Source organism: Peromyscus leucopus, chromosome 14, assembly GCF_004664715.2.
Source record: "Peromyscus leucopus breed LL Stock chromosome 14, UCI_PerLeu_2.1, whole genome shotgun sequence".
Taxonomy (NCBI): Eukaryota; Metazoa; Chordata; class Mammalia; order Rodentia; family Cricetidae; genus Peromyscus; species Peromyscus leucopus.
The window spans coordinates 37,826,654-37,970,832 of NC_051075.1; the positions used below are offsets into that span (position 1 = coordinate 37,826,654).

The 144,179-nt window shown below is 45.5% G+C and overlaps 1 protein-coding gene and 1 long non-coding RNA gene across 13 annotated transcripts; one reads left to right on the plus strand and one right to left on the minus strand.

Annotated features, from left to right (window-relative positions):
• Window positions 1-8,158: 8,158 nt before the first annotated feature.
• Window positions 8,159-120,835, minus strand: Trim9 (tripartite motif containing 9). Of its 11 annotated transcripts, none has more exons than XM_028858580.2 (14): window positions 119,569-120,835; window positions 56,720-56,815; window positions 54,601-54,723; window positions 44,501-44,611; window positions 43,088-43,241; window positions 34,525-34,682; window positions 31,034-31,172; window positions 30,182-30,211; window positions 17,946-18,134; window positions 15,382-15,423; window positions 14,905-14,928; window positions 13,886-14,135; window positions 11,189-11,351; window positions 8,159-9,313 (listed from the first exon to the last, which is right to left on the minus strand). In XM_028858580.2, exons 1-14 carry the CDS (start codon window positions 120,388-120,390, stop codon window positions 9,251-9,253), a joined length of 2,364 nt encoding a protein of 787 aa, XP_028714413.1. In that variant the 5' UTR covers window positions 120,391-120,835; the 3' UTR covers window positions 8,159-9,250. The 11 variants fall into 11 exon arrangements, with proteins under 11 accessions (XP_028714413.1, XP_028714386.1, XP_028714405.1 ...); XM_028858553.2 differs by having other exon boundaries at window positions 13,832-14,135; XM_028858572.2 differs by having other exon boundaries at window positions 30,182-30,214.
• On the plus strand, window positions 14,135-23,654 carry LOC119088984. 2 transcript variants are annotated; one of them, XR_005092745.1, is made up of 4 exons: window positions 14,135-15,095; window positions 17,483-18,430; window positions 19,867-20,389; window positions 21,733-23,654. It is a non-coding gene; the product is annotated as an uncharacterized LOC119088984 (long non-coding RNA). The 2 variants fall into 2 exon arrangements; XR_005092746.1 differs by lacking the exon at window positions 21,733-23,654 and having other exon boundaries at window positions 19,867-19,918; window positions 20,257-21,126.
• Window positions 120,836-144,179: the final 23,344 nt, after the last annotated feature.

The window sequence follows — 144,179 nt, forward strand, 5'->3', positions numbered from 1 at the left end:
CTGTTTAAACTTTGCTCTCATTTCCAGACCCTGACACTAGACTTGAGGGTTCAACAGATCTCCTTGTTCCTCTTCCCAACGTGGTCATGTTGGGTGAATCTCCTTTATTTGTCTTCCCACTTTTAATTTGGCTCTTTTAATTGGCTTATTGAGGATCGGTGGCCGGACATGAGTTGCGGCACAGGCCGTGACCCCCAAATCTGATAACAGGAATTCATTGCTCTCTTCTCTTGACTGTGGATGTAGTGTGACCATTTATCTCTCGCCCCTATGGCTGTGATCTCCCTTCCATGTACTGTAACCTGGGACTGTGAGTTAAAACAAACCCTTGCCCCCTTAAATGGCCTTTTATCACAACAGAAAAGGAGACAAGTTACATCTACTGTGGATTATTAGCAAAGTTGTCATGAATGCTTTAGTGCATGTTTTTATTCTACACATGCATTTATTTCTTTGAGGACTGTAGTTGCTAGATCGGATATATTTTAATGAATTTTTTTTAAAGCATCTCTTGTGGGGGAAAATATGGTTTGGTGTTATTATCTGGGTGTGGTTTGAATGTGTCCCTCAGAGGCTCATGTGCCGGGAAAGCTTGGTCCTCAGCACAGTGGAGGTAAAGCAGAGGAACCTGCAAAAGGTGGGGCTAGGTTATTAAGGACACCGCCCTTGGAAAAGATTAGTTCTCTCTGGACCCAGGGTAGTTCCCGGAAGTGTGAGTTCTTGTATAAAAAAGGCAAGCCTGGCCTCTGAACCCCTCTTGCTTCTTTTCTGGCCATAGGGCAGCTTTCTTGCATGAGCCCTTACTATGATGGGAGATCGCCACGGGGCCCTACATAAGAGCTGAACACGTGGGACTGTCTAATTTGGGGGACTAAGCCTCCTAACTGAGCAAACTAACCTTTTAAAATTTATAAGTACCCAATCTCAGGCATTTTGTTATTGCAGCAGCAAACTCACTGAGACATTTTGGTTCAGGTACGCAGTCTTTTGATGGAAAGGAATTAAATCATGAAAAGAAGAAAGGGAGTTTGACCAAGAGACTCGAAAGAAAAAGTGAGTGTTATTTAGAATAGCTGCATAATAACAATTTTTTGTATTTACCAGTGTTGAATCCTTATCAATCCTAAGTTATTCTCAGTGATAACAATTTAAATACCTAGTTGCACATTTAAATTAAAAAAGAAAACTGGTAGTTTAGTTCTATATATTTTCCAGTATATGACTATTTACTTGTTCTGGGCATATGCACTGTGTCTTTTCTTTTTTATGTTGCATCATGATGGAGTGTGTGTGTGTGTGTGTGTGTGTGTGTGTGTGTGTGTGTGCACTCACGCACTCGCACGCAAGCATGTGCTGATCTACGCTGCATGTATGGAGGGGTGTCTTCTTCTATCACTCTCTAACTTATTTTTTGAGACAGAGTCTCTCACTGAACCTGCCTGTCTCTACCCCCGTCTCCACTGCTGGGGTTATAGGTGCACGCTGCACACCTAGCTTCTTGTCTGGTGCTGGAGACCCAGACTCATCTCTTCATGCTTATGCACCCATCCCTTTATCACCGAGCTGTCTTCCCAGCTTCGTGAGGGGTATTCAGGAAGCGAAGTCATTAGCTATCAGCTCGCACAACCCAACAGAATTGTCAGACGGATGGAATGACACCTTCCCGCTCTGCTGTTTGTGTAAAAGCACAGGTGATCACAACTGCCTCCAAGTGCACTTCACTCACTCAGTCCTCACCTAGGGGCCTGCTAGCATTTTTTGGCTATTAAAACTGCCAGAGGAACCTGCAGAACCCCAGACTCTCAGACCACTTTGCATCTTAGAACAGTTAAATGGGTGGTGTGGTAAGCTCACTCGCCTGCATGCGTGCGTGCGTGCGTGCGTGCGTGCGTGCGTGCGTGCGTGTGTGTGTGTGTGTGTGTGTGTGTTCATGTGAATTCAGGTGCTCCTGCATGTGTGTGGAGGCAAGAGAACAACCTTGGGCACTGTTCTTCGAGACCCTTCTCTTTTGAGACAGGGTGATTGGTTGGCTTGGAGCCTGCTGATCAGGGTGGACCAGCTGGCCAGTGAGCCCCAGGGATCTACCTGTCTCTGTAGCCTAGTTCTGGGATGACAAGTGCAATGTCTGGCTTTTTTTTTTTTTTTTAACATGGATTCAGGGCTTGAATTCATGTTCTGCTGCTTGTGTAGCATACCACTTTTCCAACTAAGTACTCACCAGCCCCGGCTTTAGTCTCACAGGTGATTTCAGGGCACTGCAGAGGTTGAGAACCAAAGTTTGTTTGTTTGTTTTTCGTTTATTTTTTTTTTTTGAGGGGTTGTTCATTGTGTATCCCAGATTGGCCTCACATTTATGATCTCTCTGCCTCAGCCTTTCAAGTGCTGGAATTAGAGCCATGGACCACACAGTCCAGTTGATAAAGTGTGTCTTCATTGGAAAGATGCTAAATACAATTGAAAAAACAAGTGTCCTTTGCCCCTGGGAAATAATGATGTACGGGAGTCTGGAGGAAGTTTCAGACCGTGACATTGTGACTGGGGTAGACAAGTTCTGTGGGAGAACCAGCGTTCCTCAGTTTCTCTATTTTATGGTTTCTTTGAATGAATGCTTCTACTGGTAATATGGCGCAGTGGTTATTAAGTTTCCTGTTGGTACTGTTGGAGACGTGGATTGAAGCCTTCTGCCTGAGACCTCTAGAATCTTAGGGGAAGCAAATAAAAGAGAGCTGTGCGAAATGCATTTGAATTTGTCCCCAGCCTCCTGTAGCCCACTGCTTCCGTTGGGCCCCTGGTTTGACATCTTGATGTCTCCAGGGCAGGTCCTCAAGGCTTTGTCTAATTCACTGAGATTCCATCCTCAAGACACACTGAGCAGATGCTTCCATGCTCCGAACATCAGGGGAAGTGTCCTCTGAGCTGGAGTGATGGACAGCTCGCTTACCAGAGCATATGTGTCTGTCGAAGGTGAAAACTGCCTTTTCATTCTCTGTTTGTTTAGAGACAGGGTTTATATGTGTGGCCCTGGCTGTCCTGGAACCCGCTTTGTAGACCAGGCTGGCCTCGAACTCAGAGATTCCCCTGCCTCTTCTCCCAAGTGCTGGGATTAAAGGCATGTGTCGCCAAGCCCAGGTGCATTTTCGTACTTGGTCTGAGTTAAAATCTTGATGTGGAATTTGACTGTGGCTTTGGAGTTGGGCTCTCCTTCAGAGGGGTTGAGGCCTGATTTAGTTCAGATGAAGAGGTCTTTATATCTGTCTGCTGTGCCTAGATTAAGCTTGCAGATTCTGCAAAGCCAACCACATCTGCCAAATACTAGTGCCGAAACCAACCTTTGAGGAATCATAATTAACCTTCACCTACCCCTCATGATCGGCTCATGAGGCCGGAGTCTTCCTTCACATCCACAGCTGTGCTGCCCAGAGACGTCCAGGACAACGTGCTGAGAGTCCCTGTGAAGCCGCACCACAGCGGAGCCCGCTGGTTACAAACTCATTAACGACTCCGTTGTTCACAGCCCAGCCTAGGAGCAGAGCGCATGCTCGGCAGGTCACAGAGAAGACCACATCCTGCGTTCAGTTTGGTAAAGTGCCGGCATAAGAACACAGCAGCAAGTTCAATGAATCTGTGGTTGATTAAAGACGAAAAGGTAAGACTACGATTTATGGGCGGGAATATCAAAAGAGGGCTTAAAATGTAAACTAGAGAGTAAAGTTGGAGAGAACTTTTAGAAAATCAAGACATCTATTGAATAAAATGTTTGACAGAAGTTGAGGCTTCCTTGAGAAAGATCGTGTAAATATTTGGATCTCTTCCTGTGTTAGTTTTTCCCTTTTCCCTCCCTCCCTTCCTTCCTCCTCCCTCCCTCCCTCCCTCCCTCCCTCCCTCCCTCCCTCCCTCTCTCTCTCTCTCTCTCTCTCTCTCTCTTTCTTTCTTTCTTTCTTTCTTTCTTTCTTTCTTTCTTTCTTTCTTTCTTTCTTTCTTTCTTTCAAGACAGGGTCTCTCTATGGTGTCCTGGCTGTCCTGAAGCTCTTTATAGACCAGGCTGGCCTTGAACTCGTAGAGATCCGCCTGCCTCTGCCTCCCAAGTACCGGGACTAAAGGCATGGCCGCCGCCACCACCTGGCTAAAGTTTTCAGTATTTTATGTTTGACACCTTAATATCTTGAATGTTCTATGGTGAAGAATATGGTTTTGATTTCTAATTAACCAAGTTCTAAAATTTTAAAAAGATTATTTGTTTACTTATTTAGAGCGTGCACATATGAGTGAGCACACCATGGTGCCAGCATCGAGGTCAGAGAACAGTTTGTGGGAGTTGGCTCTCTCCTTCCACTGTGTGGGTCCTAAGGATCGAACTCAGGACATCAGGCCTAGTGGCAAGACCCTTATCTGCTGAGTCATCCCCCCATCTTAGTTGACTGATTTCTGAATAATATTTTTCACCATTTTGAAATAATCTTTATTTCCTCGTTTGTGGTTCTTTGTTCAAAATACATGAAAGTTTCAATTAATTTTTTTAAGTTATGCTGAAGTTGTTCTTGGGAATTATTATACTCTTCTGATTATTATTGTAAAAACTCCATCGGATACGTATTTTGTCAGAATATGATGGTAAGAGTCATTACTGATGCTCAATTGAGATCTTGTTAATCATCAAGAGCTTTGAAGCATTTATTATGAGATGTCAGCGAACATCTGTTCACCCCATATAAGGCATGAAGGAAACAATTCCAACCAAGTCCAGCCTGGTGATGCAGTGAGTTTATTGGAGTTGCTTACAGGAGCGTGGATGGTTCAAAGGCAGCCACATCACTGAAAAGCCAAGAAAGAGTGCTGACTCAGGAAAACTGCACCCCAGGAGCTCCAGGCAGACTTTGGAGTTGCAAGAAGCCTGGCCAGTGAGACAGTCTTGACTCCCCAGCAACTGTTCCCTGCCTGCAGAGTCACGCTGAGTCTCAGACCGGCTTTGGGAATGTTCGCTTTGACGTTCTTGGACTTGCCAGTTTTGTTTATTTGAGTCTTAGGAACACCCTGCTCCTTCCAGGAGGGGGGATGTTTCAGTTTGCTACAGAATAGCCCGGCACTCTCTTGAATATTGTAGATAACAACATTGGATTAAACCCTCAGAACAATCGTGTGATCACCTGCACCTTAGGGATGTGGACGCTGTGGGTGAGTGTCTTCACTTGCTCGGGCACACACAGCCCACATGGTAGGAACCATAACACAGACACGCGCCACTGCCTGCTGTATTCTGCCAGTGGACTCCCTGCTCCCGGGTCATCTGAGGGTGCAGAGATTACAGGGTGCTTAAGATTTCATTTTTATGTTTGACCTGTCTTTCATCTTACCACTGAGAGCATTTTCTTATGTGTCTCCTCCCTGTTCGCTGTGTAGACATGTCGGCCCCCTCCTTGTTAGTCACAGCTCTGTCATCTATGGTTTTCCTCACTTGTGACCAACCACAGTCTGAAAATATCAAATTGAACTTCCGGAAACAAACAGTTTTTACGTCTTAAATTGTCTGGTCCTGGGCATGGTTGTGCGTGCCTGTAAACCCAAACATTCTAGAAGCAGAGGATCTTTGCAAGTTCAAGGTCAGCCTGGTCTACAGAGTGAGTTTCAGGCCAGCCAAGGCAATATAGTGAAACACTATCTTAAAAAGCAAAGAGAATGGAATATGTCCTCTGAATGGTGTGCTAAAATCATGGGCCATCCTGATGCATCCTCCTCATGAGTCATCCCTTTGCTCAGGTTATCCCACGAGGTATTTTACTCACCTGGGAGCTGCCATAGATTGTTAGACCCATTGTCTCAATGTATTGCAGTCCTTCTGTTCAAGGAGCCTTGTTTTTACTTAGTGTTGGCAGGGTGCAGAGGTCGCTTTGTTGGGTGGTCCTATTGTTCACTCATATCCAGCCCCCCAAATTCCATGTTTGCTCCCCCCAAGCTAGTTCTTCAGAGACATGAATGTTGTAGGTAGTCTCAGTTAAGGACGATACATTGCAAGATCTGTGACTCAGTCCCAGGCTTGGTAGAAGTAGCTGCAATGTATACATATGTCTCTAGTGTGTCCACACAGGTTGTAAGGTGGTGTGGTCCGAGAACTTATTAGTTTAATTACTATAGTTCCCTATATTCTAATCAGAAATCTGGATACGATAGCAACCCCCCCTCTCTCTGTGAGGTGAGTATATGGGTGAAGGATAAATGCATCCATTAGAGGCAGAAGGAAGGACACCATTTCCAGAAAACAGAGTGATTGCTGGCGAGTCACTTCATCATTTCTGTGAGAAAACACCGCGAACAGAAAGTCCATTAACCTTAGCACCAGAGAAGAATAAAGAGGAGCTAATGGGCTGCATTAAGTAGTGAGGGGAAGAAAGCCTGGCAGGGATCGGGGGACAAATATAGGAAGCAGGAAAAAAGTGCCCCACTGGGGGGCAAGGAAAAGACCAGACAGAAACCAACCAGACAGGCGGCAGCAGCTGCTGGCAGTGTGTCTTTGTGCTACTCTGGGAAACAGCAACTCAGATCAGTGACTTTTACATAATCTCTGTGTGTGTGTGTGTGTGTGTGTGTGTGTGTGTGCGCGCACATGTACATGTGTGCATGTGTACACACCTGTGTGGAGGCCAGAGAACACCTTTAGGAATCGTTTCTCACATGCCATCCACCGATTTATTTATTTATTTATTTATTTATTTATTTATTTATTTATTTATTTGAGATGGGGTCTGTATTGGCTTAAAACTTGCAAAGCAGGCTAAAGCAGATGGCCAGCCAGCCCCAGGGCACCTGCCGTCTCCTCCTCCCCAATGCCAGGATTACAGAGGAACCACGGGGCTGTTTTACTTGTCTTCTGGAGACTGAACTCAGGACTGGCTGAGAAATCACTGCCATCCCCTGCTTCTCTTTTAATAAGAAACAAAGCTGGTTCACTGAAAAGGGCTAATGAAAACGACAGGGGATCAGTGGTGCTGCGATTGCATGAACACGATTGTGTTGTTCAACCATTTAAAAGAGTTGCAGGAGCCAGGGACACTCTCTGATATTCTGTGGCCATCTGAGAAGCAGATGTATAAAGAGATTCATTAATGCAAAATCTCGTGTGTGGAGGCACATACCAAAGCATTCCAAATGTGCACACTTCATAGCAAGGTCAGCTTATGGGATGTGTAAAACCCAGAGGCACAGCCATGCTCTCGTAGAAATGTGTGGAGAACCCTCTCCTTCAAGATCTCTGGGAACTTTCTGGTCACAATTTGCTCGATGCATAGTACCCTGATAAGGGTGAATTGTGCTCCCCAAATATGTACAAACTTAGAAAGAACTTCTCTGGAGACATTTTTCTCTCTCATAAAAACCCTTTATTGGCATACCAGGAATGACAGTTTGTTTTTTTCTAGTACAGTAGCTGTATGCATCTATAGTTGTAGTTAGTGTAAACTATTTGTTACAAGTCACTAGAACTCTAACCAGCGGGGTGGATTTAATAAAGAGAGTAACTAGCGGCCCAGCCATCGAGTCTCATTGGAGCGTAAATCAAAGATCAAACGTGTGTTGTCCTGCAACAGTGTTCTGTAGCCACGAGAACCCGAGACAGACACAGACAGGATAGCACCCATTCAATAAATTAGGTTCTAACTAGAAAAACATCCGAACGACAGATGATCTAGAAGCACGAGAGTAGAGAAGGAGCTATTTACATAGATTACTCTTTGCCAAAGCGCTGTCCGCTTGCCCATCCCCCCTTCTGTGGTCCTACCCTTCTTCTAGTGCGTTCCTTGGCTCAGTGGAAAGTATTTAGGCAACTAATCAGAAGCTTGTTTCCCAGGTCCTGCGTTCTCTAGGACTTCCTGTCACCCGAAAGCATCTGAAGGGCACGTGTTACGAGCAGTCAGCATGGATAGTCTGCAGTTAATCCCAGGAGTGACATCCACGCTCACCCTTTTCCAAACCTGATTTGAGCTTCCTTAGAAAGTCAGGCCGTGACAGCGGTGAGTGGATGGATTCTCATTTGTAACAGGCACAGAGAGGATACATGGAGATGGTGTGTTTGTCCTGAGAATGCAAATGTTGTGGTCTGCAATTTAGGAGCCCTAGTGCCGTGACTGGGTCCTGTGCCCTCTGGTCATTTTGTTTGTAACATTCTTTCTGTTTGTTTGTTTGTTTGTTTTTAAGGCTTGTTATGACCGCAGCATTTAGGAGTAACAATGCTGACGTCATTTCTGCCAAAGAAGGGCTCTGTGATGAGTGGCAGCAGAGACCAAAGTTAAGAAAGTGCAGTGGAAAAAGCATTGGGTTGGTCCACGTCTGGTGTGACGGCCGGAGTGCATGGGTTCAGCATCAATCTAAGGATTTGTCAACGACACCTTTGACTCTTGACTGTGTCCTTTTTGGTACTTAGAACAACTTTGAAGTTATTTGTTTGCTTGGTTCTCCTTCCGGAATATAAGTTCCAGGAAGGTAGACTGGTCATCTTTTCCCTTGTCCTTCCCCAGTGTCTAGAATATAGAACTCTAGTGTCTTGGACAGTGCCTGGTCCATAGTATTCTTAATTAAAAACTTGTATTAACTAAATGAATCAAACCTTTGAGTCCCCTGGCCTGTTCAATGTCTAGAGCCTAGGTGAACAGTCCGCACCCTGCTGTGAACTTGTGTAGCTGATAATATTTGTGCTTCAGGGTGTAGTAAGACTTCTGGATGCCAGCTGCACTCTGCCCACCTCCCAAGAGGCAGCCTCAAAGACCTGACGTTGCTTGACAAGAAACAGGCCGAGAACATTCTAGGAGTCCAATGGCAAACCCTAAATTCTACCTCTCCCCTACCTGCTTTCCTACAGCATCTTTGCTTGACCGAAAGCCTAAGAAAAAAAAATTCCTAGGAGAATTTTCTCTTGGTAGTGCCAGTTAGGTAGGTAAGCCAGCAAAACATAATCAGAAAAGAAACAAAATGAACTCAATCTACATTAAAAACAAAACAAAAACAAAATACCCTAAATGAAAGAAAAGCAACATGTGAAAATGGGAACAAAGGGAAATGGTGGGCTGCCAGGTCCTCTGTGGATGAGGACGGGAGCTCGGGTGAAGTGATGCAGAGGCTGATGGGAAGGGATGGAGCTGGAGGGGCGGAGATGGCGGAGGACCAGCTCTTCTCCTTCTCTGTCTTCTGCCAACTCCGTGTCTGCCGAGGCTGGTGGCTCCATGCTGGCCCTCTCAGGGCCAGCGAGGGCCTCCACAGCACACCCTTAGGCTATGGAGGCTCTGCTGGAGTAGAAGTCGGGGACCGGAAGCCCAGTGTGGAGCGTGACCTGGGGAAGGAGACCGTGAGCTACGCAGGATGCTGCGTATGTTCGTCTAGTCACAGTGCGGTTTGTGGGCCCCCAATCCAATACGGGCCCACTCACTTCTCTTGAAGACATTAAAGGGACTTCTAGCTACAGCAAGAGTCTGGCCACCATGGTGGGCCTCCAAACCTAGGAGACACAATACCCACTTCTTTTAAAGTATTCTAGGGGACTGCATTTCTTATGGCTGAAGACAAGGCACTCATCTGCAGGTAGTGAAGCCTTTGGCCTACACGCAGTGACCACTGCCCAAGTCTAGGGACAAAGAACGTATTAGCTTGTTCATGATTTCCAGCTGTGGACAAACCTTTCTTTTGGGGACTGAAAGAAGGACTTTAGTAGGAAGACACACGGGCACTTACGTCTTTGTGCCCATTTCTAGTCAACCTCAAACTACGTTGAATAGCTATGGGAAAAGACTAGAAGCATTTCATGAGCATGGCCATGTTTCCCTTCTTGTCCATACCATCCCTGTCAAGAGTCTGTCTAAAGACGCTAGGACATCCTTGAAAGCCTGAAGCGTGACTAGCGGGGCGGTCTTTGGAAGGGAAATGGCTGACAAGGCGGAACGCTTTGAATGAGCTTTTCTTAGATTCACTTCTACAGCAGTTTAAGCTTTCTGTCCTCTGGCTTCCGAAGAGTTAGATTCCAGCCCCTCAGACAGTCCCTCCTACTTGCCGGAAGCCGGAAGGCAGGCGTGGCTGGGCTGTAAGCAGTTTTACTGCACATGCTCATAGACAGTAATTCATTTAGAAGCGTTTCAGGGCTGTGGTTGTAGGTGGGGCATGGATCCTCTGCAGGGTTTTGATTTTCAAGTCCTATTTTAAGGCTAGTGAGGTTTACGTCGAGTAATGAGAGGACCAACTCAGGAGGGCTGTGAGGCCCTAGATTCTGACAGTGGTCGCCTGGGCACCCCCACACTCCTTGCAAGCGCTGAGACCTCCCTCTACGGCTCCCTGCCCCAGCCCACTAGCCTCTTGGCCCTTCTGTGCCCATCCAAAGCCCCTTATGCCTTAGAAGCTTGTACGTTTGGGCTGTGCCTTCTGTTAGGAAAACTCTAGCCAGCCTGCCACCTTTCATCCTTCAGGATTCAGCTCAGCAGTGACCACGATAAAACCAGCCCTCTGACCACCTTGCTTAAGACAGTGGCTGTTTAGCACATCCTCAGCCCTGGTGATTCCCCTGACCTTACTCTGGCTCTCTCATGTACCTTATAAATGACGCCATTGTGGCTATCACTTAATATCTGTAACTAGAATATACATTTAGGGAGGGTAAGATTTGTATCTTTTTCTTCCCCACTGATGGATATCAAATACTTACAACAGAGCCTGGCTTGTTAAAGGGACCCTGCAGGTATCTGTTAGGTAAAGGAGTGAGAAGAGCCTGCTGGGTTTTATCTACAGAAAAGTGCAAGTAAGTGACTCCTGGGCAGGGCTCCTGCCTCCCAGCCAACAGCGCAAGGCAGAGTGAACGAGAGTGGGGCCATGCCCACCTTCTGGTAAGGGTCTAGTGCTTGCTTTTCTTGGGCATGCCTGGTGCTCCCTAGGAATCATCTCCATGGCTTTCCTGCCAGTTTGTTGAAGTCATTCAATCCTACTTAGAGATAAAACTAGACCAAAGCGTGGATAGACAGAGCAGAGAAGGCTTGTGTTTCCTACGGGTGATTAACTAGACCGTGGCAAGGACATGGAAAAAGGTCTGCCAGTGGCCTTCTTGGGGCTGTGGGGATTTTACTGTGGGGATTTTCTGGACAGATTTGGAAGCAGCAACCTGAGCAAGCTGCCCTTAGTCCCGGGGGAGTGGGTGGGGGGGGAGTGGGGGGGGGCTGGTGCTCACCTGCACATTCCTGTTGAGGCTCACAGCAGGAAAGAACAGGCCCTCCACGTTCTCAAATGCGATGGGACCTTGCTGTTCATTGTTGATGAAGAATGTTAATGTCTTTCTGTTTAGGTCGAGGAGGACCCCGATGGTGGCCCCTTTTGTGATCCCCCCTTCAGTTCTGTGGGAAAAGGAAAGGAATGGAGTTTCATCAGGCTGGTGCCATTCTTAAATCTCCCAAACCATTTTTTATTTCTGCTTTGGATAATTGGTCCCGGGGATTGACCCTAGGGCCTCATGTATGGTAGGCAGGTGTCCTGCCACTGGTTTTATCCCCAGTTCTCTCTTTACTTTTTATTTTGAGACAGGCTCTTACCAAATTGTCCAGGCTGGCCTTGAACTTCTACGGCCCAGGCAAGCCTTAAACTTTCAATCCTCCTGCCGCAAGTTCCCGTGTAGATGGGACTATAGACCAGTCCCACCAGAATTTTGTAAACTGTTTACATCCCCCCCCCCAGCTCTTTTTGCAAACATTTTTGCTCTAATAAACCCTTTTCACATAAAACTTAAAGCCTTAGATACACTGTATACTATTTATATTTGGTGTATCCATGCTTTACATAGGAATATGCGATTTAGATTTTTTTTTTGCTCCCACAAATTCCCCCTTCCCTGTGGAGACAGCCACCCCTCATGACTGTTGCTTGTTTCCTGTGCCTTGCTGAGAGTGAACTGGTACACACGGAACCTCTACTACTGGGCTGTAGCCTGGGCCGATGTGGTCTTCCAGCTTGCTACAGCACATCAGCGCTATGGCCCACTGTGCACAAATGGTGTGAATTTAACAGCACTTCACACAAAATGATGCAATCTGAAAGTCAAAATAGGCGAGCATTTAGGTGGCATCCAGAACACGTGCACGGGCTCCTGGATTCGGCGCCCTCTGTTTCCCACTAGGTGGTGAAACGCACTCTGGGGACGATGCTAATTTTTTGGCATGTTGAATTTGAAAGAAGACATTGGAGTCTCTCTGTAAAATGTCGGCACTGAAGGGGGTGCTCCCCTAAGACCCAGCTATACAACACGGAATGCGGTGATTTTTCAGAAATCCAAGTGCCAACGTCATCTTACAAAGAACTATGCCTTCCGCTGCCGTTGATGGTTTCACAGGACGTTTACCTAGGGATGGCCACAGCTCTCTTCCCTCCCTAGTTTTAGACCTAGCGAAACTGACCTTCCTCTCAGCAGAGCACAGAAACGAATCAGCATCACTCTCCTCTCCTGCATGCAGAAGACAGACTGACACCATCACAGACAGGCTTACAAACTACATCTCGCCATTGACGCACTGGTCAGCGACAGCACAAGTGACATGCAGCTTGCATGCAAGCAGATGTGTTTGTCTCCTGGAATGTGCTTTTCTGCATCGTGTGATGGTGGGGCTCCTATGTACCCCTTCCCTCCAAAATCAAGAGGCTAAACGCAAGTGCATGGGTGATGGCATCTGAAATCTAGTGACAGAGTTCCCCTCCCCCAAGTGTGAACCCCTAGAGGTAGCTGCTGTCTATATCCTGTTGGGTTTGATATCAGGATGTAAATGCTTTGTGCGCTCACTTCAAGATATAACCAGTAAGGTATACGTGAATGGAGCTGGACAGAGTACGTCTGAGGGCCAGGAAGCTCTAGGAGTCTACTGGCCATCGAAGGGTCAGTGACAGCTGACAGGAGAAGCTGAAACCGTGACGTCATTATTCCACCCCTGCTGGGCCTGCCCTTCCTTTGATCTCACTGAACACACTGGGTTTTTTTTTTTTTTTTTTTTTTTTTCAGAGATGCTAAAGAGAATGTATCCTGGGGGAAAGTTTGAGAATAAGACAGACCAGTGTCCATGAAAAGACACCTTGGGCCCAGAAAATAGGCGAAAAATATGTTTGAAGAGAACACATACTAATGGAAAAGGAAATGACGGGATCTATTAAGTTAAAACTGTCTATGTTTTGGTGATGGAGGACACTTCTTAAGGAGATACTCTGTTCTCTCTCTGCAGCACACCGGGTGCTATAGTTCACGCAGTAACAAGTGACTTGTCCAAGCTATCCACACGGGCATCCCTAACACCAAGTTTAGTTAATGGCTTCTATTCTGAGAAGCAGTCCTGGCGATAATGCACAAGAACAATGGCTTCCGTTTCCGGGCACTTCCAATGTGAGGCATTTTTTGCGTATCTCATCTTATGTAATCTTCAGACCACTCCTGCACGGAAAGATATTATTATATGAATTTGGAAGGTTGACAAACCGGGATTCAGAAAAAAAAAAAAAAAAATGAAGTACCTTGGTCCCAAACACTTTCCTGGGTAAGTTCTACGTCTGAGTTTTAGAGGCCTGGACTGTTCGTCTATTAATGGATATGCCTGGGGATTGTCCTTTGTAGCCCTGGGTGGAACTGAACAATGAAGGGCCGAGGAGAAAGCACATTGCTCTACCTCTATGCAGTGTGGACAAAGCTAAGAGATTTCTTAGCACAGGACCTCCTGTGCTCTGGATGAGGACCGCCTGCCCTGCTTCCTAATGCTGTCTGTGTACTAGGCCGTGGCACTACGGCTCTCCCTCTTGACCCCAAGCCACCATGAAGAAGGCTTGGTGTGGGGCTGCAGGGTACCTGTTGGTGTGCGAGTTGCTGTGCATGAACCAGCTCCGGTTATTGTCCACATACATTGCCCAAGCTTTGTCGTCCTTTCCTAACATCACGTCCTTCATGACGTCGATGCGAGCCACGCCAAACGCTGGGTCCGGGTGGTTGTCATAGCGATCTATGGTGAGCTCCCAGTAGTGGACACCCTTGGAGAAGCCAGTTTTCCCCAGCACCACCCGGTCATCGTAGCTGCTGCACGTCACCGTCAGGTTGTCATTGGAGAAGATGATGTCCGAGTGTGCCGAGCCAGGGTCAAAAGCAAACCAGGCCACTGAGAACAACAGAAAGGAAGCGAGTCATTAGTAGGGCCTCCATATTGTAGCATGCATCTGGGCAGCGTGGCTGGTAGTGTTATATTTTCATGCTGCCATGCAGGAAGGAGGTGTTTGGGGTCGGGAGACACCGTAAGTGAACAGATGGGGCACATCCTGGGAGTGGATACTCTGCACCAGGAGTGGATGGAGGACACACGACCGATTCAGCAGGGTTACCTGGCTTAGACTGCACTCCCAACCGGGTGATCCGGGAGTGAGGTGGCATCAGGTCCCTTCACCTTGTGACTGGCAGAAATAGTGCACCAGAGACATAAAGGGTGAGGGGATGTGCTATAGGATGCCTGTGTAACCCTGAGGCGGGGAGGCTAGATCTATAACCCTGCATGGAGGAGGGATAAAACACACCGAGTGAAATCAGGAAACCGGCTTAGGCAGGAGTGCTGAGAACTTCCTCAGCTCTCATACCTGCGCACACACGTCTTGAAGCTTCAAAGCACCATAAACTAGTTTGCATGTGCAACTGTGACTTGGGTGTAGGACAGATTGCTTCCTTTATGATTTATAGATGGGTGTTACTGCTAAAACGGGCATCTAGCAGAAGCAGTTTGGACGTTAGGTGAGGATAGGATGAGGCTGTTATCGACACAGCCGTGTTCCCGTTTCTACACATGGCCTACAAAGAGCGGTCTGGAGAGGTGGGGGCCTGCGGGCACCTCACACGCGCCCCGGCTCTGCTATTTGTGAGAGAACGATGTTATTCCATACCTGCCAGCAGCTTCTTAATGTCAACTGTTGTCATTCCAAGGAAAGGCATGGGGGAGAGAGAAATAGGAAGCAAAATTGACATTGACAAGAAAGCACGTTTCTCCTGATAGATTAATACCAACAAGAGACTCCACTGAGAACGTTACAAGCACACCACCAGCCGGCTGACGCGTGCCTCGACTGACATTTAGGTAGAGTGTCTTGCATGGATGCAGAAGAAAGCGGGGTGTGGGGGTGTAGGGGTGGGGGTGGGGGCAGGGTGGGGGTTGGGGGGGGTGGGGGGTGTTGAGGTATAATGTTTAAAAAAAAAAAGACAGGCATTTTTCTAAGAAATCGAGAAACGGTTATAATGGAGTTAGATGACATTTGGAAAATTTTATTGACATGACAAAGCCGCCACCATGTTCTTCTTGCAAAGGGGTTGAGCAGAGCAGTCACACAGGCAGAAGAAGGGACAGTCACAGTAGGTATACTTGCCTAATTGAGAGTAAGACGCAGACTGTGCCTCAAGGCTGCATCCTATAAAAAGACACTACACATCAAGGCTACGAAGTGACACCCGGTTGACAGAAACCGTTGGCATTCATTTAGAAAGCACACCTGGATATGGTCCCCAGAGGCCTGATTCATGAAAAAAAAGACAAAAGCCAAAGCCCTTTTCCTGTTCCTTTTCTTTGCTGGGTATACATTGCTTTCGTGCTCTTTCCAAACAAAAAGTTGATCTTTTTATTACATCTTAACAAAAGCTTCGTCCAATTGACTGTAAATGCTGCAGCTTGAATTTTCAGTACCTTCCTTGGTTCAGTTTTGTACGCTAACGTTTGCAGACTGAGGAGGTTGGCTGTTTTAAAGATGAGAAAAACTCACCCAATAGAAGTAGGAAAAAAAAATCACCGGGTAGTGGTAAGTCTGCTCTGTGGCAACAGTTGACCGATTGCCTCCTGGTTTATGGCAGAAAGCCTTTGTTTGCTGTGGTGAGCCCACGCAAACAGTCCCCATATCAAGAAGTATGGAATCTAATGCACCTGCTAATGAATGCCTCCTCGTTAACAATGGCATGAATCGAGTGTTGTAAAAACAAAGATTATTATTTTCCTTCTTGACTTGCTTTGCTACAGCAGCTCTTCTCACCTGAGGGAGGGGAAGGAAGGCTGATGTGGGGTGGGACGTGAGCTCAGAGCTACACCGGAATCACGTGTGGGACCCCCACTCACCTCCCTTAAGGTCTGGTTACCCTACTGATGAGAACCGATATCAAGGGGGAGGGAAGCAATTCGGACTTAAAATGTCCACGGGTGTGTAATCTACAATTGCCAGTGATGTTGAGGACTAGTCTAGGAAATATGAATCTTTGGTGGAAAGAATCATGCAAATTTTTCCAATTTAGTATTGTCCGAACAAGCTAATTTCTAAAACAATTAGAAGGATAAGGTGCTGACTTGAAAGAATTTTACAAGAATTAATCAGGTGACTTGCTATAAAAGAGCACCGAGTTAGCAATTTAAATATTATAACCTTCTCTTGCTCAGCTTACTTATTCTGGGATACATTCATTTCCTACCAGCTCATGGTTGAGTTTTTATGTTCATTTTTTTTGCCAACTATCTTTTCAAATCCTCATTTTGAATTGTAGTATGGTGAGTATGGAATATAAAGAATTCTAAAACCGAATTTCATATCCAAGTTTGGAAGTAAATTGTGGAATCTAAATAGGGCTTTCAAATTTTTTTTAAATGAATCATACCTTGTGGAGCCTTTTTTAAAACAAACATTCTGAACTCTTTTTCTGCTAATTTAAAGACAACATCATACATTAAGATTCCATGGTACAACTAGAACAAGGCTACTAAGTACACCTGCCCAACACCCAGACCCCACATTCCATTTCACTTTATTCTTGAGACGGTATACATTGCAGAGACTGTGACAGTGTTTTGGTACATTAGAGACAAGCAAGGGCTCCGTGACAAAGCGTGTGCAGAAGCCAGTGGTGCACAGAAAAACAAGAAGGAACATAAAAACACAAGAAAAACGTCACTTTTCAAGGGAGCTCGAGGTCCCCGCATCCTTTTTGCACCGTCATGCTGTGGCCTTCTCCATTCCAGGATGTGGGATGAGCCAGAGGGAACAAAATAAAACCCAAAAGAAACCCTCGGGGAAGTGAGATGTGCATCATGTGTATCCGTGATTACAATATAGTCCCGAAGAGATCAAATAGGTCTGCATTTTAGGGATTTGAAGCTCTGTTTGCTAGGCAGCGCTCACTGCAAAGTAACCCGAGTCTAGTTTCCCTGGAACCAACCATAGCCCTTCTACGATTTGGCTGTGAGCAACTTCCTGAGGCCCCATATTTTGGTTATAGGATCTCTGGCCCTGGGCATCATGATGAAGTGGTTTGTAATTCAGCTAACAGTGGTCCTTGCCCTCGGCTAGGAGAAGTGATCTGCTCTCAGCCTGCAGTCCTTCCAGTGTGTGTACCGCTGGCCTTTGCAGAAAATGCTTTCATTGTCTGCTCTCTGCTCCCTGCTCTGGAGGATGTATTTTGCTAACGGCATGTCTTTTTTTTTTTTTTTTTTAGTTTTATTTTTGTCAGTAAAGATCTCTCGAGTCTATGTTTAATCAGACCACTCCAGGCTGGATGCACTGATCCAGTCTCCCAGACACAGCTGGTTTCCTGGATACAGAAGGCTGCAAACCTCCACACTACCGCCATGGCCTCTCCTCAGCCAGTGCCTATGCCATGCTACGGCTGCGTGTGATGAAGAGCAAGGGTTCCATGGGGGTACCAGCGGATGCAAAAAGAACAACTTCTCGCATCCTGTTCCGATGCCGTCACACATGGACCACAGCTCTAGGGTGGGTCGTTCCACCGTACAAACAAGAATGCCAGGAAGCTCCCTCAGCCACACTGGAAGCCACAGACACAGATGCAGGGCGTCCCTCCCCACCCCCACCCCCACCACGCACACGAACAACACACGAGTTTCAGAGAGGCCTCCAAGACACAGAGAGGAAGAGGAAGATCTAACAGCTCAGCTCACCCGGTGCATTGAGAGACTGTAAAGAAGAGTGCAAGCTGAGCTGATGGGGCGAGGATCGGAAATCAAAGTAGGATCTCCCGGGGAAGCTGGGTTGTAGATTAAGGGTGGAGGAGAAAGGACTCATTCTGCGGAGCGGCAGTCTTTCCGAAGGCACTGGAAAAGGGAGGGTCTGTTCTTCTGAATCTGTGTCTAAACGTGAGATCAAGGCAAACCAGAGATCAGACATCTGCTGGCCGCCCATGCCAGGTTCCCAAAGACCACCTACGCAAGCTTTCACACAAAGATGCATCGGCCCCACAGGCACCACCCACAGGAATTAGCAAAACGGTGTGTCTGAGGTGGGAACTGTCAGTGGGTCGGGACCCCAGACCAGACAACCACTCCAGCACCACTGGCAATCGTTTGTATTTCTCTAACTTTTAGTAATAGAAAGGCGTGAAGGAGGTTTTTCCTTTCTATTAAGTGAAACATGTTGAGACTTACAGGTAGGTACCTCTTACCCACTGATGAGGAAATAAATCAACACTTTTTGTGTGTGTGTGTGCATTTAACAATGGTTTCTTAAAGGGTTTCTATTTAGGAGATGATGACTTTTAGAAACTGTGAAATATTTTTCCTTTACTAATGCATTCCCCCAATTTCTAGAGATTATTTTAATCCTAGAGCATTCAAGACCTGATCTTTGAATGGACGAAGAAATACAGATGACCCTAGGAAGGCAGGCCTGACACCTGGGGAATGAGACCTCTCTTGTTTCTGAGTTATTCTCCTGTGCTATGGACACCATTGAACTCACTCGAGTTCTCTAATAATGAGCAGAGTGTGGGCAGGGGGCAGGGGCAGAGGTGGGGAGTGTCTGCTGCTGCTCCGAAAGGCCTGGCCTGGCGGTCATTATTGTACTAAAGGGAGGTCTCGGTCACCAGCTGGAGTCCTGTTAAACACACTTTAGTAGTGGAAACTCAAGAAGTACAGATGACATGCCAGGATCCAGACTCCCAAGGAAACAGTTTCTCATCAAAAAAGGGCATTTTGTTTTGGTGGCCAGTGAGTGTTACTGGGACTTACTTTGTCTCGTGAGTGGCTTGTCTCTGTGCACGGCCCTTTCTGATCAAAATGCTACACTGTGCAGGTTGAAGCAAAAGTGTGTGCTCGAGTGTGTGTGTGTGTGTGTGTGTGTGTGAGTGTGTGTGTGTGTGTGTGTGTGTGTGTGTGTAGAACATAGTCCTACCTGGAGACCTCATAAGAGGGGCTATTGCAAGTTGTAATACTGCAAAGAAGCAGCCTCATTTTCATTTCCAAACACAATATCAATGTTAGCTTTTCAGACTTTAGTCTTACCCCTGAGGGGAGATTTAAGTTTTCTATAAACCAAATATCACAGAAAAGGAAAGGTGGCCAAAGCTTTTTATATCTCCAGGAATAATAATGTAGTGAAGTTTCTGCTTAAACTTCATATAGTTTGGGTGACTTGGGATGTATGATCATTTCTTTGTTCAGATATAATAAAATTAAAAAACATCATTGTTCTTCACATCTATTTGTGTGTGTGTGTGTGTGTGTGTGTGTGTGTGTGTGTGTGTGTGTGTGTGCACACTCAAGAGTCACAGCACATGTGCAGAGATCAGAAGACAGCCTGCAGGTGCTCGTTGTCTACTTCTGTCCTGTGGGTTCTAGGGACTGAACTCAGACTATCAGAGCTGGTGGCGGGCACCTCGACCTGCTGAGCTCTCTCACCGGCCCCCACATATTTATGTCACACAATCCACTTAAAGGGAGACTAGCCTCTTAGTTTCATGAGAAGATCTGAAATGTGACCACACGGAGCTGTGAGCAGACTCCAGTTGGAGAAGACATTTACCACTGTGGTTATGTCAGTAAAATTTATTCACATGAATTTGCCTGACATTGTGTTCTTCACCAGATATGACCATCAATCCGTTATCCTGCAGACACTTGTTGTTTTGAAGATTAAGGTAAGTTGATGTTTGGAGCACATTGACTCTCCAAGCAGTGATCTGAACACGCATGGAGAGACGTGTACTCTGCCCGTAATTTTGGGCTCAGATCCAAGCCAATCATGAGGAACACTCCCCCTTTTTATTCTCAGTGCCAAGAACTTTGAGGTGGGGTGCTAAGTGTAGCCATGGCTATCCCTAGGATTAATAATGGCAATAAGACTGTTTTCTATTCTTTTATGTGGATGGATAGATTGCCTATCAATAAGCCATGTTTTCCTTGACTCAGCTTCCTCTTGAACTTGTCCTCTACCCAGGCGGAGAGGTTCAACTGCTATTCATTCTTTGTTTTTCAGCTGTGAACTTTCAAGCCCAACCAGGTGGGACCTGCTCCCATTTTCCCAAGCAAAATGAAGCAAAACAAACCACACAAAATCAAACCTACCTTGCTATGAGAATTTTCCAAACAAATTAGAGGAGAGAGTAAAGGTAATTTCCTGCTAATTCCAGTCAGACTAACAGGTGGTCCTCCCTCCACGCCTCTCCCATGGGCGCTTATGTTTGGTTACTTGTCTACAGGGCACTTAGACCACTTAGCAACAGTTGAGGTGGGGCCAATAAGCTTCCCATGAAATCCCCTGGAAGATGGATCTCCAGCCAGCACCATGTGTTTGGGGTTATTGATTTCATGGCTTGGATATACTTCTTTCGGGGTTCCACTCACCAGGTACTGTCTAGGGCCAAATGGACTGATCACTAGTCGTGTAAGCATTTGACGACAGTCATCGATCCTCTTTAAATCTTTCTATTTCTGAGCTAAGGAGATATTCGTAGCTACATTTTAACTTATGGGTTTACTTTTCTAGTCATGCTCCTCTGGATAAGCTCAAAGGCATCGTAGATACAACAGGGCAAGATTGCAAATGCCATTACCAAATCCTCCTTTAGCCAAAGCATGTTCAACTCACACTGAACATAATAAGTACAACTACCCCAGTGTGTATTCTGTGTTGTATTGTGGGAGGCAGGAAGAAAGCATATCCTACTTCCTTACCTTCTCTTTCAAACACAACTATTGATCTTAACAGCCCTCAGAGAAGGCTCCTCGGCCATTAACGTTCAATTGTCAAGACAAAGAAGAATGAGGTTTTTAGTTTTGTTTTCCAGAATACAGGCTAGGAAGCTAATATTGTGATGATCATCATCATCTTTAACCATCACTAGAGAAAGACAAGGGGTGTCTTAGGACATTGCTGCTACCTTGTCGTGTGCACATCACGTCTCTAGCCCTGTCTGACTGAACTGTGTACTAAGAAGCAGTTCAGTGGGAAAGACCAGTAGTAAAGGCTCTGCCCGTGGCTGAAAGTGGAGATTGCATTCACTTTGTGTGTGTGTGTATGTGTGTGTGTGTGTGTGTGCGTGTGTGTGTGTGTGTGTGTGTGTGTGTGTGTGTGTGTGTGTGTGCGCAGAGGCCAGAGGACAACTGTGGATGTTATTTCATTCCTTGGGCACCATCCATCTTGTACTTGGAGACAAGGTCTCTCGTTGACTTGGAGTTTGCCCATTAGGCTAGTCTGGCCAGCCAACAAGTTTCAGTTTCTCTCTCTCTCTCTCTCTCTCTCTCTCTCTCTCTCTCTCTCTCTCTCTCTCTCCCTGGTGCTGGAATAACAAGCTTTCCCCTTCAGAGCAAGCACCTTACTGACTGAACCGTCTCCTCAACCTCACTCATATGGATATATCCAGGATGCCAATTGTGTTCAAGCGCAAACGTGTCCATTCATACTGCCTATCAACTCCGTCAAGACTGATGGCTTCCTCTTGTTCTCTCCCAGGCTGCTTTCCCTTCCCACTGGGTCCTGGAGTGGAGACCTAGCTGACAGCAGAAGGCTCTGCTTAAAGGAAGCAATCGAGATTTACCAAGATAATAAAGACCCGCTGGGGACCACTTACGCTCTTTACTGACTTCCAGGATCAAGAAAAGAAGATCTAGGTGCTGTACCCTGTTTGGATCATGTTTCTTTTATTTGTTTGACACTTACTGAATAACTATCATGGGTGTTAGACTTGAGTAGTTGAAAAGCATGAGGCTGGAAGAACTGACTATAAGAGAATTATCAATCAAGAGGAAATGTGTCAATCATCATCGATAAGTTTTATACTTCTGGGGGGTGGGGTGGCATTTTTTATTCTAACATTTCCAAGATTTCGAAATATTTGTAAACTTAAAACATTAAGTATTAGAAAATGTGGAATAGTTTGTATATGTAAATTATTCCATCTTTAAAAATGTCTGTGTGTATGCTTCATGTGAAAATGTCCACAGAGGCCAGAAGAGGTCATTGGATCCCATGAAGACAGTTACAGGCGGTTGTGAGCAGCCTAAAACTCGGAACTCAATGGAGGTCCTCCGCAAGGGCAAGAAGTGCTCTTAAGCACTAGGCTATGCTCCAGCCTGATTAATGCTCTTTTGGGGACTCAACGGGAGTGAAGTGACTGAATTTCTTATGCAACATTCACTAATCTGGCTTCCTCTGTGTCCCGGTGGGAGGGAGCTCTAGGTGTCTCCCTGCCTGGCAGGCACAGCTTTGACACCGAGCAGCCATAGGACCACAGCCTGACAGGAGGGGAGGCGTTCAGAGCGGAGCAGACAAGAGATGCCCCTGAGCGCTGCACCAACACCGGGAAGATGAGTTCTGCTGTGGCGGGAACAGCTGTCAGCTAATCTGCTCTTGGTGGGAAGACTTTGAAAAGGAGACGAGGAAAGGCATGAGAAAGTAGACAATTTTCTCAAATGATCAAACAGGTAGCCGGAGTCACAATTACGTCCAACGGGTAGATAATTTATAACAAAAGGTGGCATCTTAAGCTTTCTTGAGAGCGGCAGTAATTGCCATTGAGTAGGAAGAACCAAATCTGTTTTGAAAACCTCCTTTTAAAAGAATGAACCGGCTCTTGGCACCCCGAGGATGGCTGCATACCTCCTTGCCCAATCCTCCACTCCAATTTAGGACACCATGGCATTATCTATGAGCAGCAACTCTCATCAGGAGGCCTGAGAATCCTCACACTTTAATTAGATACATACTTCCACAGGACCGAAGAGCACATTTTCTAGATCTGCAGAGAGGGTGGTAGATCCAATTCAGTCTTATGAAACATTTTAGGAAATTTCTTGGGATGCTACATGTTGTCAGAATGAAAAGGACAAAATATTTCTTTCTTCTGGGCTCTGAAATTTATCATTCTCTCTCTCTCTTTCTATGTGGTAGAATTTATCCCAAATTGGTCAAGTACAATTTACCTACCTTGAGGATTTTGTCCTGGGAATGAATGTTCTAATTAAGTTAGTTTTTGGAGAGGCTGAGATGTTTTTTGAGTCAGGCAAAACAAAGTAGAGGCATGGGGGAAAAACATATTCATAGCACATATGTTTTTCCATATATGTTAATTTCCCAAATATTTAATTTAGTGCTGAATATTCAGTATTATAGGCATAACTTATATGCCTATAATATAGACCCACCAAGACCTTGGAGGAGGCAGTGGCACCTGGCATCTGACCTGCATTAAATATATAGTAACAATGCTTTACAGCCAGACTGAAGAGCCGGACCATAGAAGCACAAACTGTAGGAACTTGGAGTTCCGTGGTTTTACATATGAGAGAACGGAAGCCTAGAAAGGCTAAGGAACACATCCTCCTCTGAGGTGGGGTTGGAAATAGACTGGCAAGATCAGTTCCTGGTGATGAAATTCGAGAGTGACAAAGCTATTTCTTTTTTTAATGTCTTAGAAATATACAAAAAGGCAAAGTTCATGCCATGGACCATGGAGTGCCTTCTAATGGCCTAGGAGGTCACCTAGGGTTGAGGGGGTGATTTAGTGCCAACCACAAACCCTGTACTGCATCGAGGAGGAATCTTTTATTCTCTAAATAGGGTCGTTCACCTAAGTGGTGCTTAGGAACCGAAAGATGAATGAACCACTAGCCCCGGGAGGTAACTGTGGTGGTGTTCCTCCTCACTGTTTTCCTGAGGGGTTCTCTTCCTCACAAGGCTACAGCTTCTATGGGACATGAGGATCTCAGCACGCTACGGTTTAAAGTGAAATGCTTAGGCTGGCCTCAAGTTATTATGAAGTATATCTACAAAGGGATTCCGGACACGTGGACCTGAGGCCATTTGGTGTTGAGACAGATGGAGGAGAATTCTGCCTATACGACTCAGTATTTCAGGGTGGTTTCCTTTGATGTGTGGGAGCAGAGGCTGTTACCATGGAAAGGACAGCGTGAGGCTGAACATCTGATCGGATAGATGCTGGGGCGATGGCAAGTGAGGTCATTCCGCTAAGGACTCTTGGGAACATGTTTTTCTCCAATGCCTAGGGCCCACGGTTGGTGGTAGTACTGGATGGAGTATACAGCCTTATGTAAAACACGGCTCTCTCATATCCCTTATTTCTTTCTCTCTACTTTCCAAGCTGAGATCTGGAGGGCTAGAAAGCTTCTATTAATCAATAGTTCTGGGATGGTTTCAGTCTAAGTTGGCTTTCAGCCCCAGGCCTCATCTATAGCAGCTTTTGAAGATCTCAGATCTGTGACATTCTTTCTCCTTACCAATCCGTGACCATTACCTCCTGCCTAGAGCGTCCACGGTGACACCCGTGGGAAAGGGACTCTTCAGGCTAATTTCCTGCCTGGGGTAGGGGTTGGAGGATGTACAGACACCTGTCTGCTGGACTTCGGTTGAGACTCAAGCCACTTCTACACCTTCTTAAAGCAAGAGGCTATATTCTTTCTTGACAAAAGTCTACTGTGACTCTGGAAACATCAGCGTCTTATTTCTGGCTAGTGGAGCAGACAAGGCACCTCTACAAACAGCTTCACTGTGGAAGGATGTGTTTACACACCAGGCAGACTCGGGGTAGCCCTTTCTCTTTCCAGAGGTAAAAGCAAGTAACACATTTCCAGCATCAGTGCCATAATGTTCTGTACTGGGTGTCTGAAGGAACTGGGTCTGAAATGTTCCTTTATGCCTTGGAAAGTAATTTCCCCCATATGGGGTAGGATAACGGCTTGCTCGTGTGGTAGATGAGGCAGATGGATTTGTGGCCCACCCAAAAATGCCCATATCTGCATCCTCAGAAACCTCTGACTAGGTTACCTTTCAGAGGGAAAGAGGCTCTGCAGCGATTCCATTAAGGTTCTTGGGAGCTGGAGACTATCTTGGGCTGCCCACGTGGGACCACAGTCATCACAAGGGTCCTTACATAAGGAAGGCAGAGTTAGGAGGCTAGAAGACACTATGCTGCCAGATCTTAAGATAGAAGAAAGGGCCGCGAGCCAGGAAAGGCAGGTGGCTGCTAGAAGCCGGAAGTGACAAGAAAACAGATGTTTTTCTAGAATGTCCTCAAAGGACCCTGTCCTGCTGATCCCTCCCTATAGGATTCTGATCTCCGGAAGTCTAAGGGGATATATGTGTGCTGTTTTACACCATTAGTTTTGTGGCACCTGATTACAACAGCAGAAGACTAATACATTAAGATCAGGAGTAATGTCGCCTCAGAAGAGCAGGACAGGTAAGTTTAGACATTAGTGACAGGTCCAGAGAGGTAGTGTAGACTGCCATCTGTTTAATTGCCTTGGGGGTGGATTAATTTTATTGTATGACTTTATAGTGAAACATAGAACAAACAGATGTGTGTGTGTGTGGGTGTGTAGGCACATGCATGTAGAGGTCAGAGGTGGGCGTGTCATTTATATTTTCAGACAGGGCCTCTCAATGAACCTGGATCTCATTCATTGGTTTAGGCTGCCTGGCCAGCAAGCCTGAGGGATCCTCATTTCTGCCTTCCTGTGCCAGGCCTACTGGCATGTGCCACTGTGCCCAGCTCCTTATATGGGTGCCGAGAACCTGAGTCCAGGTCTTCAAGCTTGTGCAGCATGTACTTTACCCACTGGGTCAGCTCCCAGGCCCACGAGGAATAGTTTTCTATGATTTCTCTATTGTGTTTCACTATCCCCAAAGAATCTTCCGACTTTCATGTAACTGTCATTCTCCATGGACAATGAAGGAAGTTCTCAGCAGCCTGGCACAGCCTGGCACAGCCTGGCACAGAGTGAAGTAAGGTCTAACTAAGTTGGTAGCTTTGGGCTTGTTTGTTTGTGTCGTCTTCATGATGTGACTACAAAGCCTGAAATATGCTTGACATCCACTCAGGGCTCTGGAGGACATGCCAACTTTAAGTGCTTTAGATGGGGACCTTTTCCAAACGCACTATATACTTTCTAAATCTTCATAGAAGGTGGGTGGGTGTGTTTTTTTAAATCTCTTCTCATTACTTTCCTCCTAGCTCAATGCCCTCAACATCCTCAACTTCTCTAACAATTCCCTATCCTCTTGTGTGTAAAACACATACACACACACACACACACACACACACACACACACACACAATTTCATATAGTGCAAGCTCACCTAACTCACCCTGTGGCCAAGGAAGATCCTCATCCCTTAACTCTCCCTCGGTTCCCTTCCAGATGTTGGGATCATAGGTCTGTGCCACCATATCCACATCTGGCTCCCAGCCCTTTCTCTAATGTGCTGCTGAGGTCTTAGCAATGAGTCAATGAATTCAGGACCCATAGGTGCCAACTGGGCACCTAGATACCAACAGGCCTGGACCCTGCGTCTTTTCCCCCTGTTAACCAGAGGCCATTCTTCTTACTCCAACATTTCAAGATGGCATTCTAGACTGGGGGGGGGGGAAGACAGCCTAGAGAGAGGCGTAGCACCACATGCAGCTGTCTGAGCAAGCTGCCAGGGAGTGCCCAAAAGAGCAGCGAGGCCCCAAACTCCAGGGAGCGGGCTGGACTTGGTGCCGCCTCTGTGAACATGGGGCTCAGCTGGTTTCCTGACGTAACTGAGACGCTCCGCTAGTCAGAGCTCTGGAATGATCAAGTTTACTGTTGGTGTCGGTTCAAAGTAGAGTTTGGAAGCATTTGCCTCGCACATCACAACTCTGTCTACCTGGGTTTCTCTCCCTCTACATCTTTTTGAGAGGTCCTCCCCACCTCACTAGCTCTCCCTGCCCACCCCCCCAAAGTGCTGTCACTTATTTCAAGTGGTTATTAGATATGAATCAATCACAATAGTAGTCTAGGAACAAATAAGGTCCAATTCTTTTAGAAACATTTTTATTTTTAGAAGCGACTACCTGTTATTTTAAGTTAAACCTTAAGGTAGTAGATTTAAGGTGATGGGCTACTCTGGAATGATCGACACACTCCTAGTATTCAGTTTATCTGGAAAGTAATTTGGAAACACAGGTCAAGGGCCTCAAAAATGCCCAGAAGTAGTTCTACACCCAAGAACCTGTCCAGATGAACCTTCTATATGGAGACTGGAGTTAAAGAGATTGGAGTTAAAGAGTAGGTTTTGTGTAGAGGTCTCAACCTTATACTTTCCTCTGAGGGACAAGTGAGGGCCAGCTCCCACTCCCCCAGGTGACTGCCAGGCATGAACACTAAAAAGCTCCCAGGACTTGAGAAGTTCAGCAGAGTGGGGTCCCAGGAAACTTTTCTGTATAGCCAGCTGCTGGCCTCAGGGATATTACCTGTGCTCCACTTGAGTCTCTCCAGGTTATGGCAAATAGACAGAAGGTGTTATTGGTTCAGGCAGGCAGAGGGAAATTATGGGAAAATGAACCAAAGTTCCTCACTGGTTCTCAGCCTTGCCTGATTCTTTTTGGTGGGGGTACGGTCTGTCACACAGATTGAGCCTCAGAACAGTGTGTTAAGAAAGCCTTGGTACAGAATGGTTTCAACACTTTTCTGCAGATAACATTACAGGCAGTGCGTGGCCAGGATAGCCATTCAATGAGTTAATTTAAAAAACATACACAACCAAGTTTAGGGGCCTTATTTTAAAATTCTTCAAAATTTTTAGCCTATTTATTTCTTTATTCGATTACTTGGATATGGTGTTGGGGGAGGGGGAGGCACTGATATGCCTGTGTGAGAGAGGCCAACTTTCCAGAGTCTACATATGGGTCCTGAGGATTGAACTCAAGTACTCAGACTAGATGGCAAAGGTCTTTCCCGGCTGGGTTACTCTGTCGGACCCATTTCAATAAAATTCATAGTTGCTTACACTTGTATTTCTTCTTAAGTCAGTATAATTTGGTTTAGATCTGGGACTGGCCTCATGCATGTATCAGTCCTGGATACATCCCCAGAGACCCGCTTTCAGTGGACTAAACCTAACTGGAACTCAGATAATACCTCATGCATGTATCAGTCCTGGATACATCCCCAGAAACCCACTTTCAGTGGACTAAACCTAACTGGAACTCAGGTAACATCGCTTTCTCCGTTAGCCTAAGTTAGAGTGCGTTGTTTTTGGACCAGTTTCCTCACGTATAGGCTGTCTTTCTTTCCTTTGTGAATATGTGTGTGTGTTTCTATAAGATCCATTCTCTTCCTAGCCTGGAAGCTGCACACAGCGAAGGAACAGGGGCTCCACACTCTCCACCCACAGTGTAGGACATGGGCACCCACCAAACTCTCCGCTAGACAGACAGAAAGAAACATTTGACTTTGGGGGGGGGTGCGGGGAAATGAGCAGAACTCCTAACAATGCGCACACGGTGGGTTCCCCGCGGAACGTCCCCTCTAGGCCAGCAGGGGGTTTTGTGGCAGAGTGTTAGTGACAATGATTTAAACCACACATTACACACATGTCATTAACTTAGACTTGCTGTCCGTCACACATGAAATGGACCCTTCTTAGATGCAGACCTCTGTTCTGAAGTTGGGAAGGGAACTGACTCTTGCTAAGAAGAATGTGAAAGACTCTCTCACAACCAAAAGCTAGAACAAATCACCCCCCACCCCGCCCCAAACCAGCAAAACAAACAAACAACAACAAACTCCGAAGTAAACTTTCCAGACACTGTAGAAATGGCAGGATAAGGTATAAGTGCAACAGAATTCTCAAATGTCTATGACGGCATTTTCTCACTGACTTCTAGAAAGCCAAAAGGGATCTGATGAGATGGCTTTTCTCTGTGGTAAGGGGTTGATCGAGTCTCTCTTGAAGACGACAGTTCACTGCCATTTCCCCTCACTCCCTAAATCCTGTGACTCACTACTTCAATGAGGGAGAAGAAAAAAAACAACCAAAGTATGGAGAAAGTGTGTGTGCGAACTTTATTCATCATGAGCGAATCACTTCGGGTCGGTAACAGAGAATGCTGATGTCTACAGGATGATCGGGGTTGACTCGGAGTCACATACATACCTTAGGTTTGCACATAATATATATATGTATATATAAAATTCATGGAGGAATGGATTTCTACAATACAGTTTCTTTGTTCGTAGAGAACGTGTTCCGTTAGTTTCACTTAGAAAATGACCCCCAATTCTGTAAGTGTGGCACCAGGGATCGCACGTCCACATCCTGTAACTAATAATAGACACCAGTATCTCATGAACATTGAGAGAGACTAAGAAGTGACACCTTCCTGCAGGACGAAAGGACAGACAGAAGTACGCAGATGGTTATGTTAGTAACTGGTTTGAGCATAATAATCTGGTTTCTATAACCTAGTTCGAAGAGAAACAGTTTCCATACAGTTCTGTTGACAAATCACAGCGACACTGCCACACTTCCTCCCTGCTCTGCTTCCACGCACATCCCACCTCATCAAACCACCTTCAGCACACTGGGAGATGCTGGCCAGCACCATCAAGGCCTTCTGCATTGCTTCTAGAAAGAACTCCTGGAGGCCCTTAGCATGTAGCGTGGTATTTCAGGGAAAGAGGCAACAGCGCTCAAGCTGGTCGGTCATCCCCGAAGGAAGATGCGAAAATATTAAGTCTGGGCAAAGAGCTAGATGTCTGTCACTAGCCTCTGTGTGGGTACAGGTCATGTGAGTCTTTGATCCTTGGCAAAGCCTCTTCTTCTGAGCTTCACTCAGACTCACACCCACGCCCCCAAACACTGCTTTCATAGCTGCGGGTCTCTCACCCTCACTGTGGGATTCAAAGTTGTGCTTGTTTTGAACCATGTGGGCCATTTTAGGGGTGACTGACACATGCTGGGGTGTGTGGAAGGTTGGAGAACCACCACCACCACCATTTTTTTTTTTTAGCTAACACCTTGAACAAAGTCAACACCCGAGATTAGTCGTGGAGAGTGCCAGTGGGGTAGGAGGTGACTTCCATGATTAAAACAACACCCCAAAGTCTCACAACGCTTTGGTACCAGTCACACATACCCTTCACAGGTTTAGTCTCATGTGCTCCCGCTGCTTGTAAAATAAAAAAAAACATTAAAGCCTCAGAGGTTAGACCAGCCCGTCAAGTACAAGCCTCTTCTAGACAGATTGTCTCTGGTGACCAGAGTATTTATAATACAGCCAAGAATCAAATGTCCTCTAGAGAAACAATGTCGTACAGTGGCCCCAGGCAGCCCCTAACCACCCCTAGAGGGAGGGACTGGTAATGACCCACATGACGAGGTAAAGCAGAGTTGCTGGTCTCTTCCTGTTTGGTGCCCACAGGAAATCTCAGTCCCGGTGCTGATGGCCTGGGCTTTGGGTGGGAAAGGAAGTAGTCCGAGCTGGTTAAGCCAGAAGTGGTCAACAGGCTCTAGCACCCCACACCCACCGAAAAGATGGTCCAGTCATACAGATCTAAAGCTGGAAAGAATCTACATCCCAGCCCTGTCAGGAGCAAGCAAGAGCTACAAAGACATGGAGAATCATTTGGGCAGAACGGCCACTGGCGTGGCTTGGTGGAGAATGGGAGCCTGCTCTAGGGCTTAAGTGCCTCCATCTTAGACACCAGAGGCACATTCAGGCCTTCACGTTCAGCTTCTTCCACTGCCGCTTAGAGTGTTAGCAAAGGGAGCCATTGGAACAGCTGATGTGGAACCTCTGGCTTGCTCTCACGTCCACATCTCACGGGCCTTCTAAAGGCGGCAGAGGGACAGCGGCTCTGGGGCCAGAGACAGTGCAAGTCATGGAAAAACTTGAGGGATGTGGCTCTGACGGGGTTACCTCCAGGCTGCCAGCCACGTTAGACGCCACGTAGTTCCCGCTCTGAGGGATACTGCTGAAGGGCCTTACCCTCAGACGTCTGGAGGACCAGTGTCTTGCTGTAGGGGCTGACTCCTGTTTTGTTGAAGGCCTTGACTCGAGCATTGTACGTGCTGTTGAAGTGAAGGCCGTCCACGGTGCACATTGTTTCTTTTCCAACATATACTTCCTGTCAATGGAAAATGGGACACCACTTAATGTGAATCCTGCGAGGAACGGAACAGGAAGGGATTCTGCATCACTTCTGTATCGACTTGAATTCTATGAGTTACCGGGCTGTTTAATTTATTGCTTAAGGCCTCAGTTACCTAATCTGTAAAATGGGGACATTAATACCTACTTTTTCAAGATGATGGGTGTGAGGGCAATCTAACTTTAGATTTGTATTGGGCTCAGTAGCTTAATAGTGATCTGCAGCTAGTATTTTTTTAAAAAAAATCATAATTGGGAGTCTTTGGTTATGATTATGCTATGGTTGATGTTTATAGAGAACGTAACACCTTTATCCATCAGTGTGGTTTGTAAAAAGCATCTTTAAAAACCTGACAACATGAGAGTAGTCTGCAAGCTATGTTTCTAACCTCAGGAACTGCCACAAGGGTTATACTCAAAGCCGTTGGAATGGAGGTCTGTACCACAGCACCAGAGAGAAGGGCCAGAGAAAGAATGACATTTCAAAGGCTTAAAATAAAGCCGAGCATGATGCATTTTCAGCATAGCCTAGGCGTTTGCTTCCCTCCTCAGCGGCACACTTTGCAGAGTTAGGCTGATGTAATGAGTAAGAACAATCTGCATGCAAAACACGGCTTAAAGCGGCAGCCCTTTGCTCGTGGGCTTGGAGTACCCGTCGACTAATTCATTACTGATGCAGCGGTTTGGAAAACCTGCATATTACGTTCGCTCATTCAGGGATTCTGAACATTTACACGTATGAATGACCTATGCATCTTACTTGCATTTTAACAAGTCCCTAGGTAAAGCCAGTGCTGAATAACTAGATGGACCGCTGAAGGGGTCACATGCCCTAGCACAAGGGTGACCCCTTCTTACGGTAGCTGTGGAGTAAGTGGGAGGGACCCAGATGTGAGGCCCGTGGCTGGACTAGAAGGGAGCAGAGACTGATTTCTTTTACTGCTGAGCCTTCAGGAGAGAGGAGCCAGCTGGTGCTGGGATTCTGAGTGTAATGTCTCCGAACATACACTCAGGACAGCTGAAAAAGAAACTTAGCTGTGAGGAAAAATGAATGGTTTAGTTTAAACGTCAGGTTCAGGTTGGCTTCAATGTGTCAAAGTTGAAAATTCTCCATGGTTAGAAATCTGGGCCTGTCAGATAAGATGTGCGGCGGATGGACGAGATGGATGGAAGAGGAGTGCTTTCACGTGGTGGAAGGCAGCGGGAAGAAAAAGAGGCCTTGGGATGGCAAGAGCCTTCGATGATACCCAGATATGAAGATTTCTCCATGCCAGTCAACACACATGTGAATAAAGCCTTCCCTACCAGATGAGAGAATCCTGAGGAGAATCACAGAAGACACCTCCTGCTTGAAAGTATTTAATTCTAGCAGAGAACAAAACCAGTGAGGAGGAGGAGGAGGAGGAGGAGGAGGAGGAGGAGGAGGAGGAGGAGGAGGAGGAGGCCTCAGTAGGCTTTGATCTTGGAAGCTAGTGGCCCAGGCTTTCCTACTGACTGGAGGAAAGTCTCGTCTTCTGGGGCTTGGGGTTTGCTCTGGACAGGTTCTCCTCTATGCCAGTGCTGAGATAGGCCTAGGTACCCAGAAAGGTGCTCCTTTGTCGGGGTCCCAGCATAGGAGTTCCCGGGAACAAAAACTCAGAAAGACTAGTGGGGTAGGTACAAGGCAAGCTATGCGTGTGTGTGTGTGTGTGTGTGTGTGTGTGTGTGTGTGTGTGTGGTGTGTGTGTGTGTGTGTGTGTGTGTGTGTGTGTGTGTGTGGTGTGTGTGTGTGTGTGTGTGTGTGTGTGTGTGTGTGTGTGTGCGTGTGTGTGATGGCTGTTCTGGTTGTCAACTTCACTACATCTGGAATTAACTAAAACGTCAAAACGGCTGGGCACACCTGTGAGGGATTTTTGCTTAATTAAATCACTTGAAGTGGGAAGACTCATCTCTAATCTGGGCCACACCTTCTGCCGTCAGCCTATATGAACATGGAAGAAAAAAAGCTTCTCTTTGCCTGCTTGCTTTTGCCCTTACTAGCAAGTTCATTCCATCACTGGTATCAGAGCCTACTTCTTCAGGATTCCAGTGTGTACTGCAGGCCAGCTGAGACAGCCAGCCTCACGGACTGAACAACTTCCGGATTCTTGGACTCTCTTGTTGGGTTGGCTGTAGCACAGCCTGTAGACCATTCTAAGAAGTCCTCTCTCTGTATACATAGAGTCATTCTGTAAGTTCTGTCCCTTTAGAGAACCCTGACTAATACAGTGCGTTTGAGACAGAAGCAGGCACACACAGACAGGCTGCCACATAGAGATCATTAATCTGTGGGCACCACAGCCATGTCTTGCCAAAAGGCAGCTGCCTCATATCCAGAGGGAACCATGAACAAGAGTGTGGTCAGCACGTCCTTGCCGTGTGGAAGTAATACTTTCTGGGCGCCAGCTCTGTCTGATGAAAGGCTCAGGGAGAAAAACAAAGAACTGGAGAAAGATTTTCCTAGAAAAACTCTCACAACAAGGAAGCTGTAATGGAAGAGCTTGCCAGGTAAGAAAAGTGTCCGTCCAAAACATTAGAATCTGTCGGAACAGAAACAAGGTTCGGGCCATGGTCGACGGTATTATTAGCACTAAATCATGATGGTGATAAGTAACAGCTAATATTGCAGGGTCATCGTGGATGCAGCAGCACGCTGGTTTTCCACAGACGATCCAGTGGACTCTAAGCACCGAAGCACCACACACAAGCTGTGGTGGTATGGAAGAAAACGGCCCCCAGAAGGGAGGGGCACTATTAAGGGGTGTGGCTTTGCCGGAGTGGGCGTGGCCTTGTTGGCGGAAGTGTGCCGCTGTGTAGGTGGGCTTTGAAGTCTCCTATGCTCAAGCTGTGCCTAGGGACACAGCGGCTTCTGCTGCCCGTGGCTCAAGATGTAAAACTCTCAGCTCCTTCTCCAGCACCATGTCTGCCTGCACACTAATGCATAATGGACTAAATCTTTGAAACTGTAAGCCAGCCTCAATGAAATATTTCCTTTACGAGAGTGGCCGTGGTCATGGTATCTCTTCACAGCAATAGAAATCCTAAGTAAGACACATGTTACTGTCTTTGGCCCCTCACTGGCAGATGCGGACCCAAAAGGCTCAGAGAGACAGGAAATAGGCTCTGCTACACTGTCTTTTCGAAATGGCAAGATGATTTGACAGGCCCCATCCATCTTTGATGATACATTATAAGAAATCCCTGCCTGGGTGGTCCACCCCCAGGAGAGATGGGAAGACCAGGCCGTGACTGCACAGCAGGTCTTCTGAGGTGGGCCCTGGCATTGCTTAATAAGTAGGGTATCTGCTTACCCGGAACTGACCACCGCTTCCATCATCCAGCTCCAGAATGTATCCTTCGGCGGCCACAGTGGACAGAGGGGGCTGCTTCCAGGACAGTGTGGCGCTGTTGTTGTGGGTACAACACTCCTCCAGTTGTAGGATGGGGGTTGCTGGGACTGGAGAGGAAGCTAAACAGAAATTAGGGCAACTCTAGCTTCCGTTGAGTTACAGCTGTTTCGTTAGCTTGTAGTGAGAAGCTTCCTGCTGGTAAGGAAGAAGTCTGAAAACACACACACACACACACACACACACACACACACACACACACACACACACACACACCTGTCTGTCCATCCATCCATCCACCCAGCCACTCACTAGTGGTCTTCTAGATCTTGTTCCCCTAAACAGCAACAGCTGTGGATTTTTGTGGTACCGAGGGACACAAGTCATTTCACTCGACTTGAAGCCTCTAAAGAACCTGACATTCTATTCTCATGGCAGCTGTAGCTTGGAACAGTGAGAGGTCAGGCCCACTTCTTTTCAGGTATAGAACAAGTTGGCTGTCAGCGCAGGAGCAGATCTGAGTGTGACAGGGGACTCTTGATGTTTCCAAGTCTTGTGAGAATCAGCTGAGTTGACAACCCTCTACAATTTAGACTGATTCTTTTATATTACTTCAAACTATTAAGCAGCTGAATCTTCCGACACTCGGACATAAAACTGCTGGTTGAAAAACCCCAGCTCCTAACATAGGAACTCAATATACACCGCTGAGGGAAATGCTTTTAGCAAACATTTTTTTAAATGTAGGTGTTTTTTTTTTATTTTTATTTTATGTGTGTGAGTGTTTTGCCTGCATGTGTACATGTGCGCCCCTTGCACATCTAGTGCCCATGGAGGTCCGAAGACGGTCTCCAAGACCCTGGAACTAGTGTTACAGACAGTTGCCAGCCACTGAATTGGTTCTGGGAACTGAACTCAAGTCCTCTACAAGAGCAGAAAGTGCTTTTAACCACTGAGCCATCTCTCTATTCCCTTACATATATATATATATATATATATATTTTTAATTAGCCCCAGAACATTTCCCCCTGTGCTTTAACAACAGGAGAGAACAGGTTGGAATTTATGTCCAGATGTTAATTATGGAACACCTGGTGTGCTGCACCACCATTAGACTTGGAATGTCATGCACTGAGTTAAAGATGTTCCTGTCAGTCATTGCAACCAGGACGGTATTGATTTCACAACAGTTCGGGGAAAGAGAGTCTATGGTGGGTGACCCAGGAGACCACAGCAGCTATAAGGTAGATGATGTGAAGGACAAGATTTCCAATGGAACCAGATCTGAGCTGCTAAGTCAAGCATTAAGCAAACCAAACTAGGGAGTAGTTAATGGGAATTTTAGAATGGGAAGTCTCACATGTCAATGGCACGGGACAGAATCCTCTAAGAGACCCATGGCTTTGCAGTCATAGCGGACCCAGAGTATCCGAATTTGGAGGAAAGGAGAGAAACTCATTGCCTAGCTTAATAAACTCCAGGACTAGATGAAAAAAGGAGACAGAAGACGCAATTCCCAAAGGCTGTAATGAGCATCCACACAGAGGCATCTCTTGGGTGCTGCTGCTGGGGCCCAGCTTGAGGTCTATCAGTATGTGAAGGTTTTGTTATTAAAAAATAGGTTTCTTTTATAAAAGGAATACATATTTTATATTTATGGCGGAATTTAGCCAAACAGTTGTCCAGAGGGCTTCTGGAGACATGGATGAATTTCCCTGGGAGGTTTATTCTGTTAGGGCTATCATAAATCCATCCTTGGACTGTTTGTCTCATCAGCTCCATATCAACCTCTCATTTCCCTTCGTTCATACTGAAGGCAAATGTACACTTCATCAGTTACAAAATCAAAGAAGAAGATCACAAAATGATTTCAACTTAAATCATACAGATGCCCGCAATGTCTGGGCAGAAACGAGAATCTCCGTTAGACAAAGGCATCATTAAGTGATTAATTGAAATACACAATGCCTGATATAATTAAAACACTGGAGCTTCATTTTGAGTCCCCAGTAGGAAGACCGTAAAAGAAAAAATAGAAATAAAACTGTCACTAATGTTCAGATCTCAATATTGTCTCAGATTTAAACAGGAGGAGAATGAACAGAGTGGGTGGGGGTAGAGGGCTACACAGGGGCACTGGCATGTCCAAACTGGACTCCGCTGCGTGTCTGACTCTTTCTCCACGTGCTAAGAATTATATTTTTCCATTTTCATCTATTCCTTATTTAATCCGAAATGATGTATATAAAAAGCAAGCATGTCAAAGTTACAGCCACATTAGCTAAGGCTCAGGGTTGACATTTAGAAAAATGGATTTTTATGGTAGGTGTTAGGATACCCTATTTCATTTTATTAGATTTGAAATAAATAAATGGTCTACAGGAAATGCAAAGTGTTTTCAATCATTCTATAGTTTATAGGTTGGCCATGTATAGCACAACCGTTTCAGGGTTGATGTCCAAGAATGTTTTCTTTTATCGAAACGTTTGTGTCTGGGGCTTCCCTAACTGTTGTGGTCTTTGTGTCTTGTGTTCGTTCTGGGATATCTTCGGCCTTCCCTTTGTAATTGGTTTCTCCTGGTCTGATCACAGTTGTGGCACCTCATATTCTCCCGGCCTATAAACACAAACTACAGACTGAACGTTCCTTTGACCGAAGCACGCTGTCTCGCGTGCGTCTGTGGAAAGGCTGGTGGAGGGGAGGCTTGGGGCTCTGTTCCACATCAGGGCCTTCTGCTAATGTTCGCAAGGCTCATCATTTGAAGGCTGCTCGCTCCTTTTTAAAGTTCGTCTTCTTACTCTTCAGGTCAGGAACACTAAGAACCCTCCAGAATTTCCTCTGTGAAACGAACAGTAACGTGGTGAGGATAAGGGAGCTGGCTCACCACTCCCACACGGACCACAAACCCAAAGGGGTGGGTTCTGAATACTCGGGTGGTCAGAGGCTCGCATGCATCCCCCTATGGGATTTTTCACAGCCACCCTCTTCTTATCTCTGTCTCATAGACAAAGAAAGTGAAAGCTAGTTGTCACGGTTAACAAGTGGTGGGACTGGGACCCTGAAGTCTAGCAGGGCTGCCTCTGAGGCTGTGAGCTTGGCATGCCATCGGCTGCTCCTGCGGCTGGGGCTTGGGAGTTTTGTACTAGGGCCAAGTCTCCACATCTCATTCCAGATGTTTCTGTTTCTTATATTGTGGGTGGCTGTTTTCATTGTTGAAGTAGCTCCCATTCAGAGCTACAGTGGCCAGTGGGTGAAAAAAAAAAAAAAAGAAATAAAAAGGAAAGGAAAGGAACATGCCTGCTCCTAGGTATGGTGGAGAAGGTTGACTGTAGACACGTGGGAGAGCACAGCCCGAGCAGAGACATCTGGAACTGTCCAGGGTGGACATGACCCTGAGCCATGGGGGAAGAACAGGGAGGGAAGGGAGAGGGGAGAGAGGGGAAACAGGTGTAGCAGCCAGGAGGGCCCAAAGGTACAAGGAGCGTAGTAACCACAACGACTGGACTCCATGGGGAAGAGCCTCTGGGGGAAGGGCAGCCCAGCCCCTGGGCTGGAGACAGTTAGGGTAGGGGGTGGTGTGCCAGCCAGGAGGGCCCTGTCACACGTAGGGACTGAGGGAGGCAGGGAGAACCCGGCAGCCGGAGGCCACTTTGATATGTTTAACAGGCACCTCAGCCATTGGTCCCGGGTTTGAAACCTGACAGTCAGGAATGTCAGGGTACCACTGGTTCCTCTCTACAGTGGCTGAACAGTATGAATGACATTTGAGCTTCAGAGCAGTGCTTCTCAACCTGTGGGTTGTGACCCCCCCTGGAGTCGAATATCAGATATCCTACATGTCAGATATTTACAATTCATTACTGTAGAAAAATTACAATTGCGGAAGAGCAATGAAATAATTTTATGGTGGGGGATCACCACGGCATGAGGAACTGTATTAAAGGGTCTCAGCATCAGGAACGTTGAGAATCACTGACCTAGATAGAGGACATGCAGGGCATTCTAGAAAGTCATCACTGGTCCCCTAGAAAGGATGACTACCACACACGTCCCGAGAGCGTTCATTTCAGCCCCAAGCCCCTGCATGTGAACAGATTGCCTGTGCATCCGTGGGCGTTCCCCCGTCCCTGCCAACCCTCTCCTGCCGCTCTCTCCCTGAAACACAAGGAAGAGTCTGTGCAGATCGCTCTGTCCTTGACTATGACCTTGGAACACAACAAGGGCCGCTGCATTCCAGGGGAGTTAATGAAGATTAATACAGCCTCAGGGGAGGAAAGGCACTTAAAGGAATTAACAACCATTTACGCTAAAAGGCTGGTGGACTTTTAGGTCACAGCTTTGTCCCGGTGTGGGCTTCACGTGCAGACAATTGATTTTAGCAACTTGCCTTAAATGTTCTTTGCACACACACCATTCTTGGGTCATATTCTTCAGAGAAAGTAGCTGCCTGAAATCTGTTCTTACCCATACAGCAGAACCTTTGGAAGACTATGAAAGGACCTTGAAAACTCTATTCCCATGACCCAGGAGAGAGTGGACAATACCAACTGAGAATTTGGAAAAATATTCTTACAATGATCTCTAGTAAAAGCAGGAGACAAAACTTGGCATGTCATTTGTATATAGTTGAAGACAAGGACTCCAAACATTACTCCCAATGGCTTGGAAAGAAAGGTGAAGCCGTCTTCTAATCACGGGACAACTTAGCATGCCAGAACAATTCAGGCATCCGGACAACAAACAGTCCAGTGTTCTCTAGAGGGAGTTCACCTGCTCAGGTAACGGAGTCCTTAGCTAGTAAGGCAGTGATTCCAGAACATGAATTCTTGCTAAAGCAGCAGCTGCCTGGTGGACACTCCCAGCAGACCTGTCTGTCTTCTTCCACAGCAACAAAAGGAACATTTTCGACAAGATTTCAAAACCAGGAAGATTCGAAATTTTCTTGTCAAGAAACAAGCAGATATTTTCTGCATAACAATGTCAGAAGTTTAAATGTGTACTTTAAGTTACTTAAAAATATTTTGAGTGTCTACTGTACCTATGTAACATCGTTAGAAAGACATATCTAATGACATTGTTATGTCACAATGGTCCCATTATGTTAATATTATTCCAAATGCTATTTAATTTGGATCTTTTGTACTTGGGCTTAGGATGCAGTTTGGGGGGAATATTTTTACTGACAAGTTGTGAAAGGGTAGTTTATGAGATCGACTAAGAATTTCCTTAGAAAATGAGCACGCTAACAATACACCAGGAACAGCCATCTGTGTGCTAACAAATATCCCAAAGGTGATATATCCCAAAGGTGATGATGGTTCACCTGCAGCCAGTAAACAGATACTGCGTCACCAGCTTTGGCTTTTTCTTTTCATCACAAGTATCTGACAGGTAAAAATTATTCAGACTGAACAGGACCAGGCTCTCACTGAATTGATTAAACTTAATGAGCACAAAGCAAGATACATAAATTAACAAGGCGGCGAGAAAATAATCAAAAATGAATTAAATTAAGACCAAGTGTTAAACAGAAAATTTTCTCTCACACCAAATGGTCTTTTCTATTAATGTCATAAAGACTTGCTCTGAATGTCCTGCGTGTTGGGTCAGTTGCTGCATTTAGGGTGCTCTGCATTTTAGCCCTGGTGTGGTTGGTATTCTCTGTGCTGTGTGTGTACAGATATGAGCAGTGTGCACATAGAGCTTTCTCCACTCTTACCTCTGTGTGCACTGCTAAGTGAACAAGTAACTGTTCTTGGAAAGGAGGTCTGTGATGCCCAGCACACAGACCTCTGTGATGCCCAGCCCACAGACCTCAGTTCTCATCCTCGCTGCAGGAGCTGCATACTCCAGTCCTGGCCTGGACTCCACAGGGGGCAGATGGGTGGGCCAGACTCTAAGGGCAGTGAGTGTGGGAGCAGACTGCTCTGCCAGCCCACCAAAGCACATCAAAGCCAGGAGTGTTCCTACCTTCTGACGTCCCCTTCCTCCTGCTCTATTACCAAGGTGAATTGGGTTGGTGTGGTTTTTGCCCCTCTTCCAACAAAAGCCTTTCCATTGCCCTTTTATGATGTAGCTCCTCCCCCACACAACATGAGACCTAACTTTTCAGTGGTTTTATTTTGTTGAAAGGATTGCAGATAAACAGAGGCTGGCTGGGAGCAATTGACCTGAGGCTCTATGTTCTGCAAGACGTGGTTTAGTGACTTCACCATGTAGGTGTCAGAGAAAAATTTAAACACACACACACACACACACACACACGACTAAATGCATGAAGGAAAATGAGCTGTTTCTCAAAGAAGCTGCACTGGGAGGCACTAGTTCTGCAGGTCACCTTGGGGACGACCCTGGTGTGTTCTGAGGTTACTTCCTGGGGTGGGCCCCAGCTCTACCACCCTCTGTAACTTAGGCTTCCTGTGCTCCAAGTTCCTTGGCCGACTCCTAGAGCTGGGAGAATAAATAGAAGTGGAAAAAAAAATCACCTGCACTTGGGATAATGTCTGCTTGATTAAGAGTTCATAAGTGCCTCATTTTTTTTTTTTATTACAACAGAACATTTTAACTTACAATCTATATGTCACTTTGAAAGTTGGTTAAGGTGCCAGGCGGTGGTGGCGCACACCTTTAATCCCAGCACTCGGGGGCAGAGCCAGGCGGATCTCTGTGAGTTCGAGGCCAGCCTGCGCTACAGAGCGAGATCCAGGACGGGCACCAAAAACTACACAGAGAAACCCTGTCTCAAAAAACAAAACAAAACAAAACAAAACGAGGAAACTGAGACACCAAGAGTCATGAAAAGGAGATGTATGAGTGCCAAACACATGGATGAATTCAAATTCATCCACACGACAACAGCCCTAACAGTATTAAAACTTCTCTGGTTGGTTATAGGATTCTGTCTGATAAGCAGAAGCAGGTAGATTTCCCCCCTCCCCCTAACATATACAATCTGCAAAGCTTCTACTTTAAGGAATCATTTATTATGTGGATGCTTGAATTAAGAGGCGAACAATACAAATCAATTTCTCCAGCTAAGAAGAGATTTTACTTTTATTTTTAATTATGTGTATGTGTGTGGGTTTGTGTATGTGAAGGCAGTGCCCAAACAGGCCAGAAGGTGTTAGTTCCTCTAGAGCTGGAGTTTCAGGAAGCTTTGTGACCTGCCTCGTGTGGGTGCCTGGAATCAAACTCTGGCCCTCTGCAAGATCAGCAAGCATTCTTAATTGCTGAGCCTCCTCTGCAGCCCTGCAAACCATTGTTTCCATTTTTGGATTGTTTGAAAGGCTTAGTTCTACTTTGTTTGGCACAATGTCTCACTGTGTACCGCTTGTTGGCCTGGAATGGGCTATGTAGACCAGGCTATCTCAGAACTCACATGCCTCTGCCTCCTGAGTGCTGGGAGCAGGCAACAAGCCACCAGGCCTGGCCCAATCTCTTCAGTTTTCAAAAAATGGTCAGAAAGTGTTCAAATGGTCGAGTTGGAGGGCAGAGAAGTAGCTGTCGTGAGTCTGACTGTGGCTGGGGGCAAGGGGACTTGGAATGAAGGGCTGCCTTTCTGGTTAGTTCTTGAGACAGAATCTTACTAAGTAGTTCACGCTGGTCTAAAATCATGATCCTCCTGCCTCTGCCTCCTCATCGCTGGGGTCAGAGATCCCCACCTTTTCACCTGGCTTTGGAATAGTTCTTTATCTTGATTGTGGTGGTAGTTGTATGAATCTACATACGTCATGAACATGAAGTTAAAAAAATCAGAAATTGTCTTCAGATGGATTAATCTCATTGCCTTAAGAAATACCATTGCGTAGCTGGCTTGTGTTTTTAATCTTGAGTACTTACACTTCCTTTTGGTGCCCAACTTATAAACACAGAAACAAAAAACCTTAAAGTCTTCAAACAGACCTTGCCATATCCTTGAGTTCTATGAGCTAATCTTAAAGTTGATCGTTTTCATCCCTCCCTCAGGCTTCCAGCCAGCCTCTCAGACACTCATTCATCACTCAACGCCTGGTTTGCTTGCTCCACCCGCCCGAGAGGAAACGTTCTTTTCCATCCCAGATCTCCGTGATGTCTGACACTCTTTGGGGTTCACTTCTTGTGGGAAGGTCTCAGCTACGTACAGTGGCATACCCTTCTGACTGCCTCTGTGTATGTCAGTGGACGTCCTGACGTGTGAACTCTCCAGGGCTCCCCAAGAGTCAGGGGTTGAGTATATCTGAGTTTATCAGACCTGTTCAGCGTACACAGCTAAAAATGGAGGTGTTTTGTTCCCTGGCAGAGGTCAGAGTCCCTCTAGATTCTTCCTCTTCTGATTCTGATTTCTTCTTTTTTATTCTAATATTGTCTTATTTGGAGCTTGCTTTGTAGACCAGGCTGGCCTTGAACTCACAGATGTGCCTGTCTCTGCCTCCTGAGTGCTGGGATTATAGGAGTGCACCACCACGCCCAGCAGCAAGCAGTGGGTCACTGCTGAGCCCGTTCCCCCAGCCCCGCTCTGGACGGTATACCCTTCGCCCCGAGGACCCACCTTTCACTTGCACGAAGTCCAGCTGGTGAATGGATTGCAGCAGGGGACTGTTGTCCAGGCTCAGGTCGAAGTCCGTGGTCATCCTGGGGGTGAGTGTGCCTTTCCCCCACTGGTCCTCAGTCAAGTGGACTCGCCTTATGAGGGCGTCTGAAATCTAACCACATCAAAGACCACAGCCTGAGAGACACAAACTCACCTTCACTACTCCTGGGCTCTGTAAGCGTTTCCACCAAACTGCGAGGACCTCAAGTCCCTCCCATCTCAGTGTGCTGGGTGAGAAAGACTGTGTCATGACTAGGGTAGCCCACAGTTTCTGAAGAAAATCCGAACATTTTTGTTTTAAGCCAGAAGGAGGCCCTTATAAATAATTAGAACCTTTAATTAATAGACGTGCCTGGAATATGCTCATGCATTTATTACTGAGCTTTCAAATGCTGATAGTTCCGAAGAATATGATACAATGGAAACCAGTTTATCCTACAAGACCAAAGGCTCTACCCTTCTGTTTGAAGGTGTGGGCAGCCAGAGAAAATTTGGCAGTGAGGTATGCAAGCCAAGAGGCTGCTACACACCCCCGTCCATCTTAAGTACACCATCTTCACGTGACTCTCCCGTGATTCTTTGGAAGAGATCTCTCTCATTTCTTACATTCAGTCCCATCTGTTGCTCTCGGCTGGCTGCAGAGCACGAATTGGAAGAGATCTGCATGCCCTAGCTGGGTTAAAAAGCTCCTTGTCATTGGTATGAAAAAATGTAAGAAAACCCCAGGTTACAGTGTAGCACTTTATAATTGACGATGAAAAAGAAATCCCCCCCCCCCCGGGCGGTGGTGGCGCACGCCTTTAATCCCAGCACTGGGGAGGCAGAGCCAGGCGGATCTCTGTGAGTTCGAGGCCAGCCTGGGCTACCAAGTGAGCTCCAGGAAAGGCGCAAAACTACACAGAGAAACCCTGTCTCGAAAAACCAAAAAAAAAAAAAAAAAAAAAAAAAAAAAGAAATCCCCCAACCAAACGACCCCTCTAGTACCACTGAAAAAAATACTGGGCTTACTGAGCAGGAGGAGGGGGCAGCAAGGTTGGGACTTTGCATACAAGGACTTCTCCTGACAAAACTGTTAGGGAGAAGGCCCCATTCTCAGGCAAGGCAATACTCTCCTCTTTGGAGGAAATTTCACGATTAAGCGCACAGAACAAAAGCGCCCATGCCCTTCTCAGACTCGTAGCATAGGCTGCCAGAGACTTCCGGGAAGCCAGTGTTCTGCATCAGGCTCTCCCCCCCCCCACCCGGCACTCACAGATTATGCAGGTAGGTTCTGCTATTGAGGGGCACATGCTGCCGGATGTCCCATCTGTGTGTCCTGCACTCAGTGCTATGGGACATCTGAAGTCGGAAGCAGAACTAGTCAACACTGACCTGCAGGAAGCCACTGGGATCATTCTCCTTGATCACTTCCAAGCAGTACTCCATGAGGCCCGTGGTCTGACGCAGTTTCACTGTGCAGTGAGAGATCTGGTCCCGAACCACCTGAGGGTGGGGAGGGAACAGAAAGATAGACGCAAAATGGCAGGAGGTAGAAGAGAGGCACCCTGGGACTTGGGAAACCTCCCTCAAAGCGGAATCCACTCTCTGCATGGCCAATGGCTCTGGCCTACAGATGTGGGAGGTCTTTACAGGAAATGGCTAACAACAGGACCCTTCAGAAAAGATTATGGGTCAGGATACTGAGGTTAGAGCTCTGTGAATCTGATGACTTTGGTGCATTAAGGTCTTGCACAGGATCCTGCAGACATCCTTCTCTGTGAAGTGGACCCTCCTGTGAGGGTCATGGGGTGAAGGCATGAGCTGTCTGTAAGGGGGCAACAGCTTCCACATGGGGTGGCTGCATGGCTCCTGGCAGTGCTCTCCCTCTTTCCTGGTCTCTCTTCTGTAGGATGTCACCACCTGAACCCCAAGGACATTCCTCTGAGTCTCGTCTAGGGTGGATGGGAGAGGACCACCGAGGTGGAGCCTGCACAGCATTGAGAGGATGCAGCAGGTGGGTTACAGAAAGATGGCGGACGCAGTCAGGGTGACCTGTGGAGAGTGCCTTTCCAGTCGGCCCTGATTGTTGACCCGTGAGTCTGCTTTAGACTCCGTGGACTTTTCTCCAGCACGCATTCTGCCTCCAGGGTCTTCTTTACCCAGTGACAAAGGCGTGGAATTTCTCCCATTGGAGGTGGTCACCTTGTGACCTTTGCACAGTGACCTGAATCCTGAGTGGCATTTGAAAAAGGGAATGAGAGCTCAGATTTCCCGTGAACCTCAGACATTTGCCTCTTTGGTATTTATACAACTTTGCCAAAGCTCCAAAATTCCAGTACTTTGGATTTTATGTATGATGTGAAAAATGTTAATAGTTATTTAAGACTTTGCCTTCCTTCTTTTCATTTTTGATTCCCAGTTTACTTTCCACTAAGGAGTATTACTCCTGTTTCCCGAAAGAGTCAGGAAATAGATGAAAACCACCTGAGCAACCTGATATAAAAACCTGAAGTACTTGGATATTTCCTTTCAGTTTTCCTCTGGCACCAGACTTATTTATAGTTGCAATCTCAGCATTTGACATGTTACCTCCCCACACTCAATACTGTATCATAGGAACTTGCCATATTGTTGCCATCGGTAAATGCTATTGGCTGTGTAAATATCCCAGTGAGTGAGTAGTGACAATTATTCCTGCTCCTCTGTTTCGGGGCATTTAATATCTTCCTAGTTTTCTATTAGCCCATTTGCTCGCTTCTGGCTTTTATTCTTGCACTGTAATAATTTTATTGCTTGCATGTACTGGAATAAGAATACCATTCAATACTCTAAAATCCTGTACCTGCCTTTAAATTTCCCCTCTTGAGGAAGGTTGATTTGGGGCTGTCTGAGTGTGGGGCTCTTTGCCCACCCCCCGAGAAGTTCAGTGTTCTGCCCAAGAGCTGGTGATTCTACAGGCCTGCAGAACAGGGATGGGCTCCTCTCCCCAGGACTGATTTTGTTCATCTTGTTATATTTTCACCCGCCATCCCACCAGTCAGAACAGTGGGAACCACTGCCCAAAATGAGGTAACAGGGTCTCGGGACAATGTGTTTTTTTTTTTTTGGGTGGGGGGGTGGCGGTTACTGTTATTGACCTCTAGTTTCTGAACTAAGATTCCCTGCCTTACGGAGATCAGCCAAGTAATTAGATCTTTTAAGAGTGTAATCACTTTGTAAGATCTAAAAGTCTTCTTGATTTTTAATGAAAACATTTGCATGATTGTGCATGGCGTGCATCCATTCACATGTGTGCACCTGTGCATACGGAGGCCAGAGGTTGATGTCAGATGTCTTCCTGGACCGCTCTCCACCTTATATGTTGAGACAGACTCTCTCGCCTGAACCCAGAAATCATCAGCTCAGGTAGACTAGCTAGCTTGCTCTAGGGCATCCACCGTCTGCCACCCAAGTTGCTACTATTAGAAGCCAACCACCACACCCACCCAGCACTTTTTGTGGGTGCTGGGGACCGGAGCTCTGGTGTTCACGCTTGCACATCAAAGTCCTTTACCCATTAAGCTGTGTCTTCAGCCCCAGTGATGAGACTGTATTTTCTCCTCTGGTCAAGTCTTTTCTCAGCTTTTTTACTAATTAGCTCTCTGGCCAGGCTGTTCTTTCTACTTTTTATTGTTCTGTATTTTTGCTCTGATGGTTTGTTGAAGTTGGTTCCTAGGAAGCAAGGCTGGTTTTTTTGTTTTTTTTGTTTTTCTTGGTTTTTCTCTTGGAGTTACACATTTTTGGACTTGGATGCTGGTGCCCCAGAGAACCATTTGGCACACTGTGTTCGCCGCTTTCTTATTGCAAGTCACAGGAGTGACACAAATAGGTCCTGGGAGAACATCCCCCACCCTCACCCTGCTTTCATCGGCACTAGAGCCTAACCCAGTTCCCACGGGACAGTGGATTGGTCTGTAGCCCATGGTTCCAGGGGAAACGTTGAGAATTTTATCAGAAGAGCTGGGGTCTCTGCAAGACGGTGGGTACCTATTGATCATGTGTGCAGGTTTATTTTGACAAGTGTCAGAAGTAATGAGGGTCCAGCACCTATTTGGAGAAGGACAGTCTGAAAAGGGCCTGTTGTTTCCTGGACTCCCGGGCTTTTTCAGTAGCTCAGAGCCACCCAGGAGAGTGGATCCCCACAGAGAAGACTTGTTCTGACCACACTCCATCTGCATTAATGAGAGGTCAACTGCCTCCTCCGGCAGCCGGTGTGGTATAACCCGCAGTGAGGGCTGGTGTTACGGAAGAGGATTCTACTCTTTTAACCAGCTTTGAAGAAGATAAGTCCCTGCTCCTGACTTCCATTTACCTCTCCATTTTTCACGGGTCTTTAATTTTTCCCCTTTATTTATTCTTCTGAATAGCTTTTTAAGGTATTAAATCTTAATAGATTTTAAATCATGTTTTAAATTTATTTAAGACATTTTTTTATTCATTTTCTTCTGAATAACTTTAAATCATACTCCCCTCGTGGATGCTGAAGGGCTGTCACTCATAAATCATCAGTCTGAGTAAATGATAACATTCTTTCTCCTATTTCATTCTTTAAACATAATCGGTTACTTTCTATTACAGTTGAATACCTTCCCCACCACACACGGTAATCCCCTAGTGCATCTTACTTGTCCTGTTCCACCTAAGGCACACGCACTTTCAAGACTCAAGTCTGCAGGATTTGTGCGCCATCATTTTTTGCTGATTTGTGGGGAAGTTTCTGTGCACCCACCCAGTAACTGAGGACGCTCTGAACTGCATCTCTGAGTTACAAGTGATGAGCTCAGGTTTGATATTTTCAGTTAAACAGAGAATGGGCTGTATACCATCATTCTCCTACAGAGTTTCAGGCAAATGTTTTCCCCCTATCTCCAATTCCACATTCTGTGCGAATGTCTGAATGTACCTGACAGGGGTTTTTAACAAAGACAAGTTTGAGGCTTTGAGTTTTTTATTTAAGAAAAGAATCATTTAGGCCTATTAAGCAAGTAAAACATACACCTGTTTTAGGGAGAGCTTGGGATTTTAACAGTGAAGCTGTGAGTTTTCTGTTCTAACGTGTGAATGCCACTCACAGTCTTATCGATAAACATTGGAATATGCGAAGCTTAGTTTTGGTGTATAGAAGATTGTATCCTGGCATAGAGAGGTAAATGGAGGGAAAAGCCCAGGCCCTGGGAAGAGAAGGATTTGGTGACATTCTCTCCACGCAGGAGAACCTTTACCAGGGGTGGTGGCCACCTCAGCGTGCTGCATCAGGGAGTTTTGCAGGATGTGGTGCGGAGCTCTATGGGGTGATTCTGCCATCCCCATGCAGTGAGTCTTCTTGAGGAAGAGGACTCACCCCTGTCTGGGCAAAGGGCATCCGAGGCAGCCCGAGCCCGCCCTTCACTGGCATTGCCAGAGTGGGCTGGGGTATTCAAAAGGGTGTTCCATATTTGTGGAGGGGCCCCGGCTGTGTGTGGGCATCCTGATGATTCTGTGGGGAGGCTGGGAACTCTACACAGACCTTTTCAGCTTTATTCACACATGGTGGGAAACGGGGTGGGAAATGGGGGACCGTAGAACTTGCCCAGTGAAACTCTGGAGGGAATTCTGCGCTAACGATGGCCTTACATCAGTGATGCTTGTGGTTACGTTATCAGTGTTGACCCCTCTCAACGTGGGTAAAGGTTTCGAATTGTTCCAGGTGCTCAGTTTTTACACAGGCCTTCACTCCAATGTCCTGTCTAATTCCCTGCCTTCATTTATTGCATTCACCACACTAGGCTGGTGCTTAGCTGGGATGAATCACATGTCCTTGCTGACAGTGACTGGACCTAATTACTAATATTTTCCTTGGGAGTGTGATTCTATTTCTTTTCTTTCTCCCATTCCTTAGTCAAAGGGTCATCTGCTGGGTAACAGTGGAAAAATAGCCCAATTCAGCAGTTTTGTAAGCCAGTACCGCTCATGATGGAGGCTTTCCTGCTTCGGGACATGGCCAGATAATGAACTGTCTTAAAAAATAATGGGAACATGGCATGGTGAAGAACAACAAATGCCATGATGGAATATTGGTGACTGTTCTAACAAGTCTACTGGTACAGCAGTTCCGGATGGAAGCATACTACACACAACCATGGGGGGCACATGGGAGTCCCCCACAAATATTGAGTTCTATAACCCAGTAAGCTTTATCTCCACAGCCTAGATATGTCAAATCATATCAAACTATATAAGCATTAAACATTAGATTCACCCCCTCCCCAACTGTGGACAACCATGTCTATTACTTCCAAAGGATCTTACTGTTGTAAGGTAACAAGAGGATACATATCAACATGTACTATTGAATATGGATCATTAAAATGCCAGAGAGAGAGAGAGAGAGAGAGAGACAGAGAGAGAGAGACAGAGAGAGAGAGAGACAGACAGACACACACACAGAGACAGACAGACACACACACATACACAGAGAGAGCGACAGACAGACAGACAGACACACACACACACAGAGACAGACAGACAACAGACAGACAGACAGACAGACAGACACACACACACAGAGACAGACAGACAACAGACAGACAGACAGACACACACACACGCGATGCTTTTAGAATGAATTCAAGTTTTGAAAGTATTATAGACAAAATTAACTCCCAGGTAATACTTTGAACTTCTCAAAAGAAAATAGAAATATGTAAGTTTTGTAAAATAAAAACTATAAATCTCATTAATGGCACATTTTAATGTTGTCACAGATTCCCTGTGAGGGTGGCAGGAACAGGGGGGACAGGGGGGCCCTTATTGAGCAGAACAGGACCTGGGAAGGATGGTAATATAGCATCTGGGAAGCATAACATTGTTCACAAAGAATAATGGCCTGTGGTTAATTCTGTCTATGAACAGTGCGTATTGAAAATAAGTTCTTAGAAATACATCTTCAGTGTGATAAATGAGGCTATAATTCCACTTATTCTTTCAGTAACAGAGGTGAAAGTTAAACTTGGGCACTGTGCTAAGTACTTTTCAGTGCTCCATATTGAACACAGTCTTAAGTGGTTTGCGGTGTCTCAGACCGAGCACTGTACCGAGTACTCAAATCATTTCTCATATTGAGTACTGTGATAAATACTTTCCCATAGCCCGGGAGGTGAGAACAGTACTCTACCTATCTGCATTCTAGCTCACATGCAGAGAAAAGAAACTGAGCCACAGAATCCTCCAGAGTTAGAGACACCGTGACAAGTGTGACGTCTCCCCCAGTCTGGTCTCTGTAACACAGAATCTGGGCTTTTCCCCACCCGACTCCATCTTCATCCTCTCACCAGGACCCTTTCATCTCTTCAGGCTGGTAGTGCTCTCAGAGGAGAGCGGGAGCAGAGTACTAAGACCCATAAATACATACTGGCTTCCCAGCATCCTATGCCTTTCGAATTGCACACACACACACACACACACACACACACACACACACACACACACACACACACACCGCCTCTTTATCAGCCAAGACCAGCCCTTGGAAACAGAAGAACATGAGATAATTGCCACACAGCCAACAAAGAAGGCCGTGCTGTGCTTGGTGAGGGTGTCCTTAAATGGCCAGCCTCCCCTCACATGTCTCATACCGACAAAAACAACAAGAAAGGGAACAGGCAGAGACAAAAGAAGAGCCGTGGAGGCTGGTGTCAGTAGCTATGGTAGCAATGGCATGGGTAGCTGTCTTTAGAAGTGACGACGACGACGGATACAATTGGCTGAAAATGGCAGAGATGCATCGTAGAGACAGAAGACAGAACAGCTTTGCCGCCGCCGAGGGCGACGATCGGCCACCTGTCTCTTTTCATCGTCCTCCAAAGTCTGAACAGGGTGAAAGGAGGGCACCAGTGTCTCATGCCCAGTAGGCCTGTGGCATCTGTGTGGCCTGCAGCACAGTCCTCCTTGACAAGGGCTGTCATGGGGAAGATGAGGACAGCAGGCGGCAGGAGGGCAATGAGGGCCCAGGGGTATGGTAGACGTCATTCCTGAGCATCGACTGCGTCCTGAGCGTCAACCTACTGCACAGGCACCAAGCAAGGGGCACAGGGGCCTGTGATGTCCTCCGCTGCTTGCCGACGTGACATGGATGGATGATAGGTTCCCAATCTTCGATTCCCTCTTCCATGGAGATGGCTGGCCTCTGTCTCTCCCATAGAGAACAGCTAGAGTCACCTCTACAGTGACTACTCAGCATCACAAGCCACTCGCTGTGTTCGCCGCTATGGTACCAGTGTTTACAGTGTCTGGTAAAAAGAGACTCCATTGAGAAAAGGTGGACATTTTACAGCTGGGTCCTGAGACACTTGCCCCGGTTCTCAGCAGGGTAACTAACTCCAGCTGTCCAGCTCACGCTGCAAAGGCAGCCACATATTCTGCTCATCTCATGTGGCTTAGATGGCAGTTTGAAGCAAGGTCTAGTGTCACAGGCTGTGGGCACAGCTATTCTAGAAGCAGAGGCAGAAGGGTCACAGGTTCAAGGCCCGCTTATGCGAGAGTGTGTTCAAAGCCAGCCTGGGCAATTCATCAAGACTCAAAATTTTAAAAGGAGGGAGTATGGGCAGTATAGATCAGTGGTAGAGCGCTTGCTTTGTGTATGTGAGGCCTTAGGTTCAGTCCTCAATAACATACACACAGAGACACAGACACAGATACACACTCACACACACACACACACACACACACACACACACACACACACACACACAATGCCCCAAATGCACAGGCTATTCTGAGGATTGCTATAGAAGTAAATTTCTGCATTTCTATAGGAAGTGGCAGTCACTTCGCGATGTCAGAGCAGGAGACGGCAGCAGACATTCTCCATCAGTCTTGGGGACTGGCTGACTGGCCAGGTCACCGTCATCCTCCCCTGGCAGCTCTCCTCCTACAGGCAGGAATGCAGTGGCCATTGACACACACCACCCACAGCGCGGGCAGCTAGGGTGCTCTGTGACTGTTAGAGCAGCCAGTGTGGTCTTGACCTTACAGTGTTGATGGTACTGACCAGTTCTCGCCCAGAAGCCTGCTGCTCACTGTGCTGGAGCCATCCGTGGGCAACGCTCATTGCCTCCATAAGGTCAAGGCTCATCCTGAGTCACAGCAGTGTCCCTCCCCTCCTCTGTGTTCCTGCTCAGCACTCTAACCCTCACAGGCACACATTAGCCACTGGCTGGGTGAGGAGAAGTACCCGGTCTCTGGATGGAACTTCTATCAGGAGCAATGGGGAGCTTTTGTTCAGATTCTGGGCTCTGTGGTTCCTTGGGGCCAGTCCTTAATTCATGTTGCTATCATTCCCACCTCTCTAGAATATTAATAACAGTGACAGTGACCTCATAGGGCTGCTGTGGAAATTATTGCGGTGATCCCTATAATATAACGCCATTGTTGTCCTAAAGAACATTTCTCCAGACTTTCACTATTGCTAGTATGGAAGGCAGGGCCTGCTCACCAAGGGTACTACTCATCTATGTCGCTGTGTGACAGTTGCAGAATCATGTTCCACAACAGGCTGAGAGTTTACTTCAGATAAAAGTGCCTTTTCAAAAAAAGTCATTCAGATCTAACCTGACTCTGAGAGAAATGTTTATCAAGTCAAGCCATTGTCCAGACTGTTAGGTCAGCCTGTAAGACAGATGTTCACACAATGACATTTTCAGATCAGTTGAGGGGAAAGCACAGCCTGTCTATGACTTCCCTCAGTTTCTCCTCACATCTGGGGAATTGGTACACATGCTGTCGTGAGTCACACAGCTCAGTGTCCCCGTAAGGAACTCACAGGTTAATAACTAGACACCAGAAGAGGAGACGATGCTCGGCACACAGACATTGACCTGGAGAGGGGCGTGTAGGAGGGGCTCCATCATCTAGGCCTCCGTAGACGGCTATGCACGGGCCATGGAAGGTGCACCCCTGGGAAAGCCAAGCCTTCTTCCCTTCAGCTTCTGTTCGAAGGTTCCTTGTGGAAGGGGTTTTTTTGGCACCCCTTAGGAGCTTGAGTTCACCCTTGAGATGAACATGGGAGAGGCTTCTCACTAAGCCCACCACCAGGGGTGTGTATGGCTGCTCTCAAATGAGCATGAGGATTGCCAGCCTTGGTTTGCTACCCAAACCCACAGGCTCTTTAACACCAGCACCCTGGGGGTTCCTCCCCTTCCCATCCCAAACCTAGGTTATTGGCTGATTTCAAGATCTGTAGTTCTCTTTATCTAGGACTCTGGCTCCTTAATTACACTGTGCTGCTGCGATCTGCAAAAGCCAAAGAGGTATGGCATCGTGAACATGAGCTGGAGGTCAAGCCCTCACGAGCACTTCCTGTTCGGATGGACCTTGCCACGGCGTAGCCGCTGCTTGCCTCAATTCTACGGTGTCCCCTGAGTGACAATCCGAGTCAGAAGGCAGGGGAGAAAGGTTTTCATTCCCACCCCATTGCGGTGCTGACTTTGGTCAGGGAGGCAGCATCTATGTAGCCCTGAATGCACTCTGAGGAGCAGCAGATGGCAAGGGGCAGGGGGCGAGCCTTAGAGAAGCAGGCTACGGTTGGAGTCTTGACACTGTGTTCATGTGTGACTTCATTGTTGACACTTCTTTGGTTCACCTCCTGGAATCTGATTTTAGAAATGGGATTTCTCTTGTTCTTGAAGGTCTGGTGTTAGGTAACTGACCTGCTGGGTAATATTTGTCCTTGGGTCATTGACCTGCCACTGGGTCCTCTAAAGTGGCCCATGTACCTCCTGACACCAGCCCCAACAGACAGCCTTGACTGGACTTGCTTCTTCTATTTTATCCCCAGGTTCTCACTGTGCACCCTCCTCCTCACCAGGCCTCAGGTTTGTTGGTCATGTGTGCGGTCCTTGGCTGACTGCTCAACACTGGACTGCCTTTGCTCCCATGGCCCATCTGGTTGCCAGTGGATGGCAGGCAGGCTGTCACACATCTCTAAGACCAGCCCTGTCACTGGGACCCCAGACTGACAATGTGTTGCTTTTACTATGTAGTGACCAAAGTCGATGTTGAAAAGTTTATAAACAATTTTATCTTAGAAAATATATATTCTATTTACCTATTCAAGAACACGTTTTTGCCTATGTGCGGCCATCCTTATCTAAGCTTTCAATCCTGTTCCTAGGATTCACTATCCCCTCTACTTCTCTTTAAAGAAACTAGCCTGTGATACATTTTCCTTGGATGCCTTGCTTAGCCTTCTTCCCTCCTGGGAGAGTAGAGTGAACGCAGAGATTTTTATTTATCTTGTTATTTCCACGCCCAGAGCAGATCCTGGCCCCGAGAAGTCACTCAGCAAATTTTGGTTAAGAAACAGAAAGAGTAAATGGCCAGACCACATGCATGAAGAATGGTATCCTCCATGACTGCCCACCATTGCCCTGGGAAGCTGGATTGTGGCTTCCCACTGTCCCCCGGGCGCCGCTTACCTTCAGCTTGTGCTCATGCTCCTTGTTGACCCGGGCCAGGAGCTGAGCCTTTCTTCGGTTTAGGGCATCAATGAGGGCATCACACTGGGCCACCAGGCAGGCCTCAAACTCCACACTGTTTTCCTGAGCAAGAAAGCACAATTCTCCAGCACGTGTATGGGGAGCTTGGGTCGTCAGAGAAACCAGGGCACCCCAGTCCCTCCTACTGAAGAGACGGGAAGGAACTCTGTCCCAAGAGCACACTGAGGATTTCCAGATTACTGGTAAACTGTATTCTGTAGTGTTTTGCTGTAATTTCACATGGGAAAATGTAGGTATTTGTTACTTAAATGGATTCTTACCACAAGAAACCACCTCTGCAGCCTGAATTATACTAAGTGTGATAAAGCTTTGGCTTGTAGGGTGGGACACAAGTCCTTTGGGTGACTGCATGTGCTCAGTCTGCGGCTGGAAAGTGGTGTCTGGGAGGAAGAGGTAGAGTCGGAGCAGGAGAGAAAGGGTTACTAAGTTTAACAGAGGAAGGAAGAGGGGAGGAAGAGCCCCCCCCCCCCATGTTAAACAATGATCCAGTGTTCCCATCCAACGGCAACCAAACCGTAGACGGTCTGAGGACAATGGGCAAAGGCAGTTGTCTCTGCATGAACAAAGGCAACCATGGAGAAAAAGTCGTATTGGTAACGGCATTGTCTTGCTGTAAAAATCAGATAGGACACGGTAGCCCGCTGAGGAAAGGGGGCTCTGTAGAAAATGAAGGAAGTGTGGCCCCATGGCGTTTAAGTCAAAGGCTGGCTATAATGTTTTATCCTTTAACCATGTAGTTCTTTCAACTAGCAATCCTGAATTTTAGGCATACATTAAAGGTCTCTGATACTTCATTTAGCAACTTTCTTCAAATCCAGGGTCTCTGAGACAGCCTTAGAGGAAGCAGCAGCTCCTATGGATGCTAATGTCGGCTTTCCGGGCAACCGACTTTGAGGTCTCAGAGAAAGTCCTTGAAGAATCGTTTACTGGCTTGCTGTGCCCTGGGTAGAGGGATGGGGGAAGAGGGGGCGGGAGGGAGCCTTCCCTTTAAGGCTCTGCTGCTGTTTTCTTACGGAAGGAAGGAACACTTTGCTCTGGTAGAAAGGCAAGGCGGAGGCAAGCCTGGGGCTGTATCGTTTGTGCCAGCAAATGCAAAGAAAGAGCTGATTGATAAACTCGGTTGCTTTGGAAAGCAGAAGGAAGTGTACAAAGCTGCTCGGGAACCAACAGTTTGAACATGGGCGTGCATACAGAGAGAGAGAGAGAGAGAGAGAGAGAGAGAGAGAGAGAGAGAGAGAGAGAGAGAGAACGACACCAGTGTGTGGTGCTTTGAAAGGCTGGCTTACATTACAAAACCCATTTCTGCTTTGACACGGGTTAAATAGTCACTCAGAAAGCCGATTTACTGGAGGGCAGAGCTAAGGTTATTTGTGTGAGGCAAACCTCAAAACATGTAAGAATGGTAAACAGAGCAGAAGGGTCATTATGTGGGTGTTTTATGGTTTCTCCCTTTCAGCTACAGCGCTGGCGGACCTGGTCACTGTGTCAGATGAAGCAATCTGAGAGTGTAGTCGCCAGGGGACCTAGGCTGGGAAATACCCAAGTGTCTGAGACCAAAGAAGCATTATGATGGAACAGGGAGAGAGGGAGACGGGAGGGAGACGGGAGGGACAGAGGAGGAAGACAAGAAACGATTAGTTAATGTTAAGTAAAATGGCGCTTGGGGGACCTGTAGGATTTTAGAAACCCGGGAAGAGTTGGGTTCGCAAAGACATGGGCCTCTGTCTAAATGCCTCGCAGTAGCGGACTCAGGACCGCAGAGTGGAAGGCAGGAAGCACCTGAGACAAACAATCCTGGCTTGTGGACAGAGGAGACCCCCACGAGGAAGGAAGGGGCACCATTGTGTGAAGGTGGCCTCTGTGTGTGTCTGCCTGTGCAGAGGAGACAGAGCACAAGGAAAGTTAAGATGAATTTCATTGGAGCGCATCAAGTCGGAGGGTCTCACCCTGCTCTGGTGGCTGTCAGGGTGCCCCGCCCCTCCCACCCCGCCCCACCCCGCCCCCCCCCGCCCCCTCCCCCCCTCCCCCGACCCGGTACCTGGATCTGCTGCACCATGGTGCGGAGCTGCACCAGGAACTCCTTGGCTTCTTTGGCCCTGTCCGACAATCCGTTCAGCGCCTGGGAGAGCTGGTTCTGTGGAGAGAAGGCAGGAAAGCCTGAGCTGCGGTCCCACGGGGCCAGGAGGGGTTTCTTCAAAGCCATAGGGGCCCCAAACCCAGGAGCCATTAGCCTGCCCTGAGTCCTCTTGTCTGGGCCTTGGAGGTGGGTGGATGGATTCTGGCACCGGGCAGGTAGTCCCTCCCTGGGCTCCTGAGCAGGTTCTTCTCTAAAGCAGCAAATGTTGCTGGCCACCCACGGGAGTCAAAAGCCTCACCAGTTGATAGCTACCTAGAGTGCCCTCTCCTCGTTAGTTAATGAATCTTTTATTTCATTTGTGAGGGATAAAAAACAAACAAACTAGTCAATCGAGTTGATTCCTTTTGACAGTACTTAGCCCGAAGGTTCACTGGTCTGGGGTGGGGGTGGGGTTGGGGGTGGGGCAGAAATAGTGAAGACGATCACGTGCAGGATGAAGAAGGAAGAGCTGAGCACTGGTGTGACCCTCCGGAGCCACAAAAATGTTAACGACAAAGAGAAAGGCCAGGAAGGTATCCCGCCCCATCAATGTCCTCCTCCTTCTTCTGCGTGGATTCCGACCCCACACCGGCACACTCAAGTCTACCCTGTTCCTAACTTCCTACACCGCCAAACCTGCCGCTCTGCAGGGGCAAAGCGTCCAGGCAGGCACTGCTTTCCAGCCTCGGCATCTGCTGAGGTGGTCAACGACCAAACTGCTCATCGGTGGGACCTGGGTCAAAGTCTACCAGGGGACGGAGAGACTAAGAAAGCTGATGTGGGTCGGGCGGTGGTGGCGCACGCCTTTAATCCCAGCACTCAGGAGGCAGAGCCAGGAGGATCTCTGTGAGTTCGAGGCCAGCCTGGTCTTCAGAGTGAGCTCCAGGACAGGCACCAGGTAGAAAGAAAGCAGGATTTGAAGGGGTTAAATTCTGGTCCCGCCCTTTACGAAGTGACCCTGAGAAAGCCACCTATGGCTGAATTAAGCCAACAGGAAAAATGAACATGGAAATAATATTTTGTCGTTGGGCTCTTAATGAAGACAGGACAGAGCCTAAGGGAACTATCGCATCTCGTAGATTCCGCCAGCTACGGGCTGTTTATCCATAGTTTGGCCTCCTGCATAAAACAAGAATTCTATTACTCTTGCATGGTGTGGCATTGCATGAGATACTGTATTTAAAGGCCAGGGCCCTTTGAATGCCAGGTGTTTCCTTAATAAACGTTGGATGGTTTTAACTCACGTTTGCTTTCCTCATTTCTATACACCCAAACACCCAGTGATGAGGGATTCAAAGGACAGATTCCTCAGTAATACCTGCTGGAAAGCATCTTTGTTGACTTGTACTTTGCTGTGTATCCCGACCCCCAGAAGGTGTGCCAGTACAGCCGAGAGGAAGCGCATAGTGAGCCCATGTTGCAAAGAGACCCTCCATCTCTTTATTACTGTGTCTTAGTGACATCATCATTTGGGGGTAAATTCTCTCCTTAAGAACCGCTTCCAGGGGCTGGAGAGATGACCCAACCGCTAAAGTTTAGGCTCACAACCAAAACTATAGGAACTGTTTTCAGCATCTCCGGAAATAAAAGAAGAAAGGGGTTCTCATTTGAAATCACAGCAATAAAATGAGGGCCCAGTTCTAAAGGGGAAGAGTTTGGTTTTCACTGTTATCCTTAGAACTCGTGTTTCTTCATTTTTCCCAAATGAATGAAAGTTTACCGGGCTACAAAGACTTTCCTCTCTGTAGCAAATGCACTTAGAGATTTGGGAGCAAGGAGTCAAATTCATTTGGCTACACACACATTAAACTGTCTGGTTTCTGACATTCAAACCTCAAAATTTATCATGTCCGTGTAATGTATATTACTACATTAAAGTATAAAGTTTGGTTGACTGGGTACTGTTACATACTTAGAAAAAGTTATGGCGAAGTCTGGTAACAACCTGGTGGGCAAAGGGACCTGCTGCCCAAGCATGTACTCAACACCTAAAGAAAAAGCCAGGCTCAGGGACACATGTCTGTAATCCCAGTGCAAGGGAGCCAGAGATAGGAGGGTTCTCTGGGCTTTCTAGTCAGCTAACCTAGCTTAATTGATGAGCTCTAGGTCAGTGAAAGACTCTGTCTCGAGAAATAAGATGGGAAGTGATTGAGGAAATCAGCCAGCACCAATGTCTGGCCCTCTATCTGCATGTATGTATGCACACCCACATGCACAAGTGCACCCACCAACACAAACACGTGCAAATACGCTCCCACACACAGATTTTTAAAATGTTATTTAATGGTAGACAAAGAGTTCTGTCTTCGTTCGGGATCTTCTATGTCAAAGCAATAAGTGAGCTGAAAAAATCAATTTTCCTCCAGATTCAGTCTCTCGGTGTTGGGAGTCGGGTGCCCCCCCCCACCTGGCTAACAATTGCTTGATATTTGATAAACAGCTATTTTATGAGATAGAGATCTATAAACCTTCCCCCTAAGCACTGTCCACTCGCAGAATTTGTCAGCAGACAGTGAAAAACGCCAGGTAGCTGTTTATCAGCAGAAAGGGCCATATTGCAAGGATCTATATCTGTTGCTTTCATGGGATAGCTTCCTGAGCACGTGTATAAGCCATATCTGATTAGACATGATTACTTATTGATTTGGTTTGCTTAAACCATTGGAATTCTAGCCTGTGCTAGCAGAGGTGTTCTGTATGCAGGACCACAGAGCGGTGCTGTGTACTGAAGGTGCGAATCCATGGTGTGCGCTCTCCTCTGGGCATCCTTGGAGGGAGAAAGGTACAGTTCCGAAGGCTGTTTAGAATGCCTAAGCTGGGGCACTTGACTTTCCTGCATACTTGTTTTCTAATTTGAGATGGTTTCTGAACGGGAAGGAGAGTGTTACAAAGAGGTAGCCGCAGACGCGCTGATGGATTTCTTGGCTCAGGGCACGCTTGGAATAACCAAGGTCTCCCTGGAAGGAGGCACATTGTTTGAGTCTGAAAGTAGAGAAAAGGAGTCCCAGCTCCCCCTTCCTTCATTGCTTGCCGGTGTGGGATGTTTGTGTGAGAGCGGGAAGTGTTTGCGTACATGTGATGGCCCATCAGAGAGGGTAGGGGCTCTAGGCTGTGGGGGAGGCTGCTGTCACAGAGGTCTGGTGGCCAGGGACACAGTCAACAAATCTCACCATGTTTATTGTGAATCTGATTCTGAGCTGTGTGTAGATTCAGGGGGGGACTTTTAATCTGACACAGTCGTATACAAACGTCTCCCATTGTCTTAGCTACTTTTCTTGTTTCTGTGATTAAAAGACAAAAAAACAAAAAACAAAAAACAAAATCCCAAAAACCAAACAACAACAACAAAATAGCATCCAAAACCCTAACACAAGTGACCTCTTAAATGAGAAACAGTTTATTCCAGCTCTTAATCTGAAGGTACAGTCTATTATGGTGGACAGGTCAAGGTGGCGAGAGTTTAAAGCAGCTGGCCATGCTGCATCCATAATAAAGATGCAGAAAGCAGTAACTACCTCTACTCAGGAGCTTTCTCTTTAAATTGACATACATATGTATACGTATACATGCACACACACACACACACACACACACACACACACACACACATATATATAGTTGCTGTGAGTGAGGGAGGGAGTGTGTGTGTGTGTATGTGTGTGTGTGTGTGTGTGTGCAGTTGCACATATGGGCATATGGGCCACAGTAGCACATCTAGAGGTGCGAGGACAACTTTGTGAAGTCTGTTCTCTCTTTCCTCCTTTCTGTGGGTTCTGGGGCTTGAAATCAGGTCGCCGGGCTTGCACCACAAGCACCTTTACCCACTAAGCCATCTTGCCGGCCCATCTCTCCCTTTTTACACAGCCTGGGACCCAGCCCAGGGACCCTGTGCTTGCCACTATTAGGCTGGTTCTTGTAACTATGATTAACCTGATCAAGTTCATCACTCTAGGGTGTTCCTGGAGGCTGACTTGTTAGGTCATTGCCGATCCTGTCCAGTTCACAATCGTCACTGAGTCATGCCATCTTCACTTGGCTGTGGCAAAGATTCTCTTCTTGCCCAAACTCCAGTAAGGCTCTCTGCAGCCCCCATTAGGTCATGAGGCCTTAGCCTTGGTCTGCAGGACTGGGACTAACAGCTGCATCACACCCCTGTGGTAAACTCCTCCTCCACTTAAAGCACTTGCTAGAGGAAACCCAAGATCACGGAAAAAATGTACAGTTATCCAACACCTGGAGACAGAGCCCTGCCTCCCAGTCTTTGTGACAGGAGAGGGGCTGACTTTAAGCAAGCCTAGATGGGTTTCATGTAGACCAACTGTCCCCTAACTACACGTTACAGTTTTTTGCTTCCTTGACTATATTAATCTCCTGCTCGCTCCTCTGGCCCTACCATTCTCCCTTCAACACCATCCTTCAGTCGCCTCGGTACAAATGGAAGTTGGGTTTAATTCTTGCTAGGCTGTTCTCTCTGTTTCGAGGGCAGATTGCCTACTAAGAATCTATCACGTCTTCTCTAGTTCCTGGCTTTGTTTATTGCTGGCAGCTGCGAACTCTGGCGATAACCTGGGAAGACCCTGCAGTCCTTGGGTGATGAGCTTCCATTCTGGAAGTATCTATGAGAGAGGCCTACAGAGGGACACTAGCTTCCCATCAAGCCCACACATTTCTCACACATGACACCACGTTTATTATGAATCTGACTCTGACTTGTGCATGGGGTAGATACAGGGAAGGCTTTTAACCTCTATACCCTTACGGAGAATCTATCTTTATTATTTAACCTGCATGCATTAGCACACAGCAAAAGCTGGTAAATGCATAGTCCCATCTTCTTCCCTTTCTACAACAATTCAAGTGTGTCAATTTTTACTTATTTTTAAACCATAAAAATACATCAGAAAGTTATTGTTCTATCAGATAGTAGCAACTGAATCAGATAGATAGAGTATCAGGGACCAGCATAGCACCAGAGATTAAAAGACAGACTTTAAAGTCAGACGGACCAGAGTTGAATTCCAGCATTTTGCTAGTTGTACAATCATGGGTACATTTCTAACTGTAGCAGACACTGAGATGCTCTGCCCAGAATTCTCTCCTGGTGGCTGTGTGTCCTCAGAGCTCCTGGAAGTATTGGATGCTGACAGACTGCACCAGGAGTTGCTCTTGTGCAGAGGGAACTGTTGTCATAAAGACTGTGCTCCCATGCAGTGCCAAAGGACTCTTTTGTCTGCAGGATTCTTGTAGACCAGCTGAGGTCACTACAGGTCAACTGCCAAGTCTGCTCAAACCTGGCTTCTTCAGCTCCTTGCAGATGGAGATGACCCCTAAGCAGCTCTCTGAGTGTGTGTCCAGGGAATCCAATCTGAACCTCAGACTCACCTTCACCACAAGGACAGTAACAGTGGGTGTATCAAAACAGCACGACCAGGATGGTGGGTAGGCAGGCATGGGAGGAGCTTCCAACAATGCTGGGCACATCCGAGTGCCCACTGCCTCATGCTCTTTTCATAAGAATAATATGAAAGACATAGAAATCACTGGACACGTTACCGAATGTCCTTGGTTGGCTTTTGGTCAATTACAGTTCTTCCAATACTGAGGTAAGTTGTGGGACTTTTGTCACATGACCTGCAGTGCCATTGTTAGAGTCCTGCCCCCTTGTTAACCTTAGCCATGCGACTTTGGTTTCCGGGAGAGACATGGTGGGTTTTGTACAGTTCTTTTGCTCTTTATCTTCGACACACAAATCAGTGGCGTATTGATAAATCAGCTCTCAAAAACTATTGGTAGCATTTGCCAATTTTGATATGATATGAATAGTTGACTGTACAAAGTGACACCACTGGCATTGGCAAGAGACAGTTCTGAGTTGTGAGTTAGTACAGGCGAGGTTAGCGTACCATTAGGCTTGTCTCAGGGAGAGGCTGAGAGCTTCAGAGGGAAGATGTGTAAGCACCTCACACTGCCTGCCATACAATATGAGCAAGAAATGAACTCTGTTGGATAGGGCACATTGTTTGTGATTGAAACAGAACTAATACAGAAAGCAATTATAATTTTTCTTTTTATGATTTATTAACTTAACCAATATCTATGAAATATGAACATGGCAGACAGTAACCTGTGCTAGGAAAAAAAATAAATGAAATAGCTTGCCTTGATTGCATAAGCCTGTTAATCCTTAGCAACTCAAGTTCGAGGACGGCCTGAGATGGAGAGTAAATGGAGAGAGCCTGAGCAAGTGAGCGAGACCCTTTCTCAAAAGAATGAGTGGAAAGAGGCCTATAGTTCAATGGTAGAATGCTTACCTAGCATGCATGATGCCCTAGGTTCAATCCTTAGTACTTCAATGCCAGCCAGCCACACATACACACACACACACACACACTGAGGAGGAGGAGGAGGAGGAGGAGGAGGAGGAGGAGGAGGAAAGCAGACATAGGCTGGGGCGAGGAAGCCCAGTGAGAGAAAACACAGTTATCCCAGTCCTTGGGCAATAGAGTCAGTAGAATCTAGACTTTGAAGCCAACTTGGTCCATGTAGCAAGTTCACTGCCAACCTGAGTTACACAGGGAGACCCTGTTTCCCCCAAATCATGAGCTGGGGGTATAGCTCAGGGAGGGAGTGCTTACCTAACATACACAAAGCCTGGGGCTTTATTACAAGCCCTGAAAAAGGTAAACATAAATAAGAGTTATATTTATTAGGATAGTCTAATAACCAGGCACAGAGATACAGCTTCTCTATCTCTCAGCAACATTGAAAAATATAAATAAATAAAATAGCCGGGGGATGGTGACACATGCCTTTAATCCCAGCACTTGAGAGGCAGAGGCAAGTGGGTCTCTGAGTTGGAGGTCAGCTTCATCTACAGAGTGAGTTCCAGGTCATCCAGGGCTAATTGGAGAAACCCTGTCTTGAAAACCCAATGATGGTGATGGTGATCATGATGATGATGATGATGATGATGATAGTAATAATAATGATGATGATGATGATGATAATCCATTTCTCCAGCAAGACACAGCCAATTCTGGTCAAAATGTGAACTCTAGATATATTCTGCAAAGTTGTTGTGACCCATCAGATTTTAGAAATTTCTGTGCCTTGGACAGCAGGCTCTCAATCTAGAGACCTATTTCTACATGACAGGCTTTTTTCTTCATTAAAATAAATGGAGCCACTTCTGGCCTCAAGACACAGTGAAAACAATCTGTCCCTTTGCCCAGAGTTTGTAGTTTTTTAAGGGAAATCGATTGGCCCGTCTTCTTGGCTCCTTGCTTGGCGTGCTTTGAGCAGTGAGAGACTTCTCGCAGGGTCTGTTGTGACTGAAGGCAGGAAACTAGCAGAGAGGCAGGGTGCAGGCTGTGAGGTCAGCGGCCCTCTGCACAGGGCTCCGCAGAGAACCCAGGAGGCCGTGGGTAGTCTAACCGTTACCAAGTATGCACAACTCGGGCTCAGAAGTGTGTCTTCCCCGGGCTACACAGTGTGCAAATACAGGATTGTGTTGGTCTAGAGAGAAGGCCCCTGCCTTTCCACACACACTGTCTTCTCCTGTGGAGCGCTGTCCCCAGAAGGCTCTGAGTGATTTTCTCTGGACTCCCTGGGCTTCATGGCTGCCTTGTCACACACACCATCCACACTGGTTCTGCAGCTGGGACAGCTTTCTGTCGTCTGATACCGTGGGACAGAGTTTGGGGTGAGCAAACAGACTTAGGATCACAGTTCTTCAGCTCTCGAGACAGAAAATTTCAGTTACACAAATGAGGACTTTTGGTAGCCAATTAAAAGCATGCTATTAGAAGTTAATGTAATGGAGTCAAACAATAATAGAGATGTACTTTTTACATAGGAAGGCTTTCACTGCTCTCTTCCAAACTCAGGGGTAAGTGTTAAAACCTAAAGCCTGCTCATCAACTACTCGAGTTTCCAGAAGGAGCTAACTAGCTAGTTATTTTACTTAAGAAATAACTGTTTTCTTATTTCAAAAACTGGGTCCATTTCACAAATATTAGGTAATTAATTTGGAGGGGCAACTCCTCAATTTAATCGGAGACATACTAAATAACTTTGGGAAAATACCTTGATGTTTATCTTTGGAACCTTGTATATTTTATGTACAGATAGATGTACATGTCCCTAAGTAGTGAATATCATCAAAACTGGGGTCATGCAGGCTATTAATTGCTGTCTTGAAATGAAAGGGCAATTGCTACCCTTTTCATTTAATGTAACTTAATAATTTAATTTAATAACTTAATAATGTAATATAATATATTTCTATCTTTTATTAGCTACAAAACACTTAGACAATACGCACTATATACTAGGTACTGTCTGTAATGTTTTAAATATATTGTCTCATTTGGTTTTTGAGACAATTTTTGCAGCTGATAGGATCAAACAGGGAGGTTAAGAGTTCTGAAGTCATAATACTTTTAAGAAGCACAGCAAGGCTCCCAAGACAGGCCGTCTGGAGCCAGAACCCACGCTATTAACCTCAAAGCTGCAGTGTAACGCACTTGATACATCACCACCATTTATATAATTAATCTCCAACGTTACGATTTTGATTGCTTTCACATTGTTGCAAAGAAGTGAACTGAAATTTATGTGGTAACTACTTGAATATTGTACATTATTCCTACTTCTAGAGGTGAACACGCTTGATCAATAAACACTCATATTTAAAGAGTTTTGAAAAATCAAGTTGCCAAAATTGCCCCTGAGGAATTATCATTCACATTCACACAGAAGGTGGTAAGAGTAATCCTTTCAAACATATCAATGGCACATTTGCATTTGTAGTCTGGTGGAAAAAAGAAAGAAAGAGAGAGAGGGGGGGGGGAAGGAAGGGAGGGAGGGAGGGAGGGAAAGAGAGAGGGAGGGAGGGTGGGAGGGAGGGAGGGAGGGAGGAAGGAAGGAAGGAAGGAAGGAAGGAAGGAAGGAAGGAAGGAAGGAAGAAAAGAGACATCTTGGGTTGGAGAGATGCTCAGAGATTAAGAACATTGGCTGCTCTTGCAGAGGACCAGTGTTCAGTTCCCAGTACACATGTGGCTCACAACCACCTGTAACTCCAGTTCCAGGGGGACCCAACACTCTCTTCTGGCCTCTGTGGGCTCCTGTACACACACATATATCCTCAGACCCACACAAACACACATAAGAATAAAATAAATCTTATAAAAACACTAGAAAATGGAATCTCAGTTTTCAAATTTACACTTACATGTTCCCAGTGTGATATTTAATATTAAGTTGGGAGAAGAACCGCACTTCTCCCCAGGCGTCCTTAATGATCTTTTCCTGGCTAAGGGGAAAATTCTCTTTACTGGTATTTGCAAAGCATTTGGAAGAAGTCTTGGCACACAGAGAGCTGCCTAAGCATTAAAAAGCTCCTTTTCTCCACTGTCACTACTGTTAAGAGGGCTTCGTGGCCAAGAAGGCTGGAGCCGGGACTCGGAAGAGGCAGTGTCTGTTGGAGAGGAATTGAAGTCATGGCCTACTTATTTTAGTAGATCATGTTCAAAGAGTCTGGTCCACAGAATCCCATTATCTTGTGGCCGGATTCGTGTTTGTGATCATTTCCAGTAAACATTGAACAGGCACCTAGGAATACATTTCTCCTCTTACAGAGGGACATACACAAGGTAAATACACACAACACATGCTTCAGAAATGCCGTCAAACTGATGAGTTGGGTTATTCCGGTGACTTTAGTCTTTCCGGTTTGATCTCTGGATCTTAATAGATAGCCACAGAACCCTCAAGCCACGTATAATGGGCCAATAGAAAGATTCACTCCATTTCTTCAGAACTGGGGGTGGGGGGCATGTCAACACGGCACAGCCCAGAGTTATTTGAGGGATTCCCAATTAGGATTGCTCAGATCGGACTGGCCTGTGGCCATGTCTTGATTAATGAATGATGGATGAGGGAGGGCGGGCTCAGCATCCTGCGGGTGGTAACCCCCCAGTGTAGGCGGGCCCGGGCTGTATGAAAAGGCTGGCTAGTCATGAGACTGAGGGCAAACCAGTGAGCAGTATTCTTCCTTGGTTTCTGTTGCAGGACACTCTGCTTGGGTTTTCCTCACTGATGTACTGTGACCTGGAAGTAGAAGCCAAATACACCCTTTCCTCCCAGGGTTGGCTTTGGTCAGTATTTTATCACAGTAGGCAAGCAGGACAGGAGCTTTCCATGAAGAGAACATTGCTGCCTTCGATGGAGGAATTGCCACTTCTCCGGCGTTTTTATTAGGGTAGGCAAAGAGTTGGGGAATTGGGGAAAGAGACCGATTCTCAAAGAGACAGCCTAAAGTTTTCCAACAATGCTCAGGTTTCCTCAGTCCTCAAACTGCTTGTCCCTGCTGAGTTTAAAATGAATCAGAAGAGAAGGTGGGGGCCCTAGACTAGCCACAAAGCTAAAGGGTACACTGAGGAGAGTCAATCCAGTTAGCTTTCCCTTCCTGACTCAAAGCTAATGAAGGCTAAAAGTAAACTCTCCATAGTAAATTCAGTTAGCTCTCTCCTGTCTCATCCGAGTTCGAGGCCATCCTGTAACTGACTGAAAGTTAAAACCAACAGAAATGGAATGTGATGAATTGTTTCTTTCCTGGTTGGCCCATCATGCTGGACAGACTTGGTTTTCATATCTACACCAATAGAAGTCTCCGTGGACAGACTGAAGCACCAGGTCCCTGTTCTCTCCTGGTGTGCCCACCCTGGCCCTACAAGTCCACCCTTTAGTTACAGCTCTCATCGTTTCCTCCGGTTTCTGTTCTTGGGGAACATGCTCTAGGATGTTATCCTTAGGAAGCCCCATCAAGAACAGGAAGATGCTCCAATTTCTGGGTGCACTTCCCTGCACCAAGTTCACTTTTCTTCTGCCACTGAAACCCAGAAACATTCAAAACCTAGTCCAAGTGGCAGTGCTCTGTCTGCGAGGCTTGAGTCTCTCCCACAGACACATGATTTTGCTCATCCCTTTTTAGAAAAGTGGCTGCGATCCTTAATCTCGACTGTCCAACTTGATGAGATTTAGGATCACCATGGATACAAATCTCCGGCTAAATCTTGGAGAGATTATCTAAATTAAATTCATTGAGGTGGGAAGACCTACCCTAAATAGGGGTGGTACCATGATAGACTGAGCTCCCTGGTTGAATAAAAGGGGGTGGTGGTGACGATCCGCATTCGTCTTTCTGGGTTTCCTGTCTGTGGACACAGTGTGCCCGCCCACCTCCGGTTCCTGCCTCCATGTGTTGCCTACCATCTGGACTGTATCCCCTGGATCTGCAAGTCACAACAAACCCTCCCTGCCTCCGGCTGTCCTTGTCAGGTGTCTGCTACACCAATGAGAAGTCACCACGGCAGGTGCCGTTCTTCAGGGGAGCAGGACAGTCCAGACTCCAGATGAGGAGTGGAGTGACGTGCCCTCTCTACCCACCCCTTCACCAACCCTGAGAAGTCCTCTGTTTTTCAGAGCGGTATGAACATGATAAGGCCTGTGACACACAGGAGTTCCTTCTGACCAAGTCGCGGGTGCCACTAATTCGTAAGGAGAGCATGTGGACACACGTGGTTCCTTCCTTTCTTTGACTGTGAGTTTGAGACATTTGTTCCTTTCACATCAATGACAAAGCCCACAAACTTCTCTGATAATCTTCACATTACATTTAAAAAGCTCCAATACAAAGAAAGCCAATTGTCCTTAACTCTCCCTTTTACCACCGTTTCACGAACAAATTAAAACAACAATCTTTTTGTTGTTGTTGTTGTTTTTGTTTTTCGAGACACAGTTCCTCTGTGTAACAGTCCTGGCTGTCTTGAAATTTGCTTCATAGACCAGGCTAGCCTCGAACTCACAGAGGTCCACTTGCCTCTGCCTCCTAAGCACTGGGACTAAAGGCATGCGCCACCACTGCCCGGCTAACGCACAATCTTATTCTAATAGCTGACACACTTTGGGGTATCTTAAATAGTGTCTACATTAGACTAGGTTTTGCCTCACCAGGATTGACAGCTTTCCTAGGATCCAGTATTTACAGACTGATTTCTATCTACAATAACACTAATAGGGATCATCAATATTACCCAGGAAAATGAATTTAACTGTATCTGACTTCTTCCCCCCACTTCTGCTCAATATCTTTATCAACCTGTTTCCACGCAGCTCCATCCTGGCGAAACAGGAATGGTTTCCATGACAACGGTTTTCTCCCAGTGAGGTAGAATCTAAGGGTTGACTCCCACAGAAACACATCTTGCCATGGGATCTGATTGATCTTGTAAGCGACTAAATAACTGTGTGATGATTTCCAAAGAAGAGCCTGCGGCAGGGTGCATAGGCAGGGGCAGACCGTGCGAGGTGATGGCTGAGCTCAGTGCTGACGTCACACAGGGAAATATGCCCAGTGTGCTCGGCTGCAGCTCCAGGGCCTCCCTTCGAGGACCCGGATGAGCACCTGGCCCTCTCCAGAATCACAGTGATGGCTCAATCCACGATGGAGAGAAGGAGTTTGATCTAATGGCATGTTACCCACCACCTGCCTTCCCTCATGTTTCCTTGAAAAGATGAGGTTTCCAGAGCCGATCTGAACCGGGAGACAAGAATTTCTAATTATCTGCTGCTCGGTTAAGGTTATGCGTTACTATTGTACATTTACCTCCATTTCTCCTTCTTAGCAACCCCTGTTACTTTATTACTTAAAAAATGTATCAAAACATCTCAGATGTATTAATTAAATTAAAAGTCTAAAAATGATTAATAAGTGTTACAAAAAGCTCTCACTCGGGTGTACTGTTTCACCAAATGAATTCCATGTGACCTCACATCCCCGAGGACACTGAGCCCGGGGTTTTCTTCTGAACAGAGGCCTTCCCTGCTGAAACAGCAGGCAGGGCTCTGTTGAAGACAGGCGATGTCCTTAGCACAGACTGGAGATGGGATGCACGCACAGCTTCAGGTATGTGAGACTGCTTCTCACACCTCTGCAGAGGGCAGAGAGAGGCTGTATCAGGCCCCAGCATGACAGCACAGAGGCTAAGAGAACCGCTTCAAAAGCCATCGTGAGCAGGTCCCTCAATACCTAGCCTGGGCTGACCCGCCCCCCCCTCCCCCAGCAGAAGATAATGGCTGCCGTGTGCGCTGAGTTCTGGCCTCTCCACATGGCATCCTGCCCCTTGTCTCTCAGCCCATCCCTTGGGGTCATCTGTCCTCCTCCATCAGAAACCCATTATCCGTTCACGGAGATTTATTCACATTAAATTTTTATCTAAGCCAAAGATTTCTCTTTTAAATCTTTCATTTCGGATTGTCCAATGAGACTCTGTGGTTCAGAGAACTTCCGGTTATACTGATGGGTGTGGGGACAATGTGGGTGAGGGAAGGGGCCTTGCAGTCACTTTAATGTCAACGGTGGATAAAAGGCACAACTAACTCGGTCTTGTAGGATGAAGTCTTCTTTTCTCCTCTAGGCATCTTCCTCTTTGGGATATCCCTCTGAGGCCATCGGCAACCTGGTCCTACCAGAAATGATGGTGGACCTGATGTCCCCACATCACGAACCTTCCCCAGGGTGCTGACCCTGATCTGCCTCATTACAGATGTGCTGCTGGTTACTCTCATACTCCAGACCTGGTCCCAGTGTTTTCTGCATGAACACAGGGCTGGCCTTCTAATCTGCTGCATTTAACTTTGGCTTCTCTCTGATCCAGGTGTGTGTGTGTGTGTGTGTGTGTGTGTGTGTGTGTGTGTGTGTGTGTATGGTCATGCATCTCCCCCCCGACTCAACCAAACCAACATCACAGGCATAAATCATTAAGTGTCTCAGTGTGCATCATTCAATGATAGAACACTTGCCTGGCATGTGCCAGACCCTGGGTTTAATCGCTCACACTGAAAAAACTTAACACAACACGCTATCTAAGCTGATAGTTAACACTGTTCACGATACCTTGCTTACATGAGGCCCTGAAATGCATATATTTCATCTGCTAGCTTCCTCCTTCCTCTGAATGCTTTCACTGGAGTACAACAGGTTTGTTTGTTTTTCTTTCTTTTTTTTTTTTTTTTTTTTGGCAAGTGTCTTCTTGATTGTTGTGGTTGTTTGAATATGAAATGTCTCCCACATCTCAAGTATCTGAATGCTTGGGCCCTGGTTGATGGGCAGGTTGTGGAATCCTCAGCAGGCAGAGTCTTGTTAGAGGAAGTAGGTTAGTGGGGGCCGGCCTTGAAGTTTTACGGTCTGGCCCCACTTCCTGTCCACTCTCTGCTTCCTGCCTGCAGATGTGATGTGACCAGCCACTTCCGGTTCCTGCTGCTGTGTCTTCCTTGGCATGACAGTGTGAGCTCCTCATCGAAGGCTAGGATGAACCCTTCCTTCTTTAAACTGCTTCTCTTGTAGGTGTCTGGTCACAGCAACAAGAGCAGTCATTAGCACGAGTGTCTTCCATTTAGAACGATCACCTTCCACCTACTGCTATCTGTGTATTAAAATGAACTCTGGTTAACTAACAGCCAGTCTATTGGGGGGGGGGGAGTAGAAGAAGCCTAGAATATGTGTTATTTTGAGTCAAGAGAGACTGAAGAAGGAAGACAGGGATGTAGGGCAATAGAAAGGAGAGGGTGGAGGAAGTGGGGAAAGAATCAGGCTTGGAGCCCGAGGTAGCACTGTGGTGTTTAGTGACCCCGAAAGATCAATTATCAGCTACAGGCCTGGCATGTTTGTAGCCCAGAAATCTAGGTAATGTTAATGCAAAACAACCAAACCAAACCAAACCAAACACACCTCACAGTTTTCATCTTAAAGGAACAAGAGATAGTTTATTCTGGAGCCATTTTGAGTGCCTGCAGCCCAGGAACACAGATTTTGGTTACCCCAAATTCCATGGTATATGGAAGTAGTTTCATAGTTTCGCAGAACAACAAAAGTCATAATAAATCAAGGCCAGTTTAAAGTACATTGGTATGTATATCAAGAGAGGCCATGACAGCAAGATGGGGGAAGATCTTCTGTAGGCCTAAGATGCCGACTGATGACATTTTTGGCTTTGGGGTTGGTAGAGGCCAGTGGGTCTGCTGAGTTAATAGATTCCAAAAGGTTTTTATCCATTAGTGACAAGGTGTTAGTTCTGACACAGAGGTGGGCAAGGAATGGCTGTTGGGAGGAGGGCTGAAAGTAGCCCAGGATAAGGGAGACTTTGGACCTGTAACCTTCCAACCTCTCCACGGCACAGCTTGTAAAAGTCAGTCTCTACACACACACACACAGCTCTTTCTCCTTCACAGGGGTGTGACTTCCCTCGGGGTCTGATGCTGAAGAGCCAGAGAAAAAAGAAGTGACAGAGAAACTTCTTATGAAAGTTGCTGGGGGAAAAATACGAGGCCAGGTGTATGTGAGTGCATGTGCGTGCATGTCCATGTGTTTAGTTCCACGATGAAAGACCCCAGGGTTTGTAAGACATTCTTATCATATCACTGAAGGGCGAGAAGTAAAATGGGCTTTAGCCCATCCTCCGTGGCTCTAGCTGGAGCTGTGGGTTTCAGCCTTCCTTTCCTCTCTCCCACACCACACTCTTCTTTCCTGCTTGCCCACCCACCTACCCTGTGGACTGCAAGCTGCAGGACCACATGTGGGGACAATGACATTATAGAGACTGTCAACAGTTCTCACAGTGGCATAAATCCTCCTGAGTCCGTCTGCCTCCACCCCCTCCCTCCCTCCACCCTTTCACCCGTCTATTTGTTACATCTCTCGGTGGTTTCCGTTCTTTGACTGAGCCCTACCCGGCACAAAAGGATAAGATGGTGTGGAATGCTCCAGTGGATGGTGCCACACCCAGGAGTATGTAGGAAGCACAAATCAGACATGATGGGTTATTCAAAAAAAAAAAATGAAAGAAGACACGATGTTGGGGGAGGTAGAAAGGTGGGGATGGATCGGGAAGGAGTTAGGGGGAAGGGTGGTGAATATGATCAAAATACATCATATGACAGTCTCAAGGAATTAATAGGTATATGATGTACTTTTTAAAGGGGTGTGAAAACCATCTAATTCTAGAATAAGCAAATTATGTCTCCTTTGATGACAAGAACACTATGCATATAAATAATGCAAACCCCAAATCCACCCAGGTGCCACTTCACACCCACAAGGATGATACACTAAAGGAGGCAGACGGGAACACATGTTGGTAATATGTTGACATTAGAATGCTTGAGTCTTGCTGGTGCCGCTGCTACAGAAGATGGTTACCCAGGGAGACAGAGTTACCCAATAACTTAGCAATTTATTCCTAGGTTTGCCCAAGACTACTAAAAAACACACAAAAGTGTTTATCCTGGCTGATGTGGAGGCAGTCCACCAAGGGATGAATGGATCCACAGAGTGGAAGACACTGGAATTGAGAGAAAGGAGGAAGTCCCCACATACATGACTATGTAGACGAGCCTTAGAAGCACACAGAGTGGACGAAGCCGGATGCAGAAGGCTGCCTGTCCTGTGGCTCTAAGCAAATCAAATGTCCAGGACCAGAAAAGTGAATGAGTTGTTAGTGGCAGGGGAAAGCAGGAAGTAGAGAGTGACTGAGATGAACACGAGGTTTCTCTCCAGGGCGATGGGAAAGGTCCTCATTAGATGGCTGTGACGCTTGTTCAATGCAGTGACTATTCTAAAACCTACTAAACTGGTGACCTGTTTTTGGGGAAGTGATTCACATCTCCATAAAGCTATTACAAAAAAATGTAACGTGTCCCTGGTAAAACTAACAGGCTGAGATACGGGAAACCTAAAATGAGACTGGGCATGTGGGAGGCTACCCTTTCCACGTGAGCTAGTGAAATCACAAAGCCTTGAAGTCCTTACTGCAAATACAGTCCTGCTCACTTAGAATGAAAATGGAGATTGCTGGAAACCCTGGTGAGTTCACGCTGAAATAAATACCACCAAACCAACTATTGTGTGGTTGTACTAAGGTGTGAACGGATCTTGCACAATGTCCTTGTGGAGGAAAGAAAGCAAATTTAGCTAGATGAGTGTTTATTAAAAGGTTACAAGCTTGAAAATGGCAAAGGGGATGTGTGCGCGTGTGTGTGTTCTTCACGTGTGGTGCATGCACGTTAGTATGCGAATGCATGTACTGATGTATGTATGTGTGTGAGCAGGCCAAAGGGGGACTTGGGGTACCTTCCTCTGTTCTCCGTCTTACTGTCTTGAGACAGGGTCTCTTACGGAACTGGAAGCTCACTGGGGCCAAGCTGGTCCGCAACCTCTAAGGATCTGCTGTCTCTGCCCTTAATGTTGCGGTTATCAGCACACACCACCACGCCTGGCTTTTAACACGGTGCTAAGGATTTGAACTCTGGCTCTCATGCTTGCACGGGAAGCACTCTTTTTTTCCCAATTATTATATTATTATTATTATTATTATTATTATTATTATTATTTTGGTTTTTTGAGACAGGGTTTCTCTGTGTAGCTTTGCGCCAATTATTATTTTTTTTTATCAAGAGTTTTTTTATTCATTTTACATACCAACCACAGATTCCCCTGTCCTCCTTCCTCCCACCTTCCAGCCTTCCCCCCCAACCCACCCCCTATTCCCACCTCCTCCAAGGCAAGGTCTCCTGTGGGGAGTCAGCAGAGCCTGGTACACTCAGTTGAGGCAGGTCCAGGCCCCTACTCCCTGCACCAAGGCTTTGCAAAGTGTCCCACCATAGGCACCAGGCTCCAAAAAGCCGGCTCATGCACTAGGGACGGGTCTGATCCCACTGCCTGGGAGCCCCCTATACAGTTCAAGCTAAACAACTGTCTCACTTATCTAGAGGGCCTAGTCCAGTACCATGGGGGCTCCTCAGCTATTGGTCCACAGTTCATGTGTTTCCACTAGTTGGGCTAGTTGTCTCTGTACTTTTTCCAATCATGGTCTCGATATCCCTTGCTCATAGAATCCCTCCTCTCTCTCATCAACTAGACTCCTGGAGCTCGGCTTGGCACCCGGCTGTGGATCTCTGCATCTTCTTCACAGGAAGCACTCTTACCTACTGAGCCAAAGGTAAGTTTCAAAATAGCAAGAGGGCTGTAAAACACAGCATTGGAATGGGATTTTAGAAATGGAAGTGTTTAGTGGCTGCCAGGGGTAGGGGCAGGGTGGAGGTGGGTGGGACGGGTTGATTGTGAGCTAGATAAGGGGGCAACAGAAAGAATACTTGTGAATTTGGACTATTTATTATCTTGACTGTTGTGGCTACACAAACTTGTAGAGGTGATAAAAATGTATCCAACAACATATACACAGAAGGGTTCAAGCAAAAGGCAACTGAATTAAATTAGTAGAATTTACCAATATCTACATTTAGCAATACTGTGAGACTGTGCTATTGTTTTGCAAAATGTTACCAGTGGGAGAAACTAAGAAATCCACCAAGGACTTTCTGTGTCCTATTTCTTACAATTGCATATGAATCGAAAACAAATATAACCTTGGTTTAAAAAGAGAGTGGGCTGGCAAGATTGCTCAGTGAGGAAAGGTACTTAGCCATCTGAGTTTGGTTCCCAGGACCCACAGAGTGGAGAGAGAATCAACTCCTGCAAATTGTCCTCTGACCACGGTAGACATGTAGCAGGAATCTTAAAGAGTCTTATTAATAAAACAAACCTGAGCCAAGTATTAGGGTGAACTGGAAGATCAGAGAAGCAGAACAAGCCACAGCTACCTCACCTCGCCGGATCCTCAGCTGGTCTTGTTTCCTCAGACTGGAAGCCTCTGAGTCCTCATCCAGAATGGGTCTCAGCTGAACTGCTGCTCAAAAGCCTGAATGCTTAACCAGGCCAAATGCTTCTAGTTTCTGGTCCTCACACCTTATATACCTTTCTGCTTTCTACCACCAATCCCTGGGATTAAAGATTTGCTTTCTGGGATTAAATGCGTGATGAGTCACCATGCCTGGCTGTATCCTTGAACACATGGATCTCTGCCTCTAGAATGCTAGGATTAAAGGCGTGTGCTACCACTGCCTATCCTCTATGTTTAATATTGTGGCTGCTCTGTCTCTGACCCCAGATAAGTTTATTAGCATGCACAATATTTGGGGGAATACAATACCACATAGACATGCTGTGGCATGCCGGCATCTCTCCCAGGCTCACGCAAGCGTGAGTGCATACATACATGCACACACACACACACACACACACACACACACACACACACACGCTAAATAAGATGTAATAAAAAGTTAAGAGAGACAAGAGATCGCTTAGTCAGGAAAGTGATTGCCTTGCAAACATGAGGATCTGAGTTTGGTTCCCAGACCCTTTGTGCATTTCGTCACATACCAGGGAGGTGGAGCCCTGTAGATCCCCGGGGGTTGACTGACCAGCTTGCCTGGCCTTATCAATGAGTTTCAGGTGAGTGAGAGATGTGCTCTCTCTCTCTCTCAAATAAAATAAAAAAAGATGAGATGATACCTGCTCTGCACCTGTACACACATATCATGACATGTGTTTTCTCATGACAGTGAGCACATGAGAGAGAAAGAGAAAGAGAGAGAGACACTTCAAAAGCTAAAAGCCTAGTACTTAGTTTTGGTCTTCTGTTTTGCACCAGAACCTCTCAGCTTTTTACACTCTCACAGAAGACCTGGGAGACTGCCAATAATAATCACATTTAGGATCAAGGAAGAAGCGTGTAGGTGTGGGCTGCCTAGAGCTGGAGCCCAGCTCTCCCATGCAATGTGTGTAACTCTGGCCATCTGAACCCTTGGTGCCTTGGTGTCCTTAGTAAACTGGGCTGACGAGAATGCCCACAGCATGGAGTCCCAGAGATGAACCAGCTCATCATACATGAGGTGTTTGCAACGGCACACTCCGAAGCACAGCAAGCACCCAGGACAGTGTTGTGTCTTACACTGTCAAGTTCGAAAACAGTAACACTACAATAGGGTGAATAAAAGAAAAGAATGGTTGCCCCGAAAGGCACAGGATAAAGCGATCTCAAAGTGTCTGATGATAGGCATGGACAGAGTGTGTCACTGCTCACGTTCTGGCCGGTACCCCCTGGGGGACAGTAGTTACGCGGACGGTGCTGATGGCCTTGAGGCTCTGGGCCTTTTCACACCCAGCCCCTCTCTAGAATCCCCGGTTCCTTTCTCACTGAGCTGCTGTCCTGGCTTGCCCCCCCCCCACAAGGGTGGTCACCCCTCCAGGACTGCCTTCTTCTGACTCTGCTGCTGCATGCATTTGTCCCTTCTGTTCTCACCGGAGCTCCTGGGGATGGAGACAGGTGTCTGTATCAGACAGGCTGATACAGACGAATGGACATAGCTTAGCAAAGCATTCTATGGATGATGTGGAGTCACTATCCCACTAAGGGCCCCCGGGAAGCTAACTGATTGCCTCTGCTTCTGTGTTCATGACACACCCAACAAGCTTGAGAGGTCTGGCCTTGAAGGACAAAGAAAAACAGGATGGGGTATGACTTAAGGGCCAGTGAGGTCTCATCTAGAAAAGACATGCGCATAGCCATCTGTATCTGGTAAGAAAATACCATGAGAAAGGTAACAAACACTAGGCAGAAACCCGGATCATTTTCTATTTTTACATTTGTTTGAAAAGGGAGAATATACTATAAGGACAAAACTTTCAATTGGGAGGGATATGATTTGAGGATAATTTTCTATACCATTCACAATGAAAGAACAATTTATTTTGAGTGTGTGTGTGTGTGTGTGTGTGTGTGTGTGTGTGTGTGTGTGTAATGAGAGTTCCTGGAAAGAGGTTCTGTCGACAAAGACTGAATGATTAAAACTCCAGTGACTGTGGACAGTTTGGAATGTTGCAGGTCCAGGGCCTAACTACAATTTTTTCTGGGCTACCTTTAGCTCCACTAAAGAGCCTTTCCCTGCCTACCTCTGAGTCAGACCCAACATCCTGAAAAAAGATAAAATCTGTTGGAATGTATGAACTTAGAAAATCCTATTCTCCTTCAATCAAAGGGCAATCAGGAGCCTATCTGCCTGGCTATGACCTGGCTCTTTAATGTTCTACCAATGTAGTTCTAAACTGCCTTGACTATTCTTTCTGGTTCTATTACCACAAAATCCCCACGAAACAACTTCCACACTGGTAACCTAAATCTGCGTTCCTGGGCCATGGTCACTCATATTTGGCTTCAGAATAAACTATGTCTTAGTCCCTTTGAGCTATGAGTTGTGGTTTTTGCATTGTTTATTCCAATTGAAGAATCCACTTTGCAAACCTTATATCTGTATGTTATATGCTCCCATCTAGATACCATAGGCGTTAGTTTTTTCTCTGATTGACATCTTGCTCCAAAATGTCATCTACGTCTACTCACCCTTGTTAAAGTTAAGACACTGAAAATACAGCCATACCAAATTATACTCACCAACTGCTTTACAGTAGAGGACTTTGGGGTTAGATGATTTTCCAGGAGCTTAGGGGGGAAACATTGCATTTTTTTTTTTTAAAAAAAAAAAAACAATCTCTGCCTTTCGAATATTACATGCTCATGAGGTTCAGGCTGTGCTGAATGCAAAGGCCAGTCCTGGGGACTCCCCTCACGGGTCTCACAGACAGGAGCATAGTCACTGTGACAGTCTAGGAAGGGAGCCATCAATCCTTTCCCCAGCTCAGTATCAGGATGCTGAGGGGGAGGTTTTCGTATTTTCTTCCTGAAGGGGTGCTGTTAGGAAAGCTCACATGTGTCTGTCTGTCTGCCCACTTATAAGATCCGTCCCCAAGTATATCCTGGGTGAAAGTCATTAGCTCATTACTATAAAGCCCAACACAACCCAGGCTCCGGTCTCGAGAAGCCAGAATTCCAGGAGGAGGAGCAAGCAGGCAAATGGACACCAAAGAGTGTTACGGTGTATGTGTTATTGTGACCGTTGGTGACTGAGTGTGGGCATGTGCAGTGTGTACACAAGGTGCCGAGGGGACAAGGCAAGAAGGCTCTCGTCTGGGGGTTAGGGTTTCAGAGAGGCCAAGAGAAGGAAACTCAGCAGGAAGAGGCAGAAAGGTAGGTGTCCTAGCCAGGTGGGGGCTGTGGGCAAGGCCGTGGGACGAGACGGAGCAGGGGTGTCTGGGAGCTTTTGTTCTTCACACCGGCACCGTCCCTAACTTATCAACTTTCTCAACTAGCAACCACACACGCTGTTCTTTGTTCTATTGTGCTGGCCCAGGGATGGTCTGGAATCCCATTAGCACAGCTCACCCGTGTCCAGGGGCTCCCCGAGGCAAGCCTTACAGCCAGGTCGAGCATCTATTCACCCTGAATGTTGACTCCTTCGATGTGTTATCAGGTTAGCACACCACTATTTCAGAAAGCCTTGATGATTTCTGAGTTTGGCCTGAGTGGTTGAGGAACTTGAAAGCAAATGACTGGGTTGGATCCAGGACCTCTAAATTAGTACTCATCCCGTATCATATCATTTCCCAGAACATAGCTTGCATGAACACCACGACAGGCTTTTCATGGTCATTTACGTAGATGGAGAAGCTCCCATCAGGGCTCGCAGTGACTTGGAGCAGAATGAGGGTTTCTCAGCACAGTCACCTAAGTGCAGCCCTGCCTCCCAGACTCCCCACGCATGCATTCCAGTGCTGCTACAATGATGAGAGCAACTTGGAAATGCCTTAGGAGGACCGGTCCCTATGGCTTGTTCGTTTATTCCAACCAAGCATGTGTGTATGATAATATAATATTAACACAGACGTTCCCACTATTATTTATAATAAAAAAAAGAGAGTCTGGCAGGAAGAGACTAAGGGTGAAAAGTCTCCATCGGGAGACTGATAGGACCTGAGTTGACAGTTAAACAGAGTTACAAAGATCTGATGTCAGGAAACCTGCCCGTGGAAGACTGAGTTTTCCAGTGCTCACACCCATGTATTAATCCTTTCCTAAACGCACTTCCAAGAATATGACCCGTCATCAGGAGGGGTCTGTGTTCCCACTCCCTCAACCTGTTCCAACCCAAGAAATGGGACAGAAATGAACCTACATGTCTTCTAAGTTTGGTCACAAATCTCCCTCCCCTCCCTCTCCTTCCCTCTCTCCCTTCCTCTCTCCCTCCCTCCCTCTCTCCCTCCCTCCCTCCCTCCTCTTCCTCCCTCCCTCCTCCCCTCTCTGCCTTCTCTCTCTTTCTTCACCCTCTGTTTTTCTTTCTTTCTTTTTTTTTTCATGGATGCTCCCACCATGAATTGAGCTGGATCACACCAACCTGCCAAGCCACATGAGTAATGAGCCCCTTGGAAACGGCTTCTCCTCCATCCTCCTCATGCCCTCAGCTGATTGTAACGCAGGCTAGGTAGTATCTGACTGCAAGCTCAAGGTGCGGCTTTCGGCAGAATCAGGCCTCCCGCTACCAGCTCAGCACCACGAGAGCGGATGCATTGGCTTTGGTCTCTGTAGATCCGATCACTAGACTGCGTACAGGTTTTGCCGGCCGTGGTGAGGAGCTCGACTTCAATTGTTGAGTGTGAGGAAAGAGTCACTGGGGAGTTTTGCTGACATAAAGGTATTATCCCACCTAGATAACTACGGAAAACCCCTGTCCCTAAATTTGTATTCTCTCTCTCTCTCTCTCTCTCTCTCTCTCTCTCTCTCTCTCTCTCTCTCTCTCTCCCTTTGCTGCTCTTTCACCCTGGCTCTCTTTACCTCCTCTGCCTTCTCTTTCCCCTCCTTTCCTGCTGTTACTCTTGGTCCTCTTCTCCTTGGTCTGCCTTTGGCAGGGTGGCGAGAACAGAAGAACCCGACCAGCCGGCTGGAGGGTAAAGACGCCTAAAGCAGTTCTGCCTCTGGTGCTTGGCCGGAAACTGGAAATGACTTTGATCCTGTCGGGACTTCTGTCCCAGGTGGAGACCAGAGACGAAAGAAATGCTTAGGGTCATTGGTGTGTGGGCTGGGTTCTTGTCATCGTGTCTTTTTCCTGAGCAAACTAGTGAGCATCTTGGGGTGTGTTAGAAACTCCAGTCTAGACAGAGGGATGGAGAAGCTGGATGTCCCTCGTGGGAGGGACAATTGGAAGGCCAGCTCACCGCCAGCATGCCGCAGCCCAGTGAAGCCTTAGGAATCCCAGGAAGGGACTGTCCTTGCAGCCCTTTCTTGGAGTGGCCTCTGCTACACAGGAACCCATGCTTCCGTTCTCTTAAGTTCTTTCCTGTATTAGAATTCCTTTCTGAAAACTTGTCTTTCTCTTCGTAAACTTCATTCCTCAAGTTCTCAAGATGAGAGGACCTGGAAGCCACTGTCTGGGGTGGCTTTGGTGGCTGTGGACTGCTGGACCCCTAACTCATCATGTGACAATCAACGAAGGCAAAAAAAAAGCCTCCACTGTATTCAGGGTCCTGGGTTGTTCTTAGCTAAAACTATGGCAGTGGAGACAAATTATGCAGAGGAGTTTGGGATGGGTGAGATAAGAGCCAGCAGGCCTGGCCTGGAATGACTCCACTGCACACTGAAGGTGGGGGGATCTTACACAGAGCTCTCTAGAAGACACCCATTTACATAACTCACTAGTGTGGGTGTAATTAGAGGAACAGAATACAAATAGCTCAATTTTCCTAAACCACCATTGTTAGCGAGCTATAAATATGGGCTCTCTAAAGAAAAAGATGGGACGGGCAAGCCATCCTCGTGTAAGGTCTTTGATATAATAGTTGCAGTGATCCAGCTACTGAGTTCCACTGAAACTCATCTCTGCTTTGGTGTCAAATTAATTCTCTCAACATGTATTCTTTCCAAAATCGCCGGTATGGTTTAAAAGAGAGAGATGTTTGCTTGTAAGCATGGTAGAGCAAACCAACCAACTCTTTCACCACCAGACGAAGCCCCTGACAATGGCAGGATCCAAGGTCTGTGCTTATAATTAGGAACTAACTTCTGGAGTTAGTAAGATGTATTCAAAACCTTTTTTATGCCTACTGCATGCCCTGCTAGAATTTCTCTTCTCCTGGGAATTAAATTTGATGATCAACAGCTCCAGCTCTTAGAGTTATTTCTGGTTACTGTTGCTATTAGCAACGTGAAATTTATCTTTAATCCCTATGGATTTAATTTTGAAAAGGAAGGAGGAGATGACTGCTATGCCCTGAAGCGGTGTGTCTGTCTGGCATATCATCACTTCGGTGATTAGTTCTTGATTTCAAAGTAAGGACTTCGATTTGACATAGAGGCCACCCAGACCCAGAGTGTCCCTTTCAGTGGCCACCATAATGCACCCAGACTCCCTCGCTCCAACACATTCCTATTCATCCCTGTTTTTATTCTACATGTGGACAAAATTAGCTAGGAATCACTTCAAGTTGAGAGCTGAAGGTAAGCAGTCATATGATCTCAGTCATATGATCTCATGGCTGGTAGTCACGGAGTGGTCAACTGCCATTTCACTATCCATAAAGAAGCAGCTATGGAAGACCACAAAGAATGTTGACAGATGCCTGGAAAGAGCATTTCAAAAAATGCATCAATTAGTCCAAGCTAAGATTCATAATAGAATCGGGTTTTGTTTTGTTTTGTTTTTTGAGACAGGGTTTCTCTGTGTAGCTTGGCACCTGTCCTGAATCTCACTCTGTAGACCAGGCTGGCCTCAAACTCACAGAGATCCGCCCCTGCTTGGCCATGATAGAAACTTATGGGTCAACCGTTACACACAGACCACTGTTGAGTACAGCGCCACTCTATGAAACACAGCTGTTTCCTTTAGAGTCTTCTGGCAATCGGGTCTCTGAAGGACAGAGAAGCATTGTGCAGTGCACACTGACCATTGGGGATGCTGCCATTCAAATAAAGAAAAGTTCAGTCAACATTCCCTAACCATCTCTTAGATAATGCAAGTTCAATGGAAGACTGATCACAATGGTGTTCTAATAGATGAGAAATTATCATCAAAAGCTAAAGACTGCCTATAAAATGGAAAAAGGAGATAACTCGGTCAGCCCCGTGCTTGTGCAAGAATAGGGCCCTGAGTTCAATGCCCCAGCACTCAGCTCTTGAGAAGTGATGCCCCAAATTAACACCTACATATGAACACAAATGACCTGTAAAAACAAGCCACCTCCCAAACATGCATACACATACAAAAAAAAAAACAAAAAAAAAACTAAAAGAAATATCACAAGCCAGAGTAGATTTACAAGGGACCTAATGCCTTAAAAGTCTTTTATAATATACCTCATCATTTTAATCGGCTACCATGTCTAAAGAAACCTGAGTGGCCATTTGAGGTTTAAAAAAAATGATTGCTTTAAAATTTAGTAAGTGAAGTCCAGGAACTGATCACAGAATTAACTAATCTTTCTGAGGAAATAATTTTGACACCTTAAGAGCATGCTTTATGGTTCAAAGAAGAGAAAGGATGAGTCCTTTTGTGTACTCATTCGACTTACTGCTTTGAAGTTACTATCTCACGGAATTGGAGAGCCCTGAGTTTGAGATTCAGCCTTACTTTATGTTCCAATAAGAACATTGTCAATAAACTGTGAAACAGCACTCTAGCACACTGACTGTAAGGCTTATCTTTTAAATGATTGATTTCATTGTTTTTAATTGTGCATTTATGTGTGTGGGTGGGTTATATACCTGAGTGAAGGTACCTTTGGAGTTCAGAACAGAATGTCGGATCTCCTGGAGTTGGAGAGGCAGGCAGCTGGGAGGCACTCCAGGTGGATGCTGGGACCCCAACTCTGGTCCACTGTAAGAACAGTGCCTGCTTTTAACTATTGAGCCATCTCTCCAGCCCCTGTCAGACACATGAGATTATACAACAGGGGAGAACGTGCAGTAGGTAGAATAATGGTGCCCCAAACAGGTCCATATCCCACTCCCTGGAGCCCATGAATAAACACGTTAGGTTATAAGGCAAAGGGGATTGAAGTTGCAGGTGAGACTAAGTTTCCTAATGAGCAATCAGGGAGCTCACCCTGGATTTCAGTCATGGTGTTCACAGGGGCCCGAAGAGCGGAAGAGGGAGACAGGAGAGTCAGAAGGAGAGCGGCCTGAGAGAAACCCACGCTGGCTTTGAAGACTGAGAAGGGGCGGGACAAGCTCTCAGTGTGGCTTCCAGAAGCTGGGTGGGAGAAAGTAGGCCATGCCCTAGGTCTCCCCGAGCTGGGTGTTAGCCTTCTGCCCTACAGGTCGGTGAGAGAGAATAAATCCGCGTCTGTGCCAGACACTCTTCTATGATTTATGCAGAGACAAGGAAACCAATATAAGGTGAGAACCCCAGAACCCAGGAATATGACGCCTACAGATTTGAAGTTAGAATATTTATATTTCATTTGATGCTTAAATTCATGAGTTCTACTCAATTATCATTCACTAAATATTTTAGACAACCATGAAAAGCCTCATAATGCACTCTGTAAGAGACAGCCTTATAAGGTCTATAAAATCGGATGAGCGTGTCCTGACACTAGCCTGTGACCCAATATTCCATTCACATCTCTGGTGTTTAGTTCATTTTATTACAAGTATGGATGAGCAACCTTTACAATAGAACACAATTATGCCTATGAATTAATCATTTTTTATCTAAATAAGTTTTTTTTTAAAAAAAGCACCTATTTCTCTAGGTAGACCAGAAATTAATTTGTAATCAGGGAATGAAAAATATTGATGTTTAATTGCTTTCCACATTAGAAAAAAATTAATCAAATTCCTGTGTTATTGGGTCCCAGTACATTAGCCACTAATTCTATTCAAATATGCCATTCTTAAAGACACGGAATCCAATGCTGAGTGCCTGGAAACAAAGCAGAATAAGGGAATTTATCCTGAAATAGTCCCTCCTGGGAGACACGTTACCCCGGATCCTAGCTCTCGTGGTCTCACACATAGAGCTTGACATTCAGCAGCCGAGGCCAGCCTTTCCCAGCAGTTTGAAAATGTCATTACACATGTATAGAGCCAGCTAGCTGTCCGTCCCAGGATGCCCACTCAGAAATGAAGTCACCGACCCAGGCTCTGCATCCACAGTTCGGTAAATGAAATAAGAAAACCTGACTCCACTTTTCCTATGCTTATCCTGCTTCCCAGTTTTAGGGTTTCCTGTTCTTAACTGCATCCGGTCCAAGGTCTTGATTTCTCCATCGCTTCCCGCCCCACTTCGTTTCTTTGTTTCTCTACCCACTACTGTTTTGTCCGGCTCCATGCAATTTTCTGGAACCTTCTCTTTTGGCTCTTCAAATGAAAAGCATTGTTTTCTAAGTTTTAGGATGAAGAAGCAGATATTTGTTTAAACAAAAATCAAGATCTGAGGCCATGTCTTATACCTGTTAAGATTCTTCCTGCCTTGACTTAGCTTCTGCCCATCAAATGAAGGAACAAATAAATGAACCCTTCTCTTGTGCATTAACAAAATTACTCTGGAGCCTTCTCTTTTGGAGCAGTCATTACTAAAGCTCTCTGGGTAGCCAGCCTAGGACAAGAGTGTGGTTCACGTGAGTGCTGGTGCTGCACATCAAGCCTCCCAGTTCCTATTTGCATCACCACGAGAGCTGGCAACCAATCCCCTAATGCAAAATGCTGCCCCTCCTTTCCCTGGGAAACAAATGGCTGACAGCTAGTCAACTGTCTGCTACTGCCGCTCACACCAGTATTATCAGTGCTGCTCTTTTTTACAGAATTGAAATGTGTTTATCTTCTAGAACATTGCAGACTGATGTACAGCGTTCCCTGAACTGTTGGTATCACTTCCTGTGAGAGAAGGGATTTGTTTCCTAGCAGTCACCATGGTTAGTATTATTAGAATTTGGATTTCCTATATTTTGTGGTAATGTTCTACCCACTAAAATAGAACATGCTAATCTTAAAATACTAATCTGTCATATTTGAAATTTTTCTTAAATTTTAAAAATTTGATGGCCAACTATTAACTTATGACCCATTAAAACTGTGAGAAACAGAGGCAGAAACAGCACTGTGTATGAAAACATTTCAGAAGGCATGAAAAACAAGTCTATTTCTCCCATCTTTATTATAAAATTTAAAAAGTGGTCCTTTGCCTGAATTTATTTACATTTCTCCTAGTAATGTAGACTGTTGACTAAAACTTCAGCCACACTTATAAAATCCATATGCTTTAAATATTTTGACAAGAAACCATATGTATAGAAGGCTAGAGCTAAAAGTAAAAGATATCTACAGAGCCAAGTGGACACACACAGTTATCCATGAAGATCAACTAAAGATAGTTTTCTCAGAAAGAGATCTCTGGGCCCCAAGTGCAAGCTAATTTTACAACACAGTTTTAAATTAAATCCCAACAACCAAGATTATTTAGTTTTTAAACCCACAACTAGCTAGAAAGAGCGCTTCTCTATATAGATCACAGCCAGAAGTGCCAACCAGTTATCAGTAAAGAAGTTGGAAGAGAAAAAAAAAAGTGGAGAATTGAGAAAAGTGGCTGGAGAATCTTGGAGTGTGGACTACGCCATGTCAGCCTCTCCCCATAAGGATTACAGTGTTCCGCCATATTCTGGAACTCAGGGCCCATGCTCAAGTGCAGCCCAAACATTAGCACTTCCTATCTCGTGCCCTTGAACTAGGTTCCAGGTGCTTTAACCTCCATACCCACATGGGGAAAAGTCTATTCCATCTGGCCAGCAGCAATCCTTCTGCTTGAAGAAGCCAAATGAAATCATGTCTATAAGTGATCTCTTTTACCCAGAATGAAGACTGCATTTCTTAGCCTGTCTTCAGCTGGGTGTGTCCCTGGGACTAACTTCTGACCAAGGTGATTAGAGACAAAATTGGCACATGCCACTGTAGCATGAATTGTTAGAAGGTCTTATCAATAAAAACAAACCTGGACCAGGTATTGGGGTGAATGCTGGAAGATCAGAGAAGCAGAACAAGCCACAGCTACCTCACCTTGCTAGTTCCTCAGCTGATCTGTTTCCTCAGATTGGAAGCCTCTGTGTCCTCATCCAAATGAATCTCAGCTGAACTGCTGCTCAAAGCCTAAAAGCTTAACCAGCCAAAGGCTTCTAGTTTCTGGTCTTCACGCCGTATATACCTTTCTGCTTTCTGCCATCACTCCATGGGATTAAAGGCTCACTTCCTGGGATTAAAGGCGTGAGTCACCATGTTTGGCTGTATCCTTGAACACACAGAGATCTAGGAAGATCTCTGCCTCTGGAATGCTAGGATTAAAAGCGTGTGCTACCACTGCCTACCCTCTATGTTTAATATTGTGGCTCTTCTGTTCTCTGAACCCAGATAAGTTTATTAGCGTGCACAATATTTCGGGGAACACAATACCACCACATGCCACCTGTGGGACATACCCTCTTCCCTTTCATCTAATGGGGAGGTAAGAGGGCAGATCTCACCGTGTGAACTGTCCCGGACCCTTGCAGGTGACAGCTACAGACCAAAGATGCTAGACCCCAAAGATGGCTTTAACAGGACACTCAGCTGACTGTTAGGGGAAAGAAGCAATGTTTTATTTAAACTCCTTCAGTTTAGACACTTAACGATGTGCCTCTTATCACACCAATTAAAAATGACAAATGTCCCGAAGGTCATGGAAGCGATGTGTTATGGGATGCTTGAAGAATATGAAAAATGTCTCTGATTTTAAGTTTAGTGAGTCTTATTCTTAGCTCCCCATTTGAAAGGGAAAATGTTCATAGGCTCTCTAGGCCAGGTTAGAATATGTCTGTGAAGAACTAACAGTGAGGAGGCTGAGTGCCAGCTCCAACCTCAGCACAGCGCCCCCACCCTGCCCTTGCTCCAGTGTCCTGGGAAACCAGCTCTTCCTCCTGGGAGGGAAGGAACAGAAGAGAGAATCTGAGCACAGGGGAAGCAAAGATTTTTCATTTCTCCTAAACACTACTTCTGCAACTTGCCCTCATGTTACCATGGTTACCACATGACTTCTGAATTAGTTTCTACAGAAACAGCAATTACGGGAGCCGACAAGCCTCAAAATTGCCCAGGTGACTTCATTAGTAATAAGAAATGCTGGCCGTCTGTTTAAAATGCACCCACTGGAGGGAGGCTTTTCTTTCCACATTATTATTTTTTTTTTTTTCTGTGTGCTCACAAACATTCAAATTGGGGGCATAGAACTGTACGACGGAGAATGACCAGACTATTGCCCACTCCTCTGCTGAGCACGTCTAACCATCAGGGAACCTTCCTCCGGCTCCAGGGCGGGGCTGAGGCTCAGTGGTAGGTTCCATCGCCAGCAAAGCAAAACCAAATAACTAAGTAACAGTAAAAAACCAACAACTTAAGAGTTCCACATAATGCATTAAAGAGAAAATGTGGAGTACATTCTGTAAAAGAAGCGTGTCCTAATTTTAAGATTTTTGTGGGTCTTTCCTTCGTAGATGAGTCCACTTCTGTCTGGAACCTGTTAAGATTAGAATGTGCTTCCGAGCTCTGTGTCTTCCTTCCCCACCTCAGACTGCACTTGCCTTCTAGGATAATGCTGGAGAGATATATTTTCACCATATCATTTACCTGCTGACATTCTGTTCTTTTTTTTTTATTTGCTCAGTTCTCTCCACCGTAGCTAAGTCTTCCAAGTCATATGTCGGCTCATCTTGTTGTCATTCTCAGGTCAGCGTCCTAGCAAGCCTCTGCATGTATCATACGAAAGAACCAGCCTGCCTCCATCTTAGACAAACTAGGTTCGTCCCTGTTTATGATTAAACCTCTGTTTCTCAGGGATTGGGCTGTGTCCCACCTGTAACCTAACTACAATGGTTCTGTACTGCCTGTTCCAGAGATGGCAATCATGTCTTTGTTTCCAAAGTTGTTTATAACCATCTTGCAACCCTACCTTTGTTTCAAAAGGTTATATGACCACCTATGACTACCTGTTATGACTTCTTGTTGTTATGACTACCTTGTTATGCCCACCTTGCAACCCTGTCTTTGTTTCAGGAGGTCGTTAGGACTAACTTGTTATGCTTGTGTTCTGCTCCTGTAACCCTGCCTATTTTGCCCATCAAATCCCCCATTTGGAAACCCCCTACCCCTGAGCTATAAAAGCCTTGTCTTCCTCACATCCAATGCGGACCTCTCAAATCCTGACTTGGGGGAGGCAGCCTGTGTACATGAATGAAAAAGCTTGTTTAATTAATTTGGCCATGATGATTTGGGTGAGTGGTCTTTCTCCTCCCATCTTTGGGTTTAACAATACCATCCTCATTTGTACAGAGGCAGGCAATGTGTGAGCTGCTTTCACTCAATACAATGCTTTCAAGGCTCACACACCTTGTAACGTGTACTGTACTGCAAGCTCATCCCTTACATTGTTGAGTAACATGCCATTACATGGGTGTTCTATATTGATTTTTTTTCTTCTTTTTTGGTGGTGGTCTTTCTCTTTAATGAGATAAACTTTTGACCTTGAACTTTCATAGTCTTTTTCACCAGAGGGCTGGGATTACAGGTGTGCACCACCATGTCCTGGATGTTCATTTACCCATGTTCCTCCTGCTCACAGACACAATTGGGTTTCTCTAGTGCTAGACCCTACTATTAATACAGCTGTGAGTGCTCTTGTAAGTCATTTGTGGGTATATGTTTTCATCTTCCTTGAGTAAATTCCTGATTATGGTTTTCTTGATTTGTTATAGAAGAATTTAACAGTTTTACAAACATGATTTCATTCTCTAACAATGGTGGGGCTTCCTTGTCCCATGGCCTTTCTATTATTCAGACTTTCTTGGTAATGACTAGTGCTAAGAATCTGTTCAAGTGCTTAGTGACATTCCAACATATTTTTATAAAGCATCTGATTGTGTCAGCTTTAAAAAATCGATTGTTAGCCGGGGGGCGGCGGCGGCGGCGGCGGCGGCGGCGGCGGCGCGCCTTTAATCCCAGCACTCGGGAGGCAGAGGCAGGCGGATCTCTGTGAGTTCGAGGCCAGCCTGGGCTACCAAGTGAGTTCCAGGAAAGGCGCAAAGCTACACAGAGAAACCCTGTCTCAAAAAACCAAAAAATAAAAAATAAAAAAAATAAATAAATAAATAAAATAAAAATCGATTGTTGTTTATTATAGTGATATATTTGTGTGTGTGTGTGTGTGTGTGTGTGTAACCCCTTTATATATGTCATATTTTTCCTAGTCTATATCTTTATACCTTCTTATTTCTAGAAGAATTTGGATTTTGATGATGTATATATTCTTTTTTTTTGAGTTAACTGTTCCTGTGACCTCTCTAGGATATTTTTGCTCATACCAAATTGCCAAGATATTCTTCTGTATTTTTCTTTAGAACTGTAATGGTTCTACCTACACTTTGGATGCTATGATCTAATTAAAATCAATGTATATGTATATTAATATAGCAATTGACATCCCTGTTGTGGTTATTTTGCCCTCATTTGTCTTATTTGGGATTTCTGTTCACTTTTTAGATCTGAGGATTGAAGTAATTTCCTAATTTTAGAAAAACTCATAGTCATCAATTTTTAAAGTATTTCTTCATTGTCCTCACCTTCTACCCTTATGGCATCTAATAATATTTTACAATGATAAATGTATGATCTAAAATATGTGCAATAAAACATTGATGACACTGCACATACACCCTATATAACAGGCTACACAAAACACACCCTCCAACCTCAGACCCTCTGTTCTCTGTCTTTGCTTCTTTACCTTCTTGGCTCCCCAGCTGATGACTCCTCCTTGTTCCCTGCCTTTCTCCTCTGTTCCTCATCTGTTACAAAGCCCAGCGAGCAGGTTCTACTCTTATGACGTCATGCTTTTAACCGCCACCCAAATCTTTGGCTAATCCCTGGACCTCTAATGCAAAGAGTTGGTTCCAGGAAGCCTGAAAGAAAGCCACAAGGTAGAAGTGTAAAACATGCCCAATATAATAATACATTAATTCTTCCCGTGCTTCCTCTCTGAAGAAATCATGCCCCTGTTTGTGCATGCTAGCTAACTTCCCTACCGAACTCATTACTGTGTGCATATTTATATCCGATCCTTATCTGATAACATCAACCTCAGAACCACCTTCTGGGACCTATGTTGGCATCTTCCTGTCTTGACCAGGGATTCTTCAAATATCTCATAGTTATTGGCTGTATATCAAACACAGCATTGTATATCAAACACAGAAGCGCCCATTGGAAAATGAGTTTTTATACGAATAACTCCTGCATAGATTTCTATCACGAACTCTAGACAAAACACGTATTTAAAAATCTGTTTGAAGGTTCTGGAGAGCAACTAAAAGAGGACTGGCAGAAAGTACATTTCCACAGGTTGCTTTCCTCTAAGGCAGTGTCAGCAAGAGAAGCTGAGGTCCCGTGGCCAGTGACGTGGATGACAGAGTACGTGTCTACCCAAATGGCTACAAATTGTGGGGCAAGGCATGGAATCCTGGGAAGAAGAGTGCCACAGAAAGGGGATCCCTCAACTATGCATTTTACCTCAATCCAATTGGGTAACTCCGGAACTGTGGGTACAGGAGGGAGTCTGGGGGGTCTAGAGGAAAGCACAGCGGTGTGGGGGTGAAACAGTCAAGCAGAGGGATCTACATCTGCCTAACAAGAGGCTTGAGAGCTTGACCCCTGACAGTATGGAGGTTTGATAACCACCTTGGGATTTCCAGATATCACCCCCACAAAGCAGAACACTAAGCCTCTACCAGGCCAGAGGGATTGCCTGGTCATTTATGTGGGTAACAGAACAATCAGACTTCCTAGGTAAAGGAAGCAGATGCTGGAGTTTTTTGATGTATTGTCCACAATGTCCAGTAAATAATAAAACATTATTGGAACATGTACAGAAACAGGAAATGAGAGCCATAGTTGAGAAGAAGAAAGGAGGGAAAGAGGCAATAAAAAGTGGCTCTGAGCCAGGCCTGGTGGCGCACGTCTTTAATCCTAGCACTTTAGAGGCAGACGCAGGTAGATTTCTGAGTTCGAGGCCAGCCTGATCTACAGAGCAAGTTCCAGGACAGCCAAGGCTACATAGAAAAACCCTGCCTCAAAAAACAAAACAAAACCTGCAAACAAACAAAAAGTCGTTCTGAGATAACTCAAATGTTGGAATTAACAAGGTTTCAAAACAGCTATAATAACTATGTCCAAAGACTGATTATGAATGAACTGGTAGGGAGTTCATCATGACACATGAATGAACTCAAAGAAGAAATTGGAGCTATAAAATATATAGTTTAAAAGAATCATATGGGAATATTGGAACAGAAAAGCAGATCTGTAGTAACTATCAACTTACTAGGCTTAACAGCATACAGTAGGCAGAACAGGGGTTCTGAAAAGAGGTCAATAGCAGTTACACAAGCTGGAAGATAAAGGGTGTGAAAATGAACAGGGTCACTGGCTCCACAGCATCCAGAAGAAGGAAGTGATGTCATTTCCGGGGAAGGAAACAGAACCAGAGATCACCGTGTTAAGCAGATCCAGGAAGACAAATATCATGTTTTTTCTTATGCATTGAACACAGACATCTCTGTGTGCGTATGTGATGAAAGATGTATAGAGATGGAGACTGAACAGAGGGGAGAAGAGAAAGACAAACAACATGTTTTCTCCCACATGCAGAATCTAGATTTAGCTATATACTATGTATGATCATGTATGTATATACATGATATATGCATATGCATGCTATGTAGGCACATGGTAGACTCCTAAAGTCAGAGATAAACAGAAAATCATGACATTTTCCAGAAAAGACACATTGCATAAGGGAGACTAACAAGCAGCAGCTGACATCATCCCTTCAGGAATAAGGAAAGATGGACTTGAACTAAACCTTCAAAATGCTAAAGAAAAAAATTCCAAATTTTTAGGTCCAAGAAAGAAATAACTTTCAAAAATCAGGATTATATATATATATATATATATTGTGTGTGTGTGTGTGGTGTGTTCACATCACAGCTCCTGGGTAGAGGTCAGAAGACACCACCTCTCAGGAGTCCGTTCTCTCTTGGCACCTCCTGGGATCTGGGGGATTGAACTTAGGTTGCCAGGCCTGGTTGCTGAGCCATCTCTGGCCCAAAACAAAGACATTTTAAAATAAATAGATGCTAAAAGAATTTGTCTCCAGTAGACCTGTATTGCAGAAAATTTAAGAATTTTTTTAGGGTGCAGAGGAATGATAGAAGATTGCAATTTTAATTTGCTGGAAGAAATCAAGTATTAAAATGGGCATAAATATGCATGGATAGCAAAAAAAAGCTACATATTTCTCCCCTAATTTATTTAAAAGGCTGTGATTGCTAACGGCAAAAATTAAGCCTGTACCTTGAGGTTTACGATATATGCACATATAATACACTCGAGGGTAACAGTAAAAAGCAAAGGGCGGGAGAAGCCATCTGAACTGTTGCGAGCCTCTGACGCTTTATGCGGATGCTGCCTCTAAGCCCCTGGGGTCAGTCAGCAACTACAGCAGTCCCTGGAACACCGTGACCTGTATACTGTTAGCAGTATATAACACCCGAAGCAGTCATGAGAACTAAGCCAAGACATTTAGACAAGGTCTCAGAACTGGCACCAGTATTTCTCATTTCTAATATAACAAACGTGAGGTTGAGCAAGGCTAAGGAACGGAAGAACTCTAACTTCAGCTTGCCATGTCACAGCTAGCTAGGACTTCTTTAGCTAGACTTTGCTCTGCCACCACGGGAAGTCAGGAAGACTTTTAAAAGGAGGCATGGTGGCCCTGGTCCAGGACACAGAAGGTTTTATCCAGACCACCTGACTTTCCAGGGCACGTGAGTTCTATCTCCCCCACTGCCTCTTCCGATAAGGAAGGAGAAAGGGTGCTCAGGAAAGAGTCCTGTTAATTAACATTATAGAGCGAGGGTTGGAGAGAATGAGATTTGAATGGTTCAAAGCCGGCATTGTAACACACCGAGTTGGCAGTGATGATCTGATGGAGTACAGAAGGTGGACAGGGGTGCTGGGGGAAGAACACCCACCATAGTGCAGGAGAGAGGACACAGGTGAGTGAGGTGGGTTTAGGGAGAAGAAGAAAGAGTTGACCTCGGAACTAGAGACAGGACATAATTACCACTACTGGGTGTGGCTGACATCCACCCTGTCCTCAGGTAGAGTTCTCTCCCCTTTGATTTGCCTAGAAAGTTGCTGATCTTGCCAGAGAATTACTTATAGATTCATAGATTGCATCCAAGCATTTAAACACGGGTTCTTAAAAAACAAGACACCCACACAACACACAGGAACAATTAACCTTTTAATGGAGAGCTGAAGACTTTTATTAGCATATATTAATTTTAAATAATAGGTTTCTTTATGACATTTTCATACATGGAGAGAGTGTATTTTTCTTGTATTTATTCTCCATTAGCCTAGTTGTCTCCCTTCTGCTCTCACTGATCCTCATTTCCCCCCAGCTAGTCCTCCTACTTAAAAGTCTTTATTTGTGTTTTTTGGAGACTCAATGAATTTAGCTAGGGTGGCTTGCCAGAGCATGGGCGAGGGGCTATTTGCCGAAGCACAGGCTACAGGACAGCAGAAAATGTCCCTCCCGCCCCCAACAACCATTAACAGCCTATAAAGCCCCCCACCCCCGGGAGGGGCGGGGCCTCCTGAGCCACACGCCAGTCCTTGCAGGGATGGCGATTGTCTAGTTTCCTGGTTCCTCGTTTTCAAAGAATTACAGAGAGAGGGAAAAGGGGTTTTGTTTGTTATTCCCACCCACCCCCTCAGCTGAAAGAAAGGGAAAACCAGACTCATGCTTGGAAATTTCCCTAAATTCTTATTTATAAAAAGCCAGAAATATAAATATTGGAGTTAAACGGATTGCTTTTTCCTTGTAGAATAAATGGCTCTTATTTTTATTTAAGAAAGACTTGTTCCTTTGAAAACATTTGCTCTGAAACACACTTCTCCCTGGGCGGTTTTCTAGCATGTCCAGGGGAGCGATGTCGCGTAAAGACGGGCTAGCGTGCACTCGGGAGGGGCTGTGCCGTGAGGCCAGGGCCGGGAAACCCTCTCTGCTCACAAGACAAGATGGCAAGGAAGAAAGTCAACGTGACTGGGGATTCAGTTTTGTTTTGGTCTAAGTATTTACGGATCTTAAAAAGTAATCCAAAGGGTAAGTAAGAAAAGGGCAGACCGTCCAATAGAGTCCAACTGACAACAGACCAAAGACTACTCAAAAGACCAGAGAATATATACGGAAACATTAACACCATCGGTCACGGCAGCGTCCTGACAGCACCAGGCGTACACCAGGCAGGCGAGAAAGTTAAAATGGAAGACAAATAATAGCAAGTGTTGGCCAGGGTGAGGAGGCTGGCGGGGCGAACCACCAGCCGGTGACACCGTTTTGCTGGATGGTGCTCTGCTGATCACATGGGCATCCCACTGAAGATCAGTCTCTCTCCTTGAGATATGCCCAACAGAAACCTTTACCTTGGTGCACGAAAGACAAGCGCTATAATTGTGGGAGCCCGTTTTCAGGCTCCTCATGGCTTTACCCAGCAGGTCCGCATAGAGAGGATGATCAGGACCACGGGCCTGAGTGCAGGTGTCTGAGATGGTCTGCACTTGGCTGGGCTGGGGCGGAGGGGGGAAAGGGAGGAGGTCTTTTGCTCCACCCCTTGGCGTTTCTATAAATACCCTGCAGCAGAGACAATCAGGGCTCATCGGAATAGGTTCCAGGCCCTCTTGAGGCTATCCTTTATATTCTGTTTATCTCCACAGTCTAAATCCTTCTATCTAATATTTCTTGCTGCTCGCACTCAAGAGGACTCTGGGGAGCTGTGGGGTTGGTGGGTAAACGGCCCTCATATAATGCTCCTAACTATGCAACTCATACTCACCCACATCTGAAACCTGTCCAAAAACCAAGTGATGCTACAACAGAGGAGTTGGGGAATATTCATATAATGGAATACTATACAACGGTGAAAAGGAGTGATTGACCTAAAACTACATGCAACAATTTGAATGAGCCTGGCCAACATAAATTGAGCAAAAGAAGCCATGCGTGACTATGTGCGGTATAGAGACATTTAACGATGTGAGGATATGAACAGAAACTCCTGAAAAGAAGCTGTGTGGGGCTGTGAATGAAAACTCCTGAAAGGAAGCTGTGTCGGCAGCGACTGATTGGCTGATTAGAATTTCAGTGCCGTCGAGAGACTGGAATGTTGCCTTACCTGACCTTGGGCTAAATTCTGGCCCCCTGAACAGCTATTTCTTGCCCACCCCGAGACCTCCACCATGTCACACCTACTAACATCTTGCGGCAATAGACTTGAAAAAGCTTTTAGAATCTATTAACTTTGCAGACAATTAGCTTCTACCAAGGTTGACTACAAGGTCCAGCTATCAAAGTACTGAAGTCCAGCAATCGAAAGCCCCCTAGGCTCACCTAGTTAACATGCCCAAACAAAACAAACCAACTCACCCTAACATTGGGGGTGGCAGGGTGGGGGGTGAGGGTATACCCTTCTCCCTCCCTAAACTGCCATTTGCCTATGGGCCCTGTCTGTCTCTCCTTATCACAGAGGCAGGTTTTTGTCCTTCTGGGGCAAACACGTCTCTGTGCTGAGAACTTGGTCTTGGTGTGTCTTCTGCCGATCCTGGGCCTTTCATTCCTCATACTATACATTCATGGTTTCTACACTGACATTTTCTGTGACTTTTTCTTTTTTTCTTTTTGCAGCTGCGGGCTTAAATAATTTTAGAAATTACTTTAGAAAACTTGCAATCCTGCCTTTCCTTCCGTCTGATGTAAGCTAAAAAGTAACAAGCCATGGTGGGGTTGGCTTATATCAGTCCTTCTTAACTCCAGTGATCTCAGGCAGGTGGGTGATCTGAGGTCAGCCAAGGCACGTTGTAGGGTCCGAGGAAATGCTGAAGGAAGACCCCAGACTCAAATAGCATGCAGGAACAAAGAGCATTTATTATACCACACGCATGTGGGGTCACTTACCTGTTCAAAATGGCGACAACCCTGAAATGGGCGTTCAGGCTCCTTTTAAGCACAGCCAGGGGAGTTTCAGGGTCAGTTACCTAATTGGCTAGTATATTTCTAATTGGCTGAGGTTTAGTCTTATCGTTTTTCGGACACGTCTCCACAGCTTGGACGTGACTCAGAAGGGGGCTGCTGGGTTTGTCCTTGAGACACCGTGAGACCGACTTAGATCCTCTGTGTGTGTTCGCTCCCTCGACCCCGAATGTAAGGGCCTTGTAGACAAATGGTCCTTTGTTGGAAAAGACTCCTGTTTGTCCTTCTCAGAGAACGGGGACCTAAATTCAGCTGTGAAAGCGGGAGAGTTCAACCCCTTCATACGCCAGGAACCAAGGTGTTGCCGGCACTGAATATCACCAAGGCCCGTGAACAAAGACTGAAGACAGCAAGCAAACACATTTGACCTCTGCAAAGAATACCACTTTATTCCGGTCAAAATGTGGCTCTTGCCTTGAGGTGAAGAACTCCGGGTCACACCCCACCTCAGTCCTAAGGGTCCCCTGCGCAGAGCGAGAAGGTAGACACTTATCTACCCATTTTTCTTTCACTCTTCATTTCTCTCAGTCAGATAGTACTTCTTATTTTAAAGAGTAATTCGTCAAAAAAAAGGCTTTTAGATTCCCTTTTGCTTCTCAGCACACCCCTCTTTCCTTGCAAGGAACCTACAAAGGGCTCTTAGGGTCATTACTGACCAGCCTGTGGGTTGTAGCCCTGCAGGGAATGGGAATCAAGTTCAAAGCCAGTCAGCATGCGGCCTCCTCCCTCCGCGGGGCAGCCTTTCTGTCCAGTCTCTTCCCTTCCCTCTAACAGAGGCTATGAAGGCCTCTGGAGATTTTTTTAAGGCTCAGGTTTAAAAAAAAAAAAGTGGGGGGATGGAAGAAGCCGCCACTACCTCACTGGTCATCCTTTGATCCCCCAGGGTTGAACCCCCCCCCCCCCCCCGCTGAGAAACTTGAAACACTGGAGATGTGAAATGTCTTCACAAAGACGCCCCTGCCGCCAGCAGCAGGCAGTTTTATGGAAGAGACTCAGAGAGACATCAATACACCTTGATCCTAATGACACTGGCCTCTGAGACCGCCTTCTCTCCATTTGTTATTTCTTCCTGGGGGGGGGGGAATATTTATAAATCTCTTGCTAATCTGTTGGTATCATGAGTTCAAGGTAATGCATTTATAGACGTGTTTATATATGAAAACATACAGCAAAGATGTCTTCACACTGAAGCTTTCTCTCGTGTGTTTAAAACCCATCCCAGTTTACACAAACGGTTCGGGAACTCATCCTCACATAGGACTGCATTCCAGGAGCACCCTGCTAGCAGCTTTCACCTGCTACCCGGGGCCCCCCCCTCCCCCCCGGCCCCCCCGCCCCATTTTTCCTGCTCTTCCTGAAGTCATGGGATGAACCCATCGGCATGTGTGAGTCAGGGGTCTTTAGCAAAATTCAGGGAAGAAACAACAACAACAAAATGTCCGTGGGGATGGCTGAGCTGTCTGAACACTCCAAGATTCTGGAGCTGGGTGGGGCTAGTCTGATCCTTCTGGATTTTCCCTTGTTACTGGCTACCTTCTGAGTAATGTGACTCCCTGCATTTGGTATAGAACCTACCGACTGCAAAATTTATTGTGGGCTCTTTTGCCAAAGGAAGCTAAAAGGATATTCTAGCAAGTGGGTATTAGTAGCCTTTATTTGGCGGGCAGGGACTTTAGACATTCCTGGTGTCTACAGCTACAGTCAGAATGCAGTCCAGAACACAGGAAGACCAGTGCACCAGTATAAACAGCTGAATGGTTTTTGTTTGTTTGTTTTAATAATAAGAGCTGTTTGACAACGTGCTAATGCCCGGGACTTCTTTTTTTTTTTTTTTTTTTTTTTTTTTTTTTTTTTTTTTTTTTGGTTTTTCGAGACAGGGTTTCTCTGTGTAGCTTTGCGCCTTTCCTGGAGCTCACTTGGTAGCCCAGGCTGGCCTCGAACTCACAGAGATCCGCCTGGCTCTGCCTCCCGAGTGCTGGGATTAAAGGCGTGCGCCACCAACGCCCGGCTGCCCGGGACTTCTTAATGATAAGCTCTAGGGGCTGCTTTAGTGGGTGCAGCATCATCGTTGCCTGTTTGCCAAATGAGGAACTTACCTGAGGTACAGAGTAGTTTAATCACCCAGCAACGACAGTCAAGTAAATAAAGACAAGGAGGTTTTTCCTGACTCCAAAGCCCAGGTTTCTCTCAGACTTCACTGGCCTCCTCTACTCAAAAGAATGGTACCCCTCAAGGTCACGAGTGACTTTTTGTCTTCTGGATCCTTCCCTTGTGTCTCTTCACCTTGCATGTGCTCTGTGAAAGGGACCCTGTCTGTGCCTGGCTGCTTGAATTCCCCTCATTCTCAGAGGAGAGACTCACGCGCTGGGGAAACCGCGGTAAGCCGTGTGGCCCTTCTCTCCAGGCTTTTATAGATACAGCGTAGTTATGCAAAGGTAGTGGAAACTTGGATTTACTTCTACCATTCTTGCATCAGTTACAGTTGCGTGGCTGTGGCAGACACTAAGGGGAACAGCTCACAGGGAGGCATGTCTTACGTTAGTTCACAGTTCCAGAGCTCAGTCTGCAGTAGCTTGGTCTCCCGCGCTTGGGCAGTGGGAATGTGGTGGAGGAGACTGTTACCCCCAGGGTGGACTGGAAGCAGAGAACAAGGAAGGGCCTGGGAAAGAGCTGTAGCTTTCAAAGGCATGTCCCCGCAATCTACCTCCTGCAAACCCAACCTTCCGAAGTTTCCAGAACGTCCCCAAATAGCGCCACCTGCTGGTAACCTAAGCTTTAACACATTGGCCTACGGACATTAGACATTTCAAGACTGTTATTTCTGTCTTCCTCAGGGCAATCCTTGCAGGTCGGATCTGTTACAATGTCCATTTCAGAGATGAGAAACGCAAAGAAACCCAAGTTCACATGTAGTCGACCACCATAAATTCCTCAGCCCTCCATGCTGCTTCCCTGATTGCCATAGGCCTAGCTCGATTCTGTTAGCTGTCTGATACACTGGCCGCTCTCCCTATGGTTTATCATGACAACTCTCTTCATAGCGCTAGTCCTTTGGCCCTAACTCTGGTTTTCACACTTGCCATAGAAAGACTTAACCAGAGACTAATTTTTGTATCTGCCATGGTCCATTTTATTCCCCGTTTCTCATAGTTTCTTGTGTGTTAATCTGAATTCCTGAAGGATATCTCATATTCTCTTAGCCACGTATAGTGTTAAAATACTGGTGGTGATTTGTACACAGTCAAAAAGACACTGAGGTCTAAGATACTCTATGACTTTAGATGAGGCACCTGTGACCTGTCAAACTGAAACACTGGCCCTCATCAGCCTCTGCCTCAACACACACACACACACACACACACGAAGCCCTTCCTAAACCAATTCTAATGAGCTGTCCTGCCAAATCATAGGGAAGTCCACAGTGAGATAAACACCAGATAAGATTGCATCTGATGGCAAAGTTCACCCACAAAACCCTGTCCCTGATCTCAGTTCCAGTATTAAAAGAACCAGTTCTCAGAGGCATCTGGGCTTGAGCTGACCACACACCATCATCAAGCATTCTCCACATGGAGACCTGTGGAGAGTGTCTGGGCATATATAAAAGTGCTTGCTTGTGTAATCAGCTAGACATTTCCCTCAATGCACAAACTTCTCAGCAGCTGATCGACCAAATAGTCTTTTCACCTGCACCTGAACTTGAACCAACAAGAACGTCACTTGGGCTAAGGGGAGCCTCAGATAGTTACAATAAGGACGGGTTCTGAACACAAGCCACCTAAATTCCTTCTCATAACTGGGAAGTAAAGAGCAGTAGGATAGGAAGAAATCAGGGGTTAGAGCATCCCACCGACCTATATGATTCAACCTCTGAAGAAAAGCATGAGCTACAAGCAACACTAAAGGAAACTGATTTCAAATCCAATGTCTGTAGATTGTATGTCAATCTCTTCAGGTATGTGAGTTCAATAATTACTTAACAAAAACACTCTGGGGTTCACATTCGCAATAACCAAGATATGGAAACCAGCTAAGTAAGTATCCACTAGTGGATAAGGAAAAAGTGATACACACACACACACACACACACACACACACACACACACACACACACGTACGCACGCACGCACGCACACATGCGCGCACGCACACACACACACACACACAAACACTCATTCACACACTCACAAATATTACTCAGCCTTAAAAAGAAATTTTCCATTTGCCACAATATGGATGGGTCTGGAGACATTATTCTAAGTGAGATAAACCAGACCCAAAAAGAAACATGTCTGTCTCACTTACATGTAGAAGCCTAAGTCAAGTATACAAAAAATGGAAGTTATATGGTAAGGAGAATTAGGATGTGTAGGTCGAATGATAAAATACAGGAGATGTACAGAATAATCATCTCTCGGGATCTAGTGTACAACATGAGAACCACAGTAAAGAAACCGTTATCCAGGACCTTTCGTTAAAGGAGAATTTGCTGCTCTTGTCACAAAAAAAGTAACAATGTGAGACGACAGGTTTATCAGTCTGAGTCACTCCGCTAGTCACTGAACCACCTACAGGTGTCTCAGGACATCATGTTGTGAACCTTAAGTACACAGGATAAAGTATATCTGAAAAACAGAATAAGATTTCCAAGGACTGTTTTACAACATAACCTTTTGTATTTGCTGAGTTTTAGAAAACTTAATAATCAACAATCCCAAGCTATAGCATTTTATTTATAGCAAATTAAACTATTAAATAAAGCTGAGTTTTGTGGTATATGCTTATAATACCAGTACATCTGAGGCATGGCAAGAGGACTGTGTGAGCTTGAGGCCAGCTTGCACTAAACAGAGAGATCATGACTCAAAATAAAATGAATTTTAAAGATAAACTGATAACTTTGTTATAATAAAATGTATGATTTAATGGAATGAAAATACAGTTGAACTCTTTGGCTATATTCAGGAAAGAATAATTAATTGGCCAGTCTTTGTCAGCCTTCAATTTAGATAATAATGTTCTACTGACTAATTCAATCATCTCCCATTTGCAGATGAAATTTATAAGTTATTTTTTTATTTCTGGTCCTCAGTCTAAGCAGAATGTCCAGGTTCTATTCAGCGTTCTAAGATGGATAGTGTGGGGACGCCAGTCCTCTCGGCTGCTCGGGAGGCTGAGGCAGGAAGGAGAATGGAGTTAGTGGGTAGTCAGGGCAACTTGGCAAGACCCTGTCTCCAAATAAAAGAAAAATGAATAGGGACAAAGCTCTGCAGTTAAAGTGCTTGTCTAGAATGCATGAGCCCCTGGGTTTAATTCCTAAGACCATCATCAACACCAACAAAAATTCTATCATATTTCTTATCAGTAATGGCTACCTGTCAATTGATTCTGGGTTGCATTCAATCACTTCATGCCATCTTTCAAACTAAGATGAACAGGAGCACATTTTGAAATGACCCTGATGTGTATGTTGTAATCTTATTTTATCATTACACGCTGTTGGCCAAGTACATTACAATAATACATTGTTGGGATCGGTGCCAGCCCTAAGGCTGCTACACACTAGATATGATTTGAGGAGCTGTCATCTCTTGAACCTTCACTGGGAATGAAGCCAGGCCTGAGAGAGCCAGTGACTAGGGGAAGGCAGAGGATGCACAAGCCACATGGGGTGGCTAAGGAGACTCCCCAACAGCTGACTCAGCCTACCAGACACACGCCAATGAACGGAAGCCTTGGAGAGGACTAAGAAGTCAGGCCGGGACTTGGGGTACAGCTCAGAACTACAGCGCTTGCCTAGCATGCTGGCAGCTCCACTTTGGTCCCAGAACTCAAGATGGCTATCCCAGAGAACATGAAGGAAGGTGCTTGCAGGCAGGTCAGCAGAACCCAGGAGATTCACAGAGGACCACAGCAGAGTGGAGAGCCATGGTGGGCTCAGGCTGATCCTTTTGACAAAGGTTCTGAGTTGCTGAAAGCTAATGTTTGTAGAAACAGAGTAAGTTATGATAAAGAAGGGCCATCAATCGAATGGCATAAGCATATACAAGTCTTCCTTAAAGAACAACAATAACCAAACAAAGTTAATAAAAAGTTAATAAAGTTTGGTGATTATAGACATAGAATATAGAAAACCAACAATCAAAAAACAAACAAAAACAAACAAACAAACAAACAAAACCAGTGAGTGTGAGTGTCTGGGATCACGGAAGAGTTCCCCAAAGGGTAAAAGGGAAAAATTCTGTTTCAACTGAGCCTCATTGAATAAACACACACACACACACACACACACACACAAGCAATAAAACTGGGCTCTTGGATATTCAGAATTCTTAATGTAAATTCCATAAAATAAGGTGGTTTTCTTTTTTTAACAGTAAGAGGTACCACATGACTTTGGTAATTTTAAGAAGTGGTCAGTTGCTTTTTCTAACCTCAGAAAGGGTTGGGCAATCAATGTGGATGATGTGTAAAGACCCAGTGCCACAATTCTATCAGTTTATAACTTTCACCCGTACAGGGGAATCTTTCATTCTGGCACCTTAACTTGTTTTTTAAAATACCACAATGATGACTCTCAATTAACAGAACGCACAGCAGGGCTAGAGCGTTAAGGCTCTACACAGAAGTGAACTCCATCACCACAGTCAGATGTGGAACTCGGGGTGAGGAGGAAGGCCACCATGTCCAGGGAAACGTCATCTGCTGTGCTGAGATGTCCTTACTCTTTTCTAATTGGCGGGGCCAGCTGGACAGAGATCATCCAAGTTCTACCTTGGAGTCAGCCCTTTGGGGTTGAGAAACGTAGAAAAAGACGGGAATGAAACCAAAGGCAACTGAAAGGATTTCCAATGACATCTCTGGTCCCTGGGGAAATGCAAATCATAACCGCAAAGGGACACCACTTCACACCCTCTAGGACGTCTACAAAGTCAGCCCATGACGTGTTGACAAGGATGGAGAAAACATCACGGTATACACTGCTGATGGGAAGGCAGGAAGGTAGTGTCTTTGGAAAACAAATCGACAGTCTCAAGGTGTCAAACATCAAGCTCCAAAATGACTCCATTCCACTCCCAGATACTCATTTCTGGTGTTTTGCCACGTTCCAATATTTGAACATTTTGACCTAAGCCGCGCACGTCAGACCCACAGCCTACCCCACTTCAGATGCCAGTCCCAAGTCCCAGGCTCCTGGCTCACCGGGACTTTTTTCTGACTTGGTTGCAACTTGGGGGAAACTCCCTTTCAGGTGTAACAAGTCTCTAAGGCAGCGGTTCTCAACCTGTGGGTCAAGACCCCTTAGAAGGCTCAAACGACCCTTTCACAGAGGTCATATATCAGATAACCTGCATATCAGATATTTACATTATGATTCATAACAGTAGCAAAATTAGTTATGAAGTAGTAACAAAATAATTTTATGGTTGGGTGTCACCACAACGTGAGGAACTGTATTAAAGGGTTGCAGCATTAGGAAGGTTGAGAACCACTGGTCTGGGGTGACTCAGGAAAACATTGTGCTTACATTTGAAGGTTTCTCATAGAAGTAGAAACTTGGGAACAACCGAACGCAAGAAATGGACAGGGCAAGAAGAGAATGGAGCGTGGGTGTTCAGGAGTGCCACATGCTTAGCGCCTATGAGCTTACCCACTTGCAGCCCCTGAATCTTGTCATTCAGGGATTTTTTTTACAGACCCATGCTTTCAGCTTCTTTCTATTCCTGTGGACCAAAGGCCAGGGGATGGTGGTGGCATATGAGAGTTTCATATTTGGTCATCTGGGGCCCAGTTTCTAGATGGGCCTGCCTGGACTTGCCTCATAAGCACATACTCAGATATAGGAAAAAGGCACTTCTATAATTTAGGATATTAGAGGCATCATGAGCTAGGAACTAAGGACAAGATCCAAATATGTCTTTTATAGCACACCTGAGATAATTGAAAACATATCCACACAAAAGCCTGTGCATAGAGATCCAAGCAGCATTATGTATAATCTCTGAGACATGGGGGCAAATGCTTACCATGTGTGCTTACATAAAGAAGCATGACATATCTAATACTACAGATTTTTAACCCATCACAAAAAAGGAGCAAGTATGGATGTGTGCTACAAAGTGCTCTAAAGGATGAACCTTGAAACCACACTTAGTGAGAGAGGCCAGACACAAAAGGAAATACATCCTATAACTAAGTTTGTATGGAATACTCAGATTAGTCAAATCCACAGAAACAGGAAGTGCTCTAGAAGCTTCTAGGCACTGGGGTCTGGGTGGAGTGTTGAAGGTATAAATGCAGATGGGGGATAGTTGTGGAGGATTAAGATTGTTGTATTTGTTTATGCTGTGGAACATTTGTTTAATGATGCAAAGATGTGTTTCATTTGTTTAACTCTGTGAAGCTGTGTTACTTTGCCTGTCTAAAACACCTGGGTCTAATAAAAACCTAAACAGCCAATAGTAAGGCAGGAGAAAGGATAGGTGGGGCTGGTAGGCAGAAAAAATAAATAGGAGGAGAAATTGGGGAGGAAAAGATCCAGGAATGAGAAAATAAGGAGGAAGACATGAGGGGCCAGCCACCCAGCTACATAAACAGACACGGAATAAGAAGGAAAGAAAAAGATATGGAGAAAGGTAAAAGCACAGAAGGAAAAGGTAGACAGGATCATTTAAGATATGAAAAGCTGGCTACAGCCGGGCGGTGGTGGCGCACACCTTTAATCCCAGCACTCGGGGAGGCAGAAGCAGGTGGATCTCTTTGAGTTCGAAGCCATCCTGGTCTACAGAGTGAGATCCAGGACAGGAACCAAAAGTACACAGAGAAACCCTGTCTAGAAAAAAAAAACACCAAGAAAGAAAGAAAGAAAGAAAGAAAGGAAGGAAGGAAGGAAGGAAGGAAGGAAGGAAGGAAGGAAGGAAGGAAGGAAGAAAGGAAGGAAGGAAGGAAAGCTGGCTAGAAACAAGCCAAGCCAAGGCCGGGCATTCATAAGAAAGAATAAGCCTCCATATGCATTTATTTGGGAGCTGGGTGGCCAGCCCCCAAAAGAGCTAAAGAATAAAAGCAGCCAACAACAGGGGATTCTTTCCAAGTGATGAAAATGTGGGATTTCACTGTGGTGTTGGTTGCAAATCTCTGTGAAGAAATAGACTGAAAGCTACTGACTTAAAATGTAAAAGGGTGAATGTTGTGATGAGCTTTTTATATACTGAGAGGGACCTGCTGTCTCCATATGAGAGTTAGCATCCTTACATGGCTGAAGATGAGCACGGATAGGCAGAGCGGGAGGCCTGTGTGTCACTGGCCATTACAGTAGGGAATGCACAAGGCCAGAGTCTGACTCTGTCACCTGTTAGCTGGGACAGGCTTCTTGGCTTTTTGGGCTCCATTTCCCATTTGTCATGAGGATGGGAATGGTATCTGCCTCATAATGTGGAGAGAAGTCCGCCTGACTTCAGAGCATGTCCGTGTACCTGCACCTAGAGCACTGTGTACTTGGGATGTAAGTGGTTAAAGTTATGAAAGCCTTGTCCGGGATTCCCTCTTAACCTCGTTTCCTTATTTGATGAGTCTAGAACTTGACACTTGTCTCTATCAAGTGAGTCATTGTGTAACTGTCTAATGCTGCTATTCTGAAGGCTATGCAGGTCTGAAGAAGTACTTGCTCTGGTATCTTGAGTTTTGAAATCGAAATTCCTCACTTAGGTACCAGCAGATCTGGGGTTTTGGTGGAAACCTCTTGAGGGATGATCAAGTTTTCATATTCCAGAACTAAGACAGCGACACCCGGTATGCAGAGAGTAACAGCCAAGTGAGAGGACTTAAGGAAGAATGCACGTCCAGGGGAGGAAGCAGGCCTAACAAAGGCCTTCAGTGGCTCCCATGGGAGTGGGAGACACAGGGAACTTTTACGGCACAAAGCACAGCCTGAGCTTAGCATGGGCTTTTCTACACATGCCCTTTTCCATGTAGTTCTACATACCACTTCATGGGTCATATGCCTCAGCCTCTTAAATCTCCAAATAGAGGTGTGCATTTTAGTATTAAAACAACCATGGGCCCCTCTGCCTGGGCCCACACTCCAGCTAGTTTTAGCCTGCAGCTGGGGGAGGCTAGGGGACTCAGCCCTCTTTTTTTTTTTTTGCCAACTTGCTTTTTTCATATGCTAATTTTGTAAGGCTTTGGGTAAGGCCCTCCAGACCTCACTCTGTCCCCATTCTCCTGTCTCAATAAGACTCCACTGTAGAATTGCATCCTTCAGATCTTATTCAGAATAAAAAGAGGCAATCTGAGGCTACCAGTGGGAGAGGTCTGAGGAGTTCTGCTCTGGGCATGCTAAGTGTGAGGCGGTTATATCCATCCAAATGATGGTTCCAGTGGGCTGTAGATGTAAATGTTGGATTAATGGCTAAACATGAGCTCAACCATAAAAACTGTGACATCTTGATAATCTGAAAAACATTTAACTAAAAACAGTTATCCCAGTTACTGGAGGATTGCAAGTTCAAGGTCAACCTAGGCAACTTAATGATACTCTGTCTCAAAATTTTTAAAAAAAGAAAGAAGCATAGGCTAAGGACATAGCTCAATTGTAGAGCACTTGCCAAGCATGTGAGAGGTCATAGGTTCCCTTCCCAGAAGCAGCTTTCAAAGAATCCATGTTCTATGCTAGGTACACAGGTGTGTGTGCCATTTGGGGTCTACTGAGAATGGTCAAATATGATACCCATGAATACTGAACTTGTTAGAGCCAGCCTGGAAATGCAGCATTCACAAATATTTCAGCGCTCTATTTTTCTTGTTCCTCAAAGTGGGAAATGGAGAGCATTGTATCTAACAGTACTCCATGTTCTAGCTCCACCAATGGTGGACTGACTTCTACAGTGGCAGAAAATGGGCCAGATACCACAGGCAGCTTGTAAACACCCGTTGATTACGTGCTGAAAACTGTTTATTGTATTTCCTGGCAAAATCTTGGCTAGATGATTGATGGTCAATAAAATCAATAGGAGCTTCTTGTTAGAAGCCCCGTGGATTTATCTCTGCCATGGAAGATTTAGTAGATTGGATGGAAGTCTGATTTTACATTTGACTTTATGTGACGAATGCTCTCGGGATAACATTTCACAGGTGTGAGAGGGAGGATGGTCCGGCGTAAGTAACGTGGCTTTATAGGCTTCATGAATCATTCTGTCCTGGCAACGGTGTAAATACCAGTTGGCAAAAGGTAGTGTGGGTGTGCTGTCGAGTCAACTGCTGATCATTTGCTGTGGGGAGAAGAAACTACAGACCACCAAGAAAGGGTGATCATGACAGAATGTTCTGGGGTCTTGTTCAGCTTTGCACTGGAGCTTGCTCTTTAGCATATAAATATGAATATGAATATGAATATGAATATGAATATAAATATAAATATAAATATAAATATAAATATAAATATAAATATATATGATGGTCCAGGGTTTTACTCTGAGGCCACAGAGCCTGTTCTAGGTTATCTGACTTAGGTAACTACCTTTGCCCATTTCTGCCAGCTGCTTTGTTCAGAGGACAGATGATATCCTGAAATTATACACATGGCAGCTCCAATGCCTTTCTCAGACTTTTCCTGGAGCATGGGACACAATGGGGAGTCCGTACTGCTGGTTGTTCCTCAGAATACAAGCTTCAAGCAAAATAAGAATAAAGAAGAGGAACAAATATCTCAATAAAGCCAAACTGTGGCCATCAGGGTAGAAAGGCAGCATCCTCCCCCCGAATGCCTCAGCAGCAGGTGAGAATTAACCGTCTACAAAGCCCGGCTCCTCAGAAAAGATGGCTGTTCCCACACCAAAGAGCAATGTTCAGCCAAACTTTCCAAAGCAAAGTCCTTCAGGAACAGCTTCTTCTTTGATCAGAGCTGTTAGCAAAGGCATGCAGCTTTGGTTGTGTGCAAGGGTCCTTTTCCAATGGTGCTGCTGTACAAAGTGCCACGGGCAGGGAAATTCCTAATGAACAGAAATTGATTTGGCTCACGGTTTTAGAAGATCAAAAGACTGCATCTGTTGAGGGCCATCTGCTGCATCATGACACAGTAGAATGCATCTCATGGGTGAATGGAAGTGAGAGAGAACTCCATGCATCCTCTCATCAGGAGTCCACCTTCTCATTAACTAGCCCAGCCAGATGCCACCAACCTATCCCGGAAGGCAGAGTTCTCCGACCTAACGCCACTCTCAAGGTCCCACCTCCCAACAGTGCTGCTCTGGGGAACAAGCTGCTACAGGGCCACCTTCAGACCACGGCAGCAAGGCTTATGAATCACAGTTTTGTTTGGCAGAGCTTAAATCTGTTTCTAAACCGTGACTGTTCATGAATGGGACTACCCATGGCTTCTTCAGCTGTGGGTTGCAACCTCATTTGGCACCGAATGCAGTGGAAAATTGGGGAACAGTAAAAGGCTCTGAACATAGGATGACTAGAGGTACGTAAGGAATTGGAGGTGTTTATAATGTGTGGCTTCCCTGAAGCTTGGTTCTGAATGCAGACCTCTTGCACTCAGTACTGTGGAGTGTCCAAGCTAAGCAATGCCAGCAGATGATACCTGAGATACCTCAGTCAGTCAGATACCTGAGACTTCTCACTCAGAGTTGAGGCTCCCATATGTTATGAACTGTAGTGTTTGCTGTGTACCTACAAAGTTTCCTGCTCTTATCAAAACATACTATTTTAATTGCCAAAAATCAAAGGCTTTGAAAATATTTTCCTATTGACATTTATGAGTATATAAGTATCAAATTAGTATACCTTAGGATTAGAGTGTTTTATATTAAAAGTTGACATTTGAGTTTCACTAAAAATTTGTTGAGCTGGGCAATGGTGGTGCACACCTTTAATCCCAGTACTCAGGAGCAGAAGCAGGCAGATCTCTGAGTTCTGAGATCGAGGCCAGCCTGGTCTATGAAGCAAGTTCCAGGACAGCCAGGGCTCCATAGAGAAACCCAGTCTTGAAAAACAAAAACAAACAAACAAAAATGTTGAGTGAATGACATGGAGTAGGACAAAACTCCCAGCTGAAATGTCCTTCAACATGCTTCTGCCATTATTTTGCTTACTTATGTGTTTTCAGCACTGACAATTATGAAAATGTTGATCAACTCTAAAAGATACTGAAGATACTTTGCAAATCCTCAGCCAAGATTTAATTTCTTATGCAAAAAAAGCACACCCGTCTCAGTATGCAAATTTGCTTTTTGTCCCTAAGAAATAGTATAATTATATGTATACCAAGGGATTATTTTATAATAGGTCACTTTACAATTTATTATCAGTAAATATTTAATTGGCATATCTATGTTATGTGCCTGTGTATCCAAGGGTGTGTAAAATTGTCTTGGGTGAAAAGGGATCACAGGAAAAAATGTTCAGTAGCTCAACTGAGTTTCACAGGAGAGGGTGCAAGAAGAAATTGATAGTAAACACAGATCAGATTCCCGAGTATGGCTTTAAACATATTTGTGTTTTCAAAGATGCAGAAACAAAGTATTCATGTGCCCCTTTCATTTTAAAATCCCTTATTCTTTTATGTTATCTTCATCTGTAAATTTTAAGATGTGTTGTTTCATTAAGGGGACTGCGGCTAGAGGATTGGAGAGATGTCTCAGCCATTAAAAGCAATGACCGCTCTTCCAGAGGACCCAGGTTCAATTCCCAGCACCCACCTGGCAGCTGACAACTGTCTGTAACTCCAGTTCTAGTGGATCTGACACCCTCACATACATGTAGGCCAAACACCAAAGCACATAAAATAAGATAAATCTTTAAAAAAAAAAAAAAAAAAAAAAGAGGACTGTGGCTGAGCTAAGCTGAAAGATTCCTGTTTGTCATCTAGCTCTGACAGAGAGGCAGGTTGGCCCTCAAGCCCTAATCCTGCCTGTGTTTCACCTCAGTCGATCTCGCTTATGGAACGCTCAACGAATGTGCCTCTCCTTTCCCCTTGCTGTGTATTTCCTCTTGTAACGAATTTTGTCGTGAGGAAACTTGGGAGAAAAAGGACTTTTAATTTCTATACATAAGAAACAAAGGACCTCAGCTACTCGTTAAGGATCCGGGATTTATGAGACGCAGCGCTGTGCTTTATAGGTCATGTATGTCCCGCTTATCAGAAAGTATGACTGAATAGAAGTCAATGCACGGACTCTGGAATCAGACGGCCTAGGTTCAAACTCTGGCTCTGCCACTTACAGTTGGTGGGATTTTACAACATTCCTGTATTCTTTTTCATAGGAAGATAGATAGATTATAAAAGTTAAAAAAAAAAAAAATGAAAACCAAACCAAAATAAAACAAAACAGACCGCTGTAAATGGCTCCTAGCAGTGTCGTGCATATAGTAAGTACTCAGTACATTCTCACAGAAAGTGTTAAATGTGTTTAAAATTTGATGATCCAACTGACAGGCTAATCTATAAACTTAAAATACTGGGATTGTGCTGGTAGTAATTAATCTTCCTCTCACGAATTCTTTCCTTCATTAAGCAAATCTTTCTCTAACACCTACTCATTACAAAATGTGGGTGAGGAGAGAGGTAAATCTGAAAAAATCGATGGCACAGGTTCCTGGGTTCCAGTGCAGACCCCCAAATGAGCAGTTGAGAAGGTGGATGGGGGGGGGGCAAGGCTGTGGCGCCTGCTCCTTCAAGCCCCACTACGAAAGCTTAGTTGGGGATGTCAAAGTCCGGTCTAGGAGGGGGTGGAAGGTAAGCTCAGTGGATAGGAAGATAGGTGGGAGGTCAGAGGTCAGGTGAGGGGGTAGGAGGGGGAAGCTGAGTATCAGACAGGACTGTGACGAGTCCTAGGCCGGCACATGGACTTTCATGCAGAAGAGTGTGAAAGGCTGTGCTCACGTGCCCGATGTAGCTGCAGAAGAAAGCGGAGACCGCCTGCCAGCAACGACAAGTTAGCTTGTGCAGCTGGGACAGATCCTTGCTGGGAGACCCCACCCGACCCCTGCCTGGGAGGGGTTGGCTTTGGGGTGAATTAGGCAAAACTAGTCATTGGCTGGTTGTCTTGATAAACTGCATTACTGGTTCATTATAACTCTAAGTTTAAAAAACTGACCTCATTGTCTATATGAAAATATTAATAAAGTTTACACCTTAGAAATACTACTCACTTAGCTCTTATAAATTGTGCTAGAATCTCATAGGAACATTGGGCTTTTAACTTATAAAATATTTTGCTTTTATTTGTGTGTGTGTGTGTGTGTGTGTGTGTGTGTGTGTGTGTGTGTGTGTGTGTGTTTATGTGAGTACAGATACCCTTGGAAGCCAGAAGAGGGCATCAGGTTTCCCCAGCCCAGTGGTTCTCAGCCTTCCTAATGCTGTGACCCTTTATACAGTTCCTCAGTGTTGTGGTGACCCCAAACCATAAAATTATTTAGTTGTTACTTCATAATTGTAACTTTGCTACTGTTATGTATCGTAATGCAAGTATCTGATATGCAGGAGACCTGATATGTGACCTCTGTGGTTGAGAACCACTGCCCTAGAGCCAGGCCGTTGTGAGTTGCTGGGTTTGGGTGTTGGGAATTGTACTTGGGTCTCTAGGAGAGCAGCAGTACTCTCTGTGTTATCTCTGTAGGCCTTTACCTTTTTGTTTTGGTTTGGTTTTGCTTTTTGGCTTTTGGTTTTTTTGAGACAGGATTTCTCTGCATAGCCCTGGTTGTCCTGGAACTTGCACTGTAGTCCAGGCTAGCCTCAAACTCACAGAGATCCACCTGCTTCTGCCTCCTGAGTGCTGGGATTGAAGGCGTGTGCCACCACCGCCCGGCTGCCCTTTCTTTACCTTAATACTGCCTATTCAGTCAAAAGCATTTTCACAACAATCTACTTGTACTTATTATAGTTTAGTGAGAAATTCAGTTAAACTTGGCCTTGGCATTTTGTATACAAAGCCTAGAAACAGTCAAAGGAGATCAGTTGATTTTCATTACAGTGCATTAGACTTCTGATGCCTAAAGTCATTTTAAAGAATTATAATATTTACAATAGTAAAGAAGACAATATGCACCTAGATCCTTACATATAAACATTACAAAATTAGGTAGTTCTTCTCTTTGACTTTTAGTATTTAAAGAATAATAAATTTAACTTAACATTTACTTAAGAATTAATGTAAGATTTACATAGGGCTCCCTAGGAACTTTTCTTCCTCAGGCTAGGGTTTTGGATATTCTATTCTTCATACACAGAAAAAAAAATCAATTGCAATTACCCCTAACCAAGTTATTGACTAGTAATTTACCTGAAAATGTTTCCCAAACATTTGAGCCACTCAAAAAGATATTTCCAAAGTTGAATAAGTTTAAAAATTGCTGGTTTGCAACAAGAATGCCAGTTGACACACCGTATTCCCGTCTCTTCTTTGGGGGATATAAACCAAGACTCTCAGTAGGTGCCCCAAGCTGGGTAGAGTGCCAAACTCTACATATATGGTGTGTTTTTATACAAATGTACATCTATAGTAAAAGTTAGTTTGCAAATTAGATGGAGATTAATAGCAATCACAAAAGATAATAGTTATAACAATATATAATAAACGTTATATGTATGGGGTCTGTCTCTCTCACAAAATATATTTATGGTTCTTGCGATGATATGTGATATACCTACATGTTGAGGTGAGCTGAGGTGGATGGTGTAGGCACTGGGACATAATGTGTAGCTACTACATAAAGGTTACTCAAACTCAAACATTGTCATCCTACAGCAGTGCATCAGATAATGGACCAGCTACCAACTAAGGCTGTGCAGTGGATGCTCTGGAGAAAGGGGTGAACCACATCCTGAGTGGACAGACCAGAATGGCGCGAGAGTTCATCATTGTTCAGAATGGCAAGCAATTTAAGACTGAGGAATTGTTTACCTTCGGAAATTTTCATTTAATACTTTTGAACTCTGGTTGACTTCAGTAACTGAAACCACAGGAAGTGAAACTGTGGACAAAGAATGACCACCACATAGTATTATGATGATATGACATTGTAGAGTGGGAACTGTCAGGAGTGTGCTTAGAATGGAGAGTTCCAAACTTATTTAACTATGGAAAATTACTGGGAATACAGTTTGAGAACTTCTGACCTCGAATGTAGATCGGCAGGGCTTGGAGAGGTGGCTCAGCAGTTAAGAGCGCTTGCTGCTCTTGCAGAGATCTGGAGTTCAGTTCCCAGCATCCACATTTGGTGGCTCACAACTGCCTATAAGTTCAGCTCCAGAAGATCCAGCACCCTCTTATGGCCTCCACAGGCCTATGCATGCATACACACGCATGCATGCATGTATGCATGAACACACACACACACACACACACACACATAAAATAAAATAAAATAAAATAAAATAATAGACATAATGGATTCTGGATTTTTATGCATAACCAAAGGTTTGCAGAGATTTGTTTAGTGATCTAGTATGTGATGGTCCTTTAAAAATGTGCATCAGGTTCTACACTGGGTATTTAGAGCTCTTTTAAATAAAGCTCCCTTTGGACTTCTTTGCAAACAACTTCACAATAAAAACCAGCCAAAGAAATCAACCAATAGAAGTGACCAGGTGGATTTAATGCCATTTTTGCTTCACTGAACCAATACTGCCTCTGAGTTTGTTTTTACAGCATCAGAATGCAGCCCTGTAAGTATAATGTTTCAGAGACAATATCTGGAATTAAAAGCAATTAGAATCCTCAATGAAAATGGCCAAGTTAGGTTTTTAAACCACATATTTTTGTAACTCAGGATTTCTCAATTGAGAATGGCAGATAAAGCATCATGAACTAGCTAAAGAGAAAAAAAGGACCATGATGTTGACATGAATGAGAAATCAAAAGTTCACTGAGGTCACCACAGCATTGTCTGGTCCAAGCTTCCTGACACCGTGAACTCTGGTATGCCAGTTTCACCCCCCTGGGAGGCAGATTTTGTTCTACTCTCCATAAATCTTCCTGCATGGCCTGAGCTGGTTTCTGCTCTTTACAGCTCTCAGTCTCTGATAAAATGTACTTCAAAATGATACTATGTACAACTATTGGGCTATTTCGCATTTTATTTTTATGTAAGAGGTTCTTCTCTCATCCTGGATGCCATGGTTACAGGTTGAGGATCTCTAATTTGTAAATCTAAAATCTGAAAATGCCTCAAAACCCAAACTGATTTTTAGCTCTTACATGACATTACAAGTAGCAAATTCCTGCCTAACCTCAGGTGAGTCTCCATCCCAGTCTGGCACTCCAAAAATCTGCATAAAATGACCCACCGGCTATTGAAAGGAAATGTATAGGAAACAAATAACTTTCGGGTTCAAATTTGGATCCTATCTTAAGAAACCTTACTATGCAAATGTAAAATATTCCAAAATTTAAAGAAATCTGAAATACGTCAAGTATTTCACAGAATTAATATTCAAAGCCTGCACAATGTCATGCACACCAAAAGGTCCATTACCTGGGTAGGTAGAAAATGTGCTGTTTATTTTCCTGCTGATAACCTAACTTGTGTGTGGACATTATGTCTAGTGACCCAACAATAGATGATGGGGGGGGTTATCTCTTACTTTATGCAAACTGAAATTAATGATTTGTGAACATTTTACACTATTTTTTCAAAGACTTTTGAGAACACCATTGAAGTGCTTTGCATCCCTGTGGGTGACAGAGAGAGGTGTGAGATTCCTTAGCCTTGAGAGTAAGTAGCCTGTCAGTCTGGGAGCCTGAACCTCCTGTCCTCTGCCCACTTCATCGTGGCTCAGCTCATTCTTAAAGTTTTCTAAACTTGATTGACCCAAACTTGTAAATAAATAAAAACATAGCACACACACACACACACACCTTTGGAAACAATTGGATGTGGTAGTGTACACCTTTCATCCCAGTGCCTGGGAATGAGAGGCAGGAGGATCCAGCCTGGTCTACATAGTGAGTTCCAGGACAACCAGAGCTACATACTGAAATGCTGTCTCAAAATAATAAACAAACAAACAAACAAATAAAATAATAAATAAAAACACAACACACCAAAATTAACCGGACCTCCCCCCCCCCTCCAAGTCTTTATAACTCAAGGAACTTCTTTACACTTACAATGGACATTTGGAACAGAAGCTGTGATCCTTCACATTAAACTTTGCACATTCAGTTTTGAATACGTTGTATGTACTTATCTACCACGAAAACCAAGAAGATTCGTGGCACAATTAGAAGTAGAAAAACTGAATACAGGTAAGGGACACAAAGTTCTTCATTTTCATTGTGCCTCAGCTCAAGGGGGACAATTTTCTCCTCCGAAACATTGTCCTATGACCTATAAGAATGTTCGTATTTCACACACAATGTTCTATGTCTACCTCAAGTAAATTAATGGAAAAAGAAAAAGGCACAAATGTAGGCTACTGAGTACAATGACCACAAGGAAATACATTGTAACATACTGTAAGGTACAATTAACAGAGTGTTATTTTAGAGGCATCATCTAAGACATTTTCATACAACTAAGCAAATACTTCTCCAGCTTAGTTCAGGAATGAAAGTGGAATCAACTGATGCCTTATTTTAAAATGATTAAATTGTAAATCTTCATTTTTGGAAAAGAAGGCCTTGGATGGAGATTAGGGTAGGAGGATCAGGAGTTCAAAGTCACCTTTGGCTACATGGCAAGTTAGAGGGCAGCCTGGGCTACATAAGACTCTATCTCAAAACACTGAAGTTAATTCATTTAAAAGCAAAGCAATTTGAAGGACCATATGAGACAGGATCAGGAGGAGGAGTACACGTTCGGGGTAAAGGGAAAAGAAAATCTGTGCTTGGCAGCACAAACATGGAAGAAAGCTTACGAAACATTCACTGACTCAGTGATTCATAAAATCGAGAGTTTAAGACTTGCAAAGCTCTTGGGAACTGTTGAACATTACAAAGAGACTGCAATAGTAGTTCCAAACGCCTGTTTCAAAATGTCTACAAACCTCTCCTGTGTTTCGAGTTTTTCTATTAGCCTGACTTAGATAAAGGGATAGAGTAAGTCCTGTTTTAGTTTAAGGCTGATATTTGGATTGGTCTATTATTTCATATATTATTTATAAATTTTAAAAGTCATGAATATCTAAAAAGTTAATTTGGTAAACTGACAATAAATTTTAGCCAGCTGTTAAAAACACTTGAAAACTATTTGGCCTTGAGTGTGCAAACTGATGACTAGTGCCTAACGGATATTCATTTATGGGGTTTTTCTTCATCAGCAGGAATGGTTACTATCATAGAATATGAATGAAGTCATTCATAACTGAATACCCAACTCTGAGAGAAGGAGGGATAGTCCTATGCTCTTCCCATATTTTGAAGGTCATAGCAATTCTGGCCCAGGAGCATTTACAGAGATAGTAAATTAAGAATTAACATATTATCTTCTTAAGGAAAATTAAAATTAAGGACTAACGGTTAGTGTTCTTCTAACAGATAGCAAATGAATATTAAAATCTACCATTCTTTGGCTCAAATTTTCCAGGCCATTTGGTTATCCGGATATTGACTGAACAAAATGATACTGATTTATTAGTCTGGAAAGAATATGCCAAAAATCGGACAGTACATGGTCTTCTAGTCATTTCATTCCATTTCTCATTTTTTTTGTAATTTTCTTTTAAGCAGATATAAAAATTTCAACCATAGTATCTACTCACAATTCCCATTGTTAGGTTAACAAACAGGCTTGACATTTCAACTTTCCATGGGGCTTGGCATAGATTTGAAGGCTCCTTCTGGTCTTCATGGATACAGCATGTGCTTTTCTCCATGGACAAGCAATATTGAGTGACATCCACATATAGCACTAAGGTCTTTGCTGGGGGGGGGGTGATTACTTTCTTAGATACTTTGTGGAGCAATTCAACTACAGGTCATCCGTGTCCAGACTACAGTCATGAGTTTGAGTGTAGCATCATTATATGAAGGGAAAAAATGGCTGAGAACTACAGTTTTTAAAATTTTCAAAACTGAATGCCATTTCAAAGAGTAAAATTGGAGAGCTGGGCAGGATGGCACATGCTATAAATCCCTTGTCACTTGGGATACAGAGACAGGGAAAGAGTTGAGGAAGTTCCCAAAGATTGATGAAAAATGCTGACATTTGTCATTTTATGTCCCCAGTCATTATTGTTCCCATCTTAACTGCAGGATAGGTGTCTCTCAAAGTCGGCTTTTCTAGTCACCAAGGAATGCTGGGAAACTATTGGGGACACAGCTGAGGGCTTCCCTGTCTTATCCTTGGGCAGACAACTCTGTGGTATAGAGACAATTTCTCCCACCACAATGCTGGGCAGGTGCCGTGCCTCTCCAACTAAGGGGAATACTTGAAAAGTAAAGTTGACTTACAGCACATCTCTGCAAGAGGTCTCCTTCCTGGTAAGCAACACGGGCGTGTTACTATAAGGAGCCCTTTCCTCACAAAGCTTATCTTCCTGCTTTGTGTGTGTTGAGGGAGGGCCAATATATTAACACAAAACCAGCATAGTTAATACATGTGGCATGTTATCATGCCAGAGGGTGATAGGTACTACTGAGGAAAATAAAACAGGGAGGAAAGATTGTCTGAGCGGCATCCACTGGTCAGCAAAGCCTCTATTTGGGCTTCACTCACATCTGAGCAAAGTCAAGGGGGCAATGGAGGGAGTCGCCCTATCTAGGCACTGGGGAAGAGAATGTCAGGGAAGAACACCCACCGTAAAGGCTTAGGCGGAGGCCAGGCCCCGGTGCTGGTTGATGAACAGCAAGAAACAACAGAAGCAGAGAGTGAGGAGTCAATGAGTGGAAGAGGCCAAGAGGAAGATGTGGAGAGGATTTTGCCAGAATGTTCTAATGGTCTGACCACTACAGGAAGCCATGGGAGTAAGGGAGGAGTCACATGACACCATGTTAAAGGCATTCTTTCTCAGTAGGTCTGGGAGAAGCCCCATCAAAAAGACCCTTCTGCGAACAGGTGTCTTAAAGTTTGCGCATGCAGCTGCTGAAAGGGGGAAAGGACTGAACCCTGGTAGAATGAGGGTTTGGGGGAAGCGATGGGTAAAAATCTCTGGTCCTTCTGCTCGGGCCTTAGGTCCCCCTCCGCGGAGGGTCAAGGCCCAGACAGACTGCCTTGGGACCGCAACCTCTCCACCTGCTAGAGTGGAAGGCACCAGGACCGGCTTCTCGTCCAACACGAGCAGCAGCGTCAGGTCCAGCTCAGAGCCGACTCATCAGTATTCCGCCCGCGGAGTCTCTCCCCGCCCCCGCCGTGCATCGGGGCTTCTGCCTTCCTCGCTGAGACAGTCCCCTGAGGTCCGCACCACCCCCTCGCCCCGCCTGCCCATGTCTCCCGGCTCCTCAGCCCACCTCGGCCACCACTGGCTCTTGCCCGGAGCCCATTGCCGCCCGCGCGCCTCTGCCAAGCCACGTAGGCTTTGCCCTAAGGTGGTGGCAGCCATAGACTGCCTTGGGCCCAGCTGACAGGCAGAGTGCTTGGGGAGGGAAACCCACGCTAAGACATCCCTGCAACAGCTCCCTGGAGACATCCGACCTCCCCGCATCGCATCAAACGTCCCCCGAGCCTCCTGCAATGCACCAGATCGCAAGGCAGTCGCCAAAGGCACCTGCACTGCGCCCCCACTGGGATGCGCTGTGACCCTAAGAAGAACCCAGTGCTGCAAACCTGGAGGACCCTGGGCGCGGGAAGTCAGGGGTGGGCTGCCTAGGACTCACCTTGTGCAGTTTCCACATGGCCCCCAAAGCCTTGACTTCGTGGCTGGAATGTTTGCCTTCCTCCAGGCACTGGTAGCACACTGGCATCTTGCACTGCACGCAGTACATGCTGTGGTTCTCCAGCTCGTGGTCTGTGCAGGTGGAGACCTTGCGCGGGCTCAGCCGCCGGCTAACGCGGCCCTGGGCCGGGGGCACCAGGCGGTGTTTGGCTAGGGGCCCCCGTGGCGGGTGGCAGCGCAGGCGGCAAGGGTCGCAGTAGAAGACGTCGCACTGTTCGCACATGACCGTGGCTTCCTTGGGCGCCTTCTCGCAGAGCTGGCACTTGAGGGCCGCGGCTTTGCTCTGTTGGTAGCGGTCGATGACCCCTTCCAGGACGCGGTTCTTGGGGAAGCCGCGGAGCCCCCGGTCATCCAAGATGAGGCTGCGGTGGCACTGGGGACAGGTGATGCAGGAGTTGCGGGGCACCGGGGCCAAAGCCGGTGACAGGTGGGTGGGCGGTGGCGGCATAGCAGGGGGGAAAACGCGGACGCCGTTGGGCGACTTCTGGCACGGGGTAGTGGGGGCGCTGGCGAAACCTCCGTAGGAGCCATAGCCGCTGTCCGCCTCGCTGTACAGGCTCATCTTGTCCAGATCCAGATAGTCATAGTCGGAGACCCCAGAGCCCGAGGCCCGACGGCTCTGGGGGGACTCGGACTCCGGGGTTTGCACCAGGATGTTGCGGGCGCACGCCTGACATAAATTGTGAGAGCAGGGCAGGATGATGGGCTCCCGATAGAAGGAGCCACACACAGGGCATTTTAACTCTTCTTCCATCTCTTCCATGGGGACCGGGCTGGAAGCGAGGCCGCGGCGGCTGCAGCAGAGGGGGCCTGACCAGGCGAAGCGGCCGACGGGCCTGGGGTGTCCAGCACCTTGGCCAGCGGCGGCGGTGGCGGCGCCTCTCCCGTGTCGCCTAGGCGCCGACTCCCCGCGACGCGCTCTCTCTGCGAGCCGCCGAGCCTCCGCGCTGCGCGCCAGCCCGGGCCCGCCCCCTCCCGCGGCTAGCCCCGCCCCGCCCCGCCGGGGAGCCCAGGCTCAGCGGCCGGCGGCCGTGAGAGCGGCGTTCTCATTGGCCTCCCGCCCTGTCAGTCTCCGCTCCTCTGCAGGCCACGGGGGGCTCCGTGGAGTCGGAGCTGGAGCCGCGGCTTCGCCTGCTCGCAGCTGCGGGATCTCGGGAGGGGGTTGGCGCGCGGGCCGAGAGGGAGGAGTGGGGCGGGATGATTCATCCCGCGCCCCGTTTCCTTCCGAGCTCGGGTGCCGTCACCCCGGAGCAGGGGGCGTGAGAACCCCTCCCAGTCGCAAGTGGGCTGCTGCTGCCCGTCGCCTGCGCGCTTGGCGCTTGCCTTCCAGCTCTGCTCTGTGCGCCGACCACCCCCTCTGCTAGCGCAGCGCAGCGCAACGCGGAGGACGCCCCTTCTCCTTCCGCTGCTGGCAGCGAGCAGGCACCTCCCCCGGGCCTTCCTGGAGGCATTTGGGCTTTTCTCCAGCTCCCAGAGGCAGCTGGAGCGCCCGCATCCCTGGAGTCTGAGGGAGCTGGCTGCGTGCCATGGCTACAGTACCCCCTTCCTGCGCCCCCGGTAGCTCCCCCCCCCCCCCCCCCCCCCGTGAGGCAAAGGCTCAGCATTCCTCCAAAGCTGTGCCACCATCGCTGCATGCTTTAAATGTGCGGAGGCCCTACGTCTTGAAGTAAAGGTTCCTCGGTCCCTCTCACCCTCCCAGCCTCCCAAAGCTCATCCCTCAGCATCTGGCTGGGTTTTGCAAGGGGCCCAGGGATGCTAGTTGTGCTGAGGCAGGGATGGTTTGTGTATTTCTGAGCGTCTATCATTTGGTAGCTAGCTGTGTGAACGAATCACTGTGAGACTGCAGATTCTCAATGTTTGATTCCAAACAACATTCTCCAATGTCACATGCCCTGAGCACCTACCATGAATTCCAGAAAGGGGGGTGGTGGTCTTTTTTCCCTTTCTGTGAGGTGATGAAGGATCTGATGATAGCCCTTATATACTAGCAGATTTCTTTTTCCCCCAAACCTTGCTGGAGATAATGGGTCCTACCCCTTGCCTTCATAACTCTTTAAATGACAATGACGGTAGAATCTTTGAATCGAGATGTAAGTCTGTTAATCAATGGTAGATTCTTAGAATCCAGTGACATTCCAAGGAAGTAATTTATCTCGGGAGCATACATAGTTGATTTTTCTGAGTGATTCATGAAGCAAATGACAAAAAATTCTTTTCAAGTTCCGTGGGATCTTCCAAATTTTCAACTTCCGGAAAATAGCTTGATTATTCATAGCTACATTTATAATGTGAAAGTACTTTTTACCTAGGGAAAAGAAGTAACCTCTATAATCTTATCTTTGGGGTAATAGTACAAATAAACTGGATTATCTTGTTAACATATGGGAGGAAAATTCACATTGTTACTTGAAACTACAGAGTTTATTTCTAACCCAGATTTTAATTAGTTAATACCAGAGCTGCTAAGGGCATATGCAGTCTGTTTTTAGGCATAGAATTTCTTCAAGTGTGATTGGGGCATTATCTGTATTTTACAGGATACATACACTCTATTAGTTCAAAGATACTTTGCTCATATCAAGTAGTTAGTTCTTAGGAAACTGGTAGAAAGGAGCATCTGTGCCCTTGTAAATGACAGTCCTTTCATGGATTTTGCATTCCCCTGCACAAGTCACAGAAGCCTTGACTGGCAAAATGTCATTCTTCCTGAGTCTGGACTTTGCTTACCACAGCATACCATGTAAGAAGTCTGGTGATTAGCAGGCAGGTTGTTCTTGGTTCACAGGAAAGGGAGGTCTGAGGAAAGGAATGTCCAATGGTATGCATGATTCAGTGGCGGGGACAAGTAGCCCCAATACAACGAGGATTTATAGCACAGCCAATGCATAGTGGATCTGTTAGGAAATAACTTGAGATAAATTAACTGTTAGATCTGTTTGGTCAGGAACTAGCTCGTTCTCGTCATTCCTAGAGAGCTCTCAGAATGACTGCCTTTTGTTGAGAAGTCCACTCTTTCCTGCATCATGACTAGATTCAATCCCTGTAATAAGAACACCTAGGCACAGTTATCCCCATTTTTCAGATTAGTGAACTGAAGCTAAGAAAACATACCAGAGAAACATTTTAAGATCTAATACTGATGAGGCTAGGGTTTGAAGCCAAGGGTAGGAAAGGGTGTTTCTTTTGTTTATTCACAAAAAAAAAAAAAAACCAAACAACAACAAAAAAAAAAACCTGAGTTGTATTCTGTCAGGTTCTGTGTGTAACAAAACCCAAAATGGTCATTGTTAAACTTTTGCTATCCTTCTTGCCTTCTCTGTGAGTTTACCAGTTTTCTTGAATTCCTTTCTCTATTTTTGTAGGCCTTTGAAGATGTTCCCTCATATTGTACTACTTGACCACAATGGACTTTAAAGCCCACCCCCAGTTCTCTTGAAAGGGGAATAAAAGAAAAAAATCTGAATGCAATTGATGACTGTATAAATGCCAGCCAACCAGGAGATGAACTTTTCTGTCCCAGCTGGTGATCCACCAAGGCCTGGGGTGTGGGGTTGCTGGTCCTGTAGTTTCATCATCTCTGGGGGAGTGACTGCAGATGTTCCCATTTGTGTAAAGTGCCAGATATGATCCCTTGAAACTTCTATTCACCCCAATAATGGTCTTTAGCAATGAGATGCACAAATTAAAAATGCACTGGCAGCTTTTCCACTTTTTAAGAAAAGATGAATGTTTTCTAATGAAAAATAGAGTTGCTTTTGTATTTTTGTTTAACTAGAATGCTTAATGACTAATTGAGAGCATCCTCTTTGAGTCTAAAGAATGGACACAGTGAATAAAGGATTTCCTGATATCTCTTCACATTCTCTTCTGGAGATGTCTGGGTGTGGGGGGATCGATGCAGGGAGCTGACTACAGCTTTGCTACTTAAGATTCACACATGCAAAAGCATTTAGTGCTAATTGAGTACTTATGGGTGTTTGCACGATGCTTCTTTTTCCAAAGGAAATGTCTTTGTATGGTGTAATTCATCCCATTAACACTTAATTTGTACTTGTAATATTTTAGACCACCCTCAAAGAGCTTCCATGTTTATTTGTTGCTGGTATTTTTTTTGTATTTTTAGTAACATGGTAAGTAGGGTGAATTAAGAGCCCCCACTGTTTGATGGTAGTGAAAGATGACCTTGTGCAAAGTTTGTGATATTCCCATGGTAATAGTTTACTAATGCTTTGGGAAGAGTAGACCAAAGAATCTGAGCAAATAGAGCCTTCCTGAATTAAGTCAGGAGATCCAACATGTAACAGGAGTCCCAGAATGAGGGAGAAAAGGAATGATCAAGGAAAAAAACACCATTGAAAAAAAATAACTCCCTTGATCCACAAAAAGATCTGAGATTACAGATAGAATGGATATTAGATTTATACATGACAAGACCCAACCATATACAGATAGAATTCCTGAAGTCCAGAGGAAAAAGGGGGGAACGTGTTAGAAACTCCCTAAACAAAAATAAAAACTAATGAATAATAAAGCAAAAGGAATCGAACTGTAAACCGAATATGATGGGCTTGAGCCTCACTGAGAGCAAAGCCCAAAGCAAGCATGATCAGAGAGCGGGAGAGATGCATCGCCTGAGCGGGTAAGGAGAGTAGGGGGGTCATTTCCAAGGCAAAGCCTCACCGAAAGGAAGTGTGGAAATTTTATTCGGGGAGACACATATTTATATGGGAAAGCACTTCAGGAGCAGGCAACTGGCATGCTCAGTTAAGGTGCTCCTGAATGTGCTCAATTTAAGGTCGTAGTACAAGGATGATGGTGAGCACAGTTGAGGGCACACTTAGGTTAAGGTCATGGAGCACATATTTTTAAAAAAAGTTTAAAATGACATACAGGAAACCTTGACCATACTTGCACCATAAAGATCCACAAAGATGTTGGGTAATTACTGACATTCTTCCAGAGGTTTGTTTGTTTGTTTGTTTTAAGATCAATTCTCTCTCTCTCTCTCTCTCTCTCTCTCTCTCTCTCTCTCTCTCTCTCTCTCTCTCTCTCTCTCTCTCTCTCTCTCTCTCTCTCTCTCTCTCCACACGTGCACCCATGGAGGACGGAAGGGAGGTGTTGAATCCCTTGAAACTGAAATTACGGGAGTTTGTGAGCTGCCTGGTGGGGAGTTCGGGAATCTAAACTCTGTTACTCCGACAGGAATATAATTGCTCTTGCCTGCTGAGCTCTTGCGTCAGCACCTAAACTGTCAACTGAAACAAAATGAAACGATACTTTAAAGACGCCGTAATATGTATAGTCCGCATAAAAACCCCTGCCTCACTCAGCAGCTAACAAAATTGGCACTGGACTTTTTTTGATACACCCTTAAAGGCAAAAAGAATGTGAAATGAATCACATAGTCTCCCATTTAATGCTGCATGCCAGGGACAGCACAGAAGAGGTAAGTTACAATAAAGAGGAGTGAATTGGCTCACAGTTCTAAAAGCAGAGGGGCTGCCTGTCGCAGCATCTGGGGTGAGCCTTCTTGCTGTGCATCCCACGAGGAAGGACCAAAAAGAGGGCAGGAGGGAGGCAAGACAGGGCTGACTAGGCTTGTACCTTCAATATGGAATCTGCTCCTGCCGCGTGGAAATCTCCCCGCACAGTGGTGTCCCCACACCCCCAACACCTCCTAACAGCTCCAACCTCCCAGCATCTCCTTATTAAGGATCAAGTTTTCTAGGACAGGAATTTTGAGGGACACTCTCAAATCATAATACATGCTAAGTATTTTGAGACTAGGAGGCCATTTCTCAGGCCAAAGAAAGAAATTTGTAAGATTTCAGGGAACATAGCAATCATGAATCTCACAAAAGAAAAATACTTGAAATAAGACTTTAAATCGCATGAAAGTTGGTTTTAATTTTGTTTTTTGTTTGTTTGTTTGTTTTGAGACAAAGTCTCACTATCTAGGATGGCCTGGGAACTCACTGTGTAGCCCTGGCTGGTATCACATGTGTTAATCCTCCTGCCTCACCCTCCCAAGTACTGAGACTGCTGGCATAGGCCACAATGCCTGGCTAGCTACTCCTCTTTCCATGACAAAATCAAGTTAGCTACAGGAAGCAACAGTTGTTGGCAATTGGGTAGGAAGGAATACCAGACCAATTACTGAAAGAAGCCTGAAGTCAACCTGTTTCCAGCCAGGCTTCTTATGAGATGACAATTCATAGAACTTGGACATAGATATGCTGGATGGTTTTATGTCAACCTGACACAAGTTAAAGTCCTCTGAGAGGAGGGAGCCTCAATTAAGAAAATGCCTCCATAAGATCGGGTTGCAGGCAAGACTGTAGGGCATTCTCTTAATTGGTGATTAATGGAGGGCCCCGCCCATTATTGGTGGTACCATCCCTTGCTGGTGGTCCTGAGTTCTATAAGAAAACAGGCTGAGTAAGCCATGAGGAACAAGACAGTAAGCAGCACCTCTCTATGACCTCTGCATCAGCTCCTGCCTCCAGGTTCCTGCCCTGTTTGAGCTCCTGTCCTGACTTCTTTCAATGATGAACAATGGCATGGAAGTGTAAGCGAAATAAACTCTTTCCTCTCCAACTTGTTTCTTGGTCATGGTATTTTTGTCACAGCAATAGAGGCCCTAAGTAAGACAGAAGAGAAATCCAAACCAAGCCCACCGGTCATCATGAGTTCAAAAGACAGGATGGATTTGGAGAAGGCTGATGAAGCTAGAGTTTGCAGAGAAGAAGGGAGAGCTGAGAGAGAGTTTCAGGTTTCTGCATGGAGGGTCTATATGAAAGGTGTCCCCGATGTCTGGACAGTAGGAACTTGAGATAAAAAGAGCCACCACTGGAACTGCAATAGAAACGATCCCCGAAGCAACAAAGAACTAGGAATTATCCATACCCCTATATTCAGAATTAAGAGTATACCAAAACCTACCATTTCTATACATACATGAATAATTAGCAATGGTATCTAAAAGTAGCATTTATAGTAGCATTAACAATGATGAAATTGAATTAATATAGTGTGCACAAGATCTGTATACTAAAAACTATAACATAGTTCACAGAAAAAACAAAGATGGCCTTAATAAATGGAGAAATATATAATGTTTATAGTAGGCCACCCCAATATGGCTAAGATAACAATGAACTCAGATTAATCAGTGCAATTGTGGTCAATACTCCAAAAGGTTTTACTTTAGGAGGAAATTGACAAGCATTCAAATATTTACTTGAAGATGCAAAAGACTAAAGCATTTTGAAAAAAGATTATACTCAAAAAATGTATACTCACTGGTTAAGCCCTACTGTAAAGCTACAATAATTAAGGTAATATATTGTGTTAGTTGCTTAAAAATACACAGAGATCAACAAAATAATAGAATTTACATACCTATAATCCCTTGGTTCTAAGTAAGGCTATGGAAATATTGAAGTTAAAAATCTATCTAATCTTCAGTTCACCAGTTACACTAGTAGGAAACTATGTTGTGAAACACATCAACAAGCCTGCCATGGTAGTGCATACCTGTAATCCAGCATCTGGAAGACTGGGGTGGGAAAAATTATAAGTTTGAGATAAGCTCAGTGCATATAGAGAGACCCTATCTCAAAGACCAAAGTGAAAAGAAAACAAAAAGGATATCAAAATATAAGTGTATGCCTGTGGAAAGACTTTGTGTATTATTATCAACCCAATTAATAAATAATAAATAAATAACCTTGCACTGAACATCAAGTAAATTATATTACACCCTTACCACAGAATATGATGAAGCCATTTAAAAGTGTGTGTTTGTATTAGGCAGAAGATTAGCTCTGTGAGGGAATAACCAATAGTCTCTCAAAGATTGGATGTAAAGAAGAACCAGTGGGCCAACTCAAAGTCCTGGACTAGGGTGTAAAAATAGTGGAGGTCAAGATACTGGTTGGTGTAGCACCTTTGGATGGACCAGATCAGAACCTGTTGTGGTGTGAATAAAAATGGCTCCCAGAGGCCCATAGGGAGTGGCCTTGTTGGAGTAGATGTAGCCTTGTTGGAGTAGATGCAGCCTTGTTGGAGGATGTGTGTCACTTGCAGTGGGCTTGAGGTTTCAGATGCTCAAGCCAGGCCCAGTGTCTCTCTCTTTCTCTCTTCCTGCTGCCTGCTGATGCAGAACTCTTGCTTCCTCTCCAGCACCCTGTCTGCCTGCATGCTGCCATGCTTCCCGCCATGATGATAATGGACGAAAACTCTGCATCTGTAAGCCACCCCCAATGAAATGTTTTCCTTTATAAGAACTGCCATGGTCATGGTGTCGCTTCACAGCAATAGAAACCCAAAGACAGAACCCCAAAACAGGATGCAGAGAACAATAGGTGGTATGTCCCTATCTGGATTAGCTCAAACAAGCTTTAGGACTTTCTTTACATGGGGACCATGCTCAGAGTACAGTTACCCTTTCTCTAGTGAACTTCTCAACTATAGGGGTACTTAAACCCCAATACATAAAATGCATCTGCTTACAACAGACTGAATTAGGGTAAAATGGGCTTCCAAGAAAAGCATAGGCCTTCCTGGAAGTGCTCACCCAGGGAGAGGCAGGAGGAGAGGAGACAGAGAGTCCCACCTCTGAAATAGATGAGTCATTGTTGCTCAACCTGTGGCCTGATTTTTCCAACGTTATTTTCTTGCTTCCTTGCTTGCGCTAATTAAACTTTTGACTGTTGGATCTGTTTTCATCTGAACTCTTCTCTTTCAGGAGTTTGTTGAGAACTGAGAGTGCTATCTGCATAGAGACCAGAGGAAAAGGGAGACCTTACCCACGATTAATTTAGGGGAACGCCTGTCAAACATTTTAAGTGAGACAAGTAGTTGGCATTGGAATTGTTTTCCTTTTGTGTCACCGTGACAAAAATACCTGAGAACAACTTACAGGAAGGATTATTTATTTTGCTCACAGCTTCAGAGGTGTCAGTCCATCTTGGGAAAACAGCACTCACACTATGACTGACAGTAAGTAAAAAGAGGCAGAAAGGGACCAGGGACAAGTTATCTTTGTGTCTCAAAGCCCTGACAAATGGTTAACTAATGTGGCCATTAACACATCAAAGCGGATGCTGGCTGCAGGGTCCCATCAGTCTCCACTTATCACAGGGCCCTCCTGGTTGGTATACCCACCCCCTACCCAGCTGGGCTTCCCTGCCCCAGCTTCTCTGGCTCCTGTATAACTCAGCCATTTTGGCTGTGCCAGTCTCTTGGCCAATCTCTTGGCCCAGGCTACCCCTCTTGGTCAGTTCTGTTCTCCCCCTCTCCTCACTGACCCAGCTCAGCCTGGTCCTGTCCACTCTGGACTCTCCCAGATGTGCCTGCCTCTGGCTATGCTCTCCCTCATATCTATAATAAACCTTCTCCTCCACCATACCCAGGAGCAGTCATGTCCTTTCCTTTATTTCCTTTTTTCATTCAGTACCCTCAAGGACCCACCAGTGACTTATTTCCTCCAGGTAGGTCCCACCTCTGAAGTGTCCACAAATGTACAAAATAGCACTAACAATGGGTCCTCCGGGTTTAATAAAAATAAAAATAAAAAACATGAGCTTGAGTGAGATGTTTCATGGTCAATCCATAACGGGGATATACAGAAGAAACCAAAGGGTTCGGGTAGACTTGACAGGGTCCCTTTTAAAAATCTCCATATGTTCGTATATCTTCATAAGGTTATGTAACCCTGTAGGAGCTTATTAAAACATGCACACCAAGTTGTAAACCACGGTCACCCGAAGATCCCAGCTGAAGTTGGGGGAGATGGTGGAAACCATTCAAAATGCCCTTTTCCACTTCCCTAGAAATTACCCTGAGATAACCAGACGTACGAGGCTTGCATGTTCCTGTAACACTGCACAGGCTGGCTCATACAATGGTAAAGGGAGGAGACTGGAGGAAATGCGCAGGAAAAAGCTGGGGGTGTGGATCCTGAGAGAGCTGGGTAGCCACACTGCTTCTCACGGCTCACAGTTCCAGCCCCTATTAGACGTGACGTTAATTTGGTTTCTCTGTTACATGCTCACGAGCCTCTTGGTATTGCTACAATAAACTTAGCTCTCTAGATTAGCTTAAGTTTGCCTTGCTTCTTTGTAATCAAAAGTCCAAAATAAACTTAGTTCATCAGACATTTCAGCTGTTTCCATCTTCACATCTCCAGTCGATGGGAGCCATAAGTCTAATTGGCCCTTGACACACATGCTGCCATATTTGGGTTTCTCTCCTCCCTTCTTAGATCTAGGCCTTGCTTAAGTCTCCACAGCACCAGAACCTCTTCCCACAGATACCAGAACCTCTTCTCAGATATCAGGTGAATGAGCTGCAGTTAAGCAATTAGGCAGTTAGACAAGGGTAGATAGATAACCTTCAGAGCAACATTTCCTGCTGGCCAAACAGCCCATAATTAAGTCCCTTCCTGCTTGCAACCCCCATTACTAAGTCCCTTCCTGCTCTCAACCCCTTTGCCTACCTATGTATGCCTTGAGAGTAAAATAAAATTTTGGAGCTTGATCAGACGTCCTGTCTTGCTCTCATTCTTTGTGTCTCTTGTCACTCTCATTCACCAGCCCTCCCTTTAGGTCCCCGTTGAGGACCCCACTGGCCAGGGCATCCATTGAGGCAGATGCTGTGGATAACTGCCTGGTTTTTCTTAGCATGTCCTTTTTCATGATAAAGACTATCACAAAACTTCTGTGATTCCTTGAGGACATTTTCTAGCCAGAGAAGCAGACTCAGTCCACATACCAGGCAAGCCGAGGCTTCAGGGAGTGAAAGCAAAGCCCTTAGAAACAGTTTGTGGCCGAGGAGAGAGCTCAGTTCACATAGTGAAAGAACCCCCAGTGGAGATCTTCCTTCAGGAGAGACCCCAAACCCAAGGAACACACCGAAACCACTGATCAGATGCAAAAGCAAGAGGGTTTATTAGATACACGGGTACCCGGGGTGAAGTCTCTAGGAGGACTTGCGCCCCTTCCTAGGGCAAAGGGGACTTTTTATGGGATTCCAGGGCAGAGGCGCGGTTACAGAAGCAAGAAGCATAGTTACAGGGTCCCTATTGGTTGTTTCAAAGAAGGCCAGGGTGAACTTGGGGTCGTATGTGTGTGGCTGATCTGGCCTTGCCCCAGGCCAGCTGCTTATTCCTCAAGGCCAGGGGGCCAGCCATAAAATATCCTGATTTGACTCAACTGTCTTTCTCCCAAGGCCGCCGACCACAGTTATCTCTCTCAAGGCCGGATGGCTGGCCATAGTTATCTCTCTCAAGGCCGGGTGGCTGGCTACGGCTGTGAACTCCTGTTTTTCTGATTCCTTCAGAATGGCGTTTCTTAGGCTAAGTTATTGGGGGGGGACATTTCATCGGCCCAACGCCCCATGTCCTCATAATGGAGCGGGGGTCTTTCAATAGTGCATGCCAGGAAAGGGTGAGGGCATGAGTCTGGATCCCCAGAACTGCCTTAAGAGACAAGTGCATTGGTGTCTTAGCTAGGGTTTCTATTGCTGTGAAGAGACACTGTGACCACGGCAACTCTTATAAAGGAAACATTTGTTCGGGGTGCCTCACTTACAGTTTCAGAGGTTCAGGCCATTATCATCTTGAATGGGAGCATGGCAGCATGCAGACAAACGTGGTGTTGGAGCTGAGAGTCCTTACATCTTGACTCAGAGGCAACAGGAAGTCAACTATCCCACAGAGAAAAGCTTGAGAAAAGAGAAACCTCAAAGCCCGCCCCCACAGTGACACACTTCCTCCAATAAGACCACACCTACTCCAACAAGGCCACACTTCCTAATAGTGCCACTCCCTTTGGGGGCCATTTTCTTTCAGACCACCACAGTTGGTGTGTGTCTGTAACTAGATAGAAGGGAAGGCAGAGACAGGAAGATGCCTGACTAGACAGCCAGCCAGCCTAGCTCAACCTGTGAGCTCCTGTCTCATTGAGAGACCCTGCCTCAAAATTAAGGTGGAGAGTGACTAAGGAAGACATTACAAGCATGCTCTCACACACACAAGTGCACCAACACACATGTGTACCCATGAATATATACATATACGACACACACACCACGCACTCCCTCGAAGAGCCCAAACAAGGCTGTTAAGTAGGTGAGCGTCTTCTGCATGGTGACCCCAAGCTTTGCAATGGAATGAACTCAAGCTACCCAGAGTGGTTTGATAGTTCACCCTCCATAACTTCTACACTTTTCTTACTTCATTTATTCAATGGTGTCCTTTCAGAGTGGCTCTGAATAAAATACTTGCATTTACATTTGTTTCTCAGGGCATGCTTCTTGGAAAATCCTAATCAAGATAACTATTGAGTGAGTGGGGAGGGAGCAGGTGCGTGTTGAAAAGGGAACTTTGAGTCATCTGAGGATGTGGAGCAAAGAGGAAGTCTCATTTATTGCTGATGAGAGTGCAAAAATAAATAGACTATCATTTTGCAGAATTTAGCAGTTTTCTACAAAGTAAAACAAAGTTTTACTACGTAATCCAGCAATTCAACCTCTTGGTGTTTTCTCGAATGGTTTGAAACCTTTTGCCCATACAAACAGCATATAAACTGTTTTAGTCCGATTGGGCTGCTATAATAGAAGTTTATGAGCTGAGTAAACTATAAACAACTGAAACTTATTTTGCACAGTTGTGGAAGCAGAGAAGTCCAGGTTAAGGGTTTAGTGTTTAGTGAGGCTTTGCCTTCTGTGTCATTAATGACACCTTCTAGCAGTGTTCTGTGGTAGAAGGGTCAATAGACTGGGGTCTCCCGTGAGGTTACAGAGCCCATTCATGAGGGCAGAGCCTCCCGAGGGCTCCTATTCCTAACACCCAACTTTCGGGTTTAGAATTTCAGCGTTTAAAATTTGGAGGACACACACATTGGACCATTGCATATCTACAGCTGCTTTATCTATAATTTCCAACCCACATGCCCTCCAATAAGCAAGAGGACAGCCATTCTGTGATACACTCATAGAACAAAATAGTGCTCGTTCATACGAAGACGCGAACCATCCAGCCACAAGAGGAGCCTTAAGTGCATGCTGCTAAGTGAAAGCAGCCAAGCTAAAGCGCTTTAGAACTACCAGATCACAACTATGTATATTTTTGGTCATAAACCTTCTGTGGGAAATAATATATTGTTCACAGCAGAGGCTGCTCTGTCAGACAAAGCAGATGACTGTAGCCTTGGTTCCTCCCTTTAGGAGTTACATGATCCCCTTAAGACCCAGTTTGCCCTTCTGTAAGATACACGTGTAGGTTATGGTTTGGATCTGAACCGTCCTCAGAAGCTCATGTGTTCAGTCTTGGGCCCCTGTGCTGCAATGATCACTACGGCTCCTAACCTCATCAATGGGTTAATCCACCAAGAGAATCAAGAATGAGCAGACTATGGGAGGTGCTGGGATTGTAGGAGGTGAGTCCTCCTTGAAGGTCAATGGAGCTGGGTTCTGAATATGGCTTATCCGCAGTCTCTCTCCCTCTTTCCCCTCTTTCTTCCTCCCTCCTCCCTCCCTCCCTCCCTCCCTCCCTCTATCTTTCCCTCCCTCCCTCTTCTGCTTCTTATCTGCCCTAAGGTGAGCTGTGTTTCTGTACTCCATTGCCCCCGCCCTGATGATCAGCCCAGAAACAATGGAGGCAGTGGACTGAAGCCTCTGAAGCTAATAAGCCTTTTCTCTTTGAAGATGATTTCTCTTAGCAACTTGTCAAAGCAACACAAAGTTGACCAGCATGATAACTTGACTTCCAGTTCTTAGACTTATTAGGAAAAGAGGGTTATTGGTGCCAGTAATAGTCTGGGTTCTCCAGAGGAAAAGAACCGATAGGATGTACACACAGACACACACACATACAGGCACACACGCACAGACACAGACATACAGACACCCATGTGTGCGTACACACACACACACACAACACACACACATTTTTCATTTTCATTTTAAAAACCAATTCAACATATGTTAAAATAGAAAAAAAGTTGTCTCATACCTGAGAAGCAAGTACCCAGTAGCTGCTCAGTGCACGAGGCTGGGTGCTTCAGCAGTCCAATCTGGTGCTGAAGACCTGGAAGGTTCCCAGAGAGCCATTGGCCCTCAGTCAAGGATGGAAGCCTAGAACGCTGCTTCACATATCACTCAGGGAGGCAGCGGCAACAACAGGGTGGATCAACTCAGAGACAAGAGTGAAGGCCCAGTGTGCAAAAGGAACAGTCTTCACTTTGCTGCACTTAAAAAAACAGTGGGTTCTTGCCAGAAGATGCTACCTACCCTTGGGGTGGGTCTTCCCATATCAGTTAAGGCATTTGGGACAGTTCTCCCAGTGATACTCCCCATTCAGATCATTCTAATTTGTGGAAAGTGGGCATTAAAACCTACCAGTATGGTGTATAAAATTCAGTCTGGTTTCAGCCAGAACAAAAGACAAAACTAGTTTTGTCAATATTGTCAGGACACTGAAGATGGACTTGGGGATGTGTCTTACTTAGTTAGGGTTTCTATTGCTGTGAAGAGACACCATGACCACGGCAACTCTTACAAAGGAAAACATTTAATTGGGGCTTGCTTACAATCCAGAGGTTCAGTCGATTATCGTCATGGCGGGACATGATGGCATGCAAGCAGATACGATGCTCGAGAGGCAGCTGAGAGTTCTACATATGGATCAGCAGGTAGCAGGAAGAGAGTGCCACGCTGGGCTTGGCTTGAGCATTGGAGACCTCAAAGCCCACCCCCAGTGACACACTTCCTCCAACAAGACCACACCTCCTAATAGAACCACTCCCTATGGGCCTAAGGGGCCTTTTTCATTCAGATCACCACAGGGGGCATCACTGGATCAGTATAATTTTTCCCTCTTCCCAATGTGGCCACACTGAATAAATATCCTTTCTCCAGTTTTCACTATTATTTGTCTGTTTCATTGGCTTACTGAGGATGGATAGCTGAACCTAGGTTTTCAGGGCTGCTGGGTTCAGGCTTCAACCCTAACTATTCCTGTAACAGTGCCGGGCCCATTGCTAGGACCAAGGGATGCTGAGACAGTTCCTTGGACTCCAAAGTTTCCAACAGTCTCTCACCTTCGGACATATTTTGGGGAGAAAGAGGAGGATCTGCCTGGGGAGACTTTGGGGAGAAAGGATTTCAAGTTATTATTTTCCTGCCTGCTGAGCTTGAGGAGAGGTGTGGGGATGTGCTTATTCCTGAGAACATCCTACACATGCACCTGCAATAAATGTTGGGTCAGAGAGACATTTGCTAAGTGGCATTTAAATGAAATAAAATAGATCAAGTGCTCATTTGGGCAAGGAGAATTGGCAAGACATGGCTATTGTAATGCTAGATATTTTATTCTGTTCTTTGTTATGAAATTTTTATCCTACTTGTCATGCAGAAAATATCTGCTTTGGTCTTAAAGCCAGATGTAAGGTGATGACATAGGAAGTTTGATCGTTAAAGCAGAGAAGGAACATATTCTCATGCGGAACCTCATTTTTCACTAATACTTTATGGAGATCACATGTGGCTCTCATAGTCCTGATGAGTAAGCAATTTTAGAGAAATGGAGACTGAAGAGACACTGGACTTAGGTCATTTACAGGGACAGCCAAATAAATTTTGCAAGGCAATATTTTGTTACCCCGTGTTTTAGAAGGATCTTTCTTTTATGCAACTTTCCCTCCATTTCATCCGTATTTATGGGATGGTTAAGTGGTAAACAGATGTGCCACATGTTATGAGATGCCCAGTACCGATTGCCCCACATCTTCTTTCCTTGGTGTCAGTCTGGGACCATGTCTTTCCTTCGACACTTGGATGGTTCTATTTTACTTCTGGGTTTTGAGCCTTGCTTGGCTTTTTTTGACTTTGCTGACCTGATAAAAAGCCTGAAAGAGCTTGCTTGTGTTTCTCTCCCCAAACTCATACTTGATATCTCTGTGAGTTTCTTACCATCATATTTTAAATTGCCTATTTAATTATTTTGCATTTAACACACTCAGTTACACAATCCAATTAAATTACCTACTGCTTTCTTACTGGTTGTGAGATACTTGAGGAAGATATCTTTGCCTTTAGGATTCACATCTGACTCTCGAGCCTAAAACAGAAGCCGAGCATGGTTAGAGCTTAAGACCATGCACTCCAGAAGAGGAATCTAGAACACCGCCATGGTCAGAGGTTAAGACCATGCACTCTAGAAGAGGAATCTAGAATACCACTATGGTCAGGGGTTAAGACCATGCACTCCAAGAGAGGAATCTAGAATACCACTATGGTCAGGGGTTAAGACCATGCACTCCAAGAGAGGAATCTAGAATACCACCATGGTCAGGGGTTAAGACCATGCACTCCAAGAGAGAAATCTAGACCACCACTATGGTCAGGGGTTAAGACATGCACTCCAGGAGAGAAATCTAGAATACTGCTATGGTCAAAGGTTAAGACCATGCACTCCAGGAGAGGAATCTAGAACACTGCTATGGTCAGGAGTTAAGACCATGCATTCCAGGAGAGGAATCTAGAACCCCACTATGGTCAGAGGTTAAGACCATGCACTCCAGGAGAGGAATCTAGAACACTGCCATGGTTAGGGGTTAAGACCATGCACTCTAGAAGAGGAATCTAGAACACCACCACAGTCTGAGGAGCAGCACACATGAGTGAAATAACAAAGACTTTAAAAAATTGGTAACCAGAAAAGATGGTTAGTGGGACAGTGAGCAGAGATGGTGGTGTTCAAGGCTATTTGTAGCAAAGGGGAACCAGGCCCTCCTTCATGCTCTCACCTCCATTGCTGTTAAAAGATTACTGGAGGTGGGTGTTCCCTTCCTTTCCCTAGAAATCAATGAGGAAACAACCATTCCCTACAAGAGAGTTTACATCTGTCTTGCTTCTGCTTTGGCCTGGACACTCCAGAGTTTGTGGCCCCCTCCTGTGGGAGCCCAGCTGGGAGACTGGCTCCTGCATTTTTTGACAGGGTACTCTTGAGGGAGGGATAAGAGATATTAGATAGAAGGATAGAGGGGAGAGAAACAGAAAGACAGGATAGCCTCAGGAGGGCCTGAATCCTTATCTACCAACCCCTTCTGTCTCCTCTAAAGGGCCTTTTATAGGAATGACAAAAGGTGGAGGAAAAAAACCTCCCCCTAGCACAGCCAGGTGCAGACCCTTCCAATCACCTTGTAACCACAAATGTGGTCAAACAATCCTTTAATGCAGCCCTGCTGGGTGAAGCAAGCTCAGATCTCACTAGGAAACCTTTGTGGGCCTCCATACCCTCCCTGAAGTCTGAAATACTTAGCACAGTATAGGAATAAACTTAGTTTAAATGTTCTCCTATTGTAGCAAAAACTCATCACCCTTACTAAACAGAATAGAACCCATCTCACTTGGAAGTGTGTCTATTCTGGAAAATGCTATCTAGGGAGTTTTCCAACAAACAATGCATGAGCATTTGCTTAATCAGGCAATTTTTACCAACAAAGTTTTTTATTGATGTTATCACTGCTAGAAAAAAAAAAAGTGGTATTTCCTTCTAAGACTAAGTGATACTTCCCAATCATCTCTGTTCCCCCATTCAAGCACTCCCAGTTCCCACCCAAGCAGCCCCATTTTCCATCATCAGCTTCAGGGACTGATGAGAGCCCCATCTTGGGTATCCGTGGTCCTCCAGTGACAGGTGTCTGACAGTTCTTCTCCTCAGCTACAGTGTGGCAGCTTCCTAGTCTCTGGGTCTGCTAATGTGCGTTCTCACTTGTTACTTATAAGTAGTGTTGCACTGCATTTGCTACTTTTAGTTACATTTTAGCCTCTGATTTACTCCTTTCTATCCTTAGGGAAACTTGTGGTTAAGCTAGTCATAACTGTAGCCTCTGGAATGCTTATGCATATCCTTATACAGATAGCTTGTGAGAGCGTATGATTTCATCATGCCCTGCAACAGGTAACACAAGTCACAGAATCTATCACACCCTGTGGTGTTAATTCAAATTCCTCCACGAACCTAGGAACAATTGAGAATCACATCAACTTTTGGCTTCTTGATTAGCGTGGAACCTGTGGGGTTGTGGAAATGGTTCTGTGGGCAAGAGAATTCGCCCTGCAAGTATGGGGACCTAAGCTCCGATTGCCATCACCCTCTTTAAAACCCACGTCTGGCTACAGCCAGTAACCTCAGGGATGTGTAGAGTGGAGACAGAAAGATGGGTGAAGCTTGCTGGCCATGAGCCTACCTCCCAATCCAGTGAAATATCCAGTCTCAAGGCAGATGGTGACAGAGCAGGACACTCACCATCCTCTGTAGTTGTTTTTTTTTTTTGTTGTTGTTGTTTGTTTATTTGCTTGCTTTTTTAAACTCTTTGACTATTTGGGGGCCCATCATCCAGCTCCCAAATAAATACATGGATATTTACTATTACTTATAAATGCCTGGCTTTAGCTTGGCTTGTTTCTAGCCAGCTTTTCTTAAAAATTATCCTATCTACCTTTTGCCTCTGGGCTTTTACCTTTCTCTATTCTATATACCTTTCTTTACTTCTTACTCTGTGATATGCTGTGTAGTTGGGTGGCTGGCCTCTGATGTGCTCTTCTCCTTTTCTCTCTCCTCTCCTCTTTTTCTCCTTCTATTTATTCTCTCTGCCTGGAAGCCCCATCTATCCCTTTCCTGTCTTGCTATTGGCCATTCAGCTCTTTATTAAACCAATAAGGTGTTTTAGGCAGACAAAGTAGCACAGCTTCATAGAGGTAAACAAATGGAACACAAAAGAATGCAACACATCTTTGCATCATTAGACAAATATTCCACAGCATAAACGAATGTAACATGCCTTAAAGTAATATTCTACAACAATCCTCCTCTGGTTTCTACACACAGAGTGCACGAATGTACACATCCATACAAGTGTGTGTTCCTATAAAGCACACACATTCAACACACACACACACACACACACACAAAATTGAAAATATTTTTAAACTAAGTAATAATAATAAAATAAATTCAACTCACAACAGTCATTAAATATAAATGCCTATATATTACATATAAGAGGAAATGTTTGGCCACCTGAATTAGTATGAATTAGTTTTTCCTCCAAGTAATTTCTTGAAAGGAATGACTTGATGGTGAACCGGATGGAGAAAGTTAGAGACTTTGCTTTCATCAGAGATGAGGAGGAAGATCTGCAGGTCCCAGGATGCCAGTGTCTCCTCTTTTGCTTTTATTGACATGGCCAAACTTCTTGAAAGTAAAGAAATACAGGTAGGTGTTGTCTCTCCCTGCTTCTTGTTTCATCCTTTCTAGGTTCTTTTCTCAATTCTTTTCCCAATTGTGTTCCGTGTTGTTGCTCTGTGACTAACAGGTACCCGTGCTCTTAGACCCAACCCCCTTAACAAATCTCATGGCCAATTCTAAAAGAAAACATGAACAAAGTAGCAACCGGCAAGACTGACATTTAAAGGTAACTTAATAAAGATCTGGGCCTCTTTGGCAGAGAGAGGATTCTAGACATTGTTAGATGGTGTATGGAATGCTTAGTAAGAATTCACAGAGAGTAGGTCAACCATAGGGACGGCTTTTTCTGGTAATGCCCAGTTCTCATCAGAGCTACTTCCTTCAAGGGAATGTATCAGGAAGGCAGAGAATGTACTCCCCTGGGAGCCAACGCCATTAGAGGAGATAGGCGCGACCCTTCACTCCATTCACCAAGAGCTGAATCCTCACTTCTTCCTCTTCTTCTGCTACTATTTGCCCATGGACGCACACTGCTGAATTTGCCATTGGTTCAGAGGAAAAAATAATTCCCAGTTTGCATTTGGACACCACGCTTGATGTTAATAATCCTGCCTGACAGTTTGTTAAAAGCTTTTTGAGTCAGGCAGGGCTAATGGGTTTCTGTTTGCATGCCAACTCCCAGTGATTGATTGGTCATGAATGTCTAGGCAAGGGCAGTCTTGACAAATTTGTGAGATTTTCTTCTTTTTCTTAACAGAGGGATGCCCTAATCAATTAATGAAGTCTGCCCCAGGAAAGAACTAGTGGATCACGTCTAAATTATGTTTTATCAGCAATAAACATAGATGTTAATATTCCAACTTGCCCCTTGAAATCCCGTTCCTTGGTGCTGCCCTGCATCCTGACGTAAATTCCTCATTTTAAGGGAAAACTCTGCCACTTCCACCCTCTCTCTCTCTCTTCCTTCCCACCATGAGGTGCCCACACCTCTTTCTGTCCCTCCTTTCTGTCTTCCCTGGCTCTTTGTCTCCTATTATAATAAACCACTTCCTTGAGGACGCAGCACCTGGGTGTCAATGATTTTCCATGAGCCGCCACCCCCACTGCATCTGCCCAGCATGTTTCCCTGCATTGGGGGTCCCTGCACAATATAACATTGGTGCTAGTGACTTGGCGGGAACCGTCTTGGCGCATTTCTCCAGCTGGCAGTCTGAGACACACTAGGAGCCCTGGAACCTTCAACTCTCACTTCATCCGACACCGGCATAATCGGTATGCCCCTCCCCGATTAGGTAAGCCTCCCTTTGGACCATTTTCCCAAAACTGATGATTTGCTCATCTCTCTCCATCATGGTGCTGGCACCACGTGTCTTTTGGGCTCACAGCCCCTCGGCCCCGCCCCTAGGCAATGGCAAATGGAGACGCCCTGTGCCCACTCAGTTCCACAGCCCACAGCCTTTGTGACAACGGTCCACTGGCCATCTTATTGGGTTCGTTCCTTTGCGGCTGCTGCAGCCTGTAGGGTCTCTCCTGCCCAGCTGCACCGCCACTCCGTGTCCCGCCCTCCACAGCACCACCTCTGAGCTCCAATGCATTAACCATAAAAGCTTCCCAGAGAAACTTTTCTCCATCTTCCCTTCACAAGTAAAAAAAAAAAAAAAAGATTCCCACAAGTCTATTTCCTATGTGCTAATGGAAATGTGTGATTGATACGGCCATCTATATTTCTTTCTGACTAACTTTTAAATGCTTCGATTTATCTATTCCTTATCTGCTCAGTTTATTTTGAGAAAAAAAAAAAAACCCACATGAACACATGGTCAGGTGCCATATTTGATTAAGGCAATTACATGATCAAGGCATCAAATAAGGGCAACCATGTGGGCAAGCCGCCATCTTGGCTAAGGTCAAAACAGGCAGGTCATATGACCTCACCGCCATCTTTACTAAGGGCAGCATGGGAGGGGCACCCAGGGCTCAGGCCGTTGGTATGGAGGGAGGTTAGGGAATTGCCTCCTACTGCATATTGTTTCACCATCATTTTACAGGTTGAGGAAAAGTCCTCTGGCCTTGGCCTGGTGTTCCCCAGCTGCCTCTCTCAGGCTCGAGCGGTCTGGGCCTGGCATTTGTTCCTCTGCAGCTGCTCATGTGGGCAGGGCCCAGAGACCTATGTGTTCCCTTCCAGGGCACCAGTGGAACCACATGCAGGTGGTATCGTTATATTAAGATTTTTAAATTTCAGATCTTAACATTAATACAATTCTGATACTATTTGGGTCACAAGCTCAGGATTTTAAACCTATAGATATGAGTCTACTGCTTTTCAGACGTCCTATCCCTGCTCCAGTTCAGGAGTCTTTCTCACATGTCTATTCCCGAGGATGGCGTTTTTCTCTCCTGGTCTCCAATTACCAAAACTACAGGCTTAAAGATCTCAAATAAGTTCACAAATTTTAACTCTGTCTCTAGACTGTATCTGTTTCAGTGGGCTTCCATCTGGCTGACTTCAGTGCGTGACACATGGACTTGCTGAAAGTCGATATGGTCCAGCCAAATTTAGTTATTTCCTTTCTCCACAGCTAGGTCAGAGTCCTGACCACCTGCGCCCTGTTTCAGCTTGAAGTAGCTATGGAGAAAATGTTGTCTTATGCTCCCTATTCCCAGGACAGGCTGGAGAGCTAGGTTAGGAATGGAAACCCTAGCATAGAGTCCCTAAGAGGGTCTTTTTCCTCTTCTCAGAGTTTGGCTGCACCCCGACTCACAAGCCCCTTTTCTCCTGTTCGCATTTGGCCTTAGGATCTTTCCCCTGTCACTCTTCTTTGCCTTCTCAGGAGACAGCTTTGAAATAATTATTTCTATATAAGTCATTCAGGATTATAATATGGCTGTACTCAAAGATCAGAACTACAGCTGTGGGGCCTTAAAAATAGTAATAGATTCAGATATCACTGCCAACAGCTTAAAAAGTGTCTCTCCTTACTCAAGGTCTATTCAGACTTAGGAATGTGAGCCTGTGAGCCTCCCTGTCCTTGCTAACTTCATTGAGCTGTAACTAACTGGGAAACCTACATATTCAGATTTAATTTATATATATATATATATATATGCTCTCAAAGTTATATAAATGCATTTAACAGATTTTGTTCCCCCAGTCCTCAAATACCTGTAGAGATCTGAGAATATGGCATTTAATATAAAAGCTTTTGATGATAGAAGGACATGTCAGCTCCTGGCAGCATACTGTATCTCCTCCAAGAAGATGAATGACTGCAGAAGAATGTCCACCCAGAAGCTCATGGCAAGGCTGGCCATGCAGTGAAAAGCTGAGATCCTGCTCAGACTGTGAATAAGAGGAACAACAGGGATCGGTTGTCCTCTCTGCCAAGACAGGTAGGATGACCTCCCCAAATTTCTATTTCACACCAAAAAGAAAATCTGTCCGATCTTCTGGACCCATCAGCTGAACAAGTACTGCCTTTGGGGCTTCTGTCCCCCACCCAACGACCATGGAGAGACTTGGGATTGCTGCCTAGGCAGCTGGAAAGCTGTCTCACTTCTTGTATTTATCCTTCTCAGATATGATGATGTTTAATGACTAGGGCATCGGTTTAACAGCCCCAGTCCCAAGATTACACACACACACACACACACACTCCAATTACAGACAGCTATGCCTCATTCACAGACTTCATGGTACAGAATAGACTGGTTTCAGATATAACTCCAGAAGTTCAAAGTTTTAATACTGATAAATGCAGCTTTGATAAACTGATAGAACATTGACTACAAAGAGTTCTTAAGAGTCCTTAAATTTCTATGGATTTTTAACCCTTTTGCTATGATATAAATCCATTCCAGCTGTCTTACAGATACCTACCAGCTCCTGAGAAAAGTTCTGCTATTGTATCAAGAAATCTGGTCTGATGAAAACCAGCAATCTCCAGAGCCCATTTTTTTTACCTCACCCATTTTCAAGCATATTTTGCAGTTTCCCTCCTCCTGCCTGGGCCAAGGAGCTCTCCAGATACACCAGCCCCTGCACCTGCTGGCACCAGCTCTGAGGATGCCAACTGGGATGGCTGCACCCCACCTCCAGAGAAATAATAGATGTGATGGCTCATGTACCCCTAAGGAACACATCATCCCTCAATTCACTGCTGGTGCCACCTCTCCAGGCTCAGGTGGGCACATGCCCAGCAACCGGAACCTGGTTTCCCAAGATGTCCCAATGAAGGGCATACCTGCTCTGGTGTCTCAGTCATTCACTCTTGCCTCTCCTGTACAACCAGGGCACTTCTCTGTTCCCTTCTTTCTGGCCGTTATCACTCTTCCCAAGGCTAGCCCAGCTCTTAAAGGCCAATGACAACAATCTATCTTTTTTCCTCCTGCCCTCTCAGCTCACTTAAGGAACAGATGCCTGAGATTTTCACAATGACACAGCTCATTCAAGGAACAGACGCCAGAGATTCCCACGATGACAGCTAACAATGCTTTTTCACTCCCGCCTCCCACCGTGTGTGTGACTCCCCGGCTTCCCTCCCACACACACTTTACCCCTTGTCAGCTTGAAGTAGCCTTGAGAATTCAGCGCCCTTGTCCCCTCACTTGCTCCCATAACTCACCTCTTTTTATAATAATCAAAATAGAGGAATGTTACTATTCTGATCTGCCCCTTAAAATCCCACCCCTGACGTAAAAGCCTCTAATTTAAGAAAAAACTCTGCGCCTCTCCCAATTTTTGGTCTCTTTCTTCCCTCCATGAGGTGCACACACGCACCGCCGCCCCTGCTGCATCTGCCCAGCATGTTTCCCTGCACTCACAGGATACCCTCAGGGGTCCCTGCATATTATATCATGACAATAGGGTTAAAATTTATTACAGCTTCACATTGTGCCAGGTACTAGACTAAGGCTGCTGCATGTATTATTTCCATTTCCCTTTGTGACTCTTCAGGAAAGGTGCTGTATAATCCCATTGTAAGAATAAAGGGATGTGGTAATAATGGGCTCTCGTAAGAGCCAGAGCAGAGACTTGAACCCTGGCTGTCTTGACACAGATATTTTGAAATAACCACTGACTGTGTGGATTAGCATCTGAGTCGAGGCTGCTGCCGGCCAGGTTGTGGTACTCAAGTCTCTATGGGTTACAGGGCACTACCCAAGACCTGAGTGTACCTCTTTCTTAAATGTGCCTTCAATGGCCGGGCGTGGTGGCGCACGCCTTTAATCCCAGCACTTGGGAGGCAGAGGCAGGCGGATCTTTGTGAGTTCGAGGCCAGCCTGGGCTACCAAGT

Bases quoted from the DNA above. Each gene is read 5' to 3' on its own strand.
- Trim9 (XM_028858545.2), bottom strand. From the start codon at position 120,390: ATGGAAGAGATGGAAGAAGAGTTAAAATGCCCTGTGTGTGGCTCCTTC. The intron at 43,242-44,500 runs GTCAGTGTTGAC...TGATGTGGTTAG, and splicing joins ATCCCAGTGGCTTCCTGCAG to ATTTCAGACGCCCTCATAAG. The intron at 31,173-34,524 runs GTAAGCAGATAC...TTCCATTGACAG, and splicing joins GAAGCGGTGGTCAGTTCCGG to GAAGTATATGTTGGAAAAGA.